The sequence below is a fragment of the Leptopilina boulardi genome, unplaced genomic scaffold (assembly GCF_019393585.1).
Source record: "Leptopilina boulardi isolate dan_hultmark-lab unplaced genomic scaffold, ZJU_Lbou_2.1 LbouV2_281, whole genome shotgun sequence".
Taxonomy (NCBI): Eukaryota; Metazoa; Arthropoda; class Insecta; order Hymenoptera; family Figitidae; genus Leptopilina; species Leptopilina boulardi.
Genome location: NW_026137842.1, coordinates 195,078 through 339,256, shown reverse-complemented (window position 1 = coordinate 339,256; position 144,179 = coordinate 195,078). Strand labels below are relative to the sequence as shown.

At 30.0% G+C, this 144,179-nt stretch overlaps 4 protein-coding genes across 7 annotated transcripts in view; 3 read left to right on the top strand and 1 right to left on the bottom strand.

Annotated features, from left to right (window-relative positions):
- Positions 1-1,374: 1,374 nt before the first annotated feature.
- Positions 1,375-6,582, top strand: LOC127282137 (uncharacterized). The gene has a single exon (XM_051306238.1). It carries the CDS (start codon positions 1,375-1,377, stop codon positions 6,580-6,582), a length of 5,208 nt encoding a protein of 1,735 aa, XP_051162195.1.
- A 53,611-nt stretch (positions 6,583-60,193) lies between these two features.
- Positions 60,194-139,940, bottom strand: LOC127282131 (optineurin). Of its 4 annotated transcripts, none has more exons than XM_051306228.1 (7): positions 139,709-139,940; positions 125,188-125,561; positions 113,231-113,521; positions 112,561-112,875; positions 109,800-110,618; positions 73,702-73,923; positions 60,194-60,492 (listed from the first exon to the last, which is right to left on the bottom strand). In XM_051306228.1, exons 2-7 carry the CDS (start codon positions 125,524-125,526, stop codon positions 60,376-60,378), a joined length of 2,103 nt encoding a protein of 700 aa, XP_051162185.1. In that variant the 5' UTR covers positions 125,527-125,561; positions 139,709-139,940; the 3' UTR covers positions 60,194-60,375. The 4 variants fall into 4 exon arrangements, with proteins under 4 accessions (XP_051162185.1, XP_051162187.1, XP_051162186.1 ...); XM_051306230.1 differs by having other exon boundaries at positions 112,603-112,875; XM_051306229.1 differs by having other exon boundaries at positions 125,188-125,546.
- On the top strand, positions 77,678-79,867 carry LOC127282134 (uncharacterized). Its single transcript, XM_051306233.1, has 2 exons — positions 77,678-77,856; positions 78,227-79,867. The coding sequence occupies exons 1-2, from the start codon at positions 77,764-77,766 to the stop codon at positions 78,857-78,859; spliced, it is 726 nt and encodes a 241-aa protein (XP_051162190.1). The 5' UTR covers positions 77,678-77,763; the 3' UTR covers positions 78,860-79,867.
- Positions 139,941-142,477: 2,537 nt separating the features above from the next.
- The window catches only part of LOC127282133 (tubulin-specific chaperone C), a 3,948-nt gene continuing 2,246 nt past the window's right edge, over positions 142,478-144,179 (top strand). Inside the window, exon 1 of the mRNA XM_051306232.1 lies at positions 142,478-142,811. Coding sequence (XP_051162189.1) covers positions 142,576-142,811 — 236 coding nt within the window. The 5' untranslated portion in view covers positions 142,478-142,575. The remainder of the gene's footprint in view (positions 142,812-144,179) is intronic.

Below are 144,179 nucleotides of genomic sequence, written 5' to 3'. Positions count from 1 at the left end.
AGTTCAAACCTTTTGTATAACGTCTTTAAAGTTCTGAACGTTCAAATGAATAATTATTTATTGTATTTTCAAATTTAAATTTTAGTAAAAATATTACTTAAATTGTTTAAAATATATTAAGAAATGAATTATTTACTCAAACAATGTTGTATTTGTTTTTGAAGTCTCTCATTAGATTCCAGTATTTTTAAAAAATGTAAATGTTTTTAGAATTATGAATGTAAAAAAATTTCGTTCATTTGAACGTTCAGAACTTTATAAACATTTTGAGTAATGAAATTTGTAAATCACATAAGCTTTGAAGATATACTTAAATACACAAAAATTCAAACATTTTGAATAATGTCTTTAAAGCTCAGAAGTTCAAATGAACAATTTTTATTCTATTTTCAAATTTAAATTTTAGTAAAAATATTACTTCAATTATTCAAAATATATTAAAGAATGAATTATTTACTTAATCAATATAGTATTTGTTTTTGACGTCTTATTAGATTTCAGTATTTTTTAAAAATTTAAATTTTTTTAGGAATATGAATGCAAAAAATGTTTCGTTCATTTGAACTGTCGACGACAAGTATATAATTTTGAATTTAATTGTGGTAGAAATTTTGTTAGTGTGTGTATCGTGAAATTGTCGAAATTTGTATATTCATTGACGAAGGTCAGTCGTGATCCAACACTCAGTCTGTCAACTTAAAATAAACGTTTTTTAATTTCAAATTGTGAATTAATTTTAACCTGAACATTTTACCATTATTTTAATTTTAGACAAGTTTTTTAATTCATAATCATTTAGATCAAAGAACAATTAAACATCCACGCGGCAGTTAAATAAACAACATAAAAAATATAAGGAAATTTAATTTGCACGCGTTTTCATGGTCCTTCGAGCCGGATTTTTCCACAAAATTGATTATAAGAGGGTGGGAAGATAAAAATGAACAATAAAAAGTGAAAATAATTCGTGTTTGTGAACAATTGTAAGTTAACTAAACTAAGTGAAGTTTTTAATGAAAAAACAATAGTGGAAAACTGAAGCTTCAGTAAAAATTCAAGTGCAAGAGTGTTAAGAAATATATAAGGATCACGACTCACAAGAAAGACATTATTCAGATCAGGTGTTATAAGTTTAAAGGACAAAAAACCGCGAAAAATCCAGAGAGAAGAAACGAAATTTAAGGAATAAATTCGAGAAATAAAATTTAGGCGTTCTTCAAACAGCAGCTTGAAAGCAGCAAGTCACTACAGAGAAGCGGTTGAAGGTCAGAAAAACAACAACATCTGAGTAAGAAATAAATAAAATTGTTATAATCTTTTGTATATTTGTAAATTTCGTGTAATTAATTAATCGACGATAATAACGATATTAAAATGCCTGAGTTAGAGGAATTGAGACAGACTAGGACAAATTGCAAAACTCGATTGACTAAATTTAAAACGTATATAGAAAAATGCACGAATGAAAATTTTAACGATATTGTGGATGTAGAGGAACTTAAACTTAGATTAGCAAAGATAGAAGAGACGTGGGATATTTATGATAGAACTCAAAGTAAATTAGAAATACTTGTGCCGAATCCAAATCGCGAAACTGAACGTATGGAATTTGAAGATAATTATTTTCGTCTTTGTGCAGTAGCTTCGAAATTAATAAAAGAACGTTCAGCTACATTTGTAACGAGTAGATTTCAAGAATCGGAAGTTGATCAGGGACATAATCGGGAGCGAATCGCACAGCTTGAAGCTGCACTTGCACTTCAAAGGGAAAATGAGCTTGCGACTTTGCGTGAGCTTACGGCTTCTAGAGGTAGTAGTATACATTCTGGTTCGCACTTCCCTTTACCGAAACTTGATTTGCCAACTTTTACAGGGGATTATAAAGATTGGTTGGGGTTTAAAGATGCATTTAAGGCCATAATTCATGAGGATGCGTCAATTCCAAAAATTCAAAAATTAAGATATTTAAGGGCTTATGTAAAAGATAACGCGGCAAAAGTAATCGATAATTTGTCAACTTCTGATAATAATTATAATGTAGCTTGGGACTTACTAAACGAACGATACAACAACGAACGCATAATTATTCAAAACCATATGCAGTCGATTTTTGAATTGCCTAATGCAAATAGAGATTCCTCGTTTAATTTGAGAAATTTGGTAGACTCGATGTTAAGACATGTGCGGGCTTTGAATGTATTAGGCCAGCCCACTGATAGTTGGGATACGCCCTTAATTTGTCTTATCACTGGTAAGCTGGACAGGGACACTCGGACGGAGTGGGAAAAATCGGTAACGGGGAGTGCGATGCCTACCTTTGAATGTTTCAGTAAATTTCTAAAGACAAGATGCGAGATACTCGAAACTATTAAGAGTGACAGTAATAACCAAATAGAGCCTCTGAAGTCGACGGCTGGTGGGGGGTCGCACACTCATACGAATAGAAGGAATTTAAGCAAAGCATTTGTAAATACTCAGGGTCCAATTTCTTGTCCGATGTGTAGCGAAAATCATTACATTCAAAATTGTCAGCAGTTTACAAAATTGTCAACAGATGAAAGAGTTCAAATTGTAAAAAAGAAAGGTTTATGTTTTAACTGTTTTAGGCGTAATCATAGAATCAATGAATGTCGTTGTAGTAATTGTACCATTTGTGGAAGGAAACATCATACGCTGTTGCATGCTGAACGAGATAAGGAAAAAATACAAAATAGCGATAGTTCATCAAATGTAAAAAATATGCATGTCTTAGACGCGTCAAGAGTTTTATTGTCTACAGCAAATATAGGATTGTTTGACACATTAGGAAATTCTCATTCATGTAGAATATTACTCGACAGTGGCTCTCAGCCAAACTTAATTACCGAAGAATGTGTAACGCGATTACGACTAAAGAAAAGAAAATTTGACTCGTCTATTGAAGGTGTAAATAATAATGCAATAAAAAGCGCAGAATGGGTAGATGTAAAATTTAAATCACATGTTTCAGGATATGCAGGCAGACTTTCTTTCATGGTACTTCCTCACATTACCAGTCACCTTCCCAACTTCCCAATAAATAAAGATAATCTTAGCATTCCTTCTCAAATTCAATTATCGGATCCCAGTTTCCACAAACCAGGTAAAATTGATGCGTTAGTTGGTGGAGAAATTTTTTATGAATTATTACAAGATGGAAAAATTCCCTTAGCAGCACCACGACTTTATTTACAAAGTACTAAACTTGGTTGGATAGTTGTAGGAAAGGTGGGAGTTCCTGGAAGTTCAAGTCTGAGATGTCATATGGTTCGAGATTCACTTTCAGAACAAGTGGAAAAATTTTGGAAGCTGGAGAACATAGAGGAAAGATGTCACAAGTCTGAGGAGGAAATTACATGCGAGGAACATTTTGTTTCAAATTTTCGAAGGATGAATGATGGTAAATATATGGTTAGTTTACCATTTACGGACAAATTACAAGAATTGGGTTCTTCTTTTGAAATTGCAGCAAGAAGATTTTTTACGCTGGAGAAAAGATTGGAACGTAATCCAGATCTAAAGATTCAATATCACGAATTTATGAAGACTTACTTAGACTTGGGACATATGCAGCCAGTAGAGACAAAAAAGGAAGAAGGGTATTTTATACCTCACCAGGCAGTTATTCGGGAATCGAGTTTGTCAACAATTCTGAGAGTGGTATTTGACGCTTCTTCGGAAACATCTACAGGGATTTCATTGAATGATGTAATGAGAGCCGGTCCAATAATACAGGATGGAATTTTTGAACTCATGCTTCGAATTAGGCAACATCCAATAGTTCTGGGTGCCGATATTGAAAAGATGTTCCGTCAATTTTGGGTGGAGCCTGCAGACAGAAAATTTCAAAAAATTTTGTGGAGATTCAATTCCAGTGAGCCTGTGAGTACTTACGAATTAAACACCATAACGTATGGTACATCAGCTGCTCCCTTTTTGGCAGTCAGGTGTTTAAAGCAGCTAGCAGACGACGAAGAAGAAAGATTTCCTATAGCTGCACTTGTGTTACGAGAGGATTTCTTCGTGGATGATATGCTCACGGGAGCAGAGACCATGGAAGAGGCTGTGGAAATAAGAGATCAGATAATAGGGATAACAAATGCTGCTGGGTTACGATTGTCAAAATGGACGTCTAATTGCTATAATTTAATCGAGGATCTTCCAAATACAATCATCAAGATGCGAGTGAATCTGGATAAAGAACATTCTTCAACCTCGAGGATGTTGGGAGTGTGTTGGAATCCTGAAGAGGATACACTCTTGTTCGAGATAAATCAATCTTCCGAAAAGCAGCTCATTTCTAAGAGAACAATACTTTCAAAGGTTGCGCAACTTTACGACCCACTTGGATTAATATCCCCTGTAATAATTTGCGCAAAAATCAGCCTACAGGAATTGTGGAAAAATAAACTGGACTGGGACGATCCTGTTCCTGTTGAAGCGGTGGAATTCTGGAAGGATTACGTTGAACAGCTGAAACGATTAAATGAATGGTCTATTCCAAGAACAATACGTCGCGAGAAAAATGAATTAATAGAGATTCATGGTTTTTCAGATGCGAGCGAGAAGGCATACGGAGCGTGTCTGTACTTGAGAGTGATCAGAAATGGAAATTATTATAATTTACTATTGTGCTCTAATTCACGGGTAGCGCCCTTACATTTCGTTACCATCCCGAGATTGGAATTGTGCGCAGCGCTGTTGCTGGTTCGACTGCACAAGGCAGCGGTGGCGGCCTTGAGATTGAGTATTTCACGAGTGGTGTTTTGGACTGACTCCACTATTGTACTAAATTGGATAAATACTCCTTCACATGAACTCAAAACATTCGTGGCCAACAGGATCGCTGAAATTCAGGAATTCACGAGTAGTGAAGAATGGAAACATGTTCCAACGAAAGAGAATCCAGCGGAATTAATTTCTCGTGGATTATCACCCTCAGAATTTATCGAAAGTAATCTTTGGAAAAGAGGTCCAGAATGGTTGGAGCAACCGGAAGCTGTGTGGCCTGAACAAAAATGGAAGGCAGTGGAAGTTCCTGAAAGGCGAGCAATTAAATCCTTGACAGTCAAGACGATTGAGAAATTTGAATTAAGTGAGCGTTTTTCATCTTGGACTGTTTTGGTACGTGTGGTTGCTTATTGTTTACGGTTCGTGAGATTTAAGAAAGGTGAATTACGCAAAGGTTTGCTTTCGGTTGAGGAATTCAAGTCAGCTGAATTGCGAATATTACTACTGGTCCAACGCGAGGCATTTGCAGGGGAAATCAGGGATCTGTCAAGTGGTGGGGAGGTTTCAAGGGGATCGAAATTGATTCGCTTGAGTCCGATGATGGAGAAAGGCTTACTGAGAGTGGGGGGAAGAATTAAATATTCTAATTTAAATCATGATCAGAAACATCAGATAATCCTTCCTAAAAATCATCCCATAACACTTCTCTTGATTCGTGAGTACCATGAGAGAGCTTTGCACGCGGGAGTAAATTGTACATTATATTCGCTTCGACAAAATTATTGGATTGTAGATGGAAGGAGCGCCGTAAAAAGTTGTATTTATAAATGTGTAAAATGTGCGAGATCCAATCCAAAAGAATTTGGTTATAAAATGGGAAATTTACCAGAAGTTAGACTTAAATCAGCGAGACCTTTTGAGAACGTAGGTGTAGATTTTTGTGGTTATTTTTTCGTCAAGGAGAAAAAATATAGAAATAAAAATAGAATAAAAATTTATGTCGCAGTATTTGTTTGTATGGTCACCAAGGCGATTCACTTGGAAGTTGTTTGTGATTTAACCACTGATGCATTTTTGGCGTGTTTGCGTAGGTTTTTTGCGAGAAGGGGAAAATGCAAGGCATTGTATTCTGACAACGGGACGAATTTTAAGGGCGCAAAAAATGAGCTTGAGGAACTTTACAGCATGCTAAATTCGGAAAAAGATCGAGAAAAAATAACAAAAAATTTAGCTGAACAAAAAATTGAATGGCACTTTATTCCGCCACGTACGCCACATTTTGGAGGCATCTGGGAAGCTGCTGCAAGGTCCTTCAAACACCATTTAAAAAGAACAATCGGGGAAACATTGTTGTGTTACGATGAGTTCGAGACGCTTGTGTGTGAAATAGAGGCGATTTTGAACTCTCGCCCTCTTACGCCGATGTCATCTGATCCGCACGATTTAATGGTTTTGACTCCAGCGCATTTTTTAATAGGGCAATCCTTCCAAACTGTTCCATCTGTGGATTATTCAGATATTAAAGTAAATCGACTTTCTGTGTGGCAGCACATTCAAAAAATGAAAATTGATTTTTGGAAACGTTGGCACACAGAATACTTGAATGAAATTACAGTGAAAAATAAATGGCATACGGGAGAGTCAAAAGTAGAAATTGGTGGATTTGTTTTGTTGAAAGATGATAATCAAACACCACTAAGATGGTTGTTGGGAAGGATTGAGAAGACTTATCCGGGAAAGGATGATATTGTTCGTGTGGTGGATGTGCGTACGAAGGATGGAGTATATAAGCGTGGATTAAAGACATTGTCTCCGTTGCCGATTGAAATGTAATAAAAATTGAACGCAAGCCGTTCAAGGCCGGCGGTATGTCGACGACAAGTATATAATTTTGAATTTAATTGTGGTAGAAATTTTGTTAGTGTGTGTATCGTGAAATTGTCGAAATTTGTATATTCATTGACGAAGGTCAGTCGTGATCCAACACTCAGTCTGTCAACTTAAAATAAACGTTTTTTAATTTCAAATTGTGAATTAATTTTAACCTGAACATTTTACCATTATTTTAATTTTAGACAAGTTTTTTAATTCATAATCATTTAGATCAAAGAACAATTAAACATCCACGCGGCAGTTAAATAAACAACATAAAAAATATAAGGAAATTTAATTTGCACGCGTTTTCATGAACGTTCAGAACTTTAAAAACATTTTGAGTAATGAAATTTGTAAATCACATAAACATTGGAGATATACTTAAATGCTAAAAAATTCAACTTTCTTTGAATAATAAAATGATGAGTAACAAATTAAGGGAAGGGTACTCCGATACCAAGACAATAATTTAAATGTTTCTTGAATTTGTTTTTATAGAAATTTTTTTAGAGTAATTAAATAGTCGTAAAATAAAATCGGTGTGAAAATTCTTTGACCCTTTTTGAATTTTTGTTCTTCTTAAAAATTGATAGATTTAGAAATCCATCTGTAATTTTAAAGAAAATGTCTTTAAATTTACAAAAAAATGAATTTTTATAAATTTTTGAGAATTTTTTTTAATATTATTTTTGGTATTCTATTTTTTTTGGAAATTCATCTATTTATTTTTCTAACTAATTTCGGATCATAATTTTTATATATATAAAAAATAAAACATGATAAATTAAGAAATTATGATTAGATTATGATGTGAAATCAGTAAGAAACAAATTTCTAAGAAAAATAGAAATTCAAGAAGGGTAAAAATATTTTCTGACCGATTTTATTTTATGGCCATTCACTCCTTAAAAAATTATTATAAAAACAATTCCATGGAATATTTAAATTTTTTTATATAGTTAAAAATATCGGTGCACCCTTTCTTTAGAAATGAATTTAAATGATCACAGTTCAAATTAACTTTTCAATAATATCTTTAAAGTGCATCATCTGCAATATCTTCAAAAAATTGGTTTAAGCTTATGTTTAAAGATGCTACAGAACTCTTTGGCATTATATTTTTCAGTCGTTAGACAAAACATTCCATAAAATTATAAAAAAATGACAAAGATTTTGCATACTTAGTATTTAGCACGTAATGCAATTTAAATAAACGATCAAACGCAGCCATAGAATTAACGTTTCTTTCTAAATCAACAAGGCAACCATCACCTTGGATAAAAAAAGTATTATTATTTTGACCTTTAACATAGACGAGATACGGTTGAATATTCGTTTTTGAGTTTTTGCGAATGTTCATCTCTATTTCATGAGAAACATTGGTTCCTTCCTAAAAAAATTATCAAATTTAATTTATTTTTGTTTAAAATAAGCTTTAGATTTATTCAAATATATATAATAGTATGCCGGACAACGAGTATTAGTGTATGAATACTTACCGGCATTATCTTAAACAAATCACTGTTAAGAATACGATTCTCATTTTCTGAAATTTGTTCGCAAGTTGTGAGTGTTGTAGGTGATACGTTGTCTGCATTTTTCGATGAACTGCTTTGTAATATTCTTTTCTTCACAGAAGTTGGAACTGTCTGTTTTGAACGCTTGCCTTTTGTGAAATTTGTGACCGGTAATAGTTCCGGTAATATTAGAAGTGCTCTTCGGTTATCTAAATAAAATTTTTAAAAATTTACTATTAAGCAAAGATATGAACGCAGGATAAATGTCTAACAAAACTGAGTGATTTTTGAAAATATAATACATACCATCTTGAATGGATGAAGTAAGTTTTAGTAAATCAGATTGTTTTTTTTCACAATACTTTAAAATACGGGGAACATAAAATGATGTAAATCGTCCCATGAAATTGTTCGCAGTGTCTTGGTCAAACATAAGTTCAAATTCTTGTTCAATCTGAAAAAAAATTATTTAAATTTTCTGTAAATAACCTGTCATTTAATTTTTATTTATTGTGTAATATTTATAAATTTAATATTTACCATTGTTCCACAATAATCAAATAATCTAGGATATTTTGAGTAAATTTCATGAACAGTTGGATATTTGGTATTGATCCACTGACGATGATCATTAAAAGTTTCCATCAAAACTGATGCTAAATGTTGTTTCTTATTGGCATCTGGCATGGACAGCTGCATGAAGCTAATCTGAAATAATAAAATCATATTTAAAATAACAGTGTCATAACTGTAGAAGTTATTTTTATTTAAAAGATTTCATAATTATATAAGCGTTGGCTTAATAAAATGAATAATACCTTTTCATTTAGATCTTCTGGATTAAGTAATGATTTTGATTCTGATAAATAATGTTTTTCTTTTGCTGCCTTCAAATTTTTTGAATGTGCAGTTTGGTATTTTTTCTTTGACGGAGTTAAAATCCTTCGTGCATTCTGAAGACGAATTTCGATGAATCCTTTATTAGTTATTATATCGAAATAATGTTCCTGTAAATATAACAAAATCATAAAGATTAAAAAAAATATTTAACAATAATCATAATTGTTAAAATATTATTATTAATGTAACTTACACATCCAGAAGAACTACTTTTATCTTTTAAGCTAGGAAATTCGCTGACAATGCTTTTTGCTAATGCCCACTTTGCTTCTTTTGAAGGATAACTAAAAAAATTATTATTATTATATTTATTATTATATCTAGTTAAAGTTCATATAGTAAAATACGTACTAATCATTATGATAAGCTATCAATTCCGCTACTAAAATTCGGACCAAAGATTGTCTCTCTTCTTCTCCAAATCGTTTTTTATTTATGGCTTCTAAAATTGCTGCTCCTTGCTTGTGATGTAAAACCGTATCATATACACTTTGGTACCTCTGTATAAGAAATGTAAAAAATTTTACTTTTGTTAATATTTTTAAAATCAATTATTTTTTTTAATACTCACAGAGAATTCAGTCGTTTTTATAATAGACGATGCTCCATTTTTATCATAATTTTGAAACTCTTTAGGAACGTTTAAACTTGATGACTTAGTTTGAAAAGATTTATGTGTCACCAAAACTCCTAAATTGTTTTCTAAACCTGGATCAACTTTTTCGATGAGTTTTAATTGTCCATCTTCTAGAACGATACATTCCTTCAAGAAAAAAAATTAATTTATACTACATATACTTAAAAAATATATATATAATTTTACATTTACTTGTTTGTAACTTACCACCTTTTCATCATTCTGTTGTTTGCTCGTTAATTTTTCAATTAACTTTAAAATTATTTTTTGTGGACCAATTTTGATATTCATTTCTTTTAAATCAATTTTTGTCAGCTCCATAAAAGATTGTCCATCAATTTTTTGTCCTATAAAAATAGTTTTATACACTTTTAGATATAAAATAAGGTAAATAATATACGCTTTAATTTAGAGACGTATTTATGTTAATCAATAAAATTTTCAAATTTTGAAGAAACTATAAGAAAAAATTAGAATTATAAGCGACAAAAATTTGTATATTAAGGGGTTTCCTAAATTTTTTTGGTCAAAGAAATCGAATTTTTTTTTCTTTATTTTTTGATAGGAAAGTATGTTAAGAATGTGTGGTTAAATCATTAGATCGTAATTCGCTCATAATCTTAAGTTATTTAACAAAATACATATATATATATATATATATATATATATATATATATATATATATATATATATATGCGTCTACAGATCGTATAATTAACCCTTTCGTGTCCACGATAAACCGAGCGAATGGATTTGCTTGAAATTCGTTACTCGGGGGGTTATTGGGGTCTCTGATTACGAATTTAATGTCAGATTTTAAAAATTCAAAATGGCGGATCCAATATGGCTGACAAGTTTTTTAAAAAGTGTTTAGATTGTCTCGAAATGTCCTACTCGGGGGTTTATGGGGTCGCTGATTACGAATCCGGTGTCCATTTTTCAAATTTCAAAATGGCGGATCCAATATGGCGGACGAGTTTTTAAAAAATGCTTGGATTTGCTTGAAATTTACTACTTGGGGGTTTTTGAGCTCGATGATTACAAATCTGATGTCATATTTTAAAAATTCAAAATGGCGGATCCAAGATGGCGGACAAATTTAATTTAATTTAAATTCAAATATAAAAAAGGTTTTTTGGTTTGCTGATAATAAACCCGACATGGTCATGGACCCAGTACGGACAATTCAACATATTCATATCATTTCATCATTTTCGAGCAAATCCGATTAGTTTTAAAATTTTTCGTCCGCCATATTGGATCCGCCATTTTGAATTTTTAAATTCTGACATCATATTCGTAATCAGCGACCCCAAAAACCCCCGAGTACCAAGTTAGGTTTGATTTTTTTATTTTAGATGATTCTGCGATGAGCTACAGTGGTTACCGTAAAGGACTTTGATTTTGACCAGTGTACATAGCGACCTGTGTAGAAGGAGCATAATAATATTTTTTAAGATCGCAATTTTTTTTAAATAGTTCTTAACGTATATAGTAACATGTAAAAACTTTTGATCAATTATATTTTAAAACTTATGAGTACACGATCTTTTAAAAACCTTCTATTTTAGGGCAAAAAAATTTAGGAAACCCCTTAAGATGTGGCGCAAGCTGATGTATTGTTCTTCAGATGTTGGTTGTGTCCAAGTGTTCATGGCTTTGTAATGAGCAAAATCTTTTGATTGAAGAAAACAGGTTACGTTTTCATTTTCGTCAACTGCGATCAAAAATGCATTGAAATCAACATCAAAATGAATTGTATCATAAATCAATATGTTAAAATAAACTTCATGATTCTCTAAAATGATTATTTCCAAAATTTTTCCAAATATTGGAAGGTCAATGTCAGGTTCTCCTTTAGCATCCAAACAAACAAAAAAGTTGTTTTTAAAAGAAACTCCATTAACTCGCACTGAATCTGTTCTAAAAATTTTGTCATTTCCAAAGTATCCTAATTCTAGTAATTTTAATCGACATCGAGTTTCATCAACAAAAACTAACTTTCCTCCCTCGCTTCTTATATTGTCTATCTTAACATCACCAGCACCCCATTTAGCACTTTGCGTGCATTGAGATACTCTAATTAAAGTTTTCGCAATATTTTGAAAATTGTGCACCACATGAGCACGTTCTTTCAATTCAGCATGCTTCCCCTCATATCTCATACACCGAAAAATCACAAGAGGTCCCATCCATTCTATGCATTCTGGATAATGATCCATATGATGAAATTTATTAATTGCGTTGACATCTGGAAAACGTTTTTTAAAATCGTAGAAAAATTCTCGAATTGTGTATTTTAAATAGGGCAAAAGACTGTTTGACAATTTTGGAGCCATCACAATTTCAAGAATGCGTAAGAATATTAATAGTACATTCATAAATTCGTTGCCTCGAGGTACTTTTTCCGCGACAAGGAAAGGAAACACTCTCAGTAAGCACCACATTTGCATAGCCTTTTGATTCAAAGAATGATCCTCAACATTTCGAATCCCTGCATCAGTAAAGTTCGCTGAAGGCTTATTTTTTTCTCCAAGGGTCCATAATTGAAAGCTGCGATTCTGCTATTTAAGTAGTCGACTGTAAATTTGTGATCTATGAAAACAAACTGGTGTATGATAAGTTTTAAGATCATAGGTCCTATGCCAGATAGAAGATCATGCATCAAATCAAATATTTTATTTAAGCTGATATAAAAGGATTTCGAAAAGTGCAGTGCACATTCACTGCGAACACCATTTTCTGTTTCAAGTCGCCGAATATTAGCTCTTGGAGCTTTTAGAGCAGCAAGATGAGCTTCAAAAACTTCCTTTGTTCTCGGTTCTTTTTCTTGAAAATCACCTGCATGTAGTTCTTCCCTATTTACCAGGCACATTCTACAAAATTTGTTTGCTGATGGACCAAGCAAACCAAATATCTCGTGTACTGACAAAGTATCTCCACAAAATGCTGTAATTGTCCCTCTTAAAACAAACTCTTCATTGCCTAATTGAATTGTTACACCTTCGTCGCTTTCTAATTGTTCTAATTCATAAAAGAAACCCTTTAATATTTCACGAACACCATATTCTTTTATGTCCTCAGCAAAGCAAATGCACAAAACATGAATGTTGGCGGATTCCGAATGCATGTGTGCGGGTAAATTTTGTATCGTAAAATACCAAATACTTAGTTTGTGTATTGCCGTTTTAGATCCTATGGGATTTGTAACTTCAATATCATCATTATATAACTGTAGTCGTATTGCTTGTGGAAATCTCTGTAAAAATTCGTGTGCTTGATAATATTTTCCGTCCATAGATGAAGCAAGAATACATTCTTCTGAACGTTGCTCGGATAAAATAGCCTCTTTAATATTCTCATTCGATAAAATCATTTTTAAAACACTAATAATAGATACATATTGACAAGTATCAATGACTAATTGTGGCACCAACATTCCATTTTCTCTATCGAGACGATTATCAAGTCTTTTATTGAGAGGAATTACTTTCGGTGGAATATAATTACAATACTTCTCAAGTGCATTAATTTGGCCTTCTAACGTCCGCAGACCCTCAAATGGATTCTGGAGTTCAAAATTTTCCATTAGCTCTTCAACTTCCGGATCTTGATTCATGTTTCTTTCTCCAAAGAATTTGGAAACTTTGGCTTTTAAATGTCTCACCGTAGTTGTTAAAAGTTCCTCACACTCATCCATTATATCCGTTAAATTATTCCCTGTCATTGAGGGTTTCGCTTGTATTCGTGCTACCATCCTTACAACAGAATGTCTCAAATCAAATATTTCTTCTTCAGCATCGTCATGATGCTCATTGCCATCAACTCCAACTTCGTCAACATCCATTTGCTCTGGATCATCCGCACCGTCATTATCGGCATAGTTTTCCTTTTTAAAATCTAAATCGGGATTGTCGACATTTTGTTCAGGTTGCTGCAAATGCATTTTTCGAATATGCTGTCGCATTGAGTTAAAAAGATTGAAACGTCTGTGACAACCATCTTGACCACATTCTTAAGTTGAGTTTCCATATTTTCTATTCACTGCTCACGGTGGTCAGGAAGAGATTTTAAATGAAGTGAAAATGTAGAGAAAATCTGTTTACATAGGCTCATTGTATACATAAAAACAAAACGAAATCACTTTATCTTACCTCTCCACCAGATCATTTACAGATTTTACAGTGTTTTAAAAATTGTAAATTTAAAAATGTGAAAATTGATGTCGTGTCGAAGAAGACATCACATTGTATTTATTCAAAACGTAATTTAAGTAATTTGTAAAAGAAGGAAAACGCCATAGACATGATATAAAAAAATATATATATATTTATAATCGTTTTTATAATCATTGTTTATTTTTCTGTGTATAATAAATTGGCAACTATTATTAAAATTTGTAAACAGATCAGTATTCGCAATTTGACATAAATAGTCTATTCGTAGAATATATTCAACAATTCTCTAGACATTTACTACAGAAACAATAGGAAAATATTTATTAATATAAATAATAATAATAATAATAATAATAATAATTTATATTGTATTTAAATAAACAAAACACTTTCATAAATGTAAGGATGAGAATGAAACTACAGCTTTCTTCAATTTTAGTGCATATGAGGGGTGATTTATTGCATTTACCTTATATTTATTCCAATGAACTAAAAATTCTCGATGTATAGATTCACCTGCTTGTTCCGACCAAATCCCCAGTCCATCTCCATTAAGAAAACGAAGGCAATCTTGAAGGTGTTCTGAAATTACGTGAATTTTCAGTGTTGTTGAGCATTCAGTTGCTTTATACATTGTTTTGAACTCCATTATGTTTCGATCTAAATCTTTTCCAATTTTTTTTACTGAAAAACAACTGGAGACGACTTTATCCATCGCTTTAAATGAGTTAATGTAAGGCAGCAAGCGAAGCCGACCAACGGTTTTATATATGTTTTCATCATCCAACAAATCAGCATTTTTGAGTAGTTTGCGACAAGCATTTCCCTCGAATATATTGCCATGGTATTTTTTTGAAGAAAGAGATAATTTTTCCGGCCACAAGAATGCTACTTCAAATGTGAGGAGAGGAACCAACCCATCAAAAAATAAATGATTAACAAAACCTTGGAGCAGATGTAATTCGGGAGTGACACATTTATCAACGACGAACTTATCTTTTTCTTCTTCATCGTAAAAGAGAGGTTCATTAACGGTGCTATGACATTCTGGAGCTTTCTTCTTATTTTTGTTTAAACTTAGGAAAGTCTCATAGTCTTTCTTTATATCCCCATATGTTCTTAATTGTACAGAATCATCATCTGTAGTAAAAATTAAGTCATCTTCAACGCGCGATTTTTTTGATTCTTTCAGTTTTATGAAGCAATATGGGCAGGAATAAGTAGCAGAAGCAGTTTGTAACCCATTAACGACAAGCATTAACTTGAAATCAGCCAAAAATTTAAATGAAATTTTATTAATACCTGTTATTTCAAATAATGTTTTCATGTTGTCATATGATTCTGTTATATCAGGAACGATACACAACATAACTAACTTTTTAACACTTGTCAATTTTGCTTCTTTCTTCAATTTCTTTGTCTCAGGTTCGTAATCATCAAGTTCACTGCTACTATCATCATCAATTATGGACGTATAATTTTCAGGAATGATCGTGATGCATATTTTAAAAAATCCCTGCCCCCCGTCAGCCATAACTTTAACTTTATACTGACCAATTAAATTGCGTGATTCTATAACAGCTTCCACTAATTCTGTTGCATCGGCACATATCACTGGTCTCTTTTCTATTTTCTTTGATGAACTTATCTCAAATTCAAATGTATCACTACTTTTATATACTTCTTCCAATGTGTTCATTTTTTTACTTATATGACAATGATAATTAGAAGGCACACATTTTCTACCAGACTGTGAACGAACAAAAGTTGTAAGTTTTCTCATTTGATTTGCAGACATATTATTTTCAACAAAGTAATTATCTAAATTTTCTTCAGAAAAAGAATTTTGTTTAACATTTTTTTGTCCATTGAGTAAAATTTGCATTTTCTTGCCTTTATCATTACTCAATTCAAGTTGAACGTTTGTAATTGATTTTTTTTCACCTGAAAGTATTTTTTTATTAACTTTCTTACGTAAAACATTCGAAATTATTTGTTCTTGTTCCTTTTCAGTCAATTTATCGATAGAGTTGATAATAAACTCTTTACTAGGTGGAGGCTTTGATTTGTCACATTGCAATGGACTTTCAGAGTTTACTTTCGGTTCAATTCTACTATAAAGACCATTGCTTTCATCAATTTCCACCGGTATTTTCTTATGACCACGACCTTTTGAAAAATTTAGAGAAAATTATCTATGAATACATTTTATTATTATTTTTATCGCAAAGATGTATTTATTTACTTACCTTTTAAAGTCCTCTTATGTCCCTTAGATCTCGCAGTGGAACATATATAACAGAGACATGTATTATTATTTTGCTCTTGATATCGAGTAATATTATTCAAACGCAAATCTTCATAATTTGGCATTATTGGAAGAGACCTTGTCCGTATTTCCTTTTCATACTCATAAAGTGTCGCTTGACAAGTGCTACATATACTAAGCGGAAAGCGTTCATCATTCAAAGAGTAATTTTTATTTATGTACGTCTTTACCAAATCACATAATTTTTTAGTGATTTGAAATTTTTCCGTTTTTGCACTACCAAAAATTATTTTTTTCCCGCATAGCGCACACACTTTTATTCTATTTTGTTCATGACTATTAACACTATTTAAACTTATCATTTTTATTGTTATAATATAAACATTATTTTTCAAAATCAGGTATTTAAAGACATGACCAGATAGGTCTACTAAGGTTTTTTAACTTCCGATCAAATTCTTTGAAAATCGAAATTTTTAAAACGCTATAAAATCTGTAAATGATCTGATAAAAAGGTTAGATAAAGTGATTTTGTTTTGTTTTTATGTATACAATGAGCCTATGTAAACAGATTTTCTCTACATTTTCACTTCATTTAAAATCTCTTCCTGACCACCGTGTGCTAGTCCATGCAAAAATTTGAAATGGTCAACTAATCCGTTTAAACCTCCATTTACATTTTCAGAACAAATAAAGCACTTTAATCTTTAATCTTTCCATTATAATTCAAAATAGAATTTTTTTAATCACAAAATATCTAAATTAACACAAAAAATAAATAATTTAAAAACCTGTTAAGAATAATAAACTAAATAAAATTGTTACTTTTCTCAAAGTTTAAAATTAAAATATAATCAAAATCTCCATTTATAAAATTGTAATAAAATTAATAGGAATATGAGGATAATAATTAATAAAAAAAGTAATTTAAAAATGAGAATAACATATATTTAATAATGTAAAAATAAAAAATAGTATATTCATCTTACCTTTTTTTAATTATAATTTATATAAAATTATAATTTATCTCCTTTTGAATAAACAAATATCAATTGAGGCACCCAATCGAACAACCGGTCGCGAGCTCGGGCCGGACGCTCGGAAGCCAGTCAGCGTACTAAAATGTCAATAAAATTGAAATTCAAAATTTTAATTTTTTAAATATATTACCTTATAGAAAATTAAAAGGCGCATCTTTTTTTCCTTTAACTTTTTTTGCATCTTTTTTTCTTAATAAGAAATTTTCCATCTTTTTCCGTTTTCAAAATATAACAGAAAAACTGTTTTTTAAAAAAAGAAAATTTTCATTGTTTTTTTGACTTCAACTCGCGACAGCTTAGACAATTTTACGAATTTCTTAATGAAACAAAAACGAAAATACGTGTTATTATATTCTATGAGTGACTAAAAAAAGAAAAAAGTTGTTTTGATTAAAAATAAAAAAGTTATTAATTTTTTAATGAGACATTGCAAAATTCATGAACTGCAATTTTCACCCTGTGAGGAATTTTCGTAAATTTTCACCAGCAACAAACTTCCAGTGAGAAAGTTGTTCATTAAGGTACAAAGAAGTTTTCTGGAAAGTTACAATGCAATTGAACAATTAATAACAAAATGGTGAATGTTTAAACTTTAAAGTTGCGCGAGCGGCTGAACGTTTGGCGTGCGTTTGCTACGTAATAACTTAATTTCTTATTAAGAAAAAAAGATGCAAAAAAAAGTTAAAGGAAAAAAAGATGCGCCTTTTAATTTTCTATAAGGTAATATATTTAAAAAATTAAAATTTTGAATTTCAATTTTATTCACATTTTCGTACGCTGACTGGTTTCCGAGCGTCCGGCCCGAGTTCGCGACCGGTTGTTCGATTGGGTGCCTCAATTAATGTTAATACATTTTGAGAATTTCTAAAATAACAGTTACTTTCAATGAAGATTATTATTATAATTATTATTTGACATTCTTACCTCTTTTGACTATTATAAAAAACTCAATTTTAAAAAGTTTGTGTTTTCAGGTTGTGAAGTATTACTAAAAAATAATTACTTTTTTTATTAATTATTATCCTCATATTCATATTAACTTTAATACATGAAAAATTAAACTTACTTATTTCTACTAATTACATATCTTTGCGAAATGAAAAATTTTTTTTCATTACGTGTATGTGAGTAAAAGTTCGACATAACCTCATTTGTAAAATTTAAAAATATAGTACATATAAAAATAATAAAAATATTAATATTAATTAATATTATTTAATAGAAATATACAAATAAAAAATAGTATATTCATCTCACCTTTTATTTTGTCGACAGTTTCGGAATCCAAACAGGACATTAAATTTTCTGACAAATCTTGAATATTTAAACTCTGTTCAAATTCTTTACAATCTGAAAATTTAATGTACAATATATAATACGAATATCGTTTCAGCAAAAACAATAATATATAAATGATTTAAATGTGCAAACTTTTAATTTAGAGGTAATATAACCTGAAAAATTGTTGCACTGGACGTTAAAGTTTTGAAACATGAACATATATACAATATTTATAATATTTAATAAGTAATTAAAAACACTGTTATACTCCCCATTTTTACGCTAAATTTACATAAAAGTACTGTATAGTACTTAGATTTGTGTAATGAAATTTCTTTTTGGAACACCACTTTGACACACCATGATACCACTTTGATGGAGGAACTGATAGGAAATGAATCGCATTCATGTCGCATTTAAAATAACACAGGAAGTATGGCATAATTTTTGGCCCCAAATTTAAATACGTAAATTCACAGTTATCATTATCTAATTCATATAATAATTAAATAGTTTATTATCGCATAAATAAAGAATACGTTTCATGATTACTTGATGCAAAATTATCACTTTTATACATATATAATTAGTCTTTTCAAAATTTAAAATATTCTTATCACATAAGGTTATATTAGTTTATTCTGACTTATTCAATTTGTAAAATGCTATAACAAAATGAATTAGTAGAATGGCTTTACAAATTCAATTAGTAAAGAAAAGTTACTATTTTCTTTAGTAAAATGTGATAAAACAACTAATTTGTCAGTAAAAAAACATGCTACTAATTCAATTAGCAGAATTCTGACTAATTCAGATTTAGAGAGTGAACAACAAAGACGAAAAATCCTAACATTGACGTAATGAAGGAAAAGACTTTGACAATTCTTTTGTTTGTCAGAAAACGGCCTTACACAAGCAATACAAGTTGGAAATAATTAAAAAATTAGAGAAAAAATATAAAACATTAAAAATTGAAATCGATACGGAAATAGAAAACTTAAAATCTATGAAAAAAAAAAACTTAAAAAAAATAGAATTGAAAATTTATACAAGGAATACGCCGAATTTGAAAAGAAAATTACAACGGTAAAAGAGATAATAGAAGTTGAAACTGACAAAGAGTCAGAGAGCAAAAGTGATGGGGTGGGGGTGGAGAGATGGAACAACGTTTGACACCTAATCAAGAAGACTTCAAGGAAGTAATAAATTTTAATGGAACTCCATACTCGTTTGAGAAGGAACAGAAGGTATTTCAAAGTAGGATGTTTTGGAGGGCAAAGAGGCGTGCCATACTCGAAGCTAATTCAGACGAAAGGGAAAAAGAAAACAAGGAATGGGAGGAATTAAGAATAAAAAATAACAAAGAATTTAGAAACTTTCTAAAAAAGAATTAAAATATAAAAAAATACATGTATAGAATATAATAAATAAAAAAAATTTCTTTTTTCTTATCTTTTAATGTATATGTTACGTACAGAGCCCGGAATCGTACACTCCGCGGTGTGTACAGCCATTTTTGTACTGAGCATTTTGTCAAACAAGAGCATTTTACAAATCCTTGTCCTCCTCCAAGTGAGGCCTTAGTACTTGCTGCTCTGACAGAGATTGTCATGTCTGGAACATCCTCAATTTTTAAGAAGTCTGTATTCGCTGGCGCTAACTGATTTCTGCTAAACATTTGGGCAATTATTCCACTCTTCGTCCCCACTTTATAATAATTGTCTTCTGTTACGTCAACAATTACGCCTGTAAACGACATAATAATTTTTATAAATTATAAAAAATAAATTATCAGGTTGCCACGGGTCAGGGAAAAAAAGTTTTTAATATTAGCGGCAACCCTGATTATTTAATGTAATAATTATATGATTATTAAATTTTTAAAGACAAATTTGAATTTTAGAATTAAAAAAAAAATTAAACATACCAATGAGATTTCTTAGGTCACTTTTGCTTCTGTCAATGTCGGGTATCGGTATGGTAACGTTGTTCCCTTTTTGTAACGGCAAATATTGTGTATCACTTGACATTTTCATTCTTTTTGCTTGCTTTTCAAGTCCATCAATAGCCAGTCGCTTATTTTTATTAATATTCTTGTGACAGTTATTTATAATACTTTGTGATGAAGATTCCGAAGTTTCTTCAATATCTTGTCCATCTTCTTCACAAATATTATTTATTATTTTTTCCAAATCTTCTTCACTTTTCACAGATTCAATTAGTGCATTTGGCAAATTGCTACTTGCTAATCCTACCTTAGCTTTCCTTCCAAAAAGTTCTTCAAATTGTGACTGTTTTATTCCAGAGTGCAATCCGTTATTTTTATGGAACTGGCAAAAACGTAGACCTTCACTCCACTTATTCGTATTATTATCAATCAATCATCATCATCTATAATGATTGAATAAATTACAGTGTTTCTGCAAAGACGGCTAATATGACACTAAATTAGTTTTAAATTTATAAATGAAATTAATTGCTGACTTCTTAACAGTCATTCATCAAAAGTAAACAATAAACACAATTAATTTGAATCGACTTTCGATCGATTATCGGAGATACACAAATAATTGGTATGTTTATTTTATTCTAATTACAAAATCCAAATTTGTTTCATAAAATTAAATAATTATTGAATATATTACATTAATTCAAAACCAAATTTTCATTACAATATTTTCAAAGTGGCTGGTAAACTGGAAAACCGGGAAATGACGGGGAATTTTTTTTTGGTAAAAAATACGGACACCTTGATTTTTGACCTTAAAATTTATATTGTAAGTCAATAAATGTCTATCAAAAGTAAACAATAAAAACAATTTGAATCGACTTCTGTCGATATAAATAACACTGTACAAAATTCAGTGTACCGAGCTAGCTCTGTACAAAACGCATTGTACCGAGCTTGCTCTGTACAAAAAAATCTGTACCAAGCGCGGGAACTCCAGCTCTGTACAAAAGAGCTTGTACATTCCGCGCTCAGTACAAAAATGGCTGTACACACCGCGGAGTGTACGATTCCGGGCTCTGTACGTAACATATATAATGAAATAAATAAAATTAAAATATAATAAACGACTAATGTTACAATAAATTAACAAAACATGCAAATAAATAAATAAGACATAAATAAAAACAAATCAATAAATAAAACATGCAAATAAATAAAATAACAACAGCAAAAAAATAACAAAAAAGAAGTAAATAAGAAAATAACTATTAGAAAATTAAAATATTAAAGATTTTTTTTTGTTTATTGTTTATTGGATGAGCTCATCCTAAATTTTTTACATAATAATTGCGGTATTTGGGAATCAAATTTCTTATAATATTAATGATTGACTAATTATAATTTCAAATGAATAATTGACTAAAAATATATGATATTGCTTGAATTGATAGAATTAATTTTTATTTTATATGTTTGTAATGTCAAATTGTAATTGTATTTAAAGTGGGACGCGTTGAGTAAATAAGAGGAAAAAACCGTTACAACTTTTTTAAAACACGGCGTTTTTTGTCTTATTTTTTCATGTTTGACCTCTTGTTAAAAATGTTTATTATTAACAATAATTGTATCATGTTAAAGGTATAACCTCAGCAGAATTTTGTTACTTTTAATTAGCCGCAAACTTAAAGTTGATTGGTCATAAAGTTTAGACGCTACGATATCTACCAGTTTAAAAAATCATGTTTCGAGAAAAACGCGTTTATAGTTTTGGGAACATTTTAAGGCATTTTTAAGTGTAATATTTGTCTACTCTAAAAAAATCGATTCAATTTGTCTGACATTCATTCGTTACTTGGAGGTTTTTGGGGTCACTGATTACGAATATGATATCAGGTTTTCAAAATTTATAACTGAGGATCCAATATGACGGACGACTTACGACCTCAGCGATTCTTAGCTTCGGAACGTTAATTGAACTGCTCATTTTGATATAAAATCTTCAATAAATTAAACATAGGTACCCGGGTACCGCGCCAGCCAAAGAAGGTGTTTTTTTCCTTAGTCCCATAAAGGTTAAAAATTACCATAAAAAAGAAGTCTGAATAGAATTAATTTGTATTAAAAATGTATTTTAAATGATAAAAAATAAATTTTATACATTTTTATATTTGATTTCATAAATAATCTGCCAGAATATGTACCTGTTTTGCAATCTAGCAAATAGTATAAGGGCAAATCCACGAAACTTTTAACTTTCAAGTAGAAAAATTTCTTTTTTAATTTGCAAGCACATTGATGTCACTTTTTATACATGTTTAAGTACAATTTAGCACTACAAATTCATATGTGTGATTCATTTTTAGCTCACGCCGTCAATGTTTAACTCTTTAAGGGGGAAACTCGGGCTTCAAAAATTAGTTTCCTATCTGTAGAATATGATCCTACATTACTAATCTATAATAAGATGTATAAATGTCTGTAGTAAACATAAGTTTAGCACTTTAGATGCTACCAAATGCAGCTAACTATGAGCACGAGATCCCTCTATTCTTTCGATTTCTTGTCAATATAATTTTATTAATTGTCATTAGCAAGCACCATAAGCAAGGGATAGAAAATCTTGGTTTTAGTGCAATAGTTATTTTCAAATACATAACGTCTTCAAGGCAATAGTTAAAACACTACTTTTATGTATCGAAAACTTTATACGCGTTGTTACGAACCCAAGAAATTGTTATTAAAAATTATTAAACAGTAAAATTCAACACTTTTTTAGTACACTATTTATTTAAAAAAATGTTCTTTAAAATGATATTACCAAAAGTAAAATGATCTCACTCATAAGGAGTGAGATAAAAAAAATCCAAAAGTTATCATGCGTAGAAATAATTATAAGCGGAACGATACATTAATATTTTCTTACTCACCACACTCCTTATAATTACCGATGAGTTGCACAATTTTATTATCGCTCCTCATTCGGCGAAACGGAAACTTACACACAAAAAAATAGTCCTTGTATATAGTCTTTCTTTTATTATAATAATTTTTATGCACTTTTTGCAAGGTTGCGCGCGAAAAGCACGTTTACGAGTCTAACGGGCTCGAGCGGCGCAGGCACCACGCGTGCGGACTGGCCGCTTCGAAAACAAAAATTTGAAAATTTAAGATTTCTTAAATTGTTCGAATTTTTTCCGAACTCGCCTTCCGATGGACTTCACCGGCGTGAAGTGTTCAATTTTATCTTTCGTCCACCCAATGTTTGGTCACTATCTCGTAGTGGACCTTCAAAATTGGTATCGATTCGCGGACGGGATAAGTCCCGGCGTCTTGTATCACTTTTATGCCTCCAGGAAACCTGGAGCTGACTCGCGATCAAGAGTTGTACTGCGATAATTTTTGCACTTAGACCAGCCTCTAGCCATTGATAAGGTAATTTAGTGTAATTATGATATTGAATTTTTAGTAGAAGGGACAGTCTCTGTGCCTATTTGTCATTTCATTTTTGCTAACGTTTTGGATCTCACACTTTCCTGGAATTAGATTTTGTTACAACCATAGTTATACCAGAAATATATTATTTATTTAGAAAATTCTTCTCTTTTTTATACTGATTTAGGTAGTAATAGAAAAGAACCAGTAAATTCTTTTAATTTTACTGCTTTCATCAATTTGAAATTTCATATAGAAATTTCATTATGTAGAAGGTGTAGATATTACACCCTACACTATTATAGAAAATAGTAATACTATTTTCTTTTTTTTGATTTAGACTTTTGTTCCATATAGTAGGTGCACGTGCATTTGTTTTGGTATGGTAGCTTGTAGACCGTAAAGCCCATGATGGTGTGTGTACATGCGTTCGCTCTACCCTGCATTAACCCATGACTGCAAGAGAGTACGCATTCACTATGCATTTGACAGCGTAAAAGTAAGAGAGACGCGTACTTGTCGTTGGAACAAGAGAGAAAGCCATGCGATGGAGAGAGAATGCAATGCTCCACGAGAACAGTGTGTTTGAGGGAGAACGCTTTGTTGTTACATACATTCTTCTTTCTCTCTCGCGCAATATCGAGGGACGCGCGGGGAGTTTTCACTCAATGCGTTCAGTAAGACTCCCACCCGTAGCTGCAGAAATATTATTTTAATTTCGATTTTTTTATTTTAATTTCAATTTTAAATTTAGTTTTTTAATAATTTAAAATTTAACCATTTTTTGTAACAATAATATAAATACGGCGTGACATATTTAGAATAATATAATGATACATTTTAGTAAATAATTAATTAATTAATGACTTTAAAATAAAATTTGCGCTTATTGCGTAACACTTAATTATTAAACATATGTACCCATTCAATAGCAACTCGCAATGTTGATGGAAGGTTTCCGGTCGATATCTCGGATATTTACCATTCAATAAGAATGTAACATGAATTATTCGCTTCAGGAGATTGTGGCAATGTATATTGTCGAAACCGCAACATTCGCAAAATTGTGGTTCGCTAACTACTAATGTTACAAATCGGTAACATTGCGACAATGTCCATTCGCTTCATAACAATGTTAAAATTCTAAATCTTTAATTCGCATCCTTCACAAAATTGCGGTTCGTTATTTATTTACGAACTTCGTCTGCAACGTCGCTGCAAGGTTACTAATGTCATATAATGGTCGCGGGTCTTGTAATAACGTCTTGTAATTGACGAAGTTACGACCCAGTTTGATATTAAGGAACATAAGTATCTCCTTTAATTAATAAGGGAAGTTACCTAGGTGAACCCATATAGATTCATGTCAGCCTCAAAAGCCTGTATAAATTATAATTAAAATATTAAATAAATAATAATTTTATGTAAAATGTAATGGTAGTGAGAACGATCTAGTGTCGTTCTGCTGACACATCGGAATTTCAAGATTGTAACGCTACGCTTTAAGGGGACAAATAAAATGATAATTTTATAACTTTAGTCTCGACTAATTAAAATATTAAATAAAATTTTTTATTTATTTATGTTACGATTTTCGGCATAACAAACCACCGTGGAAATTCCGTTTTGCGTCCCCGAAAAACTTGCGGCTTTTGAGCTCAACAAGATTTTCCTAGTTCTAATTAATGCAACATGAACAATTATAACACACAAATTACTCTACAAATGATGGAATAAATTAGACATCCCTGTAATAATATGTATAGTATAAAGATTTCTCTATAAGAAATAGCTTGCATTGTGGCAACCGTCAAGTTATTGTGATAACAGCATCTTTCTTGGCGCCATGGATTGACGTCACCCTTACCGTGATGTTGTAGACACAGTTCTTTGCAAGTCAGTTAGCAGCGTAACATGGAAATTGTACAGGCTTGCGAACTCTATTCTTATATCTCTATGATCTATATGCGAACATTGAAAGCTTTGCTGATGAAGCTGAGCAATCAGGTCCGGTCGAGGAATTGATATCAAGAGATTTATCAACTGAATTCAAGGGATCTCATCTACACGGGTTGAGGAGACTTTTCAAAATTGATTCTGGTGAAGGTGACATCGAGAATCGAGCACGAACGCAAGAAACAGAATCGCCAGAATTCCGCGGAGATGGGGAAGCACAAGTGCCAGAGGTATCTGTAATTCATCAATTAAATGATGTCAAAATCGGAACACCGTATGCGACGGGTAAGTGTTGCCTTTATTTATCCATAAATTATAAAATAATTATTTTGTATACTTATAACAACCAAACAAAACAAATCCAAAAACAAAATAAATTAAATGGGGAAGGGGGCCGATAGCAAAAAAATGGTCTAAAAAAATAATCTTGCGAGCAAAGGTGGTTTAATTATGTTTCATTTTCCTGAATTTGACATTTAATTTTTGTTAATTTACTTTACATAAAAATTTATATATGGCCTTTAATTCCGCAAGTCGACTATCCTTAGAATTATTTTACCATTATTTTTTGATTAAGTTGTTCGACGAATGAAAATAGCTTCTGTGAAATTATAATTATTAAACTTCTATTATGATATCCTAAAATACATTCTTCTCGTATATTAATAATGCAGAATAAAAATTTTTTTAAAATCATTCATACAGGCAAAAAGAATTGACAATAGTTTGACGTTAGAAACCATTTACGAGGTTAAACTTTAAGAAATCAGAGCTTTATTTATTAATAATCAAATAATATTTAAGTATAATCTACTTTTAATGAATAAAAAAATTAAAGTTTTAAATTTTGGTTATTTTATTAGAAATTTCTGTTGTCCGATATAAAATTTTCTTCCTGTAAAAAAAACTTCTTAATATGGTCGGATATTCTTTGCAAAACTTTCAAAGAATATAAAAAAATCTTACCTTTTTATATTTATATTATATTAGTCAATAAATTATTTTTCTCTCTTTTAGGGTTCCGTACCCGAAGGGGGAACCCTATTAATGAGACTAGTGAAGCAAGACATGTACCCCCCCCCTAGTGGCCAAATGAATTTATCTAGAGGGCTGAAATTTGGTACACATATGTATTTTGGCGTGAAGATTACAGGAAAAATATAGCGAATCTCATAGGAATTGGTTATCATAGCATTGTCAAGGAAAAATCATGAATTTTTACGAAAAATCCCTAAAAATGACTATGTACCCCCCCCCCCTGGTGGCCACATTTTTTCACATTGAGAGCTCAAATTTGGTACACTTATATATTTTTACGTGAAAATTACAGGAAAAATATAGCGAACATAGTTCGGATCGATTTACATACCGTTGTCAAGGAAAAATCAAAAATTTTGAAAAAAAGCGTTTAATCCTCCTAGCGCACACACTATTTGATCAAGACAGTTCATATTTGGTATACATACGTATTTTTGCGTATAGATTACAGAAAAAATATAGCGAGCACGATTGGAATTGATGATTATGTTGTTTTTAAGGAAAACTCATATTTTTAGAAAAAATCATGGATTTTTCGAATAAAAAAAGAAGAAAATTTTATCTTAAGGGATTCAAATTTATACATTTTTACGTGTAGATTACAAGAAAAATATAGTGAGTATGATTGGAGTTGATAATCATAGCGTTTTCAAGGAAAAACTGATAATTTTCGTTATATGTGACTATGTGTCCATCTATGTGTTTTTATGCTCATATTACAGGAAAAATTAAGCAAAATTGGAATTTTTCCACCTGCCTTCACACTTTAACTCCCTTAAATTTTAGGTTTAAGCACTGCAAAAACTATCCGTCTTAAAAGTGCAAAAAACGTCTTGTTTTAAGACACATTTGGTGTCTTAGACGGGAAAAACGTCTTAAAACTAGACGTTTTTTGCACTTTTAAGACGGACAGTTTTTACAGTGAGGGTACGGAACCCTCGGTTTTAATGCGAGTGTAACTCGCATTAAATTAATTTTTTTTAAATAATAAGTTGTAATAATAACAATATTTAGTTCACAATAAAGACTAATAATGTGCAATGCCATTCGCAACGTTGTATTTTTCGGCTGACATCGGATTTGGCAATCGCTTTCTGATGATTGCCACACCTTGAATGACTTAATTTTGTAGTCATTCAATTGATTAGAATCTTTTTTTAAAAAAAGTTCGAGTAGTACAGTTTAAGAGTGAAATCGTTTCTTTTCTACATTGAGAAAGACAAGATTTTGTTGCGAAGAGTCTTTAAAAAAAAACTATTTAGTCTAACAATATTTAGAACAAATAAATTGTTCAATCAATTTGTTGAATATTGAGTATGAATTATAAGTCTTTGTGTAAACTTGTGTTTTATTAGTATATCCTAGAAAATTAACAGTTAACATTTCCAAAAGTACAATTTTTAAAACTTGATATATTAAATAATAATAATATATTTAGAAGGGGGCCTATTACCTTTATTTCTGTGTCCGAGGGGCACATGTATGATAAAAAGTCAACAGCAATTTTGAGATTTTTGAAATATCAATTAAATGACTGATACGGTTAAAGACTCATTTTATTAATTTCTAAAGTTCGTCTTTAACAAACTTGTGGCAGCGGTGGGATTCTTTCTATTATTTTTGGAAAAATAATGGTTTTTTTTCTTGTCTATATGTAAATGAAATACAAACACACATGATTTATCTTGGCTCTGAAGAAATCACATGTACTAATACATTCATATTTTGAATGCCTTTAAATTTTATTTAACAGGTTTAGCTAAAAGTGCGGGTTAAACAGGTAGATTTTTTTTGTTCGTTACCTCGAACACAGGGAAAGTAACTACCCTTGAGTGTCGTCAAGCTCTGGTTCCTTCACTTAGGCAAGTGAGAGGACTAAAAAAAACTTTTTAAAAACAAAAAAAACAATTCGCTATGAAATCACGGATATATTCGCATTATACTTTTATATTTTTAAAATATCAGGACGCGATCATTCACCTATCTAAAGAAGTATTTTTTTTGCGGAAGAACAAATTAAATGAGAATTAGTAAAAAAAATGAAAATAATTCGAGTGAATTAAAACCATAATGAAAATAAGTCAGAAACAATCGAGGCTAAATTCTTAAAAGAAAACATATAGGTCAGTAGTGAGATAAATAAACAAAATTAAGCAATACGCGAGACGAAAAAGTGGACATTAAAAAAACAACCAGACAAAAACTCTTGAAATTTCCAAATAGAATATTCTTTTAAAAATAGTGGCTTCTACATCATAGAATAACTAATGGCTTTTGTAAGCATCAGCCAAGCAATACCATTAGTGTTGCATGAAAATCATCCAGCAATATTGTAAAGTCCCGTTTTCATAGGTGGAAGTTGGGACGTCATTCTCACAACAGAAACGAAACATAATTTCGTATCTTCTGAGTTATTAAGCGTAAATTACGAAATTTCTGACCCTACTTCGATCACCCTCTTTGAAGAAGAATTAACAGAAAAGATATCAGTTCATGTGAGCCCACCAGTTTCCAGCGATGACGAGGATCAAGATGAAGAAGATAGGAAGACAGGAAAACACCCCCCTGAAAATGAAAATAAAAAAATAGAAGAAAATACAGAAAAAGAAAATCACGAAAAGGTGCAACAAGACACCTTACAAGGCGTTTTAGAGTCAATAAAAAGATATGACGCATCGACATCAGAACAACAATCCTACTTTTGGGATAATGAAATGTTCGAAGAACATGAAGGCAGAAAAGAAGAATCAATAAAAGAGATAGAAATCGAAGAAAACGAAAAAACTACAGAAATAAGGTCTACAGATGAGATAATAAAAGAACTCTCCGAATTGGCTAGGCTAATACCGGAAAATATTACAACCCAAGAGAATGAAGATAAAGGAGAAACAACAAAGCAAACCGAAAAAAAAAGAAAGACGGTTACTTTCGACACTCCACTACAACCAGAAAAACCACGAGCAAATTCAACCCCTTACGTACAAAACACTATCATGAAAGAAAGTGACAACGAAAATGAAACAGAAAAAGGGTATTATGCCCAGAAAATTAGTAGAAACCACGAAAGTTAACAATGCACAAGAAAAAGAAACACTAATAGGAAACGATTGGGGGCTCGGAATACACATGCTGTATGTACACTGAAAGACTTTTCGTTTCAGAAATTAATATACTATCATTTTAAAAAGGGGACATCGCTTAAAATGCTCTATTTAACAGTACTATCATTTTAAAGTTTCATTTTAACATATTAGTTTTTGACAAAATTGTGATTTTATACTTAAGAAAATTATAGTTATAATATAAATATAATGTTTGTTTAAGGGAACTGAAGATGGGTTGCCCATTTCCATTGAAAACGTAATTGAAATAGGTGAAGAGCCAAATGATTTTCAAAATTCTTTTTTTGATCAGGAATCGACCACGACGACAAATTCGACTAACCCTCCAAATGCAATTTTATCTAAAAATTCGATTGATCCTATAGATCCGATTGCAACTTAACAAAATATTAATAAAGATTTTAAATCTGTATGTCCTTTATAACAGACACATTATTACTTAAATATAAATTTTAATTCTATATTTTCCACTTATTTTGTTTTAAATCTTTTATAGGGTTTTTTTTCTTTCTTACAAAAAGATACTGATGGAAAACTAGTTCTGCTGCATTTCAAAGAACATAAACATTTAAATAAAGAAATAAGAGCAATTTTAACGCGAACGATTATAAAGAAGTTTAAAAATGATGCATTAAAAGAACTTGAATCTGGAGCAAAATTGTCAGAATTTAAGTAAGCGAAATTAAGTTATTAATATGAATATTATCATTTAGTTTAAAAATTAAACAAGATTTTATTATTTTCAGCATTTCGAATAAAATCTTAACTGATATATCAAAAGAAATACAAGACATATTTCCTGGAGAGTGTGCCAGTATCTATTTCTCACCATTTAAATCTGAAAATGAAGTGCATCATTCGATGTCTGGCACTCTTTGGTCACATTTGAACTACACAAAGGAACGGATGAGGAAGCAAAGATTTCTGGAAAACCCTAAATCAAAAGATCAAACTCCAAAGATTCACATTTCTGTAGATGAAGGTAAGAATTTCAAAAAAAATTTATAATTACGTATTGTTCATTATATGTTATTAAATTTATATTTAAATTCTTTATGAGTTAAAATATATATTAAGAAATCTTCTACATTTAAATTTTAATCTGAATATTAAATATTTGAATGATTATTAAATTTATTTTCTTAATTAAATATTTTTAAAAATTTCAAATATTGAAAGCTGAAAAGCTAAAATTTTTATGTTTTTTAACTTTAATTATCTATTGCACAGATGAAGCAGGCGTTGAAGATGCTCTGCACGAATTGAAAAATTCTTTAAAAACCGAAACTCTCACTGAAAATTGGAAAAAAAAGTCACAATAAAAGAAGGTGTTCACTCTCAGTAGGACAAATTTCGGTTGATGAGTATATTCGACAGTTTTCATGTCTTCAAACCCAGGACGCGATACCATTGGTATGTTTTCTTTTCTATTAGTAGCTTTTTTCGAAGCAAGTATCTATTACACACATTGGTATTATTTTTAAATATCATTGTAATTAATTTAAGTATATAAATAACAATATAGTGTGTAAAATTTTTTTGTAAATCAATAATTATTTGTGAAATATTTGTAATATAGTTTTATTTTATAGAACGAAGTCGCCTTGGCACAAACTGAGGTAGTTTAATATTTTTGATAAGCTTATCAATGTCATCAACTTTGCTGTAAATAGAATAACGTTCATCTGAATGAGACGCATCAAACCAAAGAATCAAAAGAGCTTTGAATACACCGATAAATACGCAATGCATGGGATCTATTGCTGTTGTTCTAATCCAGTGATATACTAAGTTAGTCAAAATAGTAGGGCCTTTAACTCCGCAAACTGGCTTGTTAGGAGTGGCTTTCGCTGCCTGGCGTAATGTCTCTTCTTCAGTTCTTAATGGCCAGAATGAAAATTTTGACTATTTGAAAACGTTAACACCATCGGTGTACCAGGAAAACGAAATATTGTTTCGATCAGATAAAAATTGTCCATCTTCAGACAATTCTTTATAAATTCTTCCGTCATATATATCTTCAAGATTTTCTTCATTCAATTTAACTCTGCTAAATCTATGTAGCAATTTTTGACGGAAACCTTGCCGCTTGTAAAGAGCTTTAACTTGATCTATAATGGAAATTGTTAAGAAATAGCAACATTTCTATTTCATGATCAATTAAGCAAAATTCACAATAAAAATGACGCGTAAGGGGACTTTGTAAATTTTCGAAGTATTTTTTAAAATTATATAACGTTTTCCTGCAGTTGTTTGGTTCAGGACAGTGCAAGGCCAGTAATTCTAATATAGCAGATGTTACAACTCCTGAAAGTGAAAATCGCAACACAACAGCAAGAATGGACAAAAGGCTTTCTTTAACTGTCAGGGGTGAACCTTCATGCAGTGGAAGGTTTTGATTTTCAGGTTTATCATCATCGCTATTATAATCGTTTTCATTATCAATATCATCACCATTATTATTATCATCATCATCATCACCATCATCATCATCACTATCATCGTCATATGTACTAAAATTTAAATTACTTTCTGCAGCAGAAAATATGTCATCTTCTTCAGCATCGAAATATTCTGTTATAAATAAAATATTTAAAATTAACATTTATTATATATTCCTATTAATGTATTAGTAATTTTCTAAAATAAATAAACCTACGGAGAAAATTGACTTAATTTACTTTAGTTTTACAAAGAAAGAAAAGTACGAGTTGGATAGAGTACTCAAATTTAGATCATACAGAACATACAAGTTATCGTATAGAGTGCATCGCAGTTGGGAACACTTTTAAATAAGTTGATCATCATTGACAAAAATTTAGAAACCGTCGCCGTCATAAAGTGACACTAAAATTAATTATTGTGTCGACATCATAGACGACGTCATAAAGTGAAACAATAGGTTTAGAAAGTTAGAATCTATGTCCTGTTGTAATCTGACAATTTTAGAAATTTAGAATCGTATAGCACTGTGACACGAAACTTTAAAAAATATAGAACCGTGTTATGCATGTCGCAACATCATGTAGAACTAGGAAATTTGCAAAAAAAATTTGGGAAATTACAATCAACGTGTCCAGTGGTTACCTTTAGATTTTTATTTATTTTAAGTGTAAGCGTTTAGAAATACAGAAATTTATAGCTTTGTGATTCAATAAGAATAATTATGAGAATTTCATGTTAAAGAATTTTTGCCAGTGAAGATTAAATGTTGCAACCGGTGTTGTAGTGTTTTTTTTATAAATAAGAGAGTTATGGTACGGTCACACTATGACATGCATGCAGAAACATTTGGCCAGTCACACTTCAACGAAATCTAGTGAATGTTTAGTAGCTTTCTAGTAATTTTCCAAAAATTTCTGTTTTAATTAGGAGGTTACTAAACATTTAATAGATTTTGTTGAAGTGTGACCGGCCAAATGTTTCTGCATGCATGCACGGTGCATGCATGAGATAGTGTGACCGTACCCTTGTAGTAACGCAAGCACAGGTTGTGTTTGATGACCTTTCCGGTAGAATTATTTTACAGCTGAAAAAGGAGTCATCAGACGTGTGCAATAAGCTTGAAAAGTCGATCCGAGGCGAATTTTTTTCGGGCCCGAGCTTACACGAAATATCGAGTAGATGCTAGATTTTGTAGAGTACTCGAATATTTTTGAGTAGTCGATTCCTTTCAAGTACTTAATAGTTCGAGTAAGTACACGGAAAAAAAAGTTCGCGAAACTTTCGTAAACTAGTTTTTCACTTTTGGAGGGTCTCAAAGTTTGGAAATCTTTCATTAACTTTTTCCAAGATTTCACGAACGTGCATCACTCTCTTTATGGCAATCAAAGTCTGCGCACGCGCACAAAAAAAATTTTGTGGAATCGTGAAAAAAGTTAATGAAAGATTTCCAAACTTTGGGCCCGTCCAAAAGTGAACAACTAGTTTACGAAAGTTTCACGAACTATTTTTTCCGTGTATGAGCTCGGTTCGGCTCGAAAATGTAAAACTCGAAATCACTCCAGCAGACTTCAAGCTTTTTCTCATCTACAGAAGTCCTCATTTTTGCTTGCTCATAAGAAAACACGTATGAAAAAGTGAGATGGGACTAAGTTGGAACCCAGGTGGGCTTCCCAGTTACCTAGCTGGGATAGTCCAAACAGGTAATTCCTGGGATTTGAAACGGTCAACTTACAGTCTTAGTATTTAATTTAAAAATTGTTATTTTTATGAAGCGAAGCAAAGTGTTTATGAAACAATAACAAGTAAATATATGATAATAATAAACTGCAAAGGTACCTTCATCTGACATTTCACTGTTTTCATAATCTTCATCAGAATCTGAATTGTAACAAACGCTTTCATTACCATTAGAATTAATATTCATATTTTCTAAAAACTCCTCATCCAAATCAACATCCATTCCATTATTATCAGGAAATACATGATTATTTAATTGTTGATCTTCTACATTAATCTCCTAATTTATTATTATTATTATTATTATTTAATTTTATTCTATTTTCATTATATTTGAAGCGATCAATTTGATTGATTATTTATTTAGTAAATTAACGTTACTTAATAAAAACTTATTAATTCCCAAATAGCACATGTTGACACAATATTGCATTAATATTACAAGACAATATTAATACAATATTGCTGCAACATAGATTATTTCTGTTCTGCGGGAATATTGCTCGGCAATATTTAGGCAATATTGAGTTAATATTGCTCTGCAATTTTGCTGTCAAAACTGATTATAATATTGCTTCGCGTAAAGTTAAATAGTTATTACATGCGAATATTGTAGGCAATATTGCCTCAATATTGCAAACACGATTTTTATGATTAAATAAGTTTTTGAACATCAGTGTTATTCTCATAAACAATTTATTTTTCAAAATTCAAAATATGAAATTTTAAAATTTAATTTAAACAAATTGCTGATGTCCTAGAGAATCAACTCCGACAATTTAGTTTGAATTTTTTGTTAATCGTATTGTCATTCTTATTTGAGGTTTGAGAAAATATAGCCATTGCCCAGAGTTTGGCCACCCAAAAATAAAAAGTCGGTCAAATTAATTTTCGAGAAATTTGGCCAATTGTTGGACCAATTGTATTCCAGAGTTTGGCCAACCAAAAATGGAAAGTCAATTAAATTACGTTTTAAATGTAATTCGCACTATCCCTATGTTTTTTCTTTTTAATTAATTTAAGTTTAATTATTTATTTTGTTTATTTATTTATTTACATACGGGTCTTTAAAATAAAGAACCCTTGAGAAAAGATTAACAAACTTAAATGATACATTAGTATAATGGTACATTAATTAATTCAAAATCAAATCAATATTGATTTTTTCTCGTTTTTTCTCTTTAAAAATCAAGAATTTTTAAAGGGGTTCATATTAACAGATAAAAAGGTAAGTTTTACTTTGACTTTTTTATGATATTCTAATTTAAAAATGTCTGTTTTTACACGAGAAATAACCATTTTTATGAATATAAATCAATTATTTTAAATTTAATTTGAAAAATAAAATTTTTTATGTTTACACTGAAAAAAAATTTATTTGGATCAAATAAAAAGTATTTGATCCAAATACATCATTTACTTGTCTATTATCCAATAAATATGTATTTGAACCAAATACTCATTTACTAAATCTAAGTATTTTATTTTATCGTATCAAATAAATAGTTATTTGAATCAAATACAAAATATTCAAATCAAATAAATGGAATATTCAAAGCTAATAAATAATTATTTGAATCAATTATGAAAATTATTTTATTCAATACTGCATGTTTTTTGATTCAAATAAATATTTATTTGCATTAATAAAATATTTTTCTTGAAACAACTAAAAATTTTCTTGAATCAAATATTCGATTATTTGTTATACTTATAAGTAATTGTTTTAATTGAAAATAAAACTTCTTTAATTGAAGCAATTATTATTTTATTTGATCCAAATACATTATTTATTTGCATAAAATGTAAGAATTTTTTGACTCAAATAAATCAAAATTTGAATTGAATAAATAACATATTTATTTACTAATTCTTTCATTTCTAAATTAAAATCTTACTCAAATAAATAAATTAAAAAATATGTAATTTCTGCATACTATGATCCCATATTTTCATTTTTTAACTAATTCTTACATAGAATTAATTATTAAACGCAAACCTGAGAAATAAATAAATCTAACGCATGGGGGGAATCGAACCTACGACCTACGGATTATGAGTCTAAAGCTTTACCCACTACGCTACGCACGCTACGTGAAAACGAATGCTAACTTCTTGATGTCATTTCAATTTGCAATAGATCTAACTCAGAAAAGTGCTTAACATCATTTAGTTAAAATTAAGATATTTAATTATATTTTCCAATTAAATTCAATTTATAAAATGTAATTAATTATATGCTTCATGATTATTATCATGAAACATCCCAGGTGAATTTTCAAAAAAAGTGTAAATATATTTTTATTAAAAACGCATTTTTCGTTGTTCTGAATCATTGTAAACATTAATTTTTTGTTGATGAAAAAATATTTGACTTTTGGACTTACAATATTAAATAATATATATATATATATATATATATAAATGAATAGTATCAAATAAGTCATTATTATCATTACACTTAAATATTTAATTGATCAAAATATTTTATTTTCCTTTAATAAAATAGTGTATTAACATTAAATAACACATTATTTATATTAAATAATTTAACTAATTAGAATTAATAAAGTTATTGTATAAAATACTTTTTATTTGTATGAAAAAAATGAAATATTTGAGTGAAATAAATTAATTAATAGTTGCAAGTAACTCATTATTTTCGTTTCAAATAAACATTTAATTGATTAAAATATTTTTTTATTTGTTTTGATAAAATAGTGTATTAGTATTAAATAATTTAGTTGACTTGAATCAGTTAAATAAACTTATTGTATCAAATACTTTTTATTTGTTTTAATAAAACGAAATATTTGAGTAAAATAAATAAATTAATTACTTCAAGTAAATCATTATTATCGTTTCAAGTAAATATTTAATTGAGTGAAATATTTTTTTATTTGTCTTGATAAAATAGTGTATTAGGATTAAATAACGAATTATTTGTATTAAATAATTCAGTTTATTTGAATCAATTACATAAATTTATTGTGTCAAATACTTTTTATTTGTATCAAATAAACGAAATATTTGAGTGAAATAAATGAATGAATAGTTTCAAGTAACTCATTATTTGTATTAAATAAATTCATTTATTCAATTCAATTAATTATTATTTAATTGAACCAAATACGATTTATTTGGTTCAAATAAATGCGATTCAAATAATTCAAGTTATTTGAATCAAATACATATTTTTTTGATCAAAATAAAAAGGATTTGAACCAATTAAATATTTTTCAAATAATTTGAAGTATTTGAATCAAATAAATTTTTTTTTTAGTGTAATAAAAGAAATAATAAAATAATTATGTCATTACAACGTAACAATTTGTAATTCGTATATATTGAATAGGAATAAAAAATTTTTACATAGTAAATTTGATATGGAATTATAACTGTAATTGTAGCCTTAAAACAAATTTTTACAAATGAAAATCTTGATTTTTAACCTACACTATTTGATATTATTTTAGTGTCAAAAGAAAGTTAATATCAGCTAAGATGTCTCAAGAGCTGGAGAAACTGAAAGAGACAGTCTCCAATTTGGCTAAAGATGTTGAGATATTAAAGAGATGTATGTATGAAATTGAATTTATTGAAATTAAAAAAACTTTCTCATAAATTAATTATGTTTTTCTTTTTAGCGAAAGTGACAAACATGGAAATTGATGTAGCGGGAGGAAGCAAGCAAACAAAACATCGGATGGTTTGGGGAGGGGAATGGAGAAGGTCTAACAGTATAAATCAGAATGGCACAAAAAACAACGATTTAGAAGGATCAGTAGGTTAGAAAATTAACCTTTATATAAGGTTTTTTAAAAATAGATTTAATTGAAAATTGACAAATAATTTTTTCGTTAACAAACTGCTAGTGACAATTAAATTCATAAAAAATTCTAATTCGATATTAATTAAAATTACAAGCCTCGGTTCGACTTTAAGACACAAAATAGTATATTTCGATACAAGGGGCCAAATGAGCATACGCTCGTTTGGCCCCTTGTATCGAACCATATTTTTCTTTATAAGTGCAGGCATAACCTCGTTTGACAGCTACTTGCAGCTATTCAAAATGGCCGACTCCCTCATTGTGCGCGCGGACGATGAGCAAAATGTTTTGGCCACCGCTTAACGGTGAGCAAAATACTTTGCTCATCGACCGCGCGTACAGTGAGGGATTCGACTATTTTGGATAGCTGAAAGTGGTTGCCAAACGAGGTTTTTGCATGCACGTATAAAGAAAAAGTCATTTTAGTTAATTTACATACCAAAAAAATTGAAAAAGTCGATTACTTTTATTTTAACAAAATTTAATTGTTTAATCAATATTTTACTTCAAATAGCTAATGTTATTAGATATTAAATTTATTTTATTAATTCTGTAATGAGAATAATTCTATAAAAATATTATCAAGAAAATTTATTTCAAATATTTCAGAATCGAACTAATTGTAAAATAAATTTTCAAAATTTTATTTAGTAAAACAAATTTCTAAAAAATTCTTTAAGTTCCATTTTTATAATTTTTTAAAGTCTGTTTTAAGCAATTTATTCGAATTAAAAATTTTATCATAGTTTGTAGTTTTGATGATCAAACAAATTGCAGGCAGTACTTAATCAAGTTTAACAGATTCAAAATATTTTGGTAATTGTCAGACAATAATTAAATTTTACAGAACTAAAAATAATTTATTAAATAATTTTGGATAATATTTTTTCAAATGATGTAATTGAATTTTCAAAGATTTACAATTTTGATTTTTGAAATTAATTGAACTTCAAGTGATTTTAAATTAAAATTTTTTGATGATTTCTGTTACTAAAAAATTTATTAGAAATTTAAGATAAAAATACAATAATTCGAAAACTTTTTAAGCGAATAATGGATTCAGGGAATTGAATTTGTGAAAAATTTTATTAAAATTGTTAAAAATAATTAAATTAGTGAAGAATATTAATAATATTATATTTATATTAATAATATTATTATTATTATCATAAATTATATTAATTATTATTTTTTCATTAATTTCAGAGGGGGTAAGAAAAAGAGGTAAAGCAGGCGGCAATAGTAAAAGGAATTGGTATAGAAGAAGAACTGAATGGAGTAATGAAAACGAAAGAAGTGGTAGAGGAAGAAGTAGTAATATGAGGAATAATTAATTATACATTAATATTATATTATTAATAATAAAAATAATAAGAATAACATTATTAGGGTCAGTTGGAGTAAATGGGGACAAAATAGCTAATTTTTACAAATTACGTAAGTTTCTTCCTTTAAAAGGTAATTTATGCGGGTTTATTTTTTTTAATTGTTATTTATATTCCCAGGATTAATTTTATGCATCAGACAAAAATTTAGATAAGCTTTAAACGCATGAAACTGACTGTCCCCATTTACCCCAAAATTTAGAAAATTTCATCAAATTTGGGGTGAATGGGGACAGCATAATTTCTAAAAAAAATTTAAGAAAAAAGTTTTCTTAAGTATATTACTGCATTAAGGGATGAAAAAACTTGAAAAAAATTTGTAGTAGATATATAATAGTTTTTTTATTTCAGTATTTTGTCTCGCATTTGAAAAAACAGATTTAAAAATCATACCAAATTTTTTTCTTATTCCTTATGACTCCCATAACAGAAATTCACTTCAATTTTTGATTTTTGTTAATTTGGTTAATAATGACAAGCTGTCCCCATTTACTTTAAAAATTTGAAAACTTAGGGTAAACGAAGACAGCTTGTCATTATTAACCAAATTGATAAAAATCAAAAATTAAAGTGAATTTCAGTCATAGGAGTCATAAGGAATAAGAAAAAAATTTGGTATGATTTTTAAGTCTGTTTTCTCTGAAATGCGAGACAAAATACTGCTTGGCAATACTCAAAACCTCTTGCAGGTGATCTGAGGTTAAAATATTGACGTTGAACTTAATTTTAAAAATGTAAATTAAGCTCCAAAATCTCTTGTTCCCTTTTACCCCAACTGACCCTATTATTATTTTAATATTATATTAAATTATTTTAATTAATATTTTGTTTCATTAATTTCAGAGGGGACAAGAAAAAGAGGTATATCAGGCGGTAGTAATTGGTATGGAAGAAGAAACGAATGAAATAATGAAAATAAAAGAAGTGATAGAGGAGGAGGTGGTTTTAAGAGAAATAATTAATTAATCATTAATATTATTATATTATTAATAATAAAAATATTATTATTATTTTCATTAATATTTTTTTTTCATTAATTTTAGTGGGGACAAGATAAAGAGGCGCAGGAGGAGGCAACAATTGGTATGGCAGAAGAAACGAATGGAAAAATGGAAATGAAAGAAGTTGTAGAAGAAGAGGTGGTAGAAATGAAGCGAGAAATTTTTTCCCAAAAAGAGGGGATTACAAAGGTTATGAAAGAGAAGAAAGAGAGATATACAGAAATAAATGGGAAGGAAAGCGAGGATTGAGAGCAAGACAAAACAGGGGAGGAAGACAAGGAGAAAGACAATATATTACGTTAATAATTTAAAAAAAATTCAGTTTAATCCTTTATGTTTACAATATATATGTACGAAGCAATTATAAAGTTAATTTAAATTAAATTGTTAATTTTATTTACAGTAGAATAATAATAATAAAAATATAAGAATGGGACGCATTTATTTTTAGGGGATAGAACAACAAAAAAATTGTCATACGGTCATCTTTATTTTTGGTTTTAGAAGAAACATTATTTACAAGAATTATTAAAAATATTAATTGTTTTTCAAAAAATCTTTTTTATTTTCATTGAATATTAAAAATTTAGCGCTTAAAAATTTAAAAATAAATAATAATAATTAAATGATAACCTTACTTTTATGAATATTATAGAATATTTTTAATACTTTTTTATATTATAAAATATAAACAATTATATTAATTTTTTTATATTACTTTTTTTTATATTTTATATTAATTTATATTTTATTTTATATATAATAGGAAAAAGATTTTATTACAATTAAAAATATGGAAATAAATTCAATAAATTATTATATTATTATCTTACAGTATCAGAAGAATTATTTCCTCAGATCGTCGAAGTGCCTGTAAAATTCTTCGTTGCGTTGAATATGAATAATTTTAAAATCGCCTCATATTACTCTTTTCCTATTCTGCAGTATTTAACTTTAATAAAATCAATCGTTCTGATTTTTTTATATTTAACCTATTAATACAATCTTTCTTTTTATTTTTACATTAATATAAAATTTTAACTTGAAAGAAATTAAAATTAAATTTTCATAATATTTCAAGTTTCAATTTTGACAAATATGTCATATCAAATACTCGTTTTTCAATTTAATATTAAACAAAAGATGGGAAAATCAATCTCATAAACAAATTATTTTAATTTAGATTAAATTTATATAAATAAAAATGTTTCAAAATAGAACCTGCTTAACAAAGATTAAAATATATAAATATTTTTATTTAAAATACAAAATAATTAATTAATTTTAATTTTAAGCAAATAAATTTGAAATATTTAAAAAAAATTCGTTCTTCAAACAATTGTTTAAAGTGTCCACCTTCATACTATTGACACGTCATCTTAGACAGAAGTAAAGCAGATTAAAGTTGACTGATCCTTTTATTAATTGAAAAATGTCTTCTAAAAATAATTTCTGTTTAATATTTTGAGTCACAATTAAGAAGAAAAACAGGGAAGCTGTGCAGACACAAGTGACTAAAAAATTGCAAGAATTAAATTTATTAACCAAAATAGTTGAAAAAAACAGCGACTCTAAAAAAAAGGGTAATATGTAACTGATAAATTAAATTTATTTTATAGTTTGTAATAAAAATTCTAGATTAAAAAATTAAATAAACAAGATAATTATAATAAATAAAAATAATATTTATAAGGTGCAAAGTCTCCAAAGAATAACGGCTTTTCAGAAAAAAATAACAAAAAATCCTGATTTCCAATTTTATATAATGTGTTAAAAATATAAAGAAATTGAAAAATAAATATAAAATATAAAAAAAATAAAATATTTTATAAATAAATTTATAAAATAAATTGAAATAATAAGATTGTACGGCTTGTTTGTTGATTTTAGTAACGCATTTCCTTCTGTTTCGCATAATCTTCTATGGAAAAAATTATATAACTTGGGGATGGGTTACAAATTGACAAAAATTCTAATGGATTTTTATTCGAAGGCGACTGTATCAGTTCAAAATAATTGGGGAACATCTAAACCAGTCAATGTAACAAAAGGCGTGCTACAGGGAGAGGTGAGCAGTTCTATACTGTTCTCACTCTTTATAGCCGACCTAGAGGAGTTTTTAAAGTCAGAAGGGATAAGGGGGGTATCGATGGGGCATGATAACGAAATTATTATTCTCGCTTATGCGGATGATATTGTATTATTGGCGGATTCACCGGCAGGCCTAAATAAAATATTAAAAGCTCTACGAAAATACTGTACAATGAATCATCTAGAGGTCAACGAGAAAAAAACAAAAATTATTATTTATAAAAAAGGTGGACGTGCGTCCAAAAAAAACTTTAAATTTATGTATGGAGATATAGAAATTGAAGTTGTAAAAAAATACACTTATCTAGGTATTCCCCAAACACGAACCGCGTCATCCGAGGAAGCGTTAAAAAATGCGATTAGCTCAGCGTCAATAGCTACAATTTCGACATTATCACTTGTAAACAGAATGGAATTAACAGCCTGGCATCCGATTCCTAAGCTATTTAATAGTCTAGTTTCGAGTACATGTTTCTACGCGATTCAGATATGGGGACTTCGTTCTTTTGAAGAAATTGAAAGAGTTCAAACAAATTTTTATAAAAAATTATTCCTTGCTCCTCACAACACACCAAATTACGCGATCAGATTAGAGGTAGGTGCTTTTAAATTGTCCAGTAGAGTATTGAAATTGACTCTTAGTTTAATTGAACAAATTTTGAAATGAAAAGCGACAGATATCCAAAAATATGCTTATTAAGACTTGTTAAACTGGCGAAATTCCCAAAAACAATCCTCAAATATAATTGGTGTAAACAGGTTGAAAAAGTATTAGAAACTATTGGGTAAACAATCACCTGGGAATTACAGTACATAGTGGACAATAAAGAAAGATTGTTGAAAAAGTATGAAACTTTCCTCCGAGCCGAAGATGTAAACTCCTTATCAAACTCGAAATCTCTTCAAATCCTCCCTCAACTTACTTTAAGAGAGGGACCACAAAATTATTTAAGATTAAAAATTCCGATAATGTTTGTCAAGGTGTTTGCTCAAATTCGGTTAATAAATAATTACAACTCTAGAATTATAATTAAAAATAAAATTCTAAAACTAAATAGCGGTTACTGTTGCGGAGATTCTGAGTTGAAGGGGAGGGAGTCGTACCATGTGTTTATAGAGTGTGACTTGTTTAAAGACATCTGAAAACAGTTTATATGTTCAAGCGAAGACACTTCGATGATAAAGGATTTCTTTGTTGATTTATTAGATTGTCCACGAGAAGAAAATTTAAAAACAATATTTTTCTTTGTCAAAAATGTACAAAAAAGAACAGCCTAAAGATTAATGTAAATAATGTAAAAAAAAATATATATATACTCAATGTAACTCTTTTGTATGAACCTGTGGTTCAAGACAAATAAACTAATAATAATAATAATAATACTAATTATAAAAACAATAGTTTTGATAATGATAACAATAATTAAAATAAATAAAAACAATAATAATTAAAAAATATTTTTAATACTTAGAGTCTCCGAAGAATAAAGGACTTTCCGAGAAGATAAAAAATATATATAAAAATCATGACCATAGCGAAACTGATGATGACATGAATAAAGATAATAATAGTAATAACCACAATAGTATTAATAATAATAAGAATAAAAATAAATATGGTAAATAATAATAATTAAAATAATAATTTCATTAATAAAAATATGCTTTATTTTTTGTAATAATAATTACAAATTAAAAAATAAATAAAACAATTATAACAATTATAATAATTAGAACAATAACATTATCAATAATAACAATAATTATTGTAAATAATAACGATAATTAAAATAATAGGTTCAAAATATCTGAAAAATAAAGGTGCTTCCAAAAAGATTGAATACACATCGAAAAATCATGATGATACCGACAGTGATAATGAAATGGAGCAAAATGCAATCCTACCAAGCACTAGTCAACGTGCCCCGAAAAGTAAAAAAATAAATTGTTTAATGATAAAAAGTGTAATAATAAACCAAGATTTTCAATTTTTATTTAATTCTTAAATATAAATAATTACTTTTTTAAAAATTGTACTTTTTTTCATAATAAAATTCTCAATAAAAAAAAATGAAATAATCATAATTATAATAATAATAGTAAATAATAATATAATAGAATGGTTCACGCAATACTGATTTAAAATATTTAGACAATTTTGTCAATATAGTTGAAATTTAAGGTGCTATAATAATATATAATAATAATAATTAAAATAATAGGTCCAAAATCTCTGAAGAATAAAAGTGCTTCCAAAAAGATTGAATACACATCGAAAAATCCTGATGATACCGAAAGTGATAATGAAATGGAGCAAGATGCAATCCAACCAAGCACTAGTAAACATGCCCCGAAAAGTAAAAAAATTAATTGTTTAATGATAATAACTATAATAATAAACCAATATTTTCAATTTTTTTCAATCCTTAAATATAAATAATGACGGTTTTAAAAAATTTACTTCTTTTTGTGATACAAATTATGAATGAAAAAATTAATAAAATAATTATAATTATACTAATAATAATAGTAACAATAGTAAAGAATAATATAATTGAAAGGTTTCATGTCGGCAAAGAATTTTGAAAAAGTTTTTAAAACTTCTGAAACTTACGGAAATGATCAAGCTGAAAAAAACGCTGTAATTGTCCAACATGATAGTGTTCTAGATACCATTGAACCACAATCCTCAAAAAGTACTGAAAGCGCATCAAATTCAGAAAGGATGTATCAGAATTTATGAAGGTGTTATTTCCCAAAGGTTAGCATTGGTGCTTTTAGTATCCTATGAAATTGTAATTTTGTTACTCCTAAACTAACTTCAATTATGTTAATTTTCGCAATTTTAATTGACATAAAATTATTATACCTTTTTTAGTAACTCCAGAAATTGTCGCATTTCTTAAAGAATTAGCATCTACGCTGAAAGGCAATTATTTGAAAATCCAACCGCAAATCCAGTTAGTTATAATTTATTATAATTATTATATTATAATTTTCAAGATTTTTTCTATGTTTGATAAAATTAATATTTTTATAGATAATTTAAAATTCAATGCTTTTGAATTACTTAAATTAGACATAAATAACTAATTTCAAGATAGACTTTTAATAATAATACTTAAAACGTAAAATTACTCTAATTACACAGCCCCACAAAAAAAAAGTGTCATGTACTTTTGACCGGAATACCCTAACCCTATGTATTTTGACGCGCTGAACACGAATCCGAAGTCCGTTTTGCTCCATCACGTCAGCATTTTTTTCTAACCTCAAAAAACATGTCGGATTTTGAGAAGTAGGCGATTTTTTTAAAAATTGTTGTATTAACTTCAAACTTGGTATCTGGGGGTTTTTTGTGTCGCTGATTACGAATCTGAAGTTGGATTTTCAAAATCAAAAATGGCAGATCCAATATGGCGGACGAATTTTGAAAAAATTTTAAGATTTACTTCAAACTTGGTATCTAGGGGTTTTTTGGGTTGCTGATTACGAATCTGATGTCAGATTTCCGAAATTCGATATGTCTGATTCAATATTAAGGAATTATTTTTAAAAAATTGTCAGATTATTATGAAATTTGGTATCTACAGGTTTTCTAAGTTGCTGACAAGTAACACTAGGGAAGTGCTATACGCCGATTTTTCTGAAACTTGGCAGTTTTGTAGTTTTTTGAAAACAATTTGACACGTAAGTTTTGTTTTTCCCCAAAAGCTGATTTATGGGGGGGAAATACCCCTTGAATTTTTTTTTGGTAGGGGGACATTATTTTACGAAATTTTTCAAAAATTAATGTGCAATAGTGATTTGACAGCCGATCAAATGGACGCGAACGACGGAGTGGGGTTGAATCAGGACGGTAACGTGGCGAGCGGCGTGGATTACCACACCGTGTTAAATCATTGTACGCCAACGACTAGTGTATCAGCTGGTACGGTACCAGCCGCAATATCAGCGGCTAATACGGTTTTTAGCAATACGGTGTCTAATGTAACGACAGTAGCGCCGATGGTGACTAGTGGAACGTCCGGGACAACGCCAGTGGTAACTTGGTCATTACAGGGCTCTGGCGTGGTTACGCCTGGTTTTGTACCACCCATGGGGAGGTTTAGTCAATTCGACACTCAAATGTGTTATCTCCCTTACAACGGTACGGTGTTTACACATAATACTAATACCGAGGTTAATTGGGCACCGCGGTCCCCCGAACAAAATTATCAGCGTCCGGGCCAAGCGTTACAAAGCTCAGTTTCTGCTCCGCCTAACCAGAGTACCGATAGTAACCTAGGTTCAGGTACAGTACCTAAAGTTTTTCAACCACAAGATCCAATTAGCGAACCTCCCCCAAGTTTTCCAGATCAGTGTCACGAGCGGGTATCCGGCCTGGTCAACGATATTAAAAAGGTTTTAGACCCGCCTGAGAGAGAAGAGTGGGTAAAGAGAGGTATAAGGGAGGAAGCTAAGTCTTATGGTGGGGGCCATGTCGGAAATACAAAGGCAAATTTTAATTCTCGGGAAAATAGCGGTAATTCAATGCGAGGCCATTATGACTCACTTTTGAACTTGTCTTCGGATGAGTCAGGATTGGAAGACGAATATGGCCCAGACCAGGCACGGCACGGCTCCAGTTTTGGTCAAGAGAAGCGACGGCACTTTGCGTTTGTGTTTTGATTTTAGGGATCTTAACAAAGTGACCGTAAAGGACGCTTATCCGATACCTAGCGTGGACTCGATCCTTGATAAGCTTAGAAAAGCACGCTACATTTCGAAGATTGACCTAAAAGCAGCTTATCACCAGGTACCTATGTCAGCGTCTAGTAAGAAGTACACGGCGTTTTCGGTCCCTGGATTAGGTCTTTTTCAATTTAAACGTATGCCGTTTGGGTTAACTAATGCCCCTATGACTTTTCAGCGTTTAATCGACTCACTTTTCGGTCCCGAGTTCAAACCGGTCGTTTTTGGTTATTTAGACGATATTATCGTGGTAACCGAAGACTACAATGAACACGTGCGTTGGTTCAAGGTAGTTTTGGAAAAGTTAGCGTCAGCGGGATTAGTGGTTAATCCAGAAAAATGCGAATTCGGTTATTCGAAAGTAACGTACTTAGGATATGTTCTCGACAGTAGCGGTTTGCGTCCAGACCCCGAGAAGATAGCACCGGTTGTTGAGTACCCTGCGCCGCAGAATTTAAAACAATTAAGGCGTTTCCTCGGTATGGTCGGATGGTACTCGCGTTTCATTGAAAATGATAGCGAATTAAAGGTGCCATTGTTACGTCTGTTACGGAAAGACCGAAAATGGGAGTGGGAAGACGACCAAAATGAAGCGTTTTTGACATTGAAATGATGATTATTATTGGCAGGGAATTTGGTTCGACGTCCATAATTTCGTTAAGTCGTGTGATGATTGCCAGCGTTTTAAAGTGTCTCAGGAGGGACCTCAAGGGTTGATGGGTCATCGTGTGGTTGAGCATCCGTGGGTGGTAGTTGCGGCGGATTGTATGGAGTTTCCGCCTAGTAAGAGTCAGTGCCGCCATCTAGTGGTGTTTCAGGATTTGTTTTCTTGGTGGATCGAGGTCAAACCAATTACGTCAGCGGACGGAAAGTCGATAGCCAGAGCGTTCGAGGAATTGCTAGTATTTCGTTGGAACACTCCGCGTTTTTTGTTGACCGATAATGGTAAAGAATTTGACAACAAAGTCCTGAAAGCTACATTGGAAGAATATGGCGTGCAACATTTGACGACTCCACCCTACCACCCACAGGCCAACCCGGTGGAGAGGAGTAACCGTACCCTCAAAAACATGATCGCGACGTTCGTTGGTGCGGGACATCGCGACTGGGACAAACATGTGCATGAGTTCCGACATGCGGTTAACACGGCTGTGCAGTCATCGACTAAGGCGTCGCCAGCGTTCTTGAATTACGGTCGTCAGCCAGAGCCGGTCAAGAGTCTACGTCGTGAAGTCGAGAAAATAAGCGAAATTCATCGTCTTGATCCGGAATTATGGGTCGATCGTATGAAACGTTTGGACGCTTTGCGCGATCTGGTAGCCAGATTCATAGATTCGTTTTCAGCGTTGGTGATCGTGTTTTATGGCGGACACATAAGTTGTCTAATGCGGCACAAAGGTTTTCGGCCAAATTAGCACCCAAGTATGAAGGTCCGTATGAAATAATAAAGCAGCTGTCAGCATCGGTTTACGAGTTAAAGTCCGAAGATAATCGCCGTGTTGCTAAGGTGCATGTTTCTGACTTGAAACGGTTTATACCTCCTCGTTGCGGGCATTCTTAGGGAATGGCAACTTGATGTTTGTTTGTTTCAGGTGTTGAATGCCAGCGTGCCGTCAGTTGTCGGCAAAGAGTCACCATCGTCGCAGTTCTAAGCGTGCCATCAGGAGTTGTAAGATGTGGAAGAATTCCGCCGCACACCGTCGACAGTGGTCGGGTCGGCAAGAAATGGCTCGCCGTAGCCTTCCCGAATTCCCGCCACCCATGGATGTCGCCCAGAAGTACTTCTTGGACGAAATTGCGGAGACAAGCAGGGCTTCGTCGCCAAGAGCTTCCGGGGCGAGCAAAGGATTGCCGTCGGCGTTGGCGGAAAGCGTCGTAACGCGGTCTCTTGGTGCTGTCCCCAAAACGCAGCGTCAGAGGTCTGAGTCCGTTTCGAAGGCAACAGATAAACCTATCGTCCGGAGCGACGAAAAGGTTCGAATCCCGCTTGAGTCAATTGCTGAAAGCAAGCAGGCTCAGGAGAGTCGGCAAGTGGTGGCCGAAATGGACCAAGTCCTTCTGGACTCTCCCTTCCAGAAAGCCAGGTCCAAAGTGGACGAGCTAAGGGCCAGGGAGAAGGAGGAGATTCGTCGTCGGAGGGAGGGCCAGCTCTGTAAGGAGGAACCAGGACCTACATTACGGTCCCCTACGGTAACCACTACCACACGTGTGTGTAGAGTAAAGGTCTCATTGTCAGCGTTGGTTCCCGTTTCCCGAGACAGGTTGCCGAAAAATTCGTCAACGAGAAGGATGGAGCGACAGGGGTTGACAAGGATGGATGACAGCGCGCCCTCTTTTTGGTGGTGATTTTGGGAAGTTTTGGCGGTCGATAGTCAGTCGATAGTCAGTCGATTTTAGATCACGGTCTTGTCAGTCAGTTGTCAGTCTCGTCACATCGAAGTATTTTTATATATGAGGCAAAATTCCTGAAATGTCCGAACAAAAAGTTAAAAGTTCTCGAATTTAATCCATACTTTTCTAAAATGTTGTTATTGTTGGTGAAAGTCTAAAAATCAATTATTATTGAATTTAATAAAATAGTTTTTGAATTACAACGTTTTTAATTTTTGACTTTTGAAAAAAAAAAATTTTTTCAATGTACAATATTTATAAGTAGAATGCATAAAAGTTAACATATATATAATGATTTTTAAAGCTTTTTTGACGAGCTACACGCTGTTAATAAAATTTTTTTTTTAAATAACATTTGACCTTGAAATTCAAGGTCATAATGTTAATTTACGTTTATCTCAAAATCGGATTTTTTAAAATTATTTTTAACTATCTCAATGGAAAGCTTGACTAATTTCCTACAAAACATGTAATTTTCAGAGTGGGATCTTTTAAAGTTTTTGAGATATTAATTAATTAATTAATGTTTGTAACAAATCAACACCCTAAAAAAAGTAATTTTCATTCTAGAGGATTCCTCTAAAATAAATGCATATTTTCCTCTTAATTTTGGTATCAAAATTATTGTTCTTCATTTAAGAGGATTTTCCTCTTAAATTAAATGTCGACATCCAAACCTCGTAAAATTGTTTTTAATGTCAAAGCCATCAATAAAATATTTATAATTTCAATCAAATAATAAAATCTTTGCAGAAAATACATTTTTAAATTAAAATTAAGTAAAATTATAATAGTTCATTTCAATATAATAATAAAAATTGTTTTTTAATATAACATTAACAATGTCATGTTTTTGGTTAATTATCAACATTTTATATTGATAATTAAAATACAAAAAATAAGTTTTCATTAATCAGTTGTAATGATCAACGAGATTTTCAGCGCAAAAATAATTTTAAAACATGATGATATGTTTAAAAGTTAACATTTTTTATAGGACAGAAAAAAATTTCATATATGAAATTATTTAACGTTTTAAAACTTTTTTAAAAAAGTAAATAAAAAGATTTAAAAAATTCGAAAGATTCAAAAATGGGGTTATAGTATTTCTATTTACCTGAGTAGTAAAATTTCACAAGAAATATCCAAATTTTTTTAAATCTAAATATAGCGTTAAAAATATTCATTTAATTTGAATTTAACTATATTTTCTGTATTTTTAATAAAGCAAATCCATTTTTTTGTCCTTTTTGTTGACATTTTACCAGAAATATTAAAACTGAAAGGTTAAAAAACAACTTCACAACTATCATACCCAGGGAAAGGGATCAAACGATTACATTATTTTTTTCCGTTTCCTTTTTTTAAATCTTCTAAATTTAAAACGGAAAATCTTAATTAAAGAGGAAAATACAAAAGGAATCCTTTTGTCATTCTTCCATTAAAATGAAGAATAAAAATATTCTACATTTCAATTGAATAATCTTGTTTTAAGAGGAAATATTTAGGAATATTAGAAGAGGAATTTTCCTCTAAGTATAAGATTACTTTTTTTTGGGTGAAATATTTTACAAACGAATAAAGTTACCGTAATTCTGAAGTTAGTAATTGAAAGTTAACGTAATTCATCATATAGGGCTCGTTGGATGCGGAATTACGTTAACTTTCAATTACTAACTTCAGAATTACGGTAACTTTATTCGTTTGTAAAATATTTGATTTGTTACAAACATTAATTAATTAATTAATTAATATCTCAAAAACTTTAAAAGATCCCACTCTGAAAATTACATGTTTTGTAGGAAATTAGTCAAGCTTTCCATTGAGATAGTTAAAAATAATTTTAAAAAATCCGATTTTGAGATAAACGTAAATTAACATTATGACCTTGAATTTCAAGGTCAAATGTTATTTAAAAAAAAAATTTTATTAACAGCGTGTAGCTCGTCAAAAAAGCTTTAAAAATCATTATATATATGTTAACTTTTATGCATTCTACTTATAAATATTGTACATTGAAAAAAATTTTTTTTTTCAAAAGTCAAAAATTAAAAACGTTGTAATTCAAAAACTATTTTATTAAATTCAATAATAATTGATTTTTAGACTTTCACCAACAATAACAACATTTTAGAAAAGTATGGATTAAGTTCGAGAACTTTTAATTTTTTGTTCGGACATTTCAGGAATTTTGCCTCACATATATATTGCTTTTATATTATCATTTTTGTTAAGTTCTTTATTTGTTATTTGTGGATTTTTAATAAACATTGTTTGTGGTTAATTACACGTTTGTGTCGAGTTATTCCATATCCGTTGCGAGTTACCAGCGTTGTTGGCGTCTAACAAGGATTCTGGTCAGCACCGGTAAGTCTTTGATATCAAATCTTAGAATCATTAATGCACCGATGGTTCGTTTGGTTGGAATCTCCCTTTGTGGTTTTTGGTGATATAAGTCGAGTTTTTGTATTTTAATAATGTAGACGGTGCACGCGAGTTTTCAGTAACGCGCGAAAGTCTACCATTACAAAATTCTATAAAATATTTGAATTGGCCGTCTCTCCCGCATGGCCAACTTTCCCGGACTTACCCTATTTCTTATTCACAAATTAAATCATAAAATAGCAAAAAATTATCGAAAAGAGAAAGTTGCACATCACCCTAAAACAGTGTTGCACATCCCCCCCACAAAATGTAAATAAATCACAAAATCATTTCAGTATATCAAAGAAACTTAACAAACTAACTATGCAAATATATTTACCTATAAAATGATTAAGAGCAATGCGTGAAATAACCACGAACGTGAAACGCAAAATAAATTTTCAACATGAGAAATGTCACTGTCTTTTCGTATAGTAAAGCAGAGGGCGTGTTATCTCGTGTGTTATATAAAAAAACAAGCTACCGACAGATGACAGTATGGACTTCTGTCAAATATCAACATGCAGACCGGAAATCTTAAATGTTGCACATCCTCCCATAACACCCTATTCTTTTGTAAACTTTTAAGTAAAATGGTTAGAGAACTTGTATTTAGCAGAACAAAAACCCTTTTTTACACATTGATGGTATCTGGAATGGTAATTGCAAAATTATTTGATTAAAATCTATACAATATCTACAAATAACTTTTTGCGCAAAAAGAATTAGTTCAATAAAATGTTAATGGAATATAGTACGGTGGAGAATTGAAGTAGAGAAGAGATAGAGTAGTGGAAAAACTGTATTACTACTAGTCTTAATAAAGGTTGTTTAAAAGCGGATAAAAAAATATTTAAATGGATTAATTTCTTTTAAATCACCAGTAATTTTTGTAGGTCTTGATCAGCAACCAGAAGGCAGTATTGACTGTGGATTATATTAAATAGCATTTACATCACCTGTTTATTGTAGTGTGATTATTGCAAAAATAGGTACTTTCTTCTTTCTACACCCGGTAGTGCAGAAATTATTACTATACTCATGAAACTTAAGAACTGATATTTTTAGAAGTAGCATGAACTGGTAGAGCAGCTAATCTTCTAATAGGAAGAAGAATCTTTCATTCAATTTTTAAATTTCCTTCATCAATAAATAAAAATTTAACATGCAATATAAGTGGAATGTCAAAACACGCTGAACATTTCAGAAGTGTCAAAATTATTTGCATTAAAATGACAGTGGCTTCCACAAAATCTGATTTCCGATGGAAATTTAATTGACATTTACATATACATAGATATAATTTCTCATAGTTTACCTTGATCCATAGAATTTAATCACAATCATATTCGAAAATTGTATTTAATTTGTCAGAAGTTGACGGTATGTAGTTCTTATATCGCATTTAAAATAATTTATTTTTAAAAAACAAATAATTTAACATTCATTTATATAATAAGAGATTACTAAATTCTGATGAGGAAACAAGTACCGGTTTCGAAACGTTAAAGATGTTTTTTATATATCTTTCCTGCCCTAAAAAAATGCCCAAATTTTAAAGAAATTATAATTTATTATTAATTGGGACAAGACATCAATGAAGGTATCAATATATTCAAATAATGTATTAGTATACTCAGCATGTATTCATTCTTTAACTAACTCTAAAGTGCTGGATATGAATAAACATATTGTGTCAAAATAAGAAGTTCAAAAAGTCGTATATTATAATTTTAAAAACGCCCTATTAAAAATTCCTGTACAAGAAAATGTACCTGTTTAGCAACTTAACTTGTACCAGTTCTGAAAAGAAAATGTACAAGAAAATGTACAAGAAAATGTACAAGAAAATGTACAAGAAAATGTACAATTTTTGCACCAGAATTTGGAACAGGTTCTTTTATTAGAACTTCTTATACAAGACAACATAACAAACAAATAACATACCGAGTTTCTTAATGCGTACGTGCATGGTTTTTAAGAATACTTTGTTTACTGTGCATCATGTAATCAAAAAAATTAAATGTTTTTTCTTTTAAAAAAATGTTTAATGTATAAATTTCGTTCTAAATGTTTTGCTGTAAATAAAAAATGATTTAAAAAATATTTCGAGGTTAGAGAAAAAAGAAGTCTGGCTACTTTAGAGGGACAAATTAAGAGCGGCTCTTTTACACGACCATTGCTAGATAAGTTTGTTTTGAATGGAGGTACCAATGTATATTTTAAATTTCTAAATTTCCTTAAACTAATTAACCTAACCTCTTTTTAAGAAAAGTTTGCAAGAACTACACGAGATAATGAAATACGATTTGTTGCCATTTATTCTAACACTTAAACTCCAAAAATATTGCTTTAATTAATATTAATATTTACACACGCGACCTTAAAGCGTTCTTGAGCACAAGCCTGCAATAATTCTGCTACCAACTTTTTGGTAAAACTTTTTTAATTTAAATTGCCTAAATCAAAAAAATTGAATATAATTTTATGTGTTATTAAAATCTGTAGATATAGACACGAGCTTCTTAAAAAACTTATAAATGTCTCATTTTAACAAGCTTCTTTCTAAAAGTAATTGACTTTTTATTATTTTTTGAGCTTATAAATGTCGCGCGTTAAGCAGCTAGTTATTAATTAAAGTTTAATAAAAGCTTAATTTAAATAAATTTTTCCATAAATTAACTTTTTAAATACTTATTTATCAATTTTAATCATTTATTTCATCATATTTCATTAATTTATTATGATATTTGGCCTCGGACCGCACTGGACCGAGTTGGGACCGAACTTGGTCCAAACACAGTCAACACAATCCGCCAGGGATCGCGATTCAAAATAAAACAAATTAATTGTCGCAATGTCTCTATTTCGTTTTTCTTTTTTTTAGGTTCTGCAGCTTATTTGAAAAATGTCGCAAAATATTGGGAGTTCGCGATTCGATATAAAAAATTGTTTCTCGGAATGTCTCGATTTTGTCATTCGCTTTTTTAGGTTCTGCAGCTTAATTAAAAAGTGTTGGAAAATATAGGGAGTTCGCGATTCAAAATAAAAAAAAATTAATTTTCACAATGTCTCGATTTCGTCTTTCTTATTTTCAGGTTGTGAAGCTTAATTAAAAAGTGTCGAATAATATTCGGAGTTCGCGATATAAAATAAATAAAAATTGTTCTCGGAATATCTCGATTTTGTCATTCGCTTTTTCAGGTCTTGCAGCTTAATTTCAATATTGTCGTAATATATCGGGAGATTGCGATTCGAAATAAAAAAGAATTTATTCCCGGAAGATCTCGATTTCGCCGTTGTTTGTGCAAGTTTTGCAGTTTAATTGAAAAGTGTCGAAAAATATCAAGAGTTTACGATTCAAAATAAAGAACAATTGATTTTCGGAATGTCTCGATTTCGTGTTTCCTTTTTTCAGGTCATCTGGCTTAATTGAAAACTGACAAAAAAATTTTTTTAACTTTTATTCGGGAGTTTGCGATGCGAAATCGAAAAGATAATTAAAATCGTGATTTTTGTAATATTTCTTTGTAGTTTTCTTAAAAAATTGACGGACTCAATGCCAATCTTGGATTCCACTTTTGAAATCTTCAGTTTTTATTTATGGTAATGTATATTTACATAATGTATAATTTTAGTAAATCATACGTATAGTATATTCAGCTTTCTTAGTGCAACATGTTATTCTTCACATAGCGATGAGTGTGATAATTTTTAAGTAAAAAATAACATAAACTATTTTTTAATTAACATACTTCTTGCAGTGTATTTATTATCTTGTAAAACAATATTTGAACAAAAAAACTATCAGGCATACTCTTAAAGATCGAAGTCTTAAAATATTTAGGTACAATATTTTTTTTCTGCTGTTCTAAACAAAATATAAATTTTCTGCTTCCTAAATATTTAATTTCAAAAAAAAATTTTAAAATATTAATGTACGTTTTTCAATACAAAAACTAACGACTTGTGTTACATAGATTAGATTACTATAAATTTAATTATTATTGTTTATTAATATTCATAAAAAACGAATGTGCTGCATATCCTAAAAAGAAAAATATAATTTAAATGGATATTAATTTAGATTTTCTGTGCGGGAGTAGATAGATCGTTTTTTGTACCTACCTGAATTTAAAAAGTTAATTTGTTGTTATAATTGCAGTAAATATTAAATGTTTCCTATTTATTTTGTTATTGTTTTTATTATCTATTATATTTTTTCTGTGTTTCAGAAAAAATAGAGATAGAGGTGAGCGCAAATTAATTCTTGGATGAGAGAATGAAAATGCAATGAAAAAACTGACTTTAACAACATTCGAAAGTGTATAATATAGAGTTTTGAAAATTTTGAAAATCGTCTTCAGAATGGTACAATTTAGCATATGTGAAACCAACCTCAGTGCGAATCATGGTTGTGCAGAGACGCGTGACTCGATGTTTTTAACGCATGAGATATTTTCTACGTAATATACGTTAAAAATTATAATTAAATTATATATCTTAATTTTAAAAATGCCTAAAGGTGCAGTCACAGCTCGGTTGCCCGTTGGCAGGCAGCTAATCTGTATTTGCAAAATGACATAGATAGTCTCTGTCCTTTTCTATCTCATGTTTCCCCTATCCGTATTTGTAACGTTAGTCATTCTGCTTAAACATGAAAGGTACCGTCCCATGACAGCGTGAAACGCTAGCGTATAAGTGGAAAACCTAAGAACAAAAGAGATGAACATATCTCACTATCTCTTTTGTTCTTAGGTTTTCTACTTTTACGACGGCGTTTCACGCTGTCATGGAACGGCGCCTTTATGCTGATTCTACACTCACCTAAAACTGGGCGAGCGGTCCGTATTTGCGTTACGTTATATATATATATATATATATATATATATATATATATATATATATATATATATATATATACAGATATAGTTAAATATGGGAAGCGTCACGGAAAAGCGGACCGCTCGCTCAGTTTTAGGTGAGTGTAGAATAAGCATTAGGCATTTCATTTTTAAATATAGCAAATGGCCTAAAAAAAAGCGTCGTATACGGGATGTGTAAGTTCCCGCAACTGTCTTTAATTGTGCGTTGAAAAACGGTTGCACGAAATATTGGCGGAATCGTTTTTTCAACGCACAATTAAAAAAGGTTGCGCAGGAACTTACATATCCCGTATACGACTTGCGTACCCGATTCAATTGTGCTTAGGCCAAAAGCGATCAGCTGGATCTCTGGAGAGACAACAAACATAATATATACATAGAAGATGACATTTTGCTGAGTTTTTGAGTTAACCTCAAAAAACATTAAAGTTGAATTTCTCAAGAGTCAATTAAAAACTAAATAATATAATCAACATTTTCAAAATCAATTGCAATACTGCAAACATCAGGATATTCTGTCAAAATATACAAATTTTTCTACGAATATATACCCCTATGGTCCAACGCACAAAATTGGTTTGCGAACTTGGTTTAAAAGATATAGAAAGGGACACCAATATATCTCTTTTTTCTAACGCATGCATCTCGTTAACGAAACTATTGTGCGTTAACATACATTTTGCCTCAACTTATGTCAATGACCACCCACGCGAGGGAGCCAGCTGACGGCAAGCGATTATACTCTATGCCATCAAAACATGTGAACAAATAATCAAATTTATTAGATAGTATTAGATTACATATTTTTGTATATAAAAATGAAATTATACACTTACCTGCAATATAAAACCTGTAAAATTAATTAATTAAATAATTCATCAGCACAAAATTTTTTTTTATTTACACTGCAACAACACCCTATAGGTCGAGAAATATTGCGTGAAACTTTTACTCATCCCGCAAATGCTGACTACGGGTTAACAAAATAATTAACCTATAAATTTAACTGTTTTTATTTTACTTATAATTGCTTGAATTTAATTAAATAATTAAGTCTCTATTTAAGCATTTTTATCATTTGCAATGCTCATCAAATGGTTGAAACGCCTTGCGATAGGCAATCTGGCGCACTCATTTGTATGCCTTTGTATTTACTTTTTAATTTCTCTAAAAACACCTTTTCTGATAAAATATCGAATAACCTGCACCCAAGATAAATAGAGAGTATTATTTCAAACACATACACAAATTTCTAGACTAAAATATTCATTACTTTAAAAATTAGACGGCTGACAATATTCCCATGTTAAAGCATATGACTACTACGTCATAATATTTCAAATGGCCTTAAAACTTAATACCTAATTATTATAATCAGTCTTATGAAATAAAAAAATTATTAAAAATTATATATAATATATTTATAAAATAAATTTAATTAAAAATAAATTGATTTAAAATTATTTGTACTACTATTTATTTTTTTCTTATAAATCAGTACTTTATTTATATATTTATATATATATATATATATATATATATATATTCCGTTCATTTCGTAATTTTGTAATAAATAAATTTAATTAAAATTTGTTTTTCCCATTTACTTTTTGCCGTCATTACAGCTTTCAACATCTACGAGTTGATCTAAGAGGAGGAGGTGCGAAATACAATTTTATAATTGAACGATCTTACCTTGTGAAGTACAATTAAAATTGTATAAGCGCCTCCTCCGAATAGATCAAACCCACCCTTATAGATAAAATATTATCCCATTATCCGATTCTTCAGATATTTGCCTATTATATTAATTACGGCAAGCTTTAAAAAATGAGAACAAAACCTCACAGGAGCAAGTTGTGCGCGTACGCCGCGTGCGCAGCCTTTTTACTTTTATTCTTTAAAATTGTGGCAACACTGGCATAGAGTAGGGGGACTGCGAGTTGATCTATTCGGAGGAGGCGCTTATGCAATTTTAATTGAACTTCACAAGGTAAGATCGTTCAATTATCCAATTAATAAAATTATATTGAAAAGAAACCGAAAGAATAGAGGGATCTCGTGCTCACAGTTAATTGCATTTGGTATAGCATCTGAAGTACTAAACTTATGTTTACTATAGACATTCATACATCTAGATATAGATTAGTAATCTTCAGAAAAATATTTTTTCATTTGTTCCAATATTTTCCGACGGCGAGGGGGTGAATGTTTTGGGGTTTTACGGTACACCGCTGTTTTAATTGTTTTTTCTTAAATATCAAAAAAAAAATTTTTATCAATATCAGTTTCGAAAGATTTTTTGATGCTCTTTTTGAAAAAAACGTACCTTTCACATCGAAAAAGTAAAATTTACTTTTGAGTTTCATTTTTTTGGTCAAAAAAATTTTTTTTCAAAAATGCTTACTAAATGAAAAAATATTTTTACCAAAGATTAACATCTATGAGTAATTACTCATTAATACTCATTCAAAACTAATGTCTATAAAACATTAGTTTACGGATCAAATTATGACGTGATTTACATTACAAAATTAATTCAAGAATTCTGAAAGTTTTCTCTATTCTTCGATACTTGGAACAATGACTAGACTGACAACAATTGTCAAAAGAATAGAAAATTGGCATACAAACAGACAGACAATTTTAAACTAGGATGTGACGTACCAAAATTGTCACGTCACATTGCATACTTCGGGACATATCAACTGCAACCTCAGAATTGATGTCTTTCAAACTTCATTAGGTAAACAGATAAGCGAGAAAAATATCGTCCTTAATAAACGGATTTCGGCAAGTTATTTTTTAAATATTGCACAATGACAATATTTTAATCCGTAAACTTGAGATTCTTAGCACAGAAAGTTCCAAGCAACAGCGTATTTAAATATTAAAATAATGCTTCTATTGTTGTATATGATAATTTTAAAATTTTCATAAATTTTTAATTACTCAACAAGTGGTTAATTAACTATGGTAATGTTTCACAAAAAATTCAACACTTAAAAATTTTCATTTTTCAGAAAAGTACAAAATTCATAAATAATAATTATAAATTTTTATCCAGTTTATTGATTAGTTTATTGTAACCTCTAAAACAATTATATTTGAAGGTATTCTAGAATATTATATTTACACAAAGATATTACCTACATTTTTGTCCTGCAAAATTCATTTTACGATTACTTTTTTCTAAGAAAAATATCTTAAGAATAATAACTAATAAGAACCATATAATAAAAAAATTTTTAGTAAACATGGTAAACAGTTAAACAAAGTCAAATTTCGTTTTCCTACGGTTCAATAATAATTCTGTACAGCATAATATATACGTATATTGTATTTGTCATTACGACTTTTATATAATTTGTAAAGTAAATTTTCAATAAATTTAGAAGTATACAGGATTTTAAAATTACTAAATGTTATTTTTTAAACATATTTGATTTCAAATTTTACAGTTGCTAATTAGGAAATTTAAATAAGGTAAAATTAAATGAGTTTTTATTTTATACAAGCTTCTGTGTGTTCCACCAATAGCTCGAGAGTTGGATACTTTTGACTGCATAAGGGACACAAGAACAATGGAATCATTGTAGAGGTACTCGAATTCGTCGATTCCTGCAAAAATTAAATATTTTAATTATAATAATTATCCTTTGGCACAGTTAGGTTAGATGAAATAAATGTCAATATTTCTAATCAAACAATATTTCCTTTATTTTAAATAATAAGAACTGTTATTATTATAGAGCATATGCATGCAGTATCTACTACACGGAGAAAATCTGAAAGCACTGAGTATTTTTTCTCACAGCACTGGCTACTGCGTAAACCAAAAAATTAAATTCCAGAGTTCTGAAAGTTCTCCACACAGCACTGAATGCTCTGCAGAAAATAATCACAACTTTTTTTGACAGTAATCAGAGTTTTGTTTCATATTAGTTGACAACAGATTATTCAGAACTACGAATGTAGCAATAAATTCTTTGCTCAAAGTTGTGACTGCTGTTCTCAGAGCTCTGAGTACTGTGTAGAATTATTTTTTAGGATTTAGAAAACAAAGGAACGTTTAACGTCAATTAAAAGGAAGATAGCCATGGTTATTTTTTCTTGTCAAATATTAATTTTAATTGGCATGTTTATAACCAGTTAATGAATAACAGAAATGAAGAATTTAAAAAGTCTTTTTAAAAACTATCGGTTTTAAAATTTTTTTTAGTTATATAGCAAATAAAGTTATTATATTATAATGAAATAATAAATAATTATTTTTAAAATAAATTACTATAGGTAAATTTTAAATATTTATTTGTATTTCACAAGTTTTGAGATTTTAAGATTTCTTAGCTAATATCAAATTACAACCTAATCTAAATTTATAGATAATTATGATTAAAAAATAATAAGTTTCAACATTATTATTTTAAATATTTATCTCTTGAAGTAAAAAAAATATAAATAATCTTAGTCAAATAATCTGTTTTTCATAAAAATATTAGAAAACATCTAAAATTGATTAAAATTGTCTTGAACGCTTGTTAAAAATTGTTGTCTACTTTTTATTAAAGGTTTAATGTTCTTTCATTTCTTTAATCCTAAAAAATAATTCTACACAGTACTCAGAGCTCTGAGAACAGCAGTCACAACTTTGAGCAAAGAATTTATTGCTACATTCGTAGTTCTGAATAATCTGTTGTCAACTAATATGAAACAAAACTCTGATTACTGTCAAAAAAAGTTGTGATTATTTTCTGCAGAGCATTCAGTGCTGTGTGGAGAACTTTCAGAACTCTGGAATTTAATTTTTTGGTTTACACAGTAGCCAGTGCTGTGAGAAAAAATACTCAGTGATTTCAGATTTTCTCCGTGTATATAACCCAGATAGAACGTTATATTTCGGAAATATTACTACAATATTGCTGAAATATTATTTTTTTTTGTTAGAACATCATATGCTATATAACATTAAATTCCAGGTACCTTTGGGTTAAATTCATTTAAAAATAATTTTATTTTCGTTTTTCGTGAAAACTATTGATTGTATAAAAAAGATTTGTGGGTGAATCTCTCGAAAAGGACAAATCGTCGATTGAGGGTAGAAACACGCCAATTCAGGCGAATGTTGAGAAACATGACAATCTAAAAAATATTAGGTAAACCTGCCATTCCAGTGAAGATTTCAAAAACATGCCATCTCAGATGTCAAATTTTTGTTGATTGTTTTAGGTTGGTAACACTGTAAACGAAAATTGTTTAATATTTTGTCGCCGCTACAATGACCGAATCCGTTTAAATCTTGTTACTCGTGGGTTTTTGGGGCCGCTGATAACAAATCTGGAATCAGTTTTAAAAAATTCAAAATGACGGATCCAAAATGGCGGACGAATATCTTTTAAATCTATTTAATTGGCTTCAAAATCGTTAATTAGGGTTTTTCAAGGTCGGTGAACACAAATCTGAAGGTAACCCGAGTAACCATGTTAAAGTAAATTGGATGGATTTTTAAAATTGTCGTCCGCCATATTGGATCCGCCATTTTGAATTTTTTAAAACGGACTTTAGATGCGTAATCAGCGACCCCAGAAACCCCCCGACTAACCATTTTCAAGTAATTTCGATGGACTTTTAAAATTGTCAACCGCCATATTGGATCCGCCATTAAAAATTTTTAAAAACGGACCTTAGATTTGTAATCAGCGACCCCAAAAACCCCCGAGTAACCAGTTTCAGGTCAATTGGATCGATTTTTAAAATTGTTGTCCGTGATATTGGATCCGCCATTTAAAATTTTTGAAAACGGACTTCAAATTTGTAATCAGCAGACGAAAATCTTGAAGGAACCATTTCGTTTGATTTTTTTAACTTTATTATTCGACAATATTGCATGTTCTTTTTTTTGACATGGCCCCCTTTGACCCCCTGTATTTCCTAAAAGGGGCATATGCTCATCTTGAAATTTTGCTGGGATTATTGGGTCATCATGTGTTACCATTTGGCATAAAGAAAGTTTCAAAATTCGAGGTACAAAAAGGTGCATTTTTTGCATGGGGCTGTATAATCGATGGATGTGACTATAGTGATCACGGAGGGGAGTTTTCTTCCTTTAGGCGTAGCCAAAATTTATTGAATCTAATATAAAAATAATAAATTTAAAAAAAAGTAATAATAGTATTCGCGATAAATCATACAAATAAAACAATATTCTAAAAATGATAAACAAATAATAAATATTATTAATCTAAATTCAGTTTTCTGATAAACAAATAATAAATATTATTAATCAAAAAACTGAATTTAGAGTGGTCACGGAGGAGAGTTTTTTTTGTGTCGATGAACACTGCGAAACTGAAAATCTTTCTGACACTTACTGTTTTCATTTCTTTCATGATGTTGTGTACTGACCAAAACAACATCGTCACTGTAAACACTTTTGAATTCTTCATTTCTCAACTATCATTTTTTTTTCATTTACTCATTATATTTGTAACCGGTCATGGAGGGGAGTTTACTTTGCGAACAAAACTGATTTAATTCTAGGAAAAAATATTTTAAAGATATTCTGTTTTACGCTTTATAAATCAATTACAAATAATGTAATTAGTAGATGTTACTAGACAAAAGATGTTTTTATATTGCAGTATGAATACAAGAATTCTTCTTTAAATAAAACTAACTTCGCGAACGGTAACGGAGGGGAGTTTTTACACTATATAAACGTGATTATATTCAATTATTTGAAATTTTCAATTTTTTTTTATAAAATCTCATTAAATCCTGTTGTCTACTATAGTTAGGCCTGCAACATTTTCAATTATTATAATTATTTATTAAAAATAATGTCATGAACGTGTCATTTGTCCTTTTTGTTAGAATGACCCTTGTATATAAAAAATATTTATTTTTTTAAATAAGAAGCCTCATATAAACGACTTGTTATTCAAGAATTTATTAGAAACAACTAAAAGTATTTATTAAAATGAGTTAAAGTGCATTATAAAAATAAGGTTTAAAGGTATTAAAATAAATTTTTTATTCAGCAAAAATTTCACTTCAAACTAACCTCAATTGACCGAAAGAAAAAATAATTGGAAACTAGGACATTTAAAAAAAAATTACTTTGTTTTTTTATAAAAAATCTTTGATAACAATAATTGTTAAATGAATTTTCTCAAGCTTTGAGGTTCATTTGATGGCTATGAATTTGGCAAATAACTGTACTAAATTCGAAGTCAGTTTTTTAGTTTTTGAGTTATATTCCACAGCCGGGAAAAAATTGCATTTCCAGAAAAAAGCATTTAAACTTCATATAGTTTAAACTTCGTTCATATAGTTGAGTTGAGAACATATTCTCCAGATAGTAAATGAATTTTTAAAGCAATAAAAAAAATTTTTAATTTAATTTTATATGAGTTTTAATTATTCCAACAAAGAACATTTTTGCAGCAAAATTAGATTTTTGTTTGTAACGGGAAAATATTTTTTGACGTTATTTCGAGAAATAAAAGGGTCAAAAATCCTAGAATAAGGGTTAGGGTAAAAGTTCAACAGTTTTGTCCTGCGATCTTGCATCGATCATAGCGCTAATAGGTCTACATATTGGCGCATTATCAAAATTCACCGGGCTGTTTCTTACTCTTTGTCTGATTGTCCGACATCAATAATCACAGGCACACAAAAAAAGTGGTTTGGCCGAGACACTACAGTAGTATATTCCCATGTATTTTTCGCCGCTGAATCCGAATCCGAAGTCGGAATAGTCAGATTGGCTCTTGTTTTAGAGTTATACTCAAAAAACGACTCAAAAAAACTAATTAAAAAAAAAGTTTGTATGTCACTACATTAGTATATTTCCATGTATTTTTTCCCGCTGAATCCGAATTCGAAGCCAGAAATGTCAAATTGGCTGAAACTTTTGAGATAAACTCAAAAAACTGCTCAAAAAATTAGTTAAAATCAAAAAAACGAAATTTTTTTTGGCCAACACACTACACTAGTGTATTTCCATGTATTTTTTCCCGCTGAATCCGAATTCGAAGCCAGATATGTCAAATTGGTTCAAACTTTTGAGATAATGTACAATCACCGCGCGGGAATAGATATTTTGTGTTGTTTAAAGATGAATGCACAGGTTTTAGAAAAATATTTTTTCTGCGTCAAAAATCGGAGGTTTTTAGTAAATTCAAGGAATTCGAAGCTTTTGTATTAACACAAACAGGTACGAAAATAAAAGTTCTCAAATCAGATAATGGCAGGGAGTACATTTCTTCTGAATTTACCAATTACCTGAGTGAAAAAGGTATCATTCACGAGTTCTCATCTCCTTTTGTTCATGAGCAAAATGATCGAGCCGAAAGACATATTAGGACAATTGTCGACAGTGCGAGAACGATGTTATTGGGAAAAAAGTTCGATAGTAAACTTTGGCCAGAGGCAATTAACACGGCATGTTATATTCTAAATAGGGTGATATAAAAGGTGGACGAAACAGCAACTCCTTTCGAACAGTGGTTCGGTCGTAAACTACAGGTAACGCACTTAAAAGTTTTTGGGTCCGATGCGTACTTGAATGTACCCAAAGAAAATCGTCACAAGCTGGATCCTAAAAGCAAGAAAGTGATTGTAGTCGGTTATGATGGTGAATCATGCAACTATCGTCTGTAGGACAGTGAAGCTCATAAAATTCATATTAGCAGCGACGTGGATTTCAATGAAAACATCTGCAGCCCCCAGAATAATAACAAAGCAGGTAATATTTCCATTGAAATTGATTTCAACGACGATACTGAGCCTTTAGAAAATGGAAATATAATTGCAAACCCCGAGCGTCTTGAAGATCCTGACCCCCCGGAAGTTGATCACCTTCTTGAAGAAAATGACGAGATTCCAGATGAGCATCACGGAAGACAATTAAGAAATCGCAACTTAATTCGTCCCCCCGATCGTTACGGAATCCCTGTAGCTTTGTATGTAAATGACGTACCCACAACGTTTAACGAAGCACAATCCGGTCAAAATGCAGCGAAATGGAAGCAAGCCATGGATGAAGAAATAGCAGCCTTGAAAGAAAATCAAACGTGGTCCTTGTCTGAGTTGCCTCTAGGTAGGCGAGCAATTGGTTCAAAATGGGTCTTTACTATTAAAACAGATGCCGCGAAAAATCTGGAACAAGGTACGATAAAAATTTGTCAATCAAGGTATGTCAGTAAATTGCTCGAAAAATTTAATGTTAACGATGCGAAATCTTCGAGCGTACCTGCCGAGCCAGGAATGTATCTTAGCAAGAATGATCAAAGCGAGAATAAATGCAATTCAGCTATTCCGTACCGCGAAGCAATATGGTCATTATTGTTTGCTGCCAGGATTAGTCGTCCTGACATTGAATTTGCCCTAAATTATGCCAGTCAATTTATGACTTGTTTTGACAAGAAGCATTGGGAGTATGTTAAGAAAATTCTCAGATATTTAAAAGGCACACTAAACTACGGTATTGTATTTGGAAACAGCGGGAGCCCATTGTCATTGTTAGGGTACACTGACGCAGATTATGCTGGTTGTCCCGACACTCAAAAATCAAGAAGCGGTTTTGTATTTGTTTTGAATGGTGCACCGATATCATGGTCTAGCCAGCGTCAGAATGTGGTTGCGTTATCTACCGCTGAATCTGAGTATATCGCATTACCTCAAGGGATAAAAGAAGCTGTATGGTTGCGTCGTTTTTTGAATGAACTGAACGTCGATTGTATAACACGGTTAAAATTTTTGTTGATAATCAAGCAGCAATAAAAATGTCAAGCAATTCCGAGAATCATAAGAGGTCAAAACACATCGATGTGCATTATCATTTTATTCACGACATTGTAAGTAAGAAAGATGTAGAAGTTAATTATGTCAAATCGACAGATCAATTAGCGGATATTTTAACTAAACCCTTGGCGAAACAGCAATTTTTTTATTTGCGATCAAAATTAAATGTATTAGAACCTGAAAATTAAGCGGGAGTGTTGAAAAACAGATAATTTCTCGTTCTATGTTCCATTAGGTTAGTTTTTAGTTTTCACTGCGCATAGTGTCTACCTGAAAATTCGAACTTAAGGTCATGTTTATTACTGTAAGCGAGACGCCGTTTTTCAGGTATGAACCTTCAATAGGAAAACTGCGTTTTCTCGGTTCAATGCTTTAACACAATTTTGTATTCTCTTTATACTTAATAAATTTTATCATTCTTTAATTAAAGTGTGTCTTTACTTTTGGTAAAAACCCAACAATTATATATAATTTAAATATTCCCACCTCTTTCTTTGAAACTGTGAAACGTTTCATGAAGCATTAAAAGTTTCATGAAACTTTACAACCCTAGGCAAGAGTGTATAGGTTATGAAAACAAACGAGAATTTAGAATAACGCATGCGCAGTACACAAGATGTAATATACTTCAAATACGTATAAAATTTGTTTGGTAATATACTCGGTAATATACGCGTAGAAAACCACGTATATTACCCGCAGTAATATACGATCCCAACCCTGTCCGAAGGGCATGTTTTTAGCCTACCAGAATTCGTAATAAGAAAAGTCATTTTTTTGTTTTATAATTAATTTCTATAAAAATCTTTACCTATCAAATTCTAACTTTAAAAACACCATTCAACAGAGCAGGAAAAAACTCTCCTTCTCCCACAGTTTTTGAAAAATCTAACAATACTTAGTGGTTAAATTCCCCATAGGGCAAAACTATGTGCAAGTTACAGTCTGATCCGATCAACTTTTTTTTCACTTAGTACATATATATGAGGCAAAATTCCTGAAATGTCCAAACAAAAAATAAAAAGTTGTCGAATTTAATCCATACTTTTCTAAAATGTTGTCATTGTGGGTGAAAGTCTAAAAATCAATTATTATTAAATTTGATAAAATAGTTTAAGAATTACAACGTTTTTAATTTTTGACTTTTGAAAAAAAAAAATTTTTAATGTACAATATTTATAAGTAGAATGCATAAAAGTTAACATATATATAATGATTTTTAAAGCATTTTTGACGGGCTACACGATGGTCAAATAGTACATTGCGATACAAGTTTGGAAAGACGAACTTTTACCGAGTGGGATGTTACCAGCACAAGCCGTAGTTAAGTGGAGGCGCCTCCACGAGACGAAGGCGAGTGCTGGTAACGCACTGCTATTCCCACGAGGTAAAAGATCTTTTCAAATGCGTGTCGCATATTATTTTTCATGACAAATGCATGGAAAGGTAAAAAGAATAAAAAAAATTGTAATAAAAACTATTGATAATGCCGGCTAGAACTTGTTTTGATTAATTAAAAATTGAATTTTTTATTGATTAAAATTTGATTGATTTAATTTCAGTTGTTAATAGAGAATAAAAAATGATTTAGTTTTATTTATTTTATTTGATTTTTCAACTTACAAATATGTATGAATTGGATAGTTTTTAAGAAACTATGGAAGAATATAATATTCATTAATTAAACAGGTATAGGTATATTTTCAGTATTAATGTATAAAACGATATTTTTATACACATTATTACTTTTGAACAAGGTTTATAACGCAGTTATGGAAATGATTGACGTTTGTAATTTGTGAATCTCGCAATGATTGACATTTTTCTGTTTGAGACGATAATTTTGAACATTTGGATGTCGTCGGACCACAGTCGATATTATTCGTGCAATTTTGGAGATCATTGTTGTTGGCGTTTAATTTAGAGTTTGATTCCTTCAAGATTACGGAACTTGAAATTTTTTCAGCAATTTTTTGTTTGTTGCTTGATGAATCAGCAATATAGCCTTCTGCAACGGCGGTTGATTTCCACTTTCCAAACATTTTTAGCGTAGTTATATCAGCACCAGCGTTAACCAGTAAAGTGGCACCAGTGCGATGGAACGTGTGACCAGTAAATGTCTCTGGATTTGGTAATCTTAAATACTCCGCTATAATCTTGGGCATTCCTCCTATTTTGTTGACTCCTATAGGTTGCACCGTGCATTTCCCGTCTTGATAATTCAAGAAGAATCTTGTTGTAGGACATTTCTCTGGTCGCAAAGCTGCATATTTTTTTACAATGCCAACGAAGTCGTTCACAGTGGCAAAAGATTTTGGTTTATGAGTTTTAGTATCAGGAATACTGATAAAGAGAGTTGAGCCTTCCTTCCTAATGTGAGTGATGTGCACATTGACTAACTCTTCTCGTCGAAGTCCGCCTAAAAATCCGAAAATCAAACAAACCTGAAAATATTAAAATAGATGTAAGTTATATAATGTTAGTTTTTGATTTTATTAATTTGTTATTATAAATTTATATATAATTTATTTATTATTTTGATTATTTATTAATAAATGTATTATAAATTAAACTATGTATACACTAGAGTCTCCGAAGAGAGGACAGGAAGAGTCTTGGACCTCTCTACGGAATTCGTCCTTGACGCCGAAAATTGTAAACACTCCAGGGCCGTATATCGTATCACAGAGATGTGTTTTTTTAACAGAATACATTCTATTACATACATAAAACACTGCGGAGAAAGGTACACTAAAAACAAACGCTCCTGAGTTCACGTTCCTCTTTCTGATCCCGCCCATCTCTTCCCCCCTCACTCCTTACCGCGCCGCGTCACTACTTAGTCCTCTCTTCAGAAGTCCTCTCTTGGGAGACTCCAGTGTATTATATTTTTAAAAATATAAATATTTTTATGAAAAATTAATTTTAATTATATTAAAATTCGTGTTAAATATCACATTTTAGTTTGTTATGCTAAGATTTAATATTTTTATTGAAAATATACATAATTTATTAATTATGAAAAAATAAATTAAAAATTTAAAAATTTTTGAATGAAAAGTAAATTTTTAGAAAATTGACTTTTTTGGATCTTTCAAGAAAAATTTTTATACATAAATTAAAAATAAGGATATATTATCTTTGTGGCCAAAAATTTGTCATCTGAAGCCTCATTGCAGAACTGTTGGACATTCTCAGGTGTAAAAGTTTGAGCCTTTTTAGAATGATAACCCAGCCCCACAAAAAAAGTGTCGTGCGCGGCAGACCAGACTAGTCATTTCCCATGTATTTTGATGCGCTGAACACGAATCCGAAGTCCGTTTTGCTCCATCACGTCAGGATTTTTTTCTAACCTCCAAAAACCTGTCGGATTTTGAGAGGTAGGCTATTTTTTTAAAAATTGATGGATTTACTTCAAAATTGGTATCTAGGGGTTTTTTGGGTTTTCGACGGACCACGTATTCGCAAATTGTTAAAAGATGAGCAATTTATCACCAAGATGAATAAAAAGGAGAAAGCCGCATGGCTTAGTTTCAAAGCAGTTGTCGAAAATTTTCTGGGTAATCACAAGAGTGAAAATTGGGAGCAAATAGTTAGTGATATGATTAAAAACTTTGGTAAGTTAGGATGCTTAATGAGCATAAAGTTGCATTACTTAGACTCGCATCGGGATTAATTCCCTGAAAATTTGAGAGATTACAGTGAAGAACAAGGAGAACGATTCCATCAAGATCTGAAAGATTTTGAGCGTCGTTATCAAGGAAGATGGGATGTAAATATGATGGCCAACTACTGTTGGATGCTGAAAAGGGATATTGTACCTAGAGGCACCAATTTGAAAAGAAAACCATTACACAGATCCTTTGAGGACAAAAGAGTGCGCTACCATAAAAAGACGTAAATACCTTACTTATGTATATAAGAATTTCCATTTCTAGTTTTGAAAATCTAACTTCAGATTCGTAATCAACGACCCAAAAAACCCCTAGATACCAAGTTTGAAGTAAATCCATCAATTTTTACAAAATTCGTCCGCCATATTGGAGCCGCCATTTTAAATTTTGAAAATCTAACTTCAGATTCGTAATCAGCGACCCAAAAAACCCCTAGATACCAATTTTGAAGTAAATCCATCAATTTTTTAAAAAAAATAGCCTACCTCTCAAAATCCGACAGGTTTTTGGAGGTTAGAAAAAAATCCTGACGTGATGGAGCAAAACGGACTTCGGATTCGTGTTCAGCGCGTCAAAATACATGGGAAATGACTAGTCTGGTCTGCCGAGCACGACACTTCTTTTTTTTTGTGGGGCTGTGTAACCGACGCCTTGTAGTTTCAGAAATGATTTCAATTTCTTGTACGAATTGATGTCAACATTTTCATTTAGATTAATCATAGATTTTAACATTGACCAGTGAGACCATAAGGTTGGTGATTTCCACTTTTTGAGAACTGTCAATTCGTTAAAATAGACTAATAACACCTTTTCAGCAGACGAGGTTGCGATTTTTTGTGTTTTCTAACGCTGAAAATCATTGTACGCTTTAGTGTATTTGCTTCTCGATTTTGCTGGTAGCAAATTTAGTCTTCAAGCATCTCTAGAGGTATTCCCTCATTTTCGTCACCAGGACTTCTATTCTCGTTCATTTTCTCTTTTTCGGGGTTATTTCTTGTAATAAAATCTGGCTGAAAGAAACGAAAATGTTATAGAAATTCGTAGGGTCGGAATTTTTCTAACAGATCACTTGCAATTTTTAAAACAATTATTTTTTAACCTTCAATCAGTCTTTTTTAGAATGATCAAAATATTTTATTTTAATTAATTTTTTAAATTATTTTTAACGTGTTTTCTCAGTATTTAGATTATAATAGTTAATTATAATATAATTTACACATTTAGTTAATAAAATAATAGTTTAAATCATATTTTAACATGCAATTTTTGGCACAAATGTCGAGATGTCATAGAATTCACACTTGTTGAAATAAAAGGGGAACGCGGGGAGCTCACTTATCACAGAAATACTTTATATGGGAAACATATTTAATGGCGCGGGGGGGTCGGGGGGCTTGCCCCCCAACAGGGTCCAGGGGCACAGCCCCGGTGGGGTGTTCGGGGGGCGAAGCCCCCCGAAAGAAAAACAAACCAACTCAAAAGACTAATTTACAAAAGTAAATAAAAGCTACCTAACTTCAAATATTAAAACTCGAAATATTTTTTTTTCAATCAAATTTAACAGAAAAATGAATTTTCAACAATCATTCTAAATTTCAAAAAATTCAAATTTCAATTATAACACATTTGTATCGATTAGAAATTACATTATTTCAATAATAATAATTTCATAATTTAATTTCTTAAAATTTTAAATAATTGAATTTTAAAATGAGTGGTGTGTGGAACAATTGAATTTATGATTGATTTTTTAATTGATTAGAATTTGAAATTGAGAAAAATTTAAAGTAGTTGATTTTTTAAATTAATATTTGGAATGATTGAATTTGAAATAATTGATTATAATTTGAATAGATTGAAGGTTAGAATTAATGAATATATAAGATTACAAATTCTCAAAGTAGGCGAAATGGGTAAGTAAATTTTAAAAAGGTGTAAGAAGGTAACAGTAAGTGATTCCTGTAATCACTTTATTATTGTAAATCTAAATTAATAAAACTAATCACTTTAATTTAGTTGAAATTAGTAAAATTTAAATTATACTTACAGTTTTTGGTGATTGATAGAGCAATGATGTAATGATGATTTTTTCACAAATTTCGTTTATACGCACTTTATACGTATCGCAATGGTTGCGATGTTGCGCGATAAAATATTGTGAACGCAGAGAGTAAACAAACTGACGCCTGACGCAATCCGATTCGTTGCTATAGCAACACGACTACGTGATTATAGTTACGTAGGCAACAGTGAATTCGGCTGGCGTCGAGTCATCTTCGGGTTTTTTCGTAAGAAGTGTGCGACAAAGTAATGTGACAAAGTAACTCTGCATTATGATTGGTGAAAAACGATGAGACAAAGTAGCGACAATGTCACTCTGTATTGTCATTGGTGAACTTTACAAACTTTTACGCATGATTTGGAAATGTGAGCCTTTCTACACAATTTCCATGAAGAGAAACTTACTGTTTCCATGCATGTGTTATGAAAAAAATTTTTTTTTTAAATTAAATTTGACTTTGAAATCCAACGAGCCCTATTAATTATTAGTCAAAAAAGGATATGATATGATACCGAAGTTTCCAATCAAAATAATAGTTTCCATAGAATTTCTACATAATTTACTACAAGAATCTGCAGTTTTTAGAAAATCGAATTTTTTGAAATAAGATGTGGTACTAACTCCTTATATCATATATTTATTATGATTGAGGTACAAAAATGCAAAAAAAAATTGCCAAGAAAAATATCCAAAGCTTAAAAATTCCAAAGTATATTTTTCCAAAATACAAAATTTGCAAAGTAAAAAAATAATCCCAAAATACAAAAGTTTTTAAAAAAGTGTGGTAAAACTGAAATAAATGAATCAAAAAATTGCGATTAAAAAATAATTTTTTAATTGAAAATTATGAATGTAAATGATAACCGATGGCTTATAAATATCCTAAAATGTTAATCTCCCAAAAAAATTTTCGTAAGTGTTGACAATATTAAAAATTCGGTCTTCCATCATTTGTCAATCGAAAGCTGTCTTAACATTATGTTTGTAATATAGAAAGTCATCAGAATGTAACATAGTTTTTTCCCAATGCGTAATACCTCAGCCATTTTTAACGAAACATTTAATTTATACTAAAATTTTAATTTAATAAACCAAAAATTAAAAAAAAACTATTAAACAAGCTAACATTTAATGCTGCACTGACAATTTAATAACAACAATGAATAAACGTGAAGTTGCATTCTTAAAGTTGACTATAATTTTTTTAAAATAATAATTTTGGAAATTTGGCATTGGCACTTTTATTTTGCCACTTTTGACTCCCTACCATTTATTATATCATATTACCTGATTCCTTTGTGATCTTGAAGATGAAGGTAAAAAAGTTTGCTCCCCCTGTCTCAATCTGTCCATATCTTTTCTTAGGTTTTGATTATGAACAGTAAGAGATTGAATCTGTTCAACCAGTTTATTCTTTTCACGAATTAGATTCTTTTTCGCAGCCTTCTCTTGTTCAAAGTCAGTACGATATATATCCAATTGTGCTCTCAGAATCATCAGATTTTCCTTCTAAAAATAATACAATAAAAGAAATTTATAAAAAATTTGTAATATTTCTTGAGCTGGTTTTTGCTTTTCTCCATTAGGTAGCTCAATTTAGGTGGGGGGAAATTCAAAATAGAAAAAACATTTTTAATCATAAAGGATGATTTACAAATATATTTTTAAAATTGTTTATTTGCGAAATTTAAAGAAAATTTAATACATGTTTAAATAAAAAGGGTTTAATTAAAAAGGGTAACCTATATTTTTTTGGAATTTATAAAATTTAAAAAAAAATTTTAATTTTGTGGTAATTTTTGATGATTAAATTTCATTTTTTAAATTAATTAAAAAAAAAATTTTAAATAATAATCTGTATTGTCTTATGAAATTGTATATTTTAGAAAAAATTTTTTTTAATTTTATAATGAAATAAATTACATACATTATTAACTTGAATTTTCGATGTACAATTTAAAAAAAGGAATTTTTAATTAAAACGAGGTTTAATATTAAACTAAATTATTTAATGCCTTTTTAAAAATATGTTTTTATTCAGTAATAATTTTTAAATTAATTTCTAAAATTTTTAAAAAATATTTTTTAATTTTGTAATAATTTCTTATAATTATATTTTATTTTTTAAATATATTTTTAAAATTGTTTATTTGCGAAATTTAATAAAATTTAATACAGGTTTAAATAAAAGGGTTTAATAGTAACCTATATTGTTTTGAGCATTTATAAAATTTAAAAAAAAATTTTAATTTTCTGGTAATTTTTTATGATTAAATTTCATTTTTTAAATCAATTAAAAAAATTTTTTTAAATAATAATGTGTATTGTCTTATGAAATTGTATATTTTAGAAAAATATTTTTTAATTTTATATATTGAAATAAATTACATACATTATTAAATTGAATTTTCGATGTAAAATTTAAAAAAAGTGATTTTTAATTAAAACGGGGTTAGTATATTTTTAGTATGTATTTTTTAGATTTAAAATTTTTTATTTATTTATTTAATTTTTACACGGGCAGTGCCCTTTCGTACAAATGTACTTAATTATAAAAATATAAGGTGCCATGACTCGGCGAAACATTGAAACATCAATTTTCAATTAGTACCAAATATCTCAGTACGCAAGTTGCTTATAAATCTACTTAAAGAAATACCATAAAAATCTACGCTATTATGTTCGTTGGCTTCTCTTGTAATTCTGATCACAACAGAGTTATCTATATAATTTAATCTTTGCACTGACTGCCTGAACAAAATTGAATATCTAGATGGTTTATAAGGGACAGCAAAGTTAAGTAGTGATAAAAGCGGAGGACAATTTATAATACCATTGATAATTTTGAACATGAATAACAAATCAGTAAATAAGAATCTGTCCCTCAATAGAGGAATGCCCAATATACGTCTTAATTCAGTGTAATCATGACTATATCTATCATATGGTATCCCCGTTCTTCTAGCAACAAATCGCATAAATTTATTTTGAACGCGTTCAAGAGCAATCATTAGATATTCCTGATAAGGTGACCAAATTAGCGAAGCAAATTCAATAATTGGTCTAACCAATGAAAAGTATAATACCTTTAACGCCAAGATATTTTTGAACCGCGAAGCGTTTCTGGTGACAAAGCCCAAGACTCTAGTCGCGTTATTAACAACATTTAAGATATGTGATCTAAAATCCAACTTTGAGTCTAGCGTAACTCCAAGGTCTCGGATCATGGACACTCTTGAAAGAATTTCACCATCAATAACATATTGATACTGTTCAAATTCTCTCAGTCTGCTAAATGAGACTATATTACATTTTTTATATTAAGAAACAATTTGTTGTTTGATGACCAATTATAAAGCTGATCAAGATCTGATTGAAGATCGATAGCATCCTGCGCACAAGTTATTGTTTTAAATAATTTAAGGTCATCGGCAAACAAAAGGCATAAACTATGTTTAAATATAGTTTTGATTTCATTAATAAACAGCAAGAAAAAAAGTGGTCCAAGATTCGATCCCTGGGGTACACCAGAGGTCGCTAAAAAAACATCTGAAAACTCATGTTCAACACGTACTGATGAATATCTATCAGCAAGATAACTCTTAATCCAGGTAATTAAATCCACTGAAAATCCTAAAGCCTCTAGCTTCGACACCAGAATCGCATGATCAACCTTATCAAAAGCTTTCGCAAAATCAGTATAAATCACATCCACTTGAAGACTTTTTCCAATTTGAGATGCTACAAAGTTAGTAAACAGTGTTAAGTTAGTCATTACTGATCTTCTTCTCATAAAGCCATGCTGTTCATCAATTATCAAGTGTTCCACCTGCTGATAAATCATATCAAAAACAATACTCTCAAAGACTTTAGGTATTGCACTAAGTAATGTTATAGGACGATAATTTTTCACATTCTTCATATCCCCGTCCTTGTGAACCGGTACGATAAAACCCCTTTTCCATTCATGCGGAAATACTCCCGATGTTAAAGATTTATTAAATAAGATATATAGCGGATGGACAAAAACAGAACTGCATGACTTTATAATCGCTGGAGGAATGTGATCAGGACCTGCGCCTTTTTTAATATTTAAATTTTTTAATTTTAATAATATCATTTCCTTTGAAATTGTAAAAGTATTAATAATAATTAAGTTATTATTGTGATTGAAATCAGACGTATATATACGTCCATGTATATATATATATATATATATATATATATGAGAGATTCTTTTTCAATCGCCCCAGCCCAAAAAGTCAATGTTCTGGGATTGGCTTCATACTTTGGTAAATTGAGAAGTTCAGTCAAATAACTCGACCTACGCTCGGCGGATCGCTGAGAAGCCAGTCAGTGGTAACAAATATAGGAAAAAATAAAAACTCAAAATTTTTTTATTTTAAAAACACTATCTTGTAGCAAATCAAAAGGCACAACTTTTTTCTTATTGCCTTTTTTTTATAGAACTAATATTTTGGACAATAAAAATTAAAAACTGACAAATTTTCATTTTGAAATTTAATTAAATTTTAAAACATAAATCGCCTTCCTGAGTACAAATATTAATGAATTTGATTGGAATTTGGTATGTGTACTCACTTGGGTCTCCTGAAACCGACAAAGTCTTTAAAATCTTGAAAACTATTCATTGTTTATAATTTTTTTGTTATAAATAATGAGGTGTCATCAATGAAACTTTCTTATTTTCAAAGAGAAAAAGTATGCAGGGAACTTTTGAGTTCAGAGAACTTCCAGTGAGAAAGTTGTTCCTCACTATTTCAGGAAGTTTTTGGAAAATTTTAAATAAATTTATTAAAAAACAAAAAAGTTATACAATTTTTAATAAAGCTCGCGCAGCGCGTGTGGTTTAAGGTTAACTCCAGAAACGTGAAAACTGTCTATTTTCAAACTTTTATCACTCACAATTATGTTCTTAATTTATTTCAATAATTTTTTTTATAATTTTATTAGTCATAATAATTTTATTAAATAATAATAATTTTATTAAATAATAATAATTTTATTAGTTCACTTCTGCACAGTAATAAGATCAATAATTTTGTTTCATTTTTATAAAAAATTGATTTTATTCGTAATATTATTTAATGAAAGTACTATTTATAATTTCTAATACAAATTTCAATTGAAACGTAGACGTGATTACTTTTGCTTATTGATATTATGATTGTTTATAAACAAACCAATTAAGAACTTTACCTTCAATAAACTTTAACCAACTAGTGTTGGTTGTAATTGTCAACTGAATAGTTCTATTTTCGGCATCTTATTATTATAATATAGTTAATAGTTAATATAACTATAATTAAAAAAATTTGAATTAGAAAAATGTTAATAAACGAAAATATTGTTAGAAGAAGGAAAAGAAATAGAAATGAAATTTTTTGGATACAAAACATAAGAAAATGTCAAAGAAATAGGGTAAGGTTTATTATTTTACTTTATTGTAATGATAGTTTTAATTAGTGTTATAAATAATGACTTTAATTTGAATAACTTTTTTATAATGGTCTGTGTTTTCAGTAAACATTTCTTCTATTTAAAAAAAATTGTTCTGAAAGCATTTTGAAAAAAAGCAAAAATTTGTTTGTCAGTTTATAATTTAATAAAAAATAAGTATTAAAAATTTTTTTTAAAGTGCGCATTGTGGAAGCATTGTTTTATGTTTACCTTAATTAACTAATTTTAACAATATTTAAATATTTTTTGTTTAAAGTTTTCCTTTATTGTTATTTTGACATTAATTATAACTTATAAATATGTAGTGACATTTATTTATTTATTTCAATAGGGAGAAGAGTACACTTCTGTTTCTGGAAAATTCACTGTCCTTCAAAAGAAGCTAATTAACAATGAATCTCTTCAAAATAATTCGGGAAGACACAATAATCACGTTACTCGATATACTTGTAATTTGAAACAGCTTATTCGCGAACACTGTTTGTCTATTCCTCATTCTCAGTCTCACTACAGTCTAGGAAAATCGAGTCGTCTTTATTTTGAAAATTCAGAGTTGACTTTAACAAAATTGTATTTATTATTTGTTGAATATTATACGAATAAGATTGGGAAAGCGCCACCAATAACACAGAAATCATATTGCAATTATTTTAATAAGAATTTAAATTTTTCTTTCTCCAAACCAAAAACAGACGTTTGCAATTTATGTTTCGAATTTAAAATTGTTGACGACATTAATGAGGATTTTTACTGTCATAAACAAAGTGTGGAAGAATATAAACTTTTAAAAAATACTATCTTATCAGAAAAAAATCTTTTATGTATGGAATTTGATTTCGGTCAAAATTTAGCTCTACCAAAACTTCCTGTCACTGAGCAGTTTTATAAGCGACTAATTTGGCTTCACATTTTTAATGCAAACGTTTTTGGCAGACATAAAAGGAGTTATATGTATAGTTTTTAGAAGGCAATTTAAAAAAAGGTGGAAACACGGTGTGTAATTTTCTTTTTGACTCCATCCAACGTGAACTTGATATAAGTTGTTATGATAAAATTTATCTATTTTCTGACAGCTGTGGTGGACAAAATAAAAATTACTTAATATTATCCTTTTTATCTTTACTTTCAAAAAAATTACAACTAGAAATTCAGCACATATATCCTGTTCGGGGTCATTCCTATTGTTCGTGCGATAGGAATTTTGGTATGTACGGTATAAAGAAAAAGAAAGTGGAAACAATCGAAAACTTTTGAGGATAATCTTAAAATAATTAAAAGCGCAAGAAATCCTCCTTTTACACTTATTAAAGATGCCGATATTAGAATGCATGATTTTAAAGTTTTCCACCCAAATGATATAAATGTACCAAAGAACATGAAAATTAGCGAATCAGTAAAAATAACTTATTTTCCAAATGGCGAAATTGAACAATTTAAAAGTTACAATCAAAAACCATTTCAATATAAATTAACTTCTGATCTTGAATTGGATAACTTGTTAAACATTTCTTGCCCTCCCAAAGTTGGAATCAGCAAAGAAAAAATTAAAGATGTACAGTCTTTAATTAAATACTTAAGTCCTAAGGGCAAACAGTTTTTTAATGATTTATTTGATAAGTCAATAATAAAACCAACAAAATCTCATATAAAATGAAAAAAATATAGTTAAAATTCTTTCAAAAAGAATTGAGAAACATTCAGAAAATTAATAGAAATTTACTATTAAGTGCTTTAAAAGCATTATTTCAAAATTTAATTGAAATTGAAAATATTTATTTATATGTTAATTGTATGCGTATGTAAACGTAATTAAAGATGCCTGAAAAAAATGTATTCATAATAATATTGTAACTTAGAAATTACTTAAATAATTCTCTGTATAAAACAACCTTAAAAGTTATTACTTGAATGTGTGATAAGAATGTTTTATGTTCTTCTTATAAATGTTTTAAAATATTAAAAACATTCAATCTATTTTATTGTTAAGAGACATACTATGTAGATAAATAATGTATAATGTTTTAGTTAAGTACAAGCTATCAGTATTAACTATTGTGTTAAGTAAAAGAATTGTAAAAATAAAAAAGCTTTAGAATATATATATATATATATATATATAATGTGATGAAGTTTGTTAACTAATAAAATTATTACTAATAAAATTATAAAAAAAATTATTGAAATAAATTAAGAACATAATTGTGAGTGATAAAAGTTTGAAAACAGACAGTTTTCACGTTTCTGGAGTTAACCTTAAACCACACGCGCAGCGCGAGCTTCATTAAAAATTGTATAACTTTTTTGTTTTTTAATAAATTTATTTGAAATTTTCCAAAAACTTCCTGAAATAGTGAGGAACAACTTTCTCACTGGAAGTTCTCTGAACTCAAAAGTTCCCTGCATACTTTTTCTCTTTGAAAATAAGAAAGTTTCATTGATGACACCTCATTATTTATAACAAAAAAATTATAAACAATGAATAGTTTTCAAGATTTTAAAGACTTTGTCGGTTTCAGGAGACCCAAGTGAGTACACATACCAAATTCCAATCAAATTCATTAATATTTGTACTCAGGAAGGCAATTTATGTTTTAAAACTTAATTAAATTTCAAAATGAAAATTTGTCAGTTTTTAATTTTTATTGTCCAAAATATTAGTTCTATAAAAAAAGGCAATAAGAAAAAAGTTGTGCCTTTTGATTTGCTACAAGATAGTGTTTTTAAAATAAAAAAATTTTGAGTTTTTATTTTTTCCTATATTTGTTACCACTGACTGGCTTCTCAGCGATCCACCGAGCGTAGGTCGAGTTATTTGACTAAACTCCTCAATTGTTGTCCTATATGATAGTAATAAATCCCTAAAATATAAACTCATTAAAAAAATATTTGTAGAAAGTAGAAGGGGTTGAAGTTTTGACGTTAGGGTAACATTGTCATATTCAAATTCGTATAACTATGACAAAAGTTAATGGATTTTAATTTATCTATAATGAATTTTAATGCATTTTTCACGTACTTTTCAAAAATGTATTTCTTTTTTTTTAAATTTTTACCCCTTTTTTCATAATCAACCCTTATTTTTCTATTTTTACCCCTTCGGGTATTTTTTTTTATTTTCATTGGAAAGCTGAGGTTTTTTCCCATGAGCTATGTAAATATGAAAGTGGGACAACAATAATTTTGTGAGAAACAGAATATTAAAGTAGGCGGTGCCGATATGGTAAGGGTGCCGTTAAGGGTAACATTGTCATTTTCATATCCGTATAACTATGACAAAAGTTAATGGATTTTAATTTATCTATAATGAATTTTAATGCATTTTTCACGTACTTTTCAAAAATGTTTACGAAAGAACACCGCACCATTTACATGAGAATTTGGGGTCCGGTGAAATTTTCTGCAACTTTGAACTTTTGTAGTTTTTGACCTCCTGAACAAAAAATGTAAATGGCAAAATTCCAAAAAAATGGACAGATTATTTAAAAATTGAGGTTTAAGTTTAAAAAATAGTGTTAAAAGCGAAAAAAATTCAAAAATGAGTAAAACCAAAAGAACTAAACAAACTTTCTTAAAACACGTTAAAAAAATAATTTTTAAACCTTTTTTCGCATCCGGTATTTTGAATTTTGAAAAACTATCATCGAATTCGTAATTAGCGACCCCGAAAACCCCCGAGTAACAAGATTTAAGGGAATTCAATGTATTTAAAAAAATCGTCGGCCATTTTGGATCCGCCATTTTGGATTTTCAAAAATTGATATCGAATTCGTAATGAGCGACCCCGAAAACCCTCGACTAGCGAGTTTTAAGACAGTTTGTTTACCTCTTTTGGTTTTACTCATTTTTGAATTTTTTCCGCTTGTAACACTATTTTTTAAACTTAAACCTCAATTTTTAAAAAATCTGCACATTTTTTTGAATTTTGCCATTTACATTTTTTGTTCAGGAGGTCAAAAACTACAAAATTATACAGTTGCAGAAAATTTCACCGGACCCCAAATTCCCATGTAAATGGTGCGGGGTTCTTTAAAAAAAAAAATTTTGAACCCTTTTTTTCAAAATCAACCCTTATTTTTCGATTTCACCCCTTCGAGAATTTTTTTTTTTTTTTTATTTTCATTGGAAAGCTGAGGTTTTTTCCCATGAGCTATGTAAATATGAAAGTGGGACAACAATAATTTTGTGACAAACATAATATAAAATTAGGCGGTGCCTACCTATATCCTCGAAGATGATCTCCAGGTATACCCGTTATCGGCACCGCCTACTTTAATATTCTGTTTCTCTCAAAATTATTGTTGTCCCACTTTCATATTTACATAGCTCATGGGAAAAAACCTCAGCTTTCCAATCAAAATAAAAAAAAAATACCCGAAGGGGTGAAAATCGAAAAATAAGGGTTGATTTTGAAAAAAAGGGGTCAAAAATTTTTTTTTTAAATTGACTTTTTTAACATTGACTTTTTGGACTGGGGCGGTTAAAAAAGAATCTCTCATATATATATATATATATATATATACATATATATGTAACAGTATTATAGAATCCAGTAAAATTTCAAAAATGAAAAAACACTATTACATAATTGTTATATCACAAAGCACTTATCACCAAGAATCACAAATTTATTGGCACAAAGTTACATAACTGTTATATCATAGTGCTTGTAACAGTAATATCACTGTGACCATTATATTACGACATTTTCAATCACACGTTTATCACCTGTGATATCACATGTGATTTTTGGTTATATAATTGCTACATAACTATTATATAACAGTGTTTGCTGGGTATCTTGCTGTGATCCATCTGTGATTATCAACTACTCAACTTTAACCGTATCTAGGCGGTTACATACAAAGCTTTCCTGTTTTGAGGAAGGAAACGAATTGCACGAACCGGGAAAACGAATTGCAGTGCGGTATGTTTTATTCGTTATTTGGATTTTAACGGATTGGAGTCCTAAGTTGAATCCGTTCAAAATAGATAATCCAATACGTTCTATTGCAAATGACGTATAAATTAAGAATTAGCGCTTTAAATGTTCGAAAATTGATTTCGTATGAATAAAGGAATGCAAAGAAATTGTAAAAATAACAGAATTATGTAAAAAAAATGCAATTTTATGAAAATAAAATAATAAAATAATCAGCGAAATTAAAATAAGCGATTCAGCAGGTAAGAGCTGTTCTTTTTTACCGACAGTGAATATCGAGTTATGTGGAATCTATGCATTTTTATTGACGGTATATAAAACGAAATAAAATAGAATTTGATTAAATAAATAAATAAAAAAAAGAATTTAAATGATGATTAAGAAAATGACAAGCAAATAATAATGTGAACTTAAAAAAATGGTAACAAGAGTAATAGAATGAAATAAAATAAATTTTCAAGAAAAATTATTAATTATTTTATTAGGGGAGAGTAGTCAGGGTTGGACAATGGTCAGGGTTGAGCCATTGCGTTTATTTTGTTTTATCACACTAGAGCCACCTGTCTTTGTATGTACAGTGGGACTCCGGTTATCCGAGCTAATGTGGACCGGACCTACCTCGGATAAAGCGAGCTCGGATAAACGGGGTTTTACTGTAAGTATTTGTTAGCAATGTCAGCGAACTTTTCACATACGTTGCAGTGAAGTGTGCGAGCAATAAAGACGTATTATGCGAGTCACTGCTATACGATCAACAAAAAACTCTTTTTTCAATAATATTGAATTTATCACTTGGTGACTGTATATTAAAGGTTTTAAAGTTTATCAATCTTCCAAGTCAATTGTAATATTTAAAAAAAAGGAAAATAAAAATAAAAAACGATCCCTTTTTTTAACGTTTCGACAGCACAGCTGTCCTCATCAGAAACGAAAAAAGAAGTGAACACTGAACAGAAGTCACGAAATTTCTTTTTTCGCTTCTGATGAGGACAGCTGTGCTGTCGAAACGTTGATCGTTTTTTATTTTTCTTTCTTTTAAATATTACAATTGACTTGGAAGATTGATAAACTTTAACACCTTTAAAAAACTCTTTTGTTGTTTCAAAAGAAGACAATTAAGTGCAGAAAAAATATGTCGAAGACAAAGTAACTTGACGTATAATTATACGTATTTTTAAAATGTCAATAACTTTGGATAAAATGATAGCAGATTGTTCGTCAATAGCTCAAAAAATGCGTCTTAAAAAACTCTACAAAATTAAGTAAAAACATCTCAACTTTCAAAACATGTGTTTCAAGTTATGGGCAAAAAACGATTTTTCAAAAATTTTAAAAGTCAAAAAAAATATAGTTAATATGTATTAATTTGTCCCAAAGTTTTCTCATTTTATGTCCCCAAGTGAGATCTACAATTTAAAAAAAAATTCAGCCCTAAAGCTCTTATAGAATTTGAGATATTTATGAAAATGTAATGTATACACACACACACACACATACGGAATGACATTTTCTAAAAATGTCATTTTTGGATTCCTGAGGTCAAAAAACATAAAGATATGTCAAAAAAATGAGTTCGAAAAATTTCGCGAAAACAATACTTCCTCCATGAGGAAGCAATATATAATAAAAAATAACTTATATTAATAAATTATATAATATATATATATATATTGCAATTACTGTAGACAATTTTATAGTAAATTCTTGGAAAATAACAATTTAAAAATTTATGAATTTTCCTATGCAATATTCCTGATAATTTACTAAGATAATTTTTTGGAACTTAACCAAGGAAGTTAACAGGAAGTTAATAATAAGGGAAACTACCGTACCTAAGACATTTTCAGATTCAGTGAAATAAGCAGGAAGTTTCCACAAAGTTACCAGTGGAAACTTCCGAAGTTACCTTGAATATTTTCCTGGAAACTTCCTGGAAATAAAGGTGCTATGTGGGAATTAATAGTTTTTCTTGATAATTTATTTTATTTCATTCTCCTACTCTCATTACCTTTTTTTCAAGTTCACATTATTATTTTCTTTTCATTTTCTTAATCATCATTAAATTATTTTTTTTTATTTATTTAATCATGTTTGTTTAATAATTGAGCGAGGTATTTCCTACCAAAAAATCAAAAATTATTTTGGAAATGTACCTCGCTTAAGTACTAAACAAACATGATTAAATAAATAAAAAAAATTAATTTAATGATGATTAAGAAAATGAAAAGAAAATAATAATGTGAACTTGAAAAAAAGGTAATGAGAGTAGGAGAATGAAATAAAATAAATTATCAAGAAAAACTATTAATTCCCACATAGCACCTTTATTTCCAGGAAGTTTCCAGGAAAATATTCAAGGTAACTTCGGAAGTTTCCACTGGTAACTTTGTGGAAACTTCCTGCTTATTTCACTGAATCTGAAAATGTCTTAGGTACGGTAGTTTCCCTTATTATTAACTTCCTGTTAACTTCCTTGGTTAAGTTCCAAAAAATTATCTTAGTAAATTATCAGGAATATTGCATAGGAAAATTCATAAATTTTTAAATTGTTATTTTCCAAGAATTTACTATAAAATTGTCTACAGTAATTGCAATATATATATATATATTATATAATTTATTAATATAAGTTATTTTTTATTATATATTGCTTCCTCATGGAGGAAGTATTGTTTTCGCGAAATTTTTCGAACTCATTTTTTTGACATATCTTTATGTTTTTTGACCTCAGGAATCCAAAAATGACATTTTTAGAAAATGTCATTCCGTATGTGTGTGTGTGTGTGTATACATTACATTTTCATAAATATCTCAAATTCTATAAGAGCTTTAGGGCTGAATTTTTTTTTAAATTGTAGATCTCACTTGGGGACATAAAATGAGAAAACTTTGGGACAAATTAATACATATTAACTATATTTTTTTTGACTTTTAAAATTTTTGAAAAATCGTTTTTTGCCCATAACTTGAAACACATGTTTTGAAAGTTGGGATGTTTTTACTTAATTTTGTAGAGTTTTTTAAGACGCATTTTTTGAGCTATTGACGAACAATCTGCTATCATTTTATCCAAAGTTATTGACATTTTAAAAATCATAAAAAATCGTTTTTTGCTTATAACTTTAAAAAAATGTTATGACACCTACAGTTTTTTTAGTTTCATTTTGTAGAGATTTTCAAGACGCATCTTTTGACCTGTTAACGAACATTTTACGATTACTTTATCCAAAGTTATTGACATTTTTAATAATATAATTCAATCAATGTCATTGAAATACTTCCAGTTAAAAAACTATTTAACTTTTTTCTATTATATTTCATACACCTAAAAAAATTAAAAAAAACAGTAGTAGAAAAAATTTTAATATCATTTTTAATGAAATTGGCTAAATACCAATCATTTTTAAATATAAAGTTATACACACATTATTTTATTTTAATTTTTAGTTTAATTTTTTACTTATTATTATATAAATAAATATAAATAAAAAATCGTAAACTGATCGCAAAATATCTCCATGAGGAAGCAAAGTGTTCATGGAATGAACACAAAAATACATACTTCAACTTGGCAGCGGTTTTTATTATTTTATTATTATTATATTTTTTATTTATTTAATATTTTAAAACTGTATTTATTACTTAAGATAATAAACATGAAAATTAAAGTTATAAATATAATAAAAAAAAAATTTTTTAATTAATTAATTATTTCATTCTCTTCTTTAATTTTTGCCTTAACTTAAGTTTATTTATTATTAATATTAACGCAGAAATTTTTTTTTAAATTTATTTATTAAAAAGAATAAATTTTAATGAATTAATAGTTTCTTAATTAAATTTATATTTTTTTCTAATTTTTTTTGAAATTATTCAATAAATTTAAAATAGTAAAGTAAAATAAATATCATTAAAGATAAAATCTTTAATATTTTTCTATTTATTTAATAATTTTTATTTTATAAAATAAATTAAGAGCATTTGAACCTTCGTGACGTCACAAATCATGGCGCATGACACGCAAACTTCTCAGGTATGTGAAAAGCACAATTTTGAATATTTTTTAAAAAAACCTTTTGGAAAATGTTCAGAATAACATAGACTCTGTCTGTTATGTGCGGAAAATTCAAAATTTTGCGTTTAAAACGTTTTTTAAACAATGCCTACATATAAGCAATTCGTGTATTTTTCCTTACTTGTGACAACCAACTTAAACATTGTTTAAAAAACGTTTTATACGCAAAATTTTGAATTTTTCGCACATAACAGACATAGTCTATGTTTCTCTGAACATTTTCCAAAAGGTTTTTTTAAAAAATATTCAAAATTGTGCTTTTCACATACCTGAGAAGTTTGCGTGTCATGCGCCATAATTTGTGACCTTAACATTGTTTAAAAAACGTTTTAAACGCAAAATTTTGAATTTTCCGCACATAACAGACAGAGTCTATGTTATTCTGAACATTTTCCAAAAGGTTTTTTTAAATAATATTCAAAATTGTGCTTTTCACATACCTGAGAAGTTTGCGTGTCATGCGCCATGATTTGTGACGTCACGAAGGTTCAAATGCTCTTAAAGTGTAGTTTAATAATTTTTTTTCATAATTAACAAATTTTAAAAGTTTATTTGATTAAACTTTTAATTATTTTATATTATATGACAATTAAATTAGGGTCAACCGGGGTAAATCCGAACGCTTTCAGTAAGTTTCAACAATAACATAAGTTTTTTCTTTAAAAAAAAAATACTTGGGTCAATGTTACGGACGGATTTCCGTAATTTTTAATTTTTTTTGCTAAATATTATTCATTAGAAATAATATTTGTTATTAAAATATCGTAAACATTCTTCCCAATTATACACCTACAACATGAACAACACAAACACATTCACCTATTAAGTTTCGGGAACTAGAATATTTAAATAATACTTCTAAATAATTCAATTAATATTTATAATTTCATTTTTTTTTACTATTTTATTTAATTTCTAAATCAAAGGTTATTTCGCAAATGAGTTCAGATTATTGAACTTCAAATTGTGGGACTTACACTGTATAGAAGTTGCCACATTATTCTGGAAAATGAGGAAACATATAAAGTATAAAAGTAAATCAGGTGGTTGAACCGATCACGCCACTAGTAAAATGCAAGTTTGCCAAAACTTGCATGGAGACAACGAGGTGTGGATTGCAAAATCAACCCTCCCACCACCTAAAATTATATACCAAATGGGTGTGATCGTTGCCACCAAATTATTGTTCAACAAGTCTTATTTTATCTTTCCCGCAGAGCGGATGTGTTTCCCGCAAAAAGGCGGATGAATATAAAGTTTAACTCCCACTAAGAGTGGTAGAGAATATTATTGGTACCCCGCAGTAAGGGTTGAAATTCGTCAAGTTTGTTTATAAAAATACAAGTATACAGAAAGTATTTTGGAGTGATTGAATGTAAATACAAAAATAAAAGTCAAGTTTTTTAAATTCAAAATGGCAGACTTTCCTAAAACTTATTTTTAAAAATGATTAAATTTGCTAACTCCAAATTCGTAATCAGCGACCCTGAAACCCCCCGAGTAACAATTTTCGAGAGAATTCAATGAATTTTTTAATTCTCGTCCGCCATTTTGAATTTTGAAAAACTGACTTCAAATTGGTAATTAGCGACCCCAAAAACTGTAGAATACCAAATTTTATTAAGATCCTGAAAAACTTTTTTCAACAAACCATTTGGCAAAAAAATTGTAACACTCCTTCGAGAGAACAGAGATTAAGTTTCTGCTTATTAATTACTAACGAGGATACGTATAGAAAGAAAAACTTTTTTCTATGTACTTTTATAATGTTAAAATAATAGTGTAATGAAATAAAAACAATTTTGTGTGACTCTGATGTAAAAAAAAATTATTGAAAATACCGTTCGGATTTACCCCGGTTTTCCAATTTTCCTGGGTAAATACGAACGGTCTGATATTATTAATAAAATTTTACAGAAGGCAAAAATCAAAAATAGTTTCTGTTCTAGTATTCATAACAAACAATTATAAATAATAAAATAAATTTTTAGCTTCTTTTTCTTCAAATACGAGACAAAATACTGAAAGAGTGTCATCTTTGATTTTCAATCTTTTTTGCAATACTCGTTATCTTTATTTATGCTGTTGCTAATTAACAAACGAAAAATGGGATAATACTTAGAATCTCTTGAAGAGGATCTGAGGTAAAAATTCTCATATCGAACTTATTTTTAAAAAATTTTAATTAAGCTGAAATAATTAGCGTTCGGATTTACCCCCCGTTCGGATTTACCCCGGCTGACCCTAATTATTATAATGTGAATATTCAATTTTTTCATTGAAACCTATTTGAATTATCCCGCCGTTTTAATCAATCAAATGTTAACCAATGGGAGATTACTTGAAGCTTAAGGGAAAGATTTTTTTTCCATCCATAGTTGGTTAGTTAGGTTAGTTAGTAAGGTTGTTGCTTTATGCGCGGCGAACCCGGGTTCAATCCCCAGTCCCTCCGAATTTATTTCAAAAAATTTCTGCGTTAATATCAAAAATAAATAAACATAAGTTAAGGCATAAATCAAGGAAGAAAATGAAATACCTAATTAATTTTTTAATTTTTTTATTATATTTATAACTTTAATTTTCATGTTTATTATCTTGAGTAATAAATACAGTTTAAAAATATTAAATAAATAAAAAATACATAAAAAATATAATAATAATAAAATAATAAATATATAATAAAAAGTAATTTATATTAATAAATTATATATATATATATATATATTACAATTACTGTAGACAATCCTGGAAACTTCCTGGAAATAAAGGTGCTATGTGGGAATTAATAGTTTTTCTTGAAAATTTATTTTATTTCATTCTCCTATTCTCATTAGCTTTTTTTTCAAGTTCACATTATTATTTTCTTGTCATTTTCTTAATCATCATTAAATTCTTTTTTTTTATTTATTTAATCATGTTTGTTTAGTACTTAAGCGAGGTACATTTCCAAAATAATTTTTGATTTTTTGGTAGGAAATACCTCGCTCAATTATTAAACAAACTCATCTTCAAACGAAATGTTTTTGGTTTTTTTAATTTCAGATGATCCTGTCGGGACTTATCGTGTCCCGTTAAAAGCCTTTTTTCAAGAACCACACTAAATTCGTTATACTGCTTACAATTTTTATTATTTTTTAACAAAAAAATTACGAAATGTTCTTCGTATATAGATTAATATGATGGAAAAAGTTATAATAAAAAAATGCCATTAATTTTTTTACAAAAAAATAGATTAAAACCGTTTATTTTCGCGTCGATGACTGTCTATGCCCCATTAAAAATACATATTTTAGAACTAGTAATTTTTATTACATAAAAAATTTAATCGTTTAAAGCATCAGAAAGTATGGTAAGGAACAAGTAGACATTGTTAAAAATCGCGTATTCAAATTGAAATAACTATTTATGTATTTAATAAATTAAAGTGAAATTTTTAAGAAATGATTGCTCGTATCAAGCATTAATATTTCCAACAAAAGCAACTAAAAATTTATTAAAATAACTAAAATATATGCGCTGATTCTTTATTTATACGTCATTTTCAATCGAACGTATTGGACTATCTATTGAGAATGGATTCAACTTAGGACTCCAATTCGTTAAAATCCAAATAACGGATTCAACATACTGCACTGCAATTCGTTTTTCCGATTCTTAATAACATAAAACTTTCGAATGTATTCAATTTGTCATTTTTCTCACCTTTAATTTTAAAAAACTACAATACATAACTATTTTTGCCGTTAGTCAAAAGTTGATCCGTTCTTGCTCGCACCGAGAAGCCTACAATAATGTCGAGATATTAGCCGTCGCTAATAATTATCTCGTTTCATTCCTTTTCATTTACATTATTTATATTTAATTGTTTTAGTGTGTGAATAGTAAATAATAGTAATTGTAAATTATTATAAATACTTATTTTTGTAATATTACGTTTGATTCCATTTCGTTTATTTTACTTTTATTTAATTGTTTTAATATAATAAAATAAGAATAATTAATAATAATAATAATAATGTGTGAATATTGATGGAATATTCCCGTAAAGTGAATAGAATATTAATTGCTGTTTAGAATACTTTAAAACTAATTTAATAAACAAAATTAAACGATTCTACATGTCTCTTAAATATTTACTTCCACACTGAAAAAAAATTTATTTGGTTCAAATAATCGGTTACTTGTCTATTATCAAATAAATATTTACTTGAACCAAATAATTATTATTTGAATCAATTAAATGGTATTTGTTTCAAATACAGAATTTATTGGTTCAAATAAAGTTTATTTGACTCAAATAATAATTATTTGGTTCAAGTAAATATTTATTTGATAATAGACAAGTAACCGATTATTTGGACCAAATAAATTTTTTTTCAGTGCTATAAATATTTCCTCATCGAAACTTTTATTTTCGAAAATTGCTATTTTATTTTCAATAATTCAATTTGTATCATTTGTAAAGTTTGTATTTATAAAATGTTTTAAAGTTAAGTATGTCAAAGGAGATTGATTTATTTATATTATTATTTCGTAAATTTGGAAATAGAAGACATATGACATATATATTGTTAGAAATTTTATTTTAATTGAAACGGAAACTCGTGTTTCCTATTTAATTATGCGCAAGTCAGTGAAAAGCGAGCGAAACGAAATGAAAAGCGTGGGAATCGAATGAGAAGATTAGGAGTAGGGTTTTCAGAAAGATTCGCTTGGGCGATGTAACCGGTCGCAATCGTGAACGATCATATGTCGTGAGTTTTAATTGTTTAAAGGTAGTATGCTGCAGATTAATCAATTGTACATATATTTTATATAATTTTAAAAGTGCACACTATTTGAAATATATTTTCTTTAACGTCATTCGTTTATTATTTATTTAATACTCATCACTATCTGCCGTGAACAATATTTATAACAATATTATATATATATTATATATATGTCATCTCAATTGATCTTATTACACGTATTTCAGATTACGATATTTTAATTCCTGTTCTTTGTTTTAAAGTTTGCAAATTTTTTACAGTGTAAATTTAAATAAATTTAAAGTTTAAATTTTTTTGTAAATACAGTGTTTTTTAAACTTGTGTAAAATTTTATTTTAATTCTAAAATGAATTCAAATACAAAAGGTACGTAAAATAATCTCTTAAGTAAAAAATAAATTTTATAAAACTGTCTTTAATTGATAGGAAATTATAAAATTGTAATTTGGTTTTGCAGAATCAAACGAAAATATTTATGACTTCTCGACTGACAGTGATACGAGTGATATAATCAGAGAAACATCTGAAATAGAAAACGAAGGTATGCTTAAAATTGAATTAAAATGAGAATTTTACTTTTCTTTTTTGATTGGTTGTTAATTAATTATAAATTAATGGTAAATTTCTGCATTTACTTAGTACTGTGACAGACTGCACTTTTAAGGAAAAATTTACACGTTAATGCTTATAAGCAATTCTTATTGGAAAAACGCGCTTATTTAAAATAGTTTAATAAAAATAACAATAATTTTTATTTAGAAAGAAATATTTAAAAATTTTAATTGAAATGATCGTGATTGAGTGGTCGAAGTGGGGGAATCTAATAGCACGCAGTACACCGTGCTGCGTGATGAACTCGAGAATATTCAACATGTGAAATTTTGAGTAACTTTTCAAAGAGACCTATACAGCGGGAAAAACGTTTGTATAGAGTCAAGAGAGCTGCCTCTTCCATGCAAAGGTTGTCTATCTCTTTCGCTCATTTGTAGACGAACGAGAGTGAGCGGAACACTGACATTCAAAAATGTCCACAGTTACTCTTACTCTCGTTTGCCTACAGATGAGTGGAGGAGAGAGACAATTTTCGTTTCGCCGCCCCTGCACTTGCATCGCTTTTCTCCTTTTCCTTTTCTTGAGAAAATACAGTTGATACGGTTAGGGAAAACCTGAAATTTTCAAGGATTTTTATTTAATCAGGTAAATCCTGGGAAACCTGGAAAAGTCAGTGAATTTTATAAAATATTTATTAAAAATTAATTTGCCATATTTATATATTTTATAAATTTCAAAGACCTATATTTTATTATTTTTCTCCAAGAAAGTTATTGACGTTCAAAAATCGTGAAAATGAGCAAAGTGGCTATTTTAATTTCGAAAATTTTTATACTTATAAAGAAGAAAGAAGAAAAGTGTCAAGAAATTCTAAAAGTCCATCCCAAGAACTTTAGATTTGGTATGTTTCAATTTAATGTAATGGGTCCTATTTTTTATAATTAATGAATTAAAATCGCAAAATTAGGTTATTTGACAGATGCACTTAAAAATCATTTTTTATCTATTATTTCGCATCTTAAAATCATTATATCAACTTATAATGATAAATTTATTCATTCTATTTAAATTCCAATCATTTTGCTTCCTCGTGGAGGAAGCTATGTAGTCCTTTCGTTTATAAAATTTTTAAAAATGGTGAAAACAAATTTTCCTCTATATAGAAACATGTTATATGAGATCCTGATCAATTGTCCGGATGTATGTATGTGTGTGTGGATACTTTTTGTGAACACGATATCTTTAACAGGTTTTAATGGATTTGGGTAAAATTTGGTAGGCTTATTTAACACATTAATCTCTCAAAAATGACGAGAGGATTTTTAAAAATACCCCAAAAAAAAATTTTATCGTCTTTTTTCCAAAAATTTTTTTTTAATTGAAAAAATTTTTAAATCGAAAAATTTAAGGTAATATATAATATAATCGTCTTCTTTATGTCAAGATGAATCGATTGATATATATAAATTATAGATTTGATTGAAATTTAAAGAATTAATGAAAGTTAAAAAATCAAAAATTCTCATTTTAGCTAAAAAACGATGTTTTTAATTAAATTCAAGTTTAGATATGAAATAATTTTATTCCTTGCATTGAAACAAATCAATTAGTATATAGAAAGTATACATTTGAATAAAATTAAAAAAATTAATGAAATTTAAGAAATAAAAAATTTACGTCTTAGCTAAAAAATTGTGTTTTTATTTAAATTCAAGTTTAAACATAAAATAATTGTATTCCTTGCATTTAAACGAATCGACTGGTATGTATAAAGTATACATTTGCGTTAAATTAAAACAATTAATGAAAGTTAAAAAATAAAAAATTTACATTTTAACAAAGAAATTTTGTGTTTATTTAAATTCATGTTCAAATATAAAATAATTGTATTCCTTTTTTTAAACTTTTATTAACTCTTTCAATTTAAATAATAATAATAATTTAAATATATATCATACATACCAATCGATTTATTATAATGCAAGGAATACAATAATTTTATGTTTAAACTTGAATTTAAAGAAACACAATTTTTTTATGTATATTAATTTCAGTGTTAATGCTTCCTCCATGAGGAAGCAAATTTTTTGCATCATATAATGAGAAAGAAAAATGTTCATGAAATGAACATAAAGGACACCCTACTTGTTTTTTATTTTAATGGTAAATTCTATGTTTTATTGGATATTTTATATTGCCTAAAAAACTGACAGTTTTCAGTACCTCTTATACTTTAAATTCATATTTTACAATAAATAATGATTTTTTTTATAAAATTCTTTCTATTTCGTGATTTTAATACTTTAAGAATTATTTCTGCAAAATATTATAATTTTTAAAAATTAGTCAGCAACGACTTTAGGCGAAACATAATGGATTGTCTCATTTAAAAATAATTTTTAAAAATAAAATGAAATTCTCTAAATTATAAAATTCATTTCAATTAAATTCTCAAAACTTCCAAATATTTAGAAATTTAATGCAATCTTTTTTTAATTACCCAAATAGCACGGAAACTTGCAGCAAGTTTGCTGCAAGTTTGCAGTGCAAGGTTTGAAAGTTTGTAAGGTAAGTTTGCAGCAAACTTGTGGCAAATATTGAAATGTCTTCCCTTGGCAAGTTTGCAGCAAAAACTTTCTGCAAACATGCTAAGCAAAATTGTCGAAAAGTTTCAAGAACAATTTGTAGAAAAATTGTATTGTTTAACATTTTATAACTATTTTGTATTTAATTAAAAAATTTATAAATATTTTGACTTACCTAATCTCGATTTTTAATGTTTTTAAGCCACTAACATCGGGGCTAATAAATTGTACTCAATTTTAAAAATGTTCCATAACAAATATTTTCAAATGTATAAAGTCACTGAGAATAAATTAAAAAAATTTTCTTTCAAACAATTGTTACATCCGGAGATATAACATAATTAATTTAATAATTGTTTAATTTTTAAGTCTAGACTTTCGTCCAACAACTTAGGAATCTTTTCGATTGGATTTCTTGTTGAGAAAATAAAATTTTTAGAAGGTTAGGAAATGATTTTAAAAGGAATTGAGAAAATAATTGCGCACTGGTAGCACTAAAATTTCTCGGAAAGGTTTTCAATAATTATGAAAAAATAAAAATTTATAATTTTGGAATTTGATAAAATATCGCGCACCATAGCACGAAATTTATCGGAATTGAGAGATGGATAAGATTAAGAAAAGAAAGAAATAATAGAATTTAAATATAAACTTACTTTTTTATTTTTCAAATAATAGATTTCCTAAAGATGCAAAATTAGGAGAACGTCGTTAGAATTCAAAGATAGGTTGTTTGGTCAGCAATCAAAATAACAGGAACTCGTAGAATTGGATGTTGAAATTGAAGAATTGAATTTAAACAAGATTTTAAATTCAGAAAATAACTTTGAAAATAACTTGTCACTGAATGTAAAATTTTTTAGAATAACTTTTTAATCAAAGAAATTGGAATTTTATAATTTGTAAAATAACTTTAAATTTTGGAAACTTATAATGTTGAAAGAATTTGAAAATGACTCTTTAGAGTTTGTTAATAGAAATTTTGAATGTTGAATAACTGAATAACTCTTTATGAGTTTGAATGTAAAAATGTAAATCTTTGAATGACTTTTTGAATGAATGTAAAATTTTTGAATGAGCTGCTGACTTACGCAAACATGCGTTTTTAAGGGTCTATCCCCACTCAAAATTTAGACCTTTTGTGGGTTGTCCCTGAAAGAAACAGATTTCCAAAAAGTAGGGATAAAATCTCAAAGAAGGAGAGATCTTTTATATTTTGCATCTTTTTACAATTAGATTAATTTTTTGTTATAAACAATAATGATTTTTATTATAATTTGTTATTAACAATTATTATTTGACTTAATTTACATAACCCTTTTTAAATTTTGGTTCTACGACGATTTTTAAGAATAATTCATTTTTTTAGATTTAATTTATTTATAATTTTCTATAATTATTATTAATTTTAACTAATTTGTATAATAACTTAACCTAACCTACAAATTATAGTTGTAATTATTTAAAATTTTAATTATTTATAATTATTTATTGTTAAATATCAAAATAATTTAATTATTGTTAAATTGTATTAAATTTTAATTGTTTATTTATTAATTTTATATTTTTTATAATTTTTATTATTAATTTTACTTATATTAATAATTTTAAACAATAATTAATTATAAATTTTGACAATTATTAGTTTTTATTAAAATTTAATATAAATTGTTGAAAAATAACATTTTAATTATTTATTAATAATAATAATGAAATTAATTATTAAAGTTAATTGTTATTAAAAATTTATATGTGTGTGAATTTTAGTATAATATATATTTTCGGAACCTAGACAAATTTTAATTTAATAATTTTAATTTACTAGACAAATTTTATTACAAACAGAAGGAAATCTTGGCGACAGGGACTCTGGGACCTGTCGTAAGAAAAACGAAAATAAAAGGAAAAGGGCCCCAGCGGTCGACATCTGGAGGATGCACTTGTAGAGTTCCGAAAAGATTTTTATGGTTGTATTTTATAATTTTATTGCTTACTGATGTTTCAGTTTCTTAGATTTTTGGAAAAAGTGCATTCTGTATATGTCGACCACTAAGGTTTCACGCTTTATTATCTGCTTAAAAAAAAGAAATAAGAGAAAAAACAGATACATTATGAGTCGGTGAATAAGAAGAAATAACATGATTTTTTAAATAAACAGATGTTGTTTTTTCTTAACCCCTTCACTGTTATTGACCTATATAGAGGCATAAAAATGTAGTGCCACAAGTGTGTATGACCCCTATGGTAGCATCTAAAAAAAAAATAAGTAGACACAATACGATAAACTTGTCAATGGGTATTCTTAGGTATGGTAATATCAAGTTTAAAAAAAAAAAAATTTTCCCACATACGGGGCACGGAAGCATTATTTCTGCTACACTGCGAAGGGGTTAAGAAAATAAGAAACGCGGAAAAATTAAATATAGAGTAAAAAAGAAATAAAGTCGAAAAAATGACCAGATGTAACACAATTGTTTCGTTATTTCTCCTTTTCTATTCTGTGATTTAATTATTTAAATTCAAAAGAAATTGACAAAATAATTTTCCATAAAACTATTAAATATTTAGTTTACTAAAACTTCCATTTTAAAATTTCTAAAAATTTTCAGCGCAATTTTGCTACAAATTGATCTTGAAACTTTTCAACAATTTTGCTTAGCATGTTTGCAGAAAGTTTTTGCTGCAAACTTGACAAGGGAGGACATTTTAATATTTGCCACAAGTTTGCTGCAAACTTACCTTACAAACTTTCAAACCTTGCACTGCAAACTTGCAGCAATCTTGCTGCAAGTTTCCGTGCTATTTGGGTATGTACGAGAATTTATCTATCTTGAAGAAATTTTAATTTTAATTTATCAAAAGACTAATTTTTTTAAAAATTTCTAAATGAAATTACATTTCAAACTTAGTTAATTTTAGTTAAATAAGTATTTGAATATTTATTTTTCTAGAAGAATTGAAATATTTTCACATGATTTCAATGCAAAATTTTTGAAATTTAATTATTTCTAAAAGTTGCAACTGTATTTCTTCAAAAATTCAATGATTTCTGTGTTTAAATTTCGAAATAAAATCATTCACAACATAAGTCATTTTTAAAGAAAATATTAAATTCATAATTCCATCCACGTTTTTGGTTGCAATTTTTGTAATTTGATACATTGAGCTGAAGAACATAACGTTAATTGTTTAACGGTTACAAAAACCAATTTATTAAAGTTTGTTTAATTTTTAATTATTACCAATCGAAAGAGCATAAAAAATGTGTCAGAATCCATGAGTTTTATTCCAAATTTGATGTCGGAAAGTTATGAAAAATCAAAATCAAAATTAATTTAACCTTTCTTAAATGTTAACGATCGCGTTATCAAGCGCTTATTAAATTTTGTTCAAATTTTAATCATTACCAATCGAAAGAGCATAAAAAAATGTGTCAGAATCCATGAGTTTTATTCCAAATTTGATGTCGGAAAGTTATGAAAAATCAAAATCAAAATTAATTTAACCTTTCTTAAATGTTAACGATCGCGTTATCGGGCGCTTATTAAAGTTTGTTCAATTTTTAATTATTACCAATCGAAAGAGCATAAAAAAATGTGTCAGAATCCATGAGTTTTATTCCAAATTTGATGTCGGAAAGATATGAAAAATCAAAATTAATTTAACCTTTCTCAAACGTAAACGATTGCGTTATCGGGTCTACTGTCAGATCGTTCATTGCCCGTTTTCCAGCCTACGAATCACATTTTACGGTCGTTCATCTTTACAGAAGAAGTATTTAAATCAGGATCTGAATCAAGCTAAAATGTACAGAATGTACCAAGAGCAATGTGATGAGCAATTTATAAGATCTGTATCAGAAAACATTTTCCGCAAGATTTTTAATGAAGATTTTAATTTAAGTTTTAAAAAGCCACATTCGGACACTTGTAAGACCTGGGACGCACACAAGGCTAAATTGATGAAAGAAAATTTGCCAGACGAAGAAAAAGAGGATATTGAAAATTCAAAGAAAAACCATATGTTATTGACACAAAAAATCGAAACTGAATTTAAGGATGATGTCAAGAATGCGACAGAAGACACTGCCGTTTTGACATTCGATTTCCAGAAAGTCCTACCGACACCTTGCCTCACAACTGGAGTCGCATTTTATAAACGGCAGTTGTCTACGTATAATCTTTGTATTTACGATGAAATCCAACGACAAGGTAATGATAATTTAATTCAGTGCATAATTACTTAAAAACAACAAAAATTATTAATAAATTATAATTTTTCTGCATAAAGCAACTTATTAAAAAAAATTTTTAATTCAATGCTTCGAAAATATTTATTCACTTTTTGTAAGGTAAAACTAAAACTAAATTTTTGCTACAACCAGGACATTTGTATTTAAATTGTTTTTTAAATATTAAATAATGAAAACATTCAAAAGCAAATATTTATTATAATTATAATTAAAAAGTAAGTTTATGTTTAATTAAATTTTCCAAAAAAATTTTTATATTGTTTCAGCATACATGTACGTATGGTTGGAAAACGTAGCATCTAGAGGTGGCCAAGAAATAGGATCTTGCTTGCTGAAACATTTCAGAAACCACATCCAAGAGAATACAAAACATTTAATATTATATTCTGATTCCTGTGGCGGTCAGAATAGAAATATTAAAGTTTCTTTGATGTTGAAGCATTTTCTTGCATCCAGCGTTACTATCGATTTTATAGAACAGAAATTTTTCATGCCAGGGCACAGCTATAACGCTTGTGACCGAAATTTTGGATATATAGAGAAAGAGAGGAAACGGAACGCAATAATATGTGACCCCGATCATTGGATTGAGATAATTAAAAAATCGAAGACGAGTTATCCAAAATTCATTGTCACAAAAATGACAACAAGTGATTTCTATTCTTCACATGAGTTACAGGAACACATAATCAATAGGAAAAAAGACGTTAATAAAGACAACATTAATTGGTTAAAGACTAGACAGATATAACACGACAAAGAACAGGTTTTTTTATTTATTTTTAAAATACGACGACGACACTCTTCACAGAGTTAGCATTGAAAGAAAACGTGTAACCGAGGAAGATTTCAGAGACATTGAGTTGTCTCTGCTACATCCAAATGGTGTGACTATTACCAAACAAAAACACACAGACCTAATGTCATTAACAGAATTTATTCCTCCTAATTACAAACAGTTCTACCAACAATTAAGAACAAATGACACCTGCAAGGATTATAACAACATCAGTGTCGACAGCGGAGAAGAATATTAAAGAATTAAATAATAATAAAAACGAAAACATTTGGACAATATATTTATTTTTCTTATTTCAACAAGTGACTGACTTAGGAGCTAGAAAGAAGTGTACAAAGAGACCTCTAGTGGCGAATAGAGATAGTATTTTGAATCGTAAATAACAATATACAAAAGTATATATTCCATCACTTCCCCTCGAGACAAACACTAAATTTTTCTCCTTAATTTACATTACTTAACAGTCCAGTAGCTTTGATACATTTTTCGTGTTTTGATTTTACTAAACTTTTTGTAAATACGTCGGCTAACATATCACTTGATTGAACATGATTTAAATTTATCTGTCCCGTTTCAACAATTTCTCGGATGAAATGGTAGCGCACGTCAATGTGCTTGGTTCACATATGGTGAACTGGATTTCCGGCTAGTTTCTGAGCACTCATATTGTCCACACACAATTTTATGGAATTTGCACTTGAAACACCGAGTTCTAACAGAAAACGTCGTAGATGCACTACTTCTTTGGCCGCCTCGGCCATTGCCATGTACTCGGCCTCTGTCGTTGAAAGGGCAACCGTTCGCTGCTTCTTGGAGTCCCAGGTAATGGCGCCTCAGCCCAACAAGAAAACGAATCCAGAAAATGAACGTCGATCACAGGCAGAGCTCGCCCAATCTGCAGCCACATAGCCCACAATGTCACATTTTTCACGTGCGTAGAAAATTCCAAGTTGTTTGGTACCTTTTAAGTACCGTAATACTCTTTTGGCAGCATTCCAATGGTTCTTGTTGAAACAATCATTAAATTGACCTAACAGACTTGCTGCGTGCGAAATGTCAGGTCGAGTTGATACCGCCAGGTATACAAGGCATCCAACCAATTCCCTGTAGGGAGGTTTTTCTCCATCGGAGTCCTTCCATGCGCTGTCCTGCACAAGTTTCGTTCCAGCATCCAGCGGAGTGGATACGGGATTACATTCACTTAATCCAAATCGTTCGAGGATTTCTTCGATGTACTTTTTATGATGAATCAGGATTCCTTTTTCGCCCATGTCAAAATCCATTCCAAGACAATGCTCGAGTCTGCCGATGTCCCTCAAATTAAAAATTTTTGACAATTGTCTTCCAAATTTCAGGATCTCGTCTGTATTCTGACATATTACCAGGATGTCGTCGACGTAGACAACGATGATCATCAAGGTGCCATCCTTCAATTTGATGAGATAAATGCATGGGTCAGATGACGTCGGTGTAGCTCCCAAAGCTCGAAGTTCCTGATCGAATCGTTTGTGCCAAACACGGCCGGCTTGCTTTAATCCGTATAAAGCTTTCTTCATTCGACACACTTTGTCACTTTTCATTAGATCGTTTAACATCATTTTTGCTTTGTTCACCCATGGATCTTCATTCTTCCTCTTTTCGATGATGTATCTGAGAGTTTCTTCGAACCAATCCGGTGGCTCCATGTAAACTTCTTCGTCAATGATACCATTGAGATAAGCGGTTGTTACATCGTACTGACGAATATCCATATTTTTCTGGGCTGCTAAAGCGATCACAGTTCTAATAGAATTTAATCGTGCGACAGGAGCATATGTTTCGGGATAATCTCTGCCATACTGCTGTGAGTATCCTTTCGCCACGATTCCGTGAGAAAAACAAAATCATCTAAATTCTCGTCAACGAAATTCGCTAAACCCTGAACTTTTTTAGGTCTGCCACGTTCTCCAGTTCGGATGATGCGTGGCCTTCCTGGACGTTTGACAAGATCAGCTCGAGGAAATCCTTGGAAATCTTCTTCCTCTTCTTCTGCGGATTGAAAATCGTCGTCGTAGACATTTTCTGGTTCTAAATTATTTACGTTCTTTTTCGAGTTCACTTTTTCGCAAAAATCGACCTCGACGTGATCCACGGATGACTGCAACTGATCATTGGAAGGCACTTCCTTTGGAGCAAAATCTTCAAGGTTCTCGTTGCGTAAAAGGGGAAAACTATCAATAAATTTTACATCTCTGGATATTTCCACTCTTCCTGCACTTGGTATCCATATGCGGTAAGCTTTCGCCTCAGAGCTATATCCCACAAAAATTCCTTTCCTTGACCGTGGCTCTAACTTCCCAGGAGATGGAGATCGATTCATAACAAACACTTGTTGAATTCGTCCATCACTTGACTCTTCAGACTGAAAAATTTTATTTCGCACCATCCAGAGGAGTCGTCGATAAATGTGACGAAATACAATTTTCTTCCTAGGGACGACACACGCATTGGACCACAGAGATCCGAGTGGATTAAATCTCCTACGGCCGAGACTCTCGTGGAAGACTTTGGAAATGGAAGACGAGTCATCTTCCCCTGAAGACAGGTAGTGCACTGGATATTCTCGTTGATGTCGTTGACCTTGATGCCACGAAGTGTTCCCGTTTTTATGGCCTCGCGTAGTGACTGCACATTGAGGTGTCCCATGCGAACGTGCCAATCATGTAGAGAATTTTTCTTTGGCATCTGTACGTCGGTTTCAACAATATTTTTGCACTCTGTATCAGTTGATTTTTGTAGATAATACAATCCACCTTCCCTTTTTCCCCAGATTAATACATTGCCGTCGATATCCAAAACACTCGCGTTTGTTTTATTGAATACGACACTGTGCCCTTTATCCCTGATTTTACCAATCGAAATAAAATTAGTACGTAAGTCTGGAACAAATAAAGTTTCACTCAATTTTAACACTTTCCGATTCCCGTTTGCGATAGTTTCCATCGACACGACACCACGACCAAGTATATCGGTATACGCGTTACTTGCAAGATTAAGTTTTTTAATCTCTTCTTCCCGATCAACTTGTATAAAAGAATTCACATCATTGCACATTCTTGCCCGATGTCCAATTTCACCACATTTAAAGCACTTCATTTTTGAATCGTTTTTCGTAATATTTCCTTTTTTAAACTTGTTCTGACGATCATGTCCACTTTTATTTTCCAGTTTGCCAGCAATCATTGCATTTTGTACAGATTTTTTATTTACATCTTTACGCGCGTCATATTCTTCAATTACTTTTATTCGAAGTGTTTCGAGAGGGTGTAATTCGTCTCGCGAGGTCATTGCGCATCGGAAATTTTCGAAGTTTTCGAGTAAACTTCTTAAGAACATGACAGCTAAAAGATCTTGATTGATATCAATCTCCAACTCTGCTAGCTTATCAACTACATCAAAAAAGGATTGACAATATTCACGAGCGTCGCTACCATCTTTCATCTTCAAGGATATTAACTGGTTCAGATATGCTGCTTTTCGCGCTGGACCTTTGGACTGATACGTATTTTCCAATTTTAGCCATATTTCACGCGCAGTCGTGGAATCCTTAACCTGTTGAATTTCCGATGATCCCATAGATAAAATGATATGACTGAGCCTTTAAGTCGGCTTCCACCCACTTATTAACTGCTGTTTGACTCGCCTCATCTCCAGCTACGAGTGCAGGTTTTGCTAACGTGCCACTCGCATAACCCCACGCGTCATTTTTAATCAAAACCGCACGCACTTGGAGTTTCCACGTATCGTAATTATCTTTTCGTAAAACGTCGAACCGCACACCGACTGTGTTCATTTTGATAGAATGTTACGGAAATTGAACTTTCGAGAACTGACGCTAACCACAAAAAAAATGGCTGCCGGACAAAGCGTTTTTCAACTACGACTGTTCCACTCGTTTTATAAACTCCGCGTTGTTTCTCGCCGCTCTGGGCCCATAACCTATTAGCAAATGAACTTTAGGTAACGCACAGAAAAGAAACGATAGTTAGAGTTTACTATAAACGGTAATAACTTTATTGTAAGTAGACAATAAGAAAAGATCTGTATCGTGTTAGAGACAACAAGTGACTGACTTAGGAGCTAGTAAGAAGTGTACAAAGAGACCTCTAGTGGCGAATAGAGATAGTATTTTGAATCGTAAATAACAATATACAAAAGTATATATTCCATCAAATTTGCATACATTTTCAATTGTTTATAAAGGTGTAATTTTAAAATAGAATGCCCTGTATAATAAAACGTAATTGTTAATAAATAATAAATTCATAACATTATTTGTTATATAAATAAAGAAAAAACATGAAAAAACAAAAATTGGTAATATATTTTGCCCGAATCGCAAAGTGGCTTTTTCACCATGCGGTGGGCACTATAACTCGATCCAGATTTGAGCTACATAAAAATAAAAAAAGCATTAGTTTCTACAGCTCAAAGTCTAGCAAAATACGTATCCGTTTAAAAAAATGAATTTTTCGCAAAATGACATCGATTTGAAGGAAATCAAAAATTACCTCTAATCAGCTACGCCGGGTCCACATAGCATATCATTTCTATGCCTATAAGGTGTACTTTAAGCAAAAAAAATTTTTTTTAATTTTTTAAAAATTTCAAAGTGATGTAACCCCTTAAGATACACTATTGCGGTCTATTTTTATAACATGATTTAAAAAATAAAAGTCAGTAATTAAATCTCGAAAATATAAAAACTTATAGTTTTCATAACTGTTCATCAATTAGGTAAATTTTTTTTCCATGGTAAAATTAGATAAAATTCGCCAAAAATTAACATAACTTTAACAGAAAATTATTTTCTAGGTGTTTTTTCATTTTTCTCTGACTTTTCTATATAAAATAAAATTCCCTGACATTTACAGATTTCCAGACATTGTAGCAACCTTGAAGTTGGTTAAATATGATGTTAGAAATCAAAAAATTTAATTGTTTCTTTACTTTTATATATTAAAAAAAGTTTAATGCATTTCCTCATAAAGCAACTTTTTATTTTTCACATTGCTTTAAATGTAGGTAATATTACATTGCAATATTGGCGACATTGCAGGAATATTGTAAGAATATTAAGAATTATTATTAAATTGATGGGAAAAATAGTCGAGAGAATACCAAATACGATTCAGAATGATTTATTAGAATATTCCAGAAAGCGTGGCTTTTACTACAAAGTACAAGAAAGTAAAGAATGTAATGTAATGTGTGTGTGTCGATTAAAGAGACATCTATGATTGATTGGCGCGAAAGAGACATAACTTTAAAAAAAGAATATGGTTTCAATTGAATGTCTAACACTCCGCCTTAATTAAAAACACTGATTCAAAAGTCTTTTAATTTATAACACACGTAGTCCCAATTCAATTGTACATTTTTCATGTTTGGCTGCCGGAAGGGCGTTGGTCAGGACGTCTGCTGTCATATCTTTGGTAGGAAGATACATCAGCTTGAGAGGGTATTCTTGGATTGCGTTTCGGATAAAATGGTGTCGAATGCTTATGTGTTTCGATCTTGCATGAAACACAGGGTTACTGTCGAGTTTACCGGCTGATTTATTATCGTTGAAAATGGTGATTTTTGACATGTCCTTGAGATTCAATTCGCCTAGTAGTGTACTGTAGTAAATTCCTTCTGTTGCTGCTTCGCTGAGATTCAAATACTCCGCCTCGGTCGATGAGAGTGCAACGGTCTTTTTTTCGAGAACACCAGGACACTGCTCCGCCTGACACGATGAAGGAATATTCTGAGTAGGATTTTCAGTCCATTAGACAATTTCCCCAATCAGCATCAGCATATCCAATGACTTCCTTGTTATTTCGCGTGTAGATCAGCTTCATATTTGCTGTCCCTTTTAGGTAACGTAAAATTTGTTTGCCTGCCTCCCAATGATGTCGTCCATGATCATTGTTAAACTGGCTGAGAAGGTTCACGGCATGAGCGATGTCGGGACGAGTCCCGATTGTCAAGTAAAAATGAGCTCCGATTAATTTCCTGGATGGAAGAGAAGTTGTATTCTCGGATGGTGTTGGTTTTTCCAGTTTAGTTCCACAGACGAGAAGAGTCTTCACCGGTTTGCATTCGGTCATGTTGAACTTGGATAATAATTCGTTTATGTATCCTGTCTGACATAACGTTACCTGGTCTTGCGTTTGATGGATTTCAATCCCTAAGCAACAATTTGCGGCTCCTAGATCCCTGACATCAAAGTGAGGTGAGAGATTTTTCTTGATTTTGTTCACTTTCGTTTCATTCTTCGAGATGAGTAGGATATCGTCCACGTAGATAAGTACATATATTGGATCGTCTTCATTTTCGTCAACGTAGAGATAAGTATCAGAGTTCGTTGGTTTCAGATCCATTGATTTTAGAATTTTATCTAATTTTGCGTGCAATTTGCGACCTGATTGTCGTAATCCATAAATAGATTTTCGGAGTTTGCATACTTTGTCTCCGGTTTTCAGATCGTTGAGCATTTTTCTGGCCTTTTTGAGAATGCTTTCGTTCTTTTCGGTTTTCACAATTTATATGTCAAAATGAGGCATTTTACATGTAATGTCCTGAGTTAAAAAATTGATTTCTCGAAAAAAAGTGAAACTTGCGGAAATTGTTGTCCTACCTGATAGTAAAATATCCCCAAAAAATTTTTTGATCTTTTTTGAAATTTATATATCTCGAAATCAAAAAAAATCGGCATTCTAAAAATTTATATACAGATCGGAAAAAATCACAGCTTTCGTTTGCAATTATTTATTTTAAAAAACGCATCGATTTTAGTGAAAATAGAAAATTTATGTTTAATTATAGAAAATCAAGCTCAAAATTCAAAAATTTTAAAAACGAAATTCACCATTGGAAAGAGCATGAAAAAACCTTGAAAAAACATACCTGACAAAATTTTTTTATTGAATTTATAGACAGAATAAATGCACTATTTATTGAGTAATCGAGTTCTCGTTCAGATCCAAGAAGTGGAGATTCACTAATTGTTGAGTTGTTCCTGTCATTATCTCTTTGGAATCCGAGGAATGGTGATTCATCGTTTATTGAATTGTCCGGGTTTACTCGTTCTTCAAGATCGAGTGGGCATTGCTCATCGACTGTGGGTATTGAACTTCTATCGATGGGTTCAATTTCGATGATTTCTGGACTGTCAGTTGACTTGATGTCGACTTTTGATTGTTCTATGAGATCCGTCTCCTTCAAGTGTGAAGAATTATCGTATTCTGTTTCAAAAGAATCGAGGAATTTTACATCTCTTGACAAAACGATTTTGTACAAGATAAACACTTTTTCGCCGAATGTTCGCAGGTTTGAGATATCGGGCTTTTCTCCTGTCCAACGTTGATATGGCTTTCCATCTTCGATCCCTTTTGTGATGCAACGATTTTGTATGTAGTTAGCGGTAGCAATTGCTTCTGCCCAAAAACTGAGAGTTTTTCTTGACTGTAATAACATGCAACGAGCGGCCTCAACGAGCGTTCTATTCTTGCGTATAGCAACGCCGTTTTGTTATGGCGTATGCGGCACGGTAACGCGATGGTGGATTCCGAACTTTTTTAACATGACACTTAAACTTTGATTAATGTACTCGCGACCGTTGTCCGATTGAACGGCTTTGATTTTGTGTCCCGTTTGGTTTTCCGCCATATTTTTAAACTCCATGAATTTGTCGACAGCTTCGTTTTTCTTCCGGATAAAATACACTTGACACAACGTACTATAATCATCGATGAACGTTACGAAATAAAATTTCCCTCCGAGAGATTCGTTTCTCATCGGCCCGCACAAATCGGTATGGATCAATTCCATAGGTACTTTCGATGAATTTTTTCTTTTTGGAAACGGTGTACTTCTGAATTTTTCGGATAAACATGTTTCACATTTGCTTAAGTCGATCGAAACGTCAAATTCGAAACCGGTCGCATGTTTGTTTCTGAGCATGTCGATCATGTCCTTTTTGTTTAAATGTCCGAGACGATCGTGTCATATTTCGGCGTTACTTTTAGTATTTATCGCGACATTCGCGATATTTATTTCGGTCGGAGCTTTAGATAAGTAAAATAAATCTCCTATTAAGTTTTTTTGTCAGTTTGATTACCCCCCTCGCGTCCGAAATCGTGTAAGAATTTTTCTTGAAATTGACTTCGTAGTCGTTGTCGACGATTTTTGACACAGAGATCAAATTTGTTCTAAAGTCCGGCGGGTATAGAGTATTTTTTAGATTTATTGAGCTTTCCGAATTACTTACGCCGAATTTCACGTTTCCTTTCGCGATTACCGGTGTCGTGGCACTACTCGCGAGTTTTACTTGGGATTCTGTTTTAACAATGTCGGTAAAAACACTTTTGTCGTGGCTTAAATGAGAACTGCATCCGCTGTCGATGCACCACAGATCACTGGTATTTTTGGTCCTATTCGGGATAAAGAAACAGCGATGTTTCTGCTACACTCGCGGATTGGTTTTCATGTTTGTGTTTATGTGTGTACTCACTTATTTTGTTTCCTTTTCGACCACAGAAATTGCACTTTCCATTAAACTTGGAGTTTTTATTCCGAGTTTCGAGTTCCAATATTTGGCGTTTCCTCTTGTTGTACGAATTTCGCTTCGGATTTACGAACATGGCCGAATCGTCTTTATCTTTATTTCGTTGTCTGGCGTTATATTCCTCCATGATTTTAATTTCGAGACTGTCGGGATCGGGCAGCTTATCGCGGGATTCTATTGCGCAGCGAAAATTTTCGAAGGTGCTTGGAAGGCTGTATAATAATATAATGGATAGAAAATCTCTGTTTATTTCAATTTTCATAGATTGAAACTTGTCATCTACATCGAAAAATTCGCCGGGGTGCTGCTTAGCGTCGTCTCCTTCCGCCATTTTATGTTGTATAAGTCGTTTGAGAAGCGTGGCTTTTCTGGCAGACCCTTTTGACGCGTAGATTGTTTCAAGCTTGGTCCAGATTTGATGGGATTTAACGCATCCTTTTATTTGGTTTAGTTCTGGAGGACTGATACAGAGTATAAGGTCTGCTTTGGCCTTTTGGTCGGCTTTCAGCCATGCTTTGTGTGCGGCTTCTCGTCGTGCTTCATCTTCTGGAATTTCGGGTTGTGGTGTTTCTCCTGAGACATAGGTCCATGTGTCATTGTTTATGAATAGAGCTTCAGTTTGTATCCTCCATGTGTCGTAATTATTACGCGATAACATTTCGATTCTGATGGAGTTCATGCTTCCACCTGCTGCCATTTTTAATTGATTTGAGGTTACACTTTAACACTTTTCGAATTAACTTATTTTCAGGTAGAAACGACACTCCCGGAATTATTTTTACATTACTCGAATTAAAGTATTGTTTTCGCGGGGCCTGGGCCCATAACCTGATCGGAAAAATAGTCGAGAGAATACCAAATACAATTGAGAATGATTTATTACAATATTCCAGAAAGCGTGGCTTTTACTACAAAGTACAAGAAAGTAAAGAATGTAATGTGTACACACACATTACATTCTTTTGTTTGTGTCGATTAAAGAGACATCTATGATTGATTGGCGCGAAAGAGACATAACTTTAAAAAGAGAATATGGTTTAAATTGAATATCTAACATAAATAATAATAAATAAAATAAAATTATTATCACATCTGTATTGTCTTTAAATATACTGATCAATGGTAAAAAATGTAACGTCAAATAACTTGAAAATAAAAAATGTTTTAATGAACGCGTTTTTCCCCTAATATCAGAACATGAATAACAAATAAACAGGATTGTTTTGTTCATGCGTCAGAATATATGAACATATTAAAAGTCTGCTCAACTAACCTAAGTTGAATAACTGAAAATATTAAAAATAATTACATTATTAAACCAATAAAAAACAAGAAACTCACGTCTGTATATGTTGATTCATTCTGATTTTTGAGCTTCTCCTCTAAATCTACAATCTTCCCAGTAAGTTCCTCAGACATTTTCATAAAATTTCTTTTCTCAATGATTAAAGCTCTCTCTTGCTCCTCATACATTTTACTTTGTCTATCAAGAGCTGTTTTCTCTCCTAATAGATTTAATCTTTCCAATTTTAGTTTTTCTACTTCGGTATTTAAGCTTTCTCGATCAATAACAAGTGATTTTTGAAGTTTATCTAATGACTTTTTCTCTTCGTGAAGAGATAATTTTTCAAGAGAAATATTTATCACCTTTTCTTTCAATATAGTGTTTTCCTTTTCGCTATGCTTATCACACGAATAATTCTCATGATCATTCTCCTTCTGAATTGTTAACAATTTTCTGTTTTGCTCTTGCAGTATCTCAAATTCACATAGAGTTGATGTATAGTCATAAAAAAGTTTCTTAAGATGATTTTGTATTCTTATCCACTTTTGATGATGATCAATATCTTTTAGCTGCTCGTCAATAAGTTTTTGACGACATTCACTTAGAGAATTTTTGTAAGATATCATTGTAGAATTTCTATCATTTGGAATTTTACTGTTAATAGTTCCACAATTCTGTAATATTTCTATGCATTTTTTTATACATTCCTGAACGTGGACATAACGTGATGACTGAACAGAAAAACAATTAATAAGTACTTCCAAACTTTCATGATATGGCTTCATATTATCAATTAATTGTTGACGAAATTCAGTACGGGGAATTCGTTTTACAATTGATTCCACATAATCGGGCAATTGAATCGAAGTAATAGTCTAAAATAATGAAACATTCCATTTTAATTTTAAAATAAAAAAATATTCAAAATATATCCTTAATTCTACTATATATATATATATATATATATATATATATATATATATATATATATATATATATATATATATATACATATATATATATATATGGGTGATTCTACAAACGAAGGACGAAAATGAAGAAAATATGGACACATTTTTTTCTAATTTAAAGTCTGAAAAGTACATTAATTTCAAGTCAATGACACTAAAAAAGATATCTGAAAGTGTCCAGACAAAATATTAAAAATTACAAAAGTTATGGTTGTTTATAAACAATTTATCCAGGAAATTAAGATCGTGTATAGAAAATTCACATTAACACAAAAAATAATGGATGGATTTATACAAAATTTATTATTCGGAGGTTTTCAGGGTCGCTGATTACGAATCCGAGGTCAGTTTTTCAAAATTCAAAATGGCGGAATTTTTTTAAAAAAATCGTTCGTATTTGCTTGAAACTCTCTACTCGGGGGTTTTCGGGCTTGCTGAAAATGAATCCGAAGTCAGTTTTTCAAAATTTAAAATGGCGGATGCAACATGACGGACAAATATTTCAAATCACTGGAAACTACTTACTTGGTAACTTTTCAGGGTCGCTAGTAATAATTCCGACGTCCGTTTTTCATATTTAAAATGTGCAGATCTACTGTATTAAACGAGTTTTTAAAAAAAATTCGATTATTATTAAATTTTAAATCCAGGAGTTTTTGAATTATTGATAACTAATCTAAAGTCCAATTTTTAAAGTTTCACAATTTTTAAGATATTTCTTTAAAATAGTCAAATTTTGAAAATCTGGCTTAAAACTCGTAATCTGGTAATTCTAAAAAGAAAAGTAAGGAATGAAACATTTTTTGCACGTATAATTTTGATAAACAAGTTAATTTAAATTAATAAGATTTTTCAAAAGTCGTCCGCCATATTGGATCCGCCATTTTTAATTTTGAAAAACTGACGTCGAATTCGTAATCAGCGACCCCGAAAACCCCCGATTAACAAAGTTTAAAAGGATCAATAAAAGGTATCGCTTTAATTAGAAATTTGTTTATATAATTTGTTTATAACAAATTATGTGTGTTCTACTAGAACATAATTTTACAAATCACAAATCTGTAGGAGTACTTAAAGTGTCTAATAATAAAAAATATTTCTATTTTATTGTGATATTCATACGATTCACAGGAAAAAAGTACTTTTTATTTGTTTATTTATATTAGTATAATTATATATACAAAATGAAAATTAAAGATTGGGGTTTAGCAATATCTTAAAAATTTAGTGAGGATTATTTTAAGTCAAGAAAATCGAAAATTGTTAAAAAATTATTAGTTTTAAGCTGTTTTTAGTGCTTAATGTATATCCTGTCTCAAAAGTTCCAGACGAATGAGAATTTGGCAGTTTTTTTTAAAAAAAGGTAGAAACAACATTAAATAAAAAAATAAGCAATTCTATCCGATAGGGAATTCAAATTTGCAATACATAAGCCTATAAAAGGACCTAAGAATAATATTTTTTTCAAAAAAATGGATGCCAGACGAATGAGAATTTTTCTGGTCACAACGCAATCTTGGTCACAAATTGAAAAATCTTGGTTAATAGAATAACAGATTAAATAAAACACGCGTGGTATCACATTTAGTTTAGTTTAATTAACAACAATAACGAACTGTAAATTCATCAGAATGTTGATTTTTCATCAAAAATAAAATTATTATTTTCAAAATTAATATACAAAATAAGTTTGACCGCTCATAATTCCCTCGTTTGTAGAATCACCCATATATATGTTACCGGCAAAAGCCGAAGACCAGGCAAAACCCAAAATGCTTAGGCAATTCGGGTTTTGCCTGGTCTTCAGGTTTTGCCGGTCAAATATATATATATATATATATATTACGTTTTCATTAATGGTATCAATCTGTTGCTCCACATTTGTTACCATTTTATTTCCCTCTTCTGTGCATTCTTTCAACTTTAATGTTGGTAGAATAATTTTTGTGTCCATTTTTTGTAAGGCCTGGCACTCTTCAGTTAAATTTTTATCGGAATTTTCAACAGTTGCGTTTAAATTTTCTACTGATTTTAAACAAGTCTCATCATGATCAATTAGTGCCATCATTTTTTCTTTTAGAAGTTTTACAAGTTCTGCACGACATGAACAATTACATACGTGAGTTAGACTTGGTAGTATAGAATGGTCTTCAGCTGCCGTCTAAAAGATATTAAAAAGTGAAAATAGTTAATTTCAGTTATTTATTGTTAAATATAATTTATTTTACAGAAAATTTATAGTACAATAGCAATGAAGTTCTTAAGCAAAATAAAAGATTCAAAATTAGTTTTAAAATATAACCTAATATAAGCTGAAAATCCGTTTATATTTACATGTAGCTAATTGCGTAAAAGACAGCGATTTAGTTGAGTTTTTGACGCAAGGTGTTATAAAAAGTATTAAAAATATGTAAGCCTACATTATAGAACAATATTTTATAAAAATTTTAACCTCTTCAGGTATTCCATGACAGTAAAAATCCTGCAATCTTAATAAATTTCTATTTTACGTTTACCTTTTGAAGAGAGACATCTTGGAGTTCACTGATTGATACTTTAATTTTAAGTTTCATGTTTTCTTTCTTGAGCTGTTCCATTAATTCTCGAGTTTCAGCAAACTTTTCTCTATGATTCTGATGTACAGATGAAATTGTTTCTTGCCAAGCCGCGAGTGAGTTAAATTGTTTTTTCATTGCCACATTATTTTCAATTAAAGTTTCTTTTAATTTGGCATTTTCTTGTAATAAGTCAGAAAGTTTTTGCTCAATTTCTAAAGGAGTCATACCTGATATTACGGAATTATAATCCTAAAAAATAAAAACAAAATTTAAGTAATAATATTACGAGACATGCGAATTTCATTAGTTGTTCATAGAAAACATTTCAATATTTTTACACATCCTCTTCAAGTATGATAAAAATATTTTGATGATTCTACAGAAACTGGTAATATTCAAGGCAGAATATATATTTTTTTTAAGTAACTGTAAATTCGATTTCTCTTATCAATTTCTATATGGCTCAAAATTTCTGAAGTGAGCCACTAATTTTTCGATGGCGAGATTTTTATAAGTCAGATCAATAATTTTATAGTATTTTCGAATCAAAATAAGATCCTAAAGTTATATTGCAAAATTTTAATTTTTTTAAGAGTTATTGTTTAAACAATTTTTAAGCAGCCAATTAGTAAAAAAAGCTTTTCTACGGTTCCATTTGATGGATTTTGCTGAAATTTGGTATGAATAATGTACAATAACCATGCTTTCAAATAAAAAAAATTTGTTTCATTTTGTTCATAATTTGTTGAAAATAGCAACAATTATTATAAACAAATGAAAATTTAATAACCTTCTGCGCCTAATTTCGTATTTTTTCTTGTAAATTATGATTCCCTATTTTATCACGAGTATTTTAAAAAAAAAAAAAGTCAGTATATTGCATTAGGTCAAAAGTTATGGTACTTTTTCTCTTGACGCTCAGTGCCCTATTGACGCGCCAATATCATAGTTACTGACTCGCTATCCTCAAGACCGCGTACTGCGTCCAAATTTAACATGTTACATTAACAAATTTCCGTTAATAAATATACTTTATGATGCAATATTTTTTGTTTATTGCAAAAAATAATTTTTATTAAATAAATTCAACATACATATATAAACAATAAAAAATTTAAACATCTTCATTGCATGCGACAAAATTGTTTTGCATTATTTGAAAATCTAAGATTTTAATAAATGTTTAATATTTCTAAAGTTACATTGCAGATTGAAGAAAATATTATCTGAGAAGAGAAATTTTGAAATAAACGTAATTGTTTTATTTCAATGTTGTGTTTACAATATTTTAAAAAAATAGGGCCTACCAAAAAAATATTTAAAATTAAAACAATGATTTAACAATGTTATTATTTTCAGAATTATATTATTTGGTATTCGCCAGTTTCTACTTTAAGCAAGCTTAACCGTGACTGCTTCCTTTTGACCAGAAAAAATTTTACACAATAATGTGTTGTTTTTTCCTGGCTGATAGCAATGAAATGATCGTGTTTGGTTAATTGTTTTAGCAGTTGAAAATCGTAACTCTAAACTTTTTCTATGATTTTCAAGCTCTTCATTCGAACACAGGCAAAAATGAATTTTTTTAAAAAATCCTCTTGCCCACTCGTACAATTGTTTTGGAGTTGTCAAAAGAAGATTAGTGTCTTTTTGCAGGGATGTGAAATATGCATGCCTTTTGACCGTGCCTCCTACTCCGTCGCAAGCGCCTTTGCCGTGGGCGGTTGCAAAAAAGTGCCACTCTGCATCAATTCCGAAATCATTTTTATGATTAGCCAAATTTAACAAATTATATTTGTTTTTATATTGAGACGTAGCTCCATCGGAAAAGTAATAAATTTTTTTTAATTTTTTGGCACCAAATTTTTTTTTTAAATGCTCAATTAATTTCTTGTTGAACAAGTGAACAGCTGTCGAATCGTGTTGCAAATTCTCCGAAAAAATTACAAAGTTTTCGTTTTGTAAATTGCCCTCTTTTTTATAATATGCAACGTGAACATGTAGCGTGACTTGGTCTTTACGCCAATGTTGGGCTTGAATTTCATTTTGTATTTTAAAAGAATAATTTTCTGAAAAATCCTCTGTGACTATGAACTCTCCTTCGCCTATTTTCTCTTTCAATTTTGATAAATGCTCTGCCTGAGATTTAGCTATGAAATCGTGCTTTAAAAGTGCCAATAAATCTGTTGCAAAATTTTCTAAAAAGACCTTCATAGATTCAGTGACGATCGAAAATTGACATCTACAAAAATATGTTTCATATGAATTAATTGTAAATTATTAAGAATGAAAATGTAAAGCATAAAATTATTACCTGTCAGTCGTGAGCCACTGATGAAATGAAATCTCCTTTATGCCCTGATTTATAAAAATTGATTTTATTTCTTGCAAAATTATTTTTGTGCCAGGGCATTTTTTGCATTTTAAAAGAAAACATTCAGAACAAGAATTTTCACAAACAATTTTTTTTAACATATCACAGTAAGAATAAGGATAATCTATTTGTTTCTTAAATAACTCCTGTTTTAGGGCTTGTATTTTTAATCTGATATTTTGGTGCGTTTTGCAAACGCAAACATTGTGGTTGCCTTTTGCTCCAACTAATACGCATTGAGGTGGTCTTAAACTTTGAAATTTCGAGAGAGAAATTTGCACTTCGGAAAATTCCTTCAAAAATCGGGAGTGTAACTCGTTAAGGTTGCCCATCAACAATCGTTTCTATAATAATTTTAAAAATGGATGAAAATCTGGATTAAATTAAAAGAAATTAAAAGATGGATAACTTGAGACCAAACTAAGAAATTTAAATTAATGAAACTATACTCTGTTTTTCCATGATAGGCACTTTCAATTATTATAAACTCAATATTACTCATTTATATTACAGGAAAAATGTTATCAATTATAAAATCTCATCTAAATAAATTTTAAGTTATAAAACTTTAAAGTTTAAAGCCAACAAAAATTGGAATATTTTGCATTTTTTCAGAATACAGTAAACAATTATCCTAATAAAAAATTTAAATTTAAAATTATCTAATGAAAAATTAAATATTAAAAAACTTACTGTTAAATGCTGTCGTTTTCCATCAATTACCACTGATTTGAAATCTTTTCTCCCAGGTAACACACGACTCACTTCGTCAGATAGGTAAAATTGATTTACTTTTTTCTTTATAGATAAGTCCATGGGGTGACCAGGTTTTGGATCAACGTGAGATGCATATCCCTTCTTTAAGCGCAATTGTTTTGCTCTAGCTGCTAAACGACGTGAAACGCTGAACAATTTTGCAGTTTTTCGAACGCTCAAGTCAACTGGAATTGTTGTTAAAAGAAAAATTTTTTCAGATTTTGATGTTTGTTTTGAAATGGCATCTTTCAAGTCATTGACCCACATTTCGTTCAGCTCGTTTTCTAAAGGTTTCTCACCCCTTAATTGAATTTCAATTTTTTCAGACACTTTTAGAAGTTTGTTACGTTCTTCATTGGAAATATCCAGTTTAAATTTTTTGCCAGATGATCTCGTAATCGTTTTCACCAAATCTATTAAATCATCACTTACAATTTTATTGCGAGGTTCTTCTGGAATGTAATTTTTGTCTTTTGAAATGTTGTCTTCATCTTCGTCACTCGATTCAATAATACGTACACTTTCAATTTTTTCAAATTCATTTCCCTGCACAGTGTCAGTTTGCTTATATATCACGGATTTACATGACGTGCAAATATACTTCCCGACAAGATTAGTAAATTTTTTATCAAATTTTTCAGTCACTAAATGAAGGTTTTTCATCACACGTCTATGATTTTTCTTTAACAAGGGGTTGCAGCATACATTTGGTGACGGCATTTTTATTTTTCATGAGAAATAGAAGCAGAGTGTGAAAAATATTTGTGATATAAGGTTATAATTTTCATAAACAATAAACTTTAAAATACTCGTGAACGAATAGGCATTTAAAATACTTACGTATACAAAATATTCTGTACAAATAGAAAAATTATTAAATATTATGCAGATATAATTTTTTATTAGTAAGGGTAATTACAAATAAATATGAATTTAAAAATTAAATTATACACATGCACTCAAAAAAACAGCAAGGTCCAAGAGCGCGCTCGTGTTCTAACGTGTTTCAGCGTATTCGTCCGGCGCGGCGTTCCACTTAGTTCTCGGACCGCGATCACAAATATATTAATAACTTTTGACCTAATGCAATATACTGACTTTTTTTTTTTTTAAAATACTCGTGATAAAATAGGGAATCATAATTGACAAGAAAAAATACGAAATTAGGCGCAGAAGGTTATTAAATTTTCATTTGTTTATAATAATTGTTGCTATTTTCAACAAATTATGAACAAAATGAAACAAATTTTTTTTATTTGAAAGCATGGTTATTGTACATTATTCATACCAAATTTCAGCAAAATCCATCAAATGGAACCGTAGAAAAGCTTTTTTTACTAATTGGCTGCTTAAAAATTGTTTAAACAATAACTCTTAAAAAAATTAAAATTTTGCAATATAACTTTAGGATCTTATTTTGATTCGAAAATACTATAAAATTATTGATATGACTTATAAAAATCTCGCCATCGAAAAATTAGTGGCCCACTTCAGAAATTTTGAGCCATATATTAGCATCAAATACAGTTATACAGGAACTGAACACGCTACAAAATTATTTTAAAGGCAATGGGAAGACTTTTACTAATAAAGTACTTTCAGCCCTTTCAAATTAAACGGGAAATTAACTTATGAATGATCCAGATGTAACATCATGAACTTTTCATAGACCAGGTCTCATGTATATTGAACAATATTATTAAAGTTCTATGTTATAGAATATTCGAGTATAAAAATAATTTGCTGTATTAGCAACTAAAAATTGACACACCTATAATGTCAGGCGTTATTAATAAAATAGAGAAATTAAAAAATATAGTTATACGAATATTGTCTTACTTTATTTTCTGAAATAATTTTAACTATAGGTATTAAAATAAAAATTTTTTAATAAAATTATACTATTGTCAAAAAATGATTTTTGTTCATGATAATATATAAGATAAATACCCAGTGGGCAGTTCAACGTTTTAAAAACGTTTTAAGAACGTTTCATGTCTGCCAAATAATGTTCTGAAACATTTTAAGAACATAGATTTTCAAATAATGTTCTGAAATATTATTTGTCAGACATGATACGTTCTAAAAACGTTTTCAAAACGAACAAGGTCTTTGGCCCACTGCGCACTGGGTACGTATTAAATTAAACATAAATAATTTAAATATATCAATGTTTAAAAAAATTTTTGTTTTTAAATTAAAAAAATATTTATAACTAAGGATTATTTTTTTATACCTAAACTTTATTTATGTTCTATGCGTATTCGATATTATTCTTTCAGTACAAAAATGAAATAATTTAGTTGGTTATAACAAATTTATTAGAATGTAAGTATCGTGGAGAATTTTTAAATTCATTGTAAAAGATTTCATATTTGATTAATATTTTTCAACGTACGAATTTAAAAGAATTAATTAGTGCTGCATTCTATTTCCGTGCAAGAATTTCGACGAATTAAAGGTTGATTCTCAACTTCACGAATTGAAAAGAATTAATGAGAATTGGTTCCAATTCGAGTTGACGAATTGAAAAGATTAAATCTCTTCAATCTTGTTCACAGAATTAATACGACTAGAACGTTCGAAATTTCAATTGGGATCTGAAATCATAGGGAATTATGGGGAAACTGACCCCGTTGCGTCAGCCATCTTGATTTTTTATCTCTTTCTTCTACATATATTTTAAAAAGGATGAAACGAAAAATGGCTGACACAACGGGGTCGTCATCAGATGGCGTATCGCAGTATTTCAGATCCAGCGCATGGAGGGGGTTTCGCAAGAACTCAAGGAGGAGTTAAAAATTGAGTTCCTCAATGAGCGTCAGAAGCGACGTGTTTGAATAAAAGGGAAGGAGATTCCAACGTTTTTGAGTTAAAAAAAAATTATATATTTGTAAAATGATTCTCCTTTCACTTTTTTTTATAATAAATTTTTGGTTTCTTTTGTTTTGAACTGTGTTTAGAATGCTTACTCTCCCCCCCTTATTCGTTTTTTGTGATTTGATTTTGTGGCTCTTTGTGAGGTTGATAGGCGATATTACTGAGAGTAACATCGGCCTAGGGGAGGGGATTGTAACGAAGCATTCGTTAGTTGGTTTTTTCGTCTTGCTTTTCTATGTGGCAGTGAAATTCAGTTGCTTCACGGGGGCGGCGATTAGGGCCGAATGGTCACTTCGTAGATTTGGGGCTGTCCATAGGAGCGAGAGAGATAGAGGCATAGTGGTGATCCTAGGACCGGAAGGGGGATCTACCATCAGTTCAATTACCTGATCGATAAAGAGCGGACGTGCTCTCATTCTCAATAGCATTCTTATATATATTTTATCATATCTTTTGCTGTACTTTTAGCGTTTAAATAAATAGTTTCTTGTATTAAATTTGGAGTGTTTTGTTTTATAAGTGTTTTCTCCTTGGCGGATTTCTTCCTACAACTCGAGAAGCGGCGTCGGTTAGAGTCAGCTGAGCGTCCTCGAGGTAAGTGTAGTTAGTGTTGGCCTGCCTCAACGTCCGGCATCAGATGTTCGTATGTCTTGGAGGATCCCCCTTTTGAGATTTGTTCGTATAAAGTATTTTTGAATTGGCGGGTTTAGATGCCAAATTTATTTAATTATAAATTCAAAAACCTCGTTACATTTTTATCATTAATCTCAAGACCATTTTCATGATCTCTACTTCTAATTTCTCATAATTTATTTCCATCCTCAGCAAATAACCTGGCGTTCTGGTTAAAAGACCTAACAGCTGCTTCACGAACCTAGATTGAATAATTTCTACTATGTCCTCAAATCCCAATTCCCAAACACTTGCTGCATACAAAAGAGTTGATGTGGCAATTGAGTCGAATAGCTTTTTTCTTGAATCCCAGGCTTCTGCTTTTGTAGAAATTAAAGATTTCCATATTGTTCCTAACGCTATTTTGCCTTGCTCACAAAATAATCTGCTGCCCTTGAGAAATTTCCCGATTTGTGAAAAAGAGTACCTAAATAAATATACTCATCTACGATCTCAATCCTTTTTTTATCATATTTAAATCCAACATTTAATTTTCTTTTTCCGCCTTTTTGGAAGACTATAATCTTTGTTTTTCCCGTGTTCACCATCAATTTATTTAATACGCAGTATTCATTTAAAGTGTTTAATTTCCTTTGCAGATTAGCACTTGATTCTCCTGATAATGTAAGGTCGTCAGCAAAAAGAAGTATTGCCCCATTAATTCCCACATTTTTAAAAGGACTCTTTTCAAAAAAATCTAGAATGTCGTGAAGAGTATGAAAATGAAGAAGTAAATGAAAAGTATGAATAATACTGAACTCAGTGAATCGCTTTGTAGAACTCCCATAGTTATTTTTATTTCCTTTGTATATTGACCATCATTTAATTTAACCTTCATCCTTGCATTTTCGTATATAGTTCTGATAACCTTTATAGTTTGTCCGCTCATTCTCATCTTATACAGCTTTCGCCTCAGTAACTCATGGTTCACGGAATCAAAGGCCCTTTTAAAATCAACTAAAGCAGTGTAAAGCTTACCTCCTACATTTGAGATAATTAAACATATTTTTGCTTGTAGTACAAAAATATTGTCTTCGCACGATCGTTCCTCACGAAAACCAGCTTGTCCCTCTGGAAGAATTCCACTTCTCTCTGCACATATACCAATACTTCTGACTAGGATAGTAGTAAAAAATTTCAATATTGTTTTAGCAAGTGTGATACCTCTATAATTCAGTATATTATTCCTATCGCCCTTCTTGTACAGTAAGAATTGCACAAAACTACTCCAACTTTCCGGAACATTCCTAGAATTTAAAACTTGATTAAATTTTGCCATTAAATACTTTTAACATTTATAGGTAGTGATTTGTAGAACTCATTAGTGATGCCATCTTCCCTCGGTGCCTTGTTAGCTTTCAGTTTTCTAAGTGTTAAGTTTAGTTCATATAGAGTAATATCATTATCCAGGTATCGGTTTCTTACATCTATGTAGTCTTCATTTATAATTATTCTTGGTGGGAAAATATTTTCGTAAAATTCAAGAATTTTTTCACTACTAAGATCACAAAATCTTCCATTCCCTCTTTTATTTCTAAATGTCCTGACCACCTCCCAAAATTCGGATATTTTCTTTACATTATTAATGCGCAATCTCAATCACTCCATTAATCTTCTTTTTTTCAAATCGCAACTTATCTTTATATTCTCCCATTTTGTCAACGTAATTTTTTCTAGAACCGTCTGAATTCGTTTTTACAAACTGTCTATACATTTTTCTTACTTCCTGTTTCCTTTGTTTACATTCCTTAGTAAACCAGGGTTTGTCTCTAACTTGGGATTTTCTTTTTCCTCCAATAACTTTGACAATTTCTAACTCTGATACAGTTTTCGTAATAAGTTCAATGACAGTTTCAAACTTAATTTCTTTGGATTCCTCCTAGTATGTTTTAATTTTATCCTTAATATCCATTGCATATCTATTACGTTTTTCATTTTCCCAACAAAATTTTATTACCAGTACTGATTCATTTCCTTATCTTACAACCTCTTAATTTTCAATTTTCTTTTCTCTTTCAATTATAACGCTCTGTGCAAGATGGTCTGAAGTATCCAAGTCTATTAGGCTAAACTCTTTTATTTTTTCTAGTCCATTCCAGTCCACCCATGTATAATGTACGGTACTTTTTCCGTTACAATTAATAAAAGAGTAAGCTCCCCTTGAGTCACCCAAAGTTCTCCCATTTACACAACATAACCCATTTTCGCACATCAAATCATATAATAACACTCCGTTACTACATAAATTTTTATCTTCTGAATTTCTTTGATGACTTAAATTTAAATTAACCATCATATCTTCGTCAATATTATTAAGATTTCCGATTCTACAATTAAAATCGCCTGAAATCATTATACCTGCATTATACTTTTCTCTAATTTCCCATAAAAAGTCATTTATCATTAACAATATTTTTTTTATGCAATTTGGACGTACATAAATACATATAAAATCCCATTCATTCCCGTCTACCCACCCTCTAACTGCAATCCATCCCGTACTTACATCTAATATCTCTAGATTTTTTACAACATTTCGATATATTTAAAATTCTTAAAGTTTTGTTTAAATAGTCACCTTAGGTATACCATGTTTCCAAAATACAAATCAAAAAATAATTTTCTAACAACCCGTGTGGAAAAAGCCACGATCTTGCCCTCAAGAGTTCGGGGCCCCCGGCGGGGGCCCATGAGGGCTGATCCATATGGCGAATCCATGAGGGGCAACGTAGGGGCCCCGCATGGATCGCCCTCATGATCGATTAGCAAAATTTTCTAAGTCCAAAATTGAAATATTTTTTTATCACCAAAAAATTAATGTTTATAATGATTCAGAACAACGAAAAACGCGTTTTTAATAAAAATATATTTACACTTTTTTGAGAATAACACTCACACTTATGGCAAAATAAATGAGGGCCATCGTAGGGGCCCGCATGGATCGCCCTCATGGTCGATTAGCAAAATTTTCTAAGTCCAAAATTCAAATATTTTTTCGTCAACAAAAAATGAATGTTTCCAATGATTCAGAACAACGAAAAACGCGTTTTTAATAAAAATATATTTACACTTTTTTTGAAAATTCAACTGAGATGATTCATGATAATAATCATAAAGCATATAATTAATTATATTTTATAAATTGCATTTGATTGGAAAATATAATTTAATATCATAACTTTAACTAAATGATGTTAAGCACTTTTCTTTGTTAGGTATTTTTTAAGTTTAAATAGCATCAAGAAGTTAGCATTCGTTTTGAAGTAGCGTGCGTAGCGTAGTTGGTAAAGCGTTAGACTCATAGTCCGTAGGTCGTAGGTTCGATTCCCCCCATGCGTTAGATTTATTTATTTCTCAGGTTTGCGTTTAATCATTAATTCTATGTATGAATTAATTGGAAAATGAAAATATCCGTTAATAGTATGGATAAATTACATATTTTTTAATATTTTAATTAATTAATTTATTATTACTTTTAATTATATCCGACAGTTAATTAATTAGAACGTTAATTAATAAATTCAATTTGAGTAAGAATTTAATTTAAAATTGAATAATTATTAAATAAATATGTTATTTATTCATAACTTAAGCTTATTTATTATTAATTAACTTTTAATTTTAATATTATTGATTAAAAAACATTATGTCAAACTTGAGGGCAAACGTGAGGGCCCATAAGGGCGCCCTCATGGATCGCCCATGCGGGCGCCCTCATCGACGAGCATGTCGTTTCCATGATGGGCCCCTATGGATCATCCATAGGCACCAGTGACACACAAACGGGCGTGCTATTTGGAAAGCAATGGCACACACATTGAGTTGCAATCTAGCCGGCACGTCGTCCGATCAATCGGACGCGGACGGAACAAGGCGCGCTATTGGCTAGGCGTTTTGTTATCTGGGGTATATTTCATATAAAACAGCTCTGCTTATTTTTTAAAAATATTCTAACGTAACACAACAATTGCAAACACTTCAAAAAAAATTTTCAATAACAAAATACATTCTTCTCTTTCTTAATAATCAAACAATTCCATAATATTGCAATTTCACGTTTTTAATTTATCACTTATATTACCAAAAAGAAATTATAACCATTTTTACTATTCCTTTTTGCAAAAACAAAATTGTTAAAATATTATTTCCTATCGATTTTTCATCTAAAAAAATTATAATATTCTATTGTATAAAATAAAGTAAATAGACACATGGTAAATGAGCTTTTACACTATTTATTGTTTTTCCACACACAAAAATAACTATCACATTTATCACTATTTCACTACTTATTTCAAAGAAAAAGAATTTTATAAATTATTTTTTTTATTCGTGAAGTAATGCATCTCTGCGCGGACATTTGGCATCACCCGTGCTAGATTATCCGCACATTCAATAGCCTTGTTTGACGCCGTAGCTATGTGGTGATGGAAGTTTAACCTTCCATCCAGTTCCACACCAAGGTACTTAATCTGTCTCCTCCACTTGACCTCGAATTCGTCCATCACGATTCGTGGGGATTTATAACTACGTCTGTCTGTGACCAGCAATGCTTTGGTCTTTTCCAGGGCCATTTGAAGACCTCTGGTTTCCAGCCAGCATTTTGCTAGCCGCAGACATTCGTTCACCAATGTACCCAGAGCTTCCGCCGAGTGGGCAGTGCACAAGATCAACGCGTCGTCCGCAAAGCCGACGATCACCGCACCTTCGGGCAGGTCCATTCTCAAGAAGTCATCGTAAGATACATTCCATAAAAATGGTCTAACCCTCGAGTCTTGAGAGACCCTACATGACGTCTTATACATTTTCTCAGCAGAACAGGTACACATTCAGCTGCTGAACATGTACATTTTCTTGTAAAAGATCTTGTACAGAGATTTTTAATAGGGTTGGGTGCAAGAAGGGCGTATAACAAAAAACGACGAACGGAGATATTTCAAGTTAAAGTTTTAATCTTTAATTATTCAAAAACTGTAAATGCTAAATTAAATTTTTTTTTATTCAATTTAAAAATATTTTTAAATCTAATATTACTGTCATTTGTTATCATACATTTCCAGAAATTTCAGCGCAATATTTACGAAATATTTCAAATCTTTTAAAAAAACATTTATGAAATATTTAGGAAATAAGTGCTGTGAGTTTTTTAATAGCATTTTTTGAAGTTAAATTTTTTCATAGACAAATAAATATTTATAATATATATAATAATAGTAGATAAAAAGTAACTTACGATAGAAGTACATTTTTCTTGAATTTGAATGTAATTGTTCAAAGACTGTGCTTGAACCATTTCTAATGATGGATGACTTAGTACTACAAATGACTCAGAAGGTGTTGAATCCTTATCATCTTGAAAATTAGGTTGACATACTGAACTTGTTGCGAAACTCGAACACATTTCATTTAATTTAAATCTAGGTTTACCACAGGTCATAGATAAACCTAAATTTTGTAAATGAACATCAGATGCAATATAAGAATTTGTCATTTGTTCTGCATCACACTTAGTCCACTTAAAAGAATCATCATTAGTCATTACTGACATTGGTTCTTCTTTTGATGGATTCATGTCGTCACATATAAATTCTCCTGTTTCAAAACAGACTAAAAATATATTTTTGTAATCAAGCTGCTTCTCATTTAATTATTTATATGTATATTGAAATCGAATCAATTAATATTCTAATTGAGCTGCCGGATCGAAGAAGGGCACACAACCCATTTGAATTATATTAGATATGTCCCTGCTGGAAGGGTGGTACTGGATTGGTTCTGGAAATTTGGAACTGAGGGCTCAGTACCAACTCAGTACTAATTTGGTGCATTTTGGTACTGAAATGGAACTAGGAAATTTACCTGCGAAAAGGATCGAGTTACCGTTAATACCCTCATAAAAATGAAAAGCGACTAGCTTTTTCAATATGTTTAAACTAATACTTTATATTTATTTCAATATTATATTTGTTTTTCCTAGATTTATATTATTTTCATACATTATTATGCATATGATATGTCCTTTGGCAGCTAAATTAAAAAATGATGTCCATTTTTTTGTCAAACTTAAGGTAAACGAGATAAATTATAACTTTTTTAAATGTAATTATTTTTTGATAAATTTTAGATATTCATAATCTGGAAATATTAACGAATCTCAATATATATTTTTTAAAGTTGAGTTATTAAATTATAAATTTTTTAAGCAATAAAACTCGGGTTAAAATTTGAATCCTCCAACAAAGGACCTAGGGGTCTATTGTTCAAGGAGGGATTGCAATATAATTTCCAAACTTAACAGAAATTTTCTACAAACTATTATGTTTTTTTTTTACTGTTTTACACGTATATCGTGAGAGACGGTTTGTAATCTTATATGGGCAAATCCACAGAACCGGCCGATTTCATGTTACTCACATATTTTTCTATTTTAGAAGTATTATATTAATTATTTTCATACTTCAACCATTTTGTAATATCTCTGAGAACCTATTGAAATAAGAAAATTGAATAAATGTGAACCTTCTAGTCTTTTATAAAAAACAAAATCGAATTAAGTAACTTAAAAAATGAAATTTACGGTGTTACTCCAGGTATAAATTTTAATTCTTATAGGTATAACTTGTTCGGCATAGATCCGAACAATTCCAAACTGTGGTGAATTATAGTTTACTTATTGAAGAATGTTTTGAAAGTAATAAAAAATATGTGCTCTTAAATAAAAAGAAATGATAGTCGTTGAAAGTAGCGTTACTCATTATTTTATAATAATGAAATGTCTATACATTTTTGTAAATATCTTTTGCGGCGATTATTCGATTTGAATTTTTCAAATTGGAGCTTATTGCTTGTGAACAGACGAACAAATGTATGTATCATAGAATAGAGTGCAATCAGAATTAAAGAAAATATTCCAATAATTATCACTCTATGTTTAAGCGTGAACCATTTTCAACTTAGCCTTTTTTCAGTAGCACAACTACAGGATAAAATATGATGAGTTGAAAACATGTGTGATTATATAATGACATTATTATAATTCTTGTATGCAAACGCCAAATTATATTTTCAATTTATAACGTCTAAAAATTAAAAATAAAAAAAAATTTATCGAAATTTAACTAGTTAACCCCTTCGCAGTCCAGTTAAAAATCGCTGGTGGGCCTAAAACGGTCCGAAAAAAAGTTTCCAAAAAAATATGACTTCATCACATTTAAGGTTTTTGTGGTCGCTGAATTCGAATTTGAGGTCAGTTTTTCAAAATTCAAAATGGCGGATCCAATATGGCGGACAAATTTTTAAAAAATCAATCCAATTTGCCTGAAATTTGTTACTCGGGGGTTTTTGGGGTCGCTAAATTCAAATTTGAGGTCAGTTTTTCAAAATTCAAAATGGCGGATCCAATATGGCGGACAAATTTTTAAAAAATCAAACCGATTTGCCTGAAATTTGTTACTCAGGGGTTTTTGTGGTCGCTGAATTCGAATTTTAGGTCAGTTTTTCAAAATTCAAAATGGCGGATCCAATATGGCGGACAAATTTAAAAAATTTTTTTTTTAATTTGTCCGCCATATTGGATCCGCTATTTTGAATTTCAAAAAACCGACCTCAAATTCGAATTGAGCGATCCCAAAAACCCCCGAGTAACAAATTTCAGACAAATCGGATTGATTTTTTAAAAATTTGTTCGCCATATTGGATCCACCATTTTGAATTTTGACAAACTGACCTCAAATTCGAATTCAGCGACTACAAAAACCCCCAAGTAACAAATTTCAGGCGAATCAAATTAAATTTAGTATTATTTTTTTGCGATGGCCATATATGGCCACTTGCACAAAGGTGGCACGACTTTTTCTGGCCACATATGGGCCCTGGACTGTCAAGGGGTTAATCGTGAAAAATGAATTATCCTTTCATTTGTTTTATTTTCAAAGTTATATCAAAATCGATGTCAATAATGTCAGTTTGTTGGTTAAAATAGTTAATATCAAAATTAGTAAGTAAACAATTTAATTTACAGAAATAAAAAATTAAATGCTAATAAATAAAATATATAATAAAATATGATAGAATATAAATAATTTATTTTTGATAATTAAAAAATTAATTATTTGTATTTTATCATATTTTATTATTCAAAATGTTTTGCACATATTTCAAATAATATATAAAAAAAACAAAGAAATGCCATTTTTAATTATAATTTCCAAAAGAAAAATAATATTTTCGTTTTTGGCTTTTAACTCAAACGGCATTAAAATAAGATGAATCACGCAAGAAGATAATTGTTCTTGAATATATTTTAAAGAAAGTAAACCATAAATAAAAGGTGTGCTTGCTATTTGGAAAATTTTCATCTTGATAAGTAAAAATCGGCCGGTTCTGTGGATTTGCCCATATACCTTTAAACCTATTGTTAAAGTACTTTAAAAATGTCTTCTTATGGGTTATCAGGTAGTGGTACTGAAGTGGAACTCAAGCCAAGTCCAATTCAGTACCATTCCAGTACCACTCTTTCGGTAGGGGTGCCCCTCTTTGATCTCGCAGCTCAATTAATTTTACAAAGAACTACTCGTATTATTAATTTTACAATCACATAGACTCACTGGACTGAATTGTTTACATAAATCACTATAATCAGATCCAGGAGAAAAAAATATATTAGAGTTCTCCAAAATATAAAGATTTATAAAATTTTATGGCATTTATTAATATTATCTAAAATATATTTAGCAGCTGGGTCACTCCAGCGAATATCATGTAGACTGGGTTAATGAGGCCCAGCGCCTCATATAGTCCCAATAAATAAAAATGTCTGTATTTTAAATGTGTAACGATAGAGTATCGTAGTATAGTCGCCCGGCGAAAAGAGAGAAAGTAGACAGCGTAAGTAGTAGTGTCACTCTCTTCCCCCACCACTCGCTGTCACCTAGCTGCTAGTGTTATACCTTTCGTCTCGCACCTTTTTCGTCAGTCTTCTTCCGACTCGCCTAGAGGTGCTCCTCTGACTATTGGAAGGGACTCACTCCTGGCTACCTGGTACGCTGTAGAGGTGCTCCTCTCAGAACATCAGAGCCTTCCTCACTTCCTAGAAGGAGCTGTACGTGTTCCTACAGGTGCTCCTGTGGAACAGTAACTCCTTTCGCCCTCCTTCCCATATGAACCAGGACCATCCTTGCCGAGTAGAGGCGCTCCTCTCTTGACAAAGATGATGCACTAGGCCGATTCCCCATCTCGAGGCGCTTCTCGGGTGGAGGAGACACCTAGTGAATACTACTTCGCGTCGGGCATGAATATTGGAACCGAATCCAATATCTAGCTTCTTCCCGATTACGAATAATAATCGACCTAGCGTGCACGACCCTAGTAACCGTCCGTACCGTCGTCTAGGGGTAAATTCTAGAAAGTACCCCACGCAAAAGTAATATGCGTCGTCCTGACCAACATCTTCGCGAACGTGGGAAATATGTTTAAATCGGAGCTCAGCGAACGCTCCTCTAGAATAGCTAGTTCTTTTATCGTTACGTTTTCTAGAGTTTAGTATTTTATTTGCATTGTATAGATTCTTTTGTTCTTTATTATTTTATGTAATACTTCATTTTTGTATATTTTATTATTCTTTTATTTTAACAATATATTCTCTTTCGAAGGTTTAAATAAAGACTCGTCAATGACTACACCTCTCCTCTACATCATAGTAAGAAATAGTTCCGGAATTAATCGAAACATAGATGACGCTTCACGCTATCTACCGAGACTTATTGTAAATAGTCAAAATAGGTACCCGGACTCCATCCGGCGAGCAAATCCTTTGGCACAAAAATTCAGATCATTACAAATGGAATCGAATATTTTTAATTGCGAATATTTGTACCTGATGATCTACCTGCTCTTTACAAACATGAAATGACATTTAGTCCCAATTTTAAATTTGGATCATATTAAGGCACGTTCGCTCATTTCATCAACTCATACAAATTTTGTTTCAAACATTTAACTCAAAAACATTTAAGGAGATTTATACTTTGATTATTATTAAAGAACTAGCTAAAAGAAACGCGAGTAAACACGCGTGGTGTCTATAATTTTTATGAAAAATTAAAAATTTATTTTTATTTGACGGACACTTATTGGAATTTTGATCTCACAAAAATATTTTTGTAATCGTTACTGTATTACTATTTCAACATTATGGTGTTATAATAATATAATACCACAGTCAATATGACCTTTAAATTTTGTACTCAAATAAAGATTATATGCTACGATCATCGAATTGTCAGCAATACATTTAAATGACCCATCTCAGGATAGATGCAGGGTGAATTCCTATTTTGTTTACCACAAGGCCAATGAACTTAAAATCGCTTAGCAATGTTAAAAAGTTCTGGATTCTTTATTTCGTCTGTGCTTTCAGCACATATCATTTTATTTAAAGTTTGTGAATCGCAAATTTGTGTACGTAAACATATAGTTAAACGCACATGTGGCAATCCACGCCTTTTTCTTCTCTATGAAAGACGATAAAAAAAAATTGTAAATGAATAAAATTACAAGTACCTTGAGTATCTTAAGGTTAACAGTCCATACAGGATCACCATAAGGAAACATTGTAGGATATGTCATGTGATCAAAATTTTCCCTAACAATAAGACTAGAAATTATTTTCTTATTATTTTATGTTGTGCATACTGAATTTACATCAACATGTAAATCGTTCTTCAATTTCTGTAGATAATTACTTCATCTTACAGGACAAATTTTTTTCTTTGGGTATTCTCTTTTCATTCTCAGTTTCAGTAGACAGAACTCTGTTGTTATTTTTACTGGGAAAAGTCTTTAAAAAATTTGAAAGGTTTAGTTCACCATTTTGAAGTTCTTTAGCTCGATTTATGAAAAGACAATTCCAATCATTCTCTACAAATCAAAATCCTAATATTAGACATTCTAACTGCCGGAAAATGATTTAATTAATTGTTTTCAAAAAATGATATCAAATACTAGCTCATTATATTATTATCAGTTTCATAAATTAATCTTTTAATTTACACTGTTAACCAATCCAGATGTTGCAAATGCTATTGCATTATACTTCACAGTTAACTGTACCAATCGGTTGTTGATCAACACCTACAAAAAATTCTGTTGGTTTAAAAAAGTACAATCTAATTAAATATTCTATTTGATGAATATTCAAACACCCTGATTAAGGCTATCAAAAATATAAAGACTTACTCCATCGTAATAAACACAAATCCAATGACCAGAATTGTTAGTACCGCTAAAAACTATTTGAATATGTTTATCTCTTTCTCTAATTGCAACAATTAAATCAAGCATTTGTAAATTCAAAGTACTTTGCATAATAAAAAAAGAATTTGAATCATTTTTTAATAATTCTTGAAATTTATACATATGCATATCATTTAACATTTCATATACATTTTCAATAATTTTAAAATCTTCATTACTTAAAATAAAATACTCTTTTATGTTCGACATGGTATTGAACTTTTAAACTGACGATAAAGACAATTTTTAAAACAAATCGTTTATTTTAGTTTATTACTTTAAAAAATTTACTTACATGTGTTTCACCTATAAAATATTTCATTTACTATAATTCAGCTAACGAATACAACAATGATAGTCTTATATGAACGTGAATTAGCCTTGTTTAATCTTTTTCCATATTAGATTATTTTCGATAATGATTATTATTTAACTTATTTTCCTCTGCACATTTTATTAATATTCAAATCAATATTCAACTCACAAACTATTACACAGCCACAAAAAAAAAAGTACTCGGGCCGGGGAATGAGACCACCATTTCTTGATGTATTTTGATGCGCTGAACACGAATCTGAAGTCCGTTTAGCTTCATCACGTCAGGATTTTGACCTAACCTCAAAAAACATAGCTGATTTTAAATGACAGGAGATATTTTTTAAATAATGGCAGATTTGCTTGAATCTTGTTACTCGGGGGTTTTTGGGGTCGCTGATTACGAATTTAACGTCAGATTTATAAAATTCAAAATGGCGGATCCAATAAGGCGGACGAATTTTTAAAAAGTAGTTCGATTTTTACGAAAATTGGTATCTAGGGGTTTTGGGAGTCGCTGATTACAAATTTATCGTCAGATTATTCAAATTCAAAATGGCGGATCCATTATAGCGGACGAGTTTTTAAAAAATAGTTGAATTTTTATGTAACTTGGCCGATACTGGGGTTTCGAGTCCCTGCATCGTAATACGTTTCCAACGTGTGTCTGCCATGACGGCATCAAAGCCATTATCCAGGGACTTAGCCGGATAGCGGACAAACTCCGTTGTCCACCGTCACCGCGTGGTGGTGCCCTGGATGCAGACACATGTAGAAACATAAAGATATTTGACCACCGTACTATATCTGCCATTTTACATTTGAATAATCTGACGTTAAATTCGTAATCAGCGACTCCAAAAAAACCCCATGATACCAATTTTTGTAAAAATCCAACTACTTTTTAAAAATTTGTCCGCCATATTGGATCCGCCATTTTGAATTTGAATAATCTGACGATAAATTTGTAATCAGCGACTCCCAAAACCCCGAGATACCAATTTTCGTAAAAATCCAACTACTTTTTAAAAATTCGTCCGCCATCTTGTATCCGCCATTTTGAATTTTATAAATCTGACGTTAAATTCGTAATCAGCGTCCCCAAAAACCCCCGAGTAACAAGATTCAAGCAAATCTGCCATTATTTAAAAAATTTCTCTTGTCATTTAAAATCAGCTATGTTTTTTAAGGTTATATCAAAATCCTGACGTGATGGAGCTAAACGGACTTCAGATTCGTGTTCAGCGCATCAAAATACATCAAGAAATGGTGGTCTCATTCCCCGGCCCGGGTACTTTTTTTTGTGTGGCTGTGTTATCATATATTCGCCATATTTCTGATTGAGAAAGTCCTGCAAAGCCCTTTCAGCGTTTTTAGCCGATCTTACTTCGTAACCTATGTCAGTATCGAAAAAGTTTCCTAACTCCAAGACTATGTCCTGCCATGGCCAATCAAAATTAGAGGGTCGACGAGGCCTATTAGCTAGTCTGCTCATCTCGTTGATAGGGTTAAGATACTTTAAGCGCGGGAACATGATGACATATTTAGGAACGTTTTCCAATTCTCCAAGACTTCTCAGTCTCGGAGCCACTGAGTTGTCTGACCATCCGGATAATCTAACCGCATTTCTATTCAGGAGGCGCGTTCGCCTGTACTCGAGTGGAGGCTCACCTGCCTCCGAAAGCAGAATTGGAATAAATCTTACCAGTGTTCATTTCTATGAATCAGGAAACCGAGAAGTCATGAAAAAATCGTTATAAATTTCCCTAACAGTTTCTAAAGTTGCGAGAGGAAGTTTTTTTAACTATTTCGTATGTAATTTGGTCTGCTCCCGAAGAATTCTTTTTACAGTGCTTGAGAGCAGAGTTAAATTCCTCACGTATGAAGGGCCTATTATATGGATCTGTCTCATTCACCTGGGAGATCATAATAAATGGTATTGGTTTGATGTCCTCCCTTACTATTTCATCTTGCAATTTTTAAGATCTCGAGAATTTGGATCATTGGAAGAATTTAGTCTGTTAAAATATTTGCCCGTAAAAGCCCTAATAAGACCCCAGATTCTACGACTACGTAGTCTAGGAGAAAGTGATGGCATGCATATTGAGCTGCGTTCTAGCCGGCACTTCGTCCGATCAATAGGACCGCGGACAGAACATGGCGCACCATGGGCTAGGCATTTTGTTATCTGGGAAATTTTGTGTACACGCAGGGCATTATGATTGTGTTTGTGTGCGCTCCAAATTTAAAATAAGTAAAAATCTTATTTATTAGAAAGTACTATAGTCACTTAATTAATAAATTAACACGCTTTATACATAAAAAAAATTATAAATTACATTTAATTAAATATATTTTAAAAATGATTTGTCTTTATCTAAATGAAATAAAAATTTAAATATTTCTTGAAAAAATAACAATAAATAATTATGACTACATTTAATAATTTTTTGCTAAAAAATTTATTATTATTATTTATTATTAGTATGAACCTCATACAATCGTAGTATGTTTGTCTTATACATACCACGTATGGACTTCTTACTGACAATGAGAAACTATGAATGTCATACTGTAATCGCATGAGAAAGTTTCATACATTAAACGTATGCCTCTTCATACTGTAAAAGCATGTTTTTTCGCTCCGTGTAGGAGAGAGGATGAAAAAGTCATTTCTACTAATCATAAACAATTATACACTGAGAAAAATAATATCGTAATAATAAGAAAATAATTTAGTTAAGCATTTTTAGTTGGCCTTACTAAAGTATGGTTGGCACAACAGAAAAGAAAGTGTCAATCAATCGAAAAATTTAGTTTGCTCTACCAAAAAATATTTTTGAAGGTTTCATGTCTACGAACTAAACAGTTTGGTTCTCCGTACTAAATCGCTGGCACGCAGAATTGCGCACGCGCTGTTCTCGAAAATGTGGCGTCAGTCGTAGGGCCTAGTCAGTCGTGGACCTCTTCCGCGTTATGCTTATCCGATCATTTATGTCATGTGTTTTTATTGTTCGGCTGGTCTATTATCGTAGCAGTGTCATTAAAGTTTTATAAATATTTATTTTTTAAAAGTGTACTGAAAGTGTTTCTTTTATTTTGAAAGAATGGCTGACGAAGTGACAAAACGTTTGCTAAGAGAATGGGGGTTAGAATGCCTCGTGGCATTCTGTATCAACTTTTGAAAACTTGCTCCTCAATTTTATGCGATATCATTTTGAGATATTTCATGAAACGCGCGTAGTGTGTACTTACGGGAAGATAGATTATTTTTGTAATGTCTAAGCATAATGAATTTAATAAAGTTATATTATTAATCTCATCTCTCTTGAATTAAAATACCGTATTTTTTATACAAAATCGTAAAAATGACCAAATAAACTATTTTATATAAAATAAATTATTTAGTTATTTCTACAAAAAAATTTTTTTTAATCAACGAAAACAGTAAGTTGAAATAACTAAATTTTATTTACGTCAACAGAACATTTTTTTTCATTCTAATAAATGTATTTATTACGTAGACTAAATTATTTGGTTACACCTACTAAATAATTCAATTGAGCGAAATTTAACGGTTGGACAAAAAAATTTAGTACTCCCAACCAAACGGGTTAGTTGCACATATATCAAATAAAAAATTTGGTAGGGACAACCAAACTTTGATACATGATACCAAACAGTTTTCTCAGTGTAAATAATAAATAAATTTATTTTCCTATTTTAAGTAGTAAAATCTAATGAACCACTTTCAATAATAAAGTTTACTACTTGAAGTAGTATTTTCGTTTGCAAAATATTTATTAATTGTACAAAAAAAATGTTCTTAAAGCATATTGAACCACTTTAAGTAGTAAAATCTACTACTTACATCTTGAGTTGTTTTAAAATTTTTGAATTGAGTTAATGCAATGACAGAATGTCATTCTATTAATTACATTCTTAATTGGTTTAACTATTTTTATATATGTAGTCAATAGAACCTTTTAAAATCAATTGAGGATCTATTGTTCTACGCAGAGTAATTAAAAAGTAGTAAAACCTACTAGTTTTTTTTAGAGTGTTAATTTTTATTTCATATTTAAAATACAGAAGAAAAATCGAACAAATTTCATATATGAGGCAAAATTCCTCATGTGATCCAACTTTAAAATTGAAGGTTTTCGGATCGTGCTGAAATTTGCATAAACTTTAGTACTATGGGTGAGTACTTTACCCATAAATTGTTTTTTTATCTGTTAGTAGGACAGAGAAAAACACATTACAAAATTAAATTAATAATTGTTTATAAAACATTAAATACAAATCATTTATCCGTAAATGACTTGTACCGTCTCCTCTATTACATACTGCACGTCAACATGTATGGATTCATACTATCACACACTTTTCCAAAAATATGGAAGGTTGTTTTAAAAAAAATTACGTATTAAATTATAAATAAGTAAGTTTTGAAAATTATTGAAATAAAAATTTTTTATTAAAAAAAAATTTATTTAATTTTTTTAACCAACTAAATATTATTATTTTTATTTATGTTTGAAATAAATAATAATAATAATATATAATTAAATAATATAGTAGTATAATATAGAAACTATAAATGATCCTATCCTAATTCCCGACATCGGTTCCGATATAACTTCCCATATAAAAACCGATATAGTTTCCGATATCAGTTCCTATATATTTTTCGATATGTTCTTCTATATCAGTTTCTATATAATATCAGGGACTGTCACCTGCACGAAACTATACAGTATATGATGATCGTATCTAGTCGGGTTCAAGACACTATACAATTAGTAATAGATGAAACGTATCGTGTCCCCACACGATACGATTAGTAAAGAGGGCAAAAGTATTGGGCCCAGGCACGATACTATTTTTGGTGAAAGAAACGTATCGTGCCCACACACGATTAGTAAATAGAAGGAAAGTATCGGGTATACGATTAGTAATGGGTTGAAAGTGTCGTGACTGACACGATACAATTTGTAATTTTAGAATCGTATAGTTTCACAAAATACTTAATTATATTATATTATATTATATTATATTATATTATAATATTTTCTGAGTATATATGTTTTAAAAATTTAATTTGTCATAAAAAATAGATTTTGTTATAAAATAATCTAATAAATTTAAAATAAGTTCCCCATTTACTGTTTAGATTGTTTATAAACAAGATACGATTCTCAAGTCTTTATTCGTATCGTACCCGGATACAGTACGATTCCCTAAATCATTTTACGTATCGTATCTGGACAACATACAAATCTCAAGTCACTATTGGTATCGTACTCGGACACGATACGATTGTTCCGTGACAGTCTCTGTATAATATATAGATTTCGTTCTTGGAATTTTCGATAGGGTCGCGTATTCGTAGTATTCGTAATTGCTGGGCTAATACTTCTAAATACTTTTTAATGCGAACGGCGTCATTCCAGTACTTAATCGCATAAACTTGTGTTCACTTTTATGTGACGCAAAACTTTTTAAAGCGAAGCGCCGAAAGTAATATTAACATTTGATTTGACGAAATTAAATGCGAACGAATGCTTTTTAATGGCTCCTCAACGCATCTACAAATGTAATAAAGTAATTAAAAACGCGCGCTTTAGATTTCCAATATAGAAATTTTTATCTGCGTAAATGAGGTATGTTGCTCTACGAACATTGTAGAAGAGCGCAATTGAAAAGTTTTTTCATGAATTTTTGGGAATATAAATTTAAAATTAAAATGATAATTTAGTTTTCCAAATTTAGAAAACTAAAAATATTTCTTTCTAAAAAATTACTTAAAAAGTTTCTGCACGGAGAAAATCTGAAAGCACTGAGTATTTTTTCTCACAGCACTGGCTACTGCGTACACCAAAAAATTAAATTCCAGAGTTCTAAAAGTTCTCCACACAGCACTGAATGCTCTGCAGAAAATAATCACAACTTTTTTTGACAGTAATCAGAGTTTTGTTTTATATTAGTTGGCAACAGATTATTCAGAGCTACGAATGTAGCAATAAATTCTTTGCTCGAAGTCGTGAGTGCTGTTCTCACAGCTCTGAGTACTGTGTAGAATTATTTTTTAGAATTTAGAAAACAAAGGAACGTTTAACGTCAATTAAAAGGAAGATAGCCATGGTTATTTTTTCTTGTCAAATATTAATTTTAATTGGCATGTTTATAACCAGTTAATGAATAACAGAAATAAAGAAATGAAGAATTTAAAAAGTCTTTTTAAAAACTATCGGTTTAAAATTTTTTTTTAGTTATATAGCAAATAAAGTTATTATATTATAATGAAATAATAAATAATTATTTTTAAAATAAATTACTATAGGTAAATTTTAAATATTTATTTGTATTTCACAAGTTTTGAGATTTTAAGATTTCTTAGCTAATATCAAATTACAACCTAATCTAAATTTATAGATAATTATGATTAAAAAATAATAAGTTTCAACATTATTATTTTAAATATTTATCTCTTGAAGTAAAAAAATATAAATAATCTTAGTCAAATAATCTGTTTTTCATAAAAATATTAGAAAACATCTAAAATTGATTAAAATTGTCTTGAACGCTTGTTAAAAATTGTTGTCTATTTTTTATTAAAGGTTTAATGTTCTTTCATTTCTTTAATCCTAAAAAATAATTCTACACAGTACTCAGAGCTCTGAGAACAGCAGTCACAACTTTGAGCAAAGAATTTATTGCTACATTCGTAGTTCTCAATAATCTGTTGTCAACTAATATGAAACAAAACTCTGATTACTGTCAAAAAAAGTTGTGATTATTTTCTGCAGAGCATTCAGTGCTGTGTGGAGAACTTTCAGAACTCTGGAATTTAATTTTTTGGTTTACACAGTAGCCAGTGCTGTGAGAAAAAATACTCAGTGATTTCAGATTTTCTCCGTGTGCTTCGTTTATAAAAAAGATTTTAATTTTTTTTGGTCAAAAACATTTTTACTCCTCTTGTATCACAAACGTTTCTAGTTTTTAATATTAAAAAATGTTGCTTTCTTTTGTTTTGAACAATTTTTTTTTTATCTTGAAATTTTTTTAAGTCTAGCACTGTTCCATAAACATTGTAAGTGAATTTTAAAGTTTAAAAATAGTACAGTTACATAATTAGGGGTGCATGATTATTCCATAAAAATTATTAGTGAGAATTTTCATTTTCAACAATTTCATTACATATAATTATTTTTTACACGAATTTTCATTTTTCCAATTAACATTTGACAGAATTACGTTTTAAACAAATTTTTACTTAACATAATTCTTATATATCGAAATTTTATTTGGCAGAATTCTTAAAACGCCGAATTTTCATTTGTCCGAAATTGCAAATGTCCGAACAAACAATCGACAGAAAGATTTTGGCGCGATTTATAAAATCAACCATTCAAAAATTATCCATAAAATTATGATTGGTTGATTTTAAACATCGCGCCAAAATCTTTCTGTCGATTGTTTGTTCGGACATTTGCAATTTCGGACAAATGAAAATTCGGCGTTTTAAGAATTCTGACAAATAAAATTTCTGTGCCTAAGAATTCTGTTAATTAAAAATTCTTTAAAAAAGAAATTCTGACAAATGTTAATTTGAAAAATGAAAATTCGTGTAAAAAATAATTATATGTAATGAAATTGTTGAAAATGAAAATTCTCACTAATAATTTTTATGGAATAATCATGCACCCCTAATTATGTAACTGTACTATTTTTAAACTTTAAAATTCACTTACAATGTTTATGGAACAGTGCTAGACTTGAATTACTGATTTACAAACAAAACTTGAATTTTACATGGAGAAAAAAACAAATAAACAAAGTTTTTTTACACAAGAACTTCCTTGCCTTAATATGTAAATTTTTGTCATTTGTGATTATTATTGACAAAATTCAAAAAAAAACTTTTAGTCCATTTACGATTTCTATTTTTAAAAAATTACATATGTGACGCAATATAATAATAGTATTATTGTATTAAATTATGTACTTTAATTAAGTTTTGTAACAAACCTAAATCATAACTGATAGTTAAAAAAATATTTTACAATGTTAAACTTGTATAAATGTGTATAAATAAAGGTTAATTAATCCGAAATACTACACCAATTTCATACGAATCATACCTTAAGTTTTTCACGTGTATCAAACTTTTATACCCATTAGAATTGTCTATAGTTGTATAAAGTAATTTTTTTAGTTATTAAATGATTAACTCTTGTTTACAGCGCAATGCTGTCAGCTGTGTCAGCAGAAAACGTGAAAAATGAAAGTAGAAAATCTGTTTAGGTTAGTACCACGGTTAGTACAAATTGTTACCTTCTGAATGTGGTTCTACAATAAACTAATAGTGGGAACACTGAACTCTATATATCTGGAATACTGTCTGACATTAATCTTGTAACGCTCCTCTGCCCACGGCTGGGTAGAGTACCGTAATATTTAAATTTAATTTGATATCTTGTTTTAAGAGCACTGAGTACTAGTCTTAATTTTAAGAAGGAGAGAAAGAGAGAGAAACAAAGAATAATGAATTGACATAAATAAGAAAAACAGAGTTAGAGACAGGTAAATTATAAGAAAATTGTGTAAAAGACAAAGAGAAATATGTATGATAAGTAAAGGCAAGGTGTAAAAAAAGGGATATAAAATAAAGATAGAGAAAGGAGTAGATAAAGATAAGATATAAGAATGAAAGATATGTAAAAAAGAAAATAGTTATAAGAAGAATTAATAAATATATAAAAGATGAATTTAAGAATAAAAGTAATAAGAAATTAAACAATAGTAATAAAAGTATGCAAGAGTGAAAAGAGTTTCAAATAAAGGTATGATATTAGATTAAAGGGTACTTAGGAAGGGTTTTCTGCAGTTTCCCCTTTCCTCTGAAGGATTGTTTCAGGTAAATGCGAGTACCTATTTTTGAAATCGGCTGCAGACGTCGAAAGGACTTAAGAAATAATGTAATTAAGGTCCTTTTGCAATGAATCTGAGTTTTTTCAATTAGACATTGTTATTTTGTAACTAATTAATTATTTTGCAATTAATATAAATATAAAGGGTTATTGTATAATAAATTAGCGTAAAAAGGGTTAAAATAAGCTGAAGGGAAGTTTAATTATAAAGGGATAATTATCAATTCAAGGATGTAATGCAGACACGAATGAGTCATAATATAAAATCAAGCATGAGTCATACTTCTACTTGACAATAACAAGGTCAAGCATGAGTCATACTTCTGCTTGACAATAACAAGGTCAAGCATGAGTCATACTCCTACTTGGCAATAACAAGGTCAAGCATGAGTCATATTCCTACGCGACAATAACAAGGTCAAGCATGAGTCATACTCCTACGCGACAATAACAAGGTCACAGTGACGTCCAAAATAGAATATGACTCATGGGGATGAGGCAAACAAGGTCAAATGGGGCGGAGTATTACTAAATGCATGTCTCTAATTGGAGGAATTGTTAAGCGTGAGTCATCACTGCGAAGCAGGATTCGTTGGTACATTTAGACTCAGATTGGAAGAAAAGTGGGAATACTGCTATAAAAGGAGGATGATCGAGGTTGCTAGCCAGAGAGAGAAAGAAAGTCAGGAAGAAATGAAAGGGTTATTCTGATACTATAGAGAAGTCAAGATACAGAGATAGAGATTTTGGTTCTGACTCTGACTCGAATTTAAAAATATAGATAAAGCTCAAATCCAAGTTTAAAATTTAAGGCGAATAGTGTAATTTTATTATTAGTTTAAGGATAAAAGGGAAGAACTCAGATTTAAAATAAATTGTTGAATAAAACAATTAATATATTTAATCTTAATTATGTTTTATTTAATCCTCTCAACAAGTTAATCCTTCAGGATTTTAATGAGATTCGAAATCATTCAAAAGAACTAAAGTGAAGTTAAAAGAAAAGTATAAATAATTAACAATTTAATTAAACAAAAACTAAGTGAACTTCTATAATATTTATCCTAATAGTGTTGTGAAAACACCTTTAATCAACGTCGGTTGTTCTTGTGCAGTTCCATCTACGAAAATCATATTCAAGACTATCTATTCTTGTAACATTGATATTGTAGACGAACCTTTAATCAGTTTTAAAGGTGCTTATATACCTCAAATTTCGATCAGATGAACATTATTTCTGGACCGTGAAAATGCGTGAAAAGTCATTTTCACGGCGGGTATTTTTGAATTGTTTTAAACAAAAAATGTTTTTTTTAAGAAATATAATATTAAATAATTGTTTTAGTATGTAAGAACACTTTAAAATAATGATAGAGAGATGATTTGATTAAAAAATTTAGCAAATTTTGCTTTAAAACGTTTTCTGCTACAAGAAAGTGTAAAATGACGATGTTTGTGAAATGGTTTGTACAGTGCTTCTTCCTTGTTAGTGTCTCTCAGAGTTTTGTTTATGTTATGTCGGTTCTTTTTAACTTGTAATAAATAATGAGTGCTGAAAATAAATCGTTAAGTTGAAATGTTTATCAAATAAATTTAAATTCAACTAATTGTTTCGAATAACTGAAAGACACATGTACACATGTACACTGTACAAACCATTTCACAAACATCGTCATTTTACACTTTCTTGTAGCAGAAACGTTTTAAAGCAATATTTGCTAAATTTTTCAATCAAATCATCTTTTTATCACTATTTTAAAGTGTTCTTACATATTAAAACAATTATTTAATATTATATTTCTTAAAAAAAACATTTTTTGTTTAAAACAATTCAAAAATACCCGCCGTGAAAATGACTTTTCACGCATTTTCACGGTCCAGAAATAATGTTCATCTGATCGAAATTTGAGGTATATAAGCACCTTAAAATTCCTGCGTGTTACAATCTGCCGAGGTGTGACCGTACCCTAAGTTCCCACTTACGTACCCGACCACTTGTGCGTAGGCCTTTACATTACACCTCCATGTGATTTTTAACCCCTTTATTATTGTTACTCTTATCTTTAATTCTATTTGAAATGATGAAAACTATTAGATTATATTTTTCGACTAAATCAATGGCACGAAGAAGAAGCTTGTTGAAATATCGAAGAAAAGGAGAAACTCCAAATCCTGGCATGGATAATAGATTGAAAAAATTAAATGACAATCAAGATGAAAACCAAAATTATGATTTTGATAATCTTCCAGAAGATGTTGATGATTTAGAACCTAATTTCCTTGAAGTTGGTAAATCATATAAAATTCATGAGCGGTTAGTATTTTAATTTTTTTTAAACTTAACCTTTAAATGAAAAAAATTAGTGTAACCATAAGCCCTTACTGACATTTTTTAAATTCGAATAAACTTTCAAATATTGTTTTAATGTCCTTTGAATAATTTTTGACTCAGTTATATTTTATTTTTACATATTTACTTTAAAATTGTAATTTTGAAAGTTGACTTGCTTTGAAGAAGCATTTAATAAAAGAAAGTGTATTACATCTGCCTTTAGACAAAAACAAATAACCTCAAAAATGTATGTCTATTGAGTATGCTGCGTTCAAATCCAGATTAAATAAAAGACTATAAATTAATTAACATTTTATTGCTTCCTCATAGAAGAAGTATTGTTTTCACGAAAAAATTCGAATGCATTTTTTGGCCATATTTTATATTTTATTTATAAAATAAATTATAAATTGAACATAAATAATGTTTATATTCATTCTTTATAAAAACAATATTTTCAATTAAATGCAAAAATAATTCAACTAAATTGGAGTCCACATTCTCCCAATTTTATTTTAAACAAATAATTAAAAAAATTAATTTTAAGAAATAAACTAAAGAATTATTAATTGAATACAAGATAAAAAATATATACAGGGTGTTCAAAAAGTATGGAAACTTGCAAATATCTTGAAAAGTACGCATTTTCGTGAAAAATGTTCATCAAAAAAGTTGTTCCAACAAAAAGATCTACATTTTTGAAGCCAAAAAATTTGGCCCGGGTCCCAATGTGAGGCCGTGCAGTGCAAATAGAATTATCACGAAAATGCGTACTTTTCGAGATATATATAAATTCAAAATTAATGCTTTCATTCTTTGACCATTCGAAATATTTGTATCTGAAGACGAAGCAGAATTCTTATTTTTGTGATCTCCCAAAAATTTGAGGTTTTTGCAGATATTTTAATATAAACTATTAAAGCTTTGCTTTCATTACTAGATATTAAATTTAGAAATTTTTACATAAAAATGTTAATATTTTATTGTTAAAGTATCACTTGAAGTTAATTGATTAATATTTCTTTCTTGTAATTTAAATATTAGAGAATTGAAAATTAACTTTTAAAAATAAAAATTTTTTAATTTTATATTTCCCAAACGAAGCAAAACAACTATGACAAGTTTAAATAGCAACTAAATTACATCAATATTAAAACATCTGCAAAACCTCAAAGTTTTAAAAGATCCCAAAAAAAGTTAAAAACTCCGATAAATATAAAAAAAATTTAAATACAAATATTATTTTAATGAAAAACAATTCTGCACCAATTTTATAATTTTTTAGTACAAAATCAAGAATTTTATACTTGTGGTACTTTGAATAATAATTTTTTTTTAAAAGTGAAAAAT

Coding starts and splice junctions, on each gene's coding strand:
- LOC127282131 (XM_051306228.1), bottom strand. CDS start 125,526: ATGAATCCATCAAAAGAAGAACCAATGTCAGTAATGACTAATGATGAT. Junction 113,522..125,187: donor AAGAAAAATGTACTTCTATC/GTAAGTTACTTT, acceptor TTTATTTTTTAG/GATTATAATTCCGTAATATC. Junction 110,619..112,560: donor TTGATACCATTAATGAAAAC/GTAATATATATA, acceptor TCATTATTTTAG/ACTATTACTTCGATTCAATT.
- LOC127282137 (XM_051306238.1), top strand. CDS start 1,375: ATGCCTGAGTTAGAGGAATTGAGACAGACTAGGACAAATTGCAAAACT.
- LOC127282134 (XM_051306233.1), top strand. CDS start 77,764: ATGTTAATAAACGAAAATATTGTTAGAAGAAGGAAAAGAAATAGAAAT. Junction 77,857..78,226: donor GAAAATGTCAAAGAAATAGG/GTAAGGTTTATT, acceptor TTATTTCAATAG/GGAGAAGAGTACACTTCTGT.